This window comes from Natrix helvetica, assembly GCF_964273705.1.
Source record: "Natrix helvetica genome assembly, chromosome: 3".
NCBI lineage: Eukaryota > Metazoa > Chordata > Lepidosauria > Squamata > Natricidae > Natrix > Natrix helvetica.
The window spans coordinates 99,093,065-99,237,243 of NC_138549.1; the positions used below are offsets into that span (position 1 = coordinate 99,093,065).

The window sequence follows — 144,179 nt, forward strand, 5'->3', positions numbered from 1 at the left end:
GTGGTAATGATAATGCCAGGATATTCCTAATCTTTATCTAGACTGGGTATTTTATTTATAACTATACTGAAACTATAATTGATCAAATTATGATAGTTGCCTTAGGTACCATTCATATTTAGAATGAAACTGTTAGGCAAAATCTTGATTACCTAATTTACACATTTCAATTTATTTTACTTCATTTCACCATAGCCTTGTAAACCGATGTCAGATTTACACATGAAACACAGAATAGTGTTATGAATATACATTTAAGAAATAACTTTATTGCTCATTTGCAATGAAGAACCCTGAAAAATAAGAATGTTGTCAGAAATAACTTTCTATGTAAAAACTTTTAAGTAGTTTTCAATCAAATTCCTAATTAATAACTTGTAATTCCCACTTGAATTAATAAAAACCCTGAAAACGTAATAATATGAAGCGAAGAAAATTTCCTCCTTTGTGTTTTTATAGATTTGAAATATTTCATTAATGTTTTCATCAAAAGAATAGTTTATCTGCATTTTTTGCATTATTAATGTTATGCTACAATAACAGTTTTAATGCAGTTTCATTATTTCTACTTCAATGAAACACAAAAATATGCATAGTGCTTGCTTCTGGGGTTTGGAAACCTTGAAAGCAATTAGCCCTCATTGAATTAAAATATGGGGGAAAGCACCATTTTTCAGCCACTTCTATATAATAGATTTCTCTTTCAGTTTCTGCAGACTGATTTCTTCATAAAGTTGCTGCCGGAATTTCAGCATGTCTTCAACATCTTTGTAGCAAAGTATTTGTTCAATAGACAACAGCTTAAAACTATCTAGCTTAAATGGGGACTTATTTTGTACCGAGTTTAAAATCTCTAATGACACTTTTACTGAATCACTTAAATGGGAGCATACAGGGAAAATTCGAACTGTCCACAAACCCAAACATGTTTTGTCCCCCGAAAAGAGCTCACCTGAAATTCTCAAGCCCCAAAGCTCTAAGCATTGTTTAAGACCAATGCCAAAAAGACTGAGTGGGTGTATATCTGCAAGACCTGCCACATTCTGTTTCAAGTTATCTTCTATGCCCAGCACCACGCTCACATACTTCAATTCTCCATCAATTCTTATGCTCAGGGTTGTCATAAAAGTATTTGGGGGTATGTCTGCTTTTGTGTCAATGGAACAGCCACTGATGATACTGTTTGTTCCCACTGAAACCTTGGAACCCAATCTACAATATTCAATTAGTGAACCAGGTGCAACAAAACACTTTGAACTAAGCATACTGTGAATGATACAAGCTGATTTATCCAAGTTTTCTGCCTTGTTTGAACAGATGCTAAAAACATTTGGCAGCAGACCCAACTCCAATTTCAGTTTTCTATCAGAAGTGTAATGAAACAAACACTCACGAGTAGTTCCAATATGATAGAATTTGGAATTATTTAGGAGTATAACATTGAGAGGCAAACCTTTTAGTATATTAAATACCTTCTCCCTTATTTCTATTAGACCTGATTCTTTTGTGACATTTTCAATCTTTTTTGCATAATCTTTTGTTGCTCCAGACCCTAAAGCCTGCAGAAAATCACCATAGGCATCTATTTCATAGCAAAGTTTGCCTATCTGTTTATAAAATGTTAGCAGAAGTTTTGCAGTGGTGTGATGAATGTAAAATACGCTGTCTGTATATACAAATTCAGATTCCATAAGTGAATCTCCCAGTTCTCCAGAAGGCAAAGTTTGATAATCACTCCTTTTATGCACTGCTCCAGACTGATACATTTTTTCAATGCTAGGCTTATGCAGAAAACAATGACAAGATCTGTAGTCAAGTTCTTTTTCTATCAGGTGTAATGGAGGCTCCAATATAAAAACTCCATGAGTTGTACCAATGCTCAAACTGGAAGGATGAGCTAATGCAGTAAATCCAGGCTGATTAAACCTTAGGGGTTCTGTTGCATCAATATTATAAAATTCAATATCATCTGCGCATGTAATCAAAACACCTGGATTCATACAAGCAGGAAAATCAATGTACATGGATAATTTCAAATCAAGCATTTGGTAAATTGGATCCCCACAAGGCAAAGCTGTGAAAATTTTTCCCAGGGCACTGGCGTTCGGTAAACGTTGACTATAACCACCTTTATAAAAACAGAAAAAAATGAAGAATGTTTAATATAAATAAAACATGCCTATATTCATATTCATATGCATCCAGATTCTAAAGAATTTTACTTGAGGTTCTTTAATATCTTGTGTAAATATTTTAATATGATGTATGAAAAAGATCTGTGAAAACACATACTTACTAGTAACTTCCCAGGATAGCCGTTAGAATATTCAGAATATCTGAAACCCAGGATGTAGTGGATTTTAGATACAATATTACAAAGGCTAAGAAAAGGTTATATTGTTAAGTTGTGAATATTTACAAAGCAAGTAAAAGTTTACATTAAAATTTGGATAGCTGTCCTCAACTGTTCTGAAATGATGAGATTCTTAATTATTAGTTTAATATAAATGCTACTTTTAGATGCTGCATAAAGAGCAAATAGAATGCTGCATACTTTTAAATGGCCATTGCTTCAATTGTTTCTTAAAATAGTACATACGTACGTACATACATACATACATACATACATACATTACATACATACATATATTACTACCGTATTTTTCAGAGTATAAGACTTTTCCCTCAAAAAAGAGGCTGAAAATCTGGATGCGGCTTATACACTGAATACAGCATTTTTTTGCTTCCCGAAGCCCCGCTCCCTTCACCAAAATGGCCGTCCAGAGCCTGTAGGCGGCTTTCAGACAGCTCCTGGGGGCTGGGGAGGGCAGAAATGAGTGAAAAACGGGCCGTTTTTTGCTCAATTTTGCCCAGGAGTACTCTATAAGCCTCTTAAAGGCTATGCATACAATTTTTTTGACAAAAAACAGGCCCAATTTCATGAAAAATGGCCCCTCTAAAGGCTATTCATGTCTTTTTTGGGGGAAAAAACAGGCCTGTTTCCATGAAAAATAGGCCTTTTTTGGGAGGTTTGCAAAAACCTTTAAAAAAAAAAATTGCTGCTTCAAAACCTTGGTGTATTTTATACTCCGAAAAATACGGTATTTGCTTTAGACTCTAAAGCCTTTAGAGAATCCCTCATACCTTTAAATCAGATTTTGAAATGATGGGACTATTTAGAGGAGACTATAAGGCCCAATCCAAAAAAAGTGAACAGAGATGCATTGATCTGGGGAATATTCTAAATAAAACCACCTCAGTTGGACAAAGATTCTACAAAATATTTCAGTGACAGAATATTTTTTAAAACAATGCTAAAATAAATCTGCAATTTACATAAAGGTATAGGATAAAATTATAAAAATGGTAAAGAAAGAAAAATTGTGGGGAGATTGATACGGTCAGAGAACTTGTCAAGGCTATAGGTTAAAAGTAACAGTTTACACTGAACTCAGAAACACATTTGTATATAGTGCAATTCAACTCACACAAAGACCTGGATGGCTTTGTTGTGCATGAACTGTAGTTGTTGAACTCTCTTTAAATGATACCTCACATAGAGAGCCAAATGTACAACCAGCACAAAGGCAGGACTCTTCAGACAGGTTACAGTTAACATACCGGTTACATGTTAAACCGGTTGGTGAACTCCTGTACCCTGCATTTCCATTATGAAAACTCTGGAAGAACCCTCAAGTTGTACAATTCACTTATTTGCTATAAACCTTCATTTAAAAAGGCTATCTTCAGCACTTACATTGTGTGGAGGAAGTTGCAGATTGTTTGTCTCCTTCTACTTCCAAACATCAATATAAGAAACCAAAGAATCTATGATTCATCATATTCTAATGCACATCGACACTGAAATGACTGCTTTCTAGTGAGTTGTAAAACAATTCTGCCAAAAATCATAAAGGATTTCCAAATTCAACATTATATACCAATGTCATACTTTATTCTTTCAAGTTTTTTTTGTAAATTATAAATAACTGAATTTTTGTGGGTCGTTAATACTATTTGTTCTCCAATCCTTTCTTTCTCTAAGGAGTTTTGAACAGAATTTTAAACACATTTTCAGGTTATAATTTAACCTAAATATGCATATCTGACTTTGAGTATAATTTTGTAGTGGAAAGAAACCTAATTCATCTTCACTACTCTCTCCAGGGAAAAAACAAACAGACGTGTACCCTACATAATGTAAGATAAGTTGACGGATAAAAATTACCAGAATGAATTAATATGATAGTGAGGGTGTCCCATTTATCTCCATAATTCTCTTCTAAGCACTGAAGGGCATGAAGTGTTGATCCACCATTTCCTACAAAACATTTCAACACATATTTAAATTTAGGAATAACAAGAATTAACAGGATTAGATTGCAATCAACTGATACATCTATTTTTTGAAAGTCATGTTACTTCAACTCACACAACACCAAAAAATTTATTAAGTAAACTTGGATCAGTCACCATCATTTTTACAGTGGTCATGGAAAAGATTGGAAATGCTTTTAAAGGAAAAAAGTTTTCACAAACTGAGACACTGTAAAATTTAATACAAATACTATCTAAACTAGAAAAATCTTTAAGAGTCTATTCAATTGACATGTTGTCCAAAAGAACATCCAGCTCATTAATGGCAGTGGAATTTCACATTTGAATCAAAAGAAGCATAATAATAGTATTTGAACATATTTTAGAAAGTTTAATTAATATAATTTGGCTTCTAATGACATTCTGGAAATCTTTCAGTAAAAGATACAGCTGTCATAATATGCACCAGAAGGAGAACCTTTTTATCTGTCTGAAAATTAATCAAATTGTACTGAACATTTAACCACAAACTGTCTCAGTTTCCGCTCACCAGATGATTGAAAAGTTAAACTTAACAAACTTGAAGCAGAAGCCAGCTAATGTATTTTTAAATTCCATGGATTTTAATGAAAGAAAACAGAAGTACTTAATTTAGTTTGAACGATGGCAGCCTTTCCAATCCTACTGTTTTCCACATGCAGAAGTTCAATACTGTCATGATGGTGAGAGAGCATCGTGAATGGATATCTGCAGCAAACTAAGATTACATTATGACCTCACAGTGCAAATTCTGCTCTTTCAGATTTCTATTCCAATTTCCTGCGTAAGTTTGATAGATCATCCTTCATACAAATGCTCCAGCCCCATCTCTGGAAGGACTGTACTATGTTTTGAATGTATGTATGGGTATATATGTTTTATTTTGCTAATATTAACTTTCTCTAAATTGCAGAACCTACCAATTTTTGGTCCAGGAGGATCAGCAAAAACATGATAATCCACTCCCAGAGGCAATTCTTTTCTTTTCAGCTTTTCTGATAATTGTTTTTGATAAGCTATTTCTTGCTTTTTATCAACTGCTGTTATTACAACAACATCCCAAAACTCTCCAGGCTGCACAGTTTTACCTGATTGGAAAAAGGAAATGTCATTACAAGGGATATAATTACCAAACTAATTTCAAATGTTCTTACTCCAAATAAGATACAAAATCCTTGAATTGGGATTTCTACTCCTTACTCCAATTGGCTGCAAGTGATATTCCTCCAGACACCACCATAAAATACCTGCAACTTACTTACACTACAGTTAGCTACTAAAATTCAACCATTTTCTTCTTCCTTGGGTTCAGGTTCATCTGATTGTAATGTATAGTTGTCCATTAAAGCTTTTCTTCTTGCTGCCTAAAGTGCCAAAAGATGTGCATGTATTGAAAATGATTTGGAAAAGGTACTTTGGAATATGTGGGAACATGAATGCAGCACTTCTTTTAATGATTAAATGATTAAAGTCTTTTAATTATCTTTTTGGTGGCTCTGTTAAAAAGGTGTTCTGTTTGCATTTCTTTGGAAAGCATGCAGTATTAATCCCAACCTTATTTTTTTTATCAAACATTGTTTTCCAAATCACTGTTTGCAAAATTGTTTTTACAGGACATAAGAAAACCCATGTTATATGAGCCCGCAAAAGTGCTTAGCCATTCAAAAAGAGGTGCTTTATAAGCACTCCAACATATTGAAAACATTTCCTTTAAATGCTTTCCCAATGCTGTACAAAACGTATGCTTGGGGAGCAAGGAAAGGATATGACAATTTTCATAATAAATGTGGTTGGAAGAAAAACAGTGTTGTAACACACAACAGAAATATCTGGTGTTCACTGGAATATTCAGTTCCCAAATCTGGGAGTTTTGCGGTCCCTACTTCGCACATAACTAAAATGCTTTTATTGCATGTACACATTTTCCAGTCTTATCTATTGGTCAGATGTGCTTCGGTTTATCAAGATGAGAACACTGTATTTTCTATAGCAAATGATAGCTGATGTGCTCATTCCTTTACAAAGACCCAATACAATTTATATGTGAACAGAACAAATACATTTTACATCAACTACTTTCCACGACATAAAGAACTCTGAATTTATTTATTACAAAGTCTCATCACAAAAGGGTGCAGGTTTGTACTATCATACTAAATTGTAATAATTTGATTCGGACATAACACGTTGAGCTAACTTAGCCAACATCACTTTATCCAAGCATGGTTCAGTAAAACTATGGTTCAGTTGACTGCCAATCCATGGTCCGCCAAACTCTTATGATAGCAAAGGCCTTCTGACTACGCCCAAGATGCAGGCATTTTAAGCGCCCCCTGCATTTCTCACCCACTGAAATAATGGAGGGGGGAGGTGGAATCTGAACGCTGGTTTCCTGCACCAGCAATTGCGCGGAAGTCCCTATTCCCTCAGCCGCCCACCCGGCTAGCCAGGCAAAGAAGGTCCTGCCGAGGCCCCAAACCTAGACAGCCCATGCTGCAGTCCCCAGGCAGCCACCTCTCAACCCGGCGAACTTCTCCAGCCTCTCCTGCGTCGCTCGGCGCCGCCGCGCCTCCGCCTCTCCCGCCAGCAGCATCCCGGGGTAGCTGCAGCTTCGCCCCCTCGCGCTTCCGCCCTGAGGCCGGACGATGCCACCGCCTCTTCCTTAACCGGGGCCGGGCTTGGCCGAGTAGGCGTCGGAAGAAGCCGGTTGCTTAGCAACCGGCAGGCGTCTCTTGCATATGAGGGGTCCGCTTTCTGTCCCGGGAAAGGCGGGTTCCTGGGGCCGCATGGGATGGGGAGAGAGTCGGTGAGTGAGGAGCAGGAGGAAAAGCGCTGAAAGGAGGGAAGGGAAGAGAGATCCTGAGGTTGACGGTCCCAGCTCTTTTGTGTCCGGAGTTGCTCAGAGACCACGTTTGCTTCTTCTGCAGAGCTTGGGAAGAACCAAGAGGGAGAAGAAAGCTTTTAACCCTGGAATCTGACACTCTCTGCCTAAACCTAAATATCTTTTATTAAGAGAGTAGCTTGCAGAGAAACGAGGGCGGCTTCCTTTTGGGGGTGATCACTCCCAGAGAAGAATCTGGTTATTAAGGAGCGATTCCCCAAGGCTCATGGTATCCGGCGAGCTACTTTGCCTTGAGAAAGTTGAGCAAAAATTACTCTTCAGAATGGTAACTGCCCTTTCCCCCCCAAGCTCTTCTATACCTTTCGTGGGTTGTTTGTATGTGTGTGTATGTTATTGGGCATAATCTTGCTCACATGAGCTCAGTTCAATTTTGAGGTATGCCCACTGTGGGATTCGTTGTCTGGTTTTGAAATAATTGCAAACCAAAATCTATAAAAGGAAACAATGGTAATTTTATTTATTACTTTGCAAAGAGGGTGCATCACATACACACAGGTACAGTGGACACATCTTAAGCCATCAATATATTTTCTTTATGTTCTCTATCCCAGGTTGCAGGTTTGCCTCCCACCCTTTCCTCATTGGCTGAGTATTAAAGCTGTCACAATCTATCAGAGGTGCCTAAAACAAATACATTTTACCCTGCCCCTTATTTACAATTTATCTCTAATAAATCGAAGTGATGTCCCGGTGTTTGGAAGCCGTCGGGGTCTGGATGGGGGACAACAGACTCAAACTCAACCCCTCCAAGACTGAGTGGCTGTGGGTACCGGCGCCTTGGTTCAGCCAGCTGACCCCATCGCTGGCCATAGGGGGCGAACAGCTGTCCCCTGTGGAGCGGGCGCGCAATTTGGGCGTCCTCCTCGATGCCCGGCTGTCAATGGAGGACCATGTGGCAGCCGTGGCAAGGGGGGCGTTCCACCAGGTTCGCCTGGTGCGCCAATTGCGCCCCCTACTGGACCGGAGTGCCCTGCGCACGGTCACTCATGCGCTGGTGGCGTCTCGCCTGGACTACTGCAATGCCCTCTACATGGGGCTTCCCTTGGGACGCATCCGGAGACTGCAGCTAGTTCAGAACGCAGCCGCGCGGGTTATTATGGGAAGTACTCGTTACTCCCACGTAACACCTCTCCTGCGCGAGCTGCACTGGCTACCTGTGGCCTTTCGGGTGCGTTTCAAGGTATTGATTACCATCTTTAAAGCGCTCCATGGCATAGGACCTAGGTATCTGCAGGATCGCATCCTACCACACACGTCCCTGCGACCTATCCGCTCACACAGAGAGGGGCTCCTCCTGGTGCCGTCTGCTAGGCAATGCCAGCGGGCGACACCTAGGAGTAGATCCTTCTCTGTGATGGGCCCAACCCTCTGGAATGACCTCCCCCCAGACATTCGAACTACCACCGACCTCTGTTCCTTCCGGCAAAAGTTAAAGACTCACCTATTTCAATCAGCTGGCCTGGCACTTTCTTAGTTTTACCTCCCGGGGATTTATTCATTTTAATTGGGTTTGGGGTTTTAATAAGCTTTTAATGTACTATATTTATTATTCTATATACAGTCTTGCAACCTCCTCCACCTACGTATTTAATTATTTAACTGTTTTATGTATGTATTTTATAACGCATTTTAGTGACTCTACACCGCCCCGAGTCCCTTTCGGGAGAAGGGGCGGTCTATAAATACGAATAATAAATAAATAATAAATAAATAAATAAATAAAATATTAGTTTCTGGGGATTTCTCTAGTTGCCAACCAATTCTAGCTAGAAACAGTTCTGAACATACCAAGGGCCTCTCATCCCTCAGTCCTATGTGCAGTTTTAAATCCAAGCAACATTTATGAGATTAGATAATACACTCTTATTATTTTCAAAGATTATTCTGTCCTGCTACAATTTCTTTAAAAAAATAAACTTTCCCTTTCCCATATCACCACCCTGAAAAAGGAAGATTTTTCTTTAAAAAGTGCATTCCTACTAGACCCTTGGGGGCTGCCCCCCTCCCACAGGGATTAGTGAAATCAAAATCCCTGTATTTGCCAGTTATGCTGAAATCTCATCAAATGATCTTGAGACACTATGAGCAGTGAATGTTATCAATTTTAATTTTTAATATGGTAAATATTGATAGAACCCTTAAAAACAAAAGTTGTTTGGAGGGCTGTCTATAATTTTTAAAAGTGGGAAGGGATTCTAAGAGGAAGAAAATTAAAAGACTCCCTATCCCAAATCATGAACTAATTACACAGGCTGAATTAATTTAGTAAAAGTGTAAATGGGTAATATCTGAGAACTGCTAAAGAGGAGGATTTGTGTACAAGTAAAGGTAGCAGAACTACGGCTTGTCCATTTGTTCTGCTGTCAGGATCTTATAGCCTTCTCCTACTATTCACATGGACCAGAGTATAAATCCAGTTAATTTATCTGGTTTGTGTCTATGGAGAGCAAACATCTTGATCATGGTTGTTCCAAAGTTCTCCCCCCCCCCCCAAAAAAAAAAAAAGGCAACTGGAGTTTCTTGATTTTGTTTTTTTTTTAATGTTTTACTTCTCATTCAAGACATTTCTGAAGAGATCCAGAAATGTCTTGGATGTGAAACAAAATCAAAAGGAAAAAAATGAGGAAGTCCAGTTGCCTTTTGGAAAAAAAACACCTTTGGGTTTACTATTGATAAAGCTACCGTATCTGAGCAACCAAAACCCAGATGTCTGCTAGTGGAAAGCAAATACTGTATATATACAAGTTCTCTTTGCTTCTATCTAGCTGTTGTCTACATGAAGTTCACAAGTTTGATAAAAATGGAATATTGCTCATATTGTACTGAGTAGACAGCTGCACAAAAGCATTAATATGTGGAAGTGTACCAGTTCCTTAAAGGTTCACAGATTGTTGGTATATACTTCACTAAAAAAAAAATCTAGTTTAATCCTAGGATTGTATAGGGAAATAAAATACTTGCTGAATTCCAAATAACTGTGCCAATGCTTTTCAAAACTGAAAGGAGTGATTGTGTAAAGAAAAAATCTTTCTTGACAGATTTAAGATTTGAATAGCTTATATTATTTTTATGTTTGATCATATAAATAGGTAATATAAATATGTTTGGGGACAGTCCTGATAATGCAAAACAAAATAGCTTCTTTTTGAGAAACTAATGCCTTCTTAGGAGAATGACCAGATGGGCCTCAATTCCTACAATCATTGGGTTAAAAACAACCAGATATTATCTTATCCTTCGGTTGGAAGTGATTACATTTTTTGAGCCTCCAGAAAAATAATACCAGTCCACAAATGTATTTATTTATTATTTATTTAAATTCACAAAACATAGTATTTGCTATGTTTGTGGCATCATTTGAAACCTCTCATTCAAGCCACTTACTAATTTATCAGTTTTTTTCACAGACATAATCTTTTTCCAGCAAAACAAGGTTTTTTTGCTCTTCTCTAAAGAGCCAAAAAAAAAAAAGATGACCAAGAAATAATTCTGCCTAGGCTTCTTGTTCTTCAAATTGGGTAATCTATTATATACTTACATTAATTTTAATACTAGGATTGCAAAGAAAATGTATCAGTTAATTTCAGTTGAATAAACTGTACAGTTCTATTTGTCTCTAGTGCTGGATCTCAATTGTAATTTTGACTAGGTATGCAGTCTCAATAGCATTAAGGAAAATGATGTAAGATTATTGATATGTGAAAATTTTATTTCCTATGCCATGGCCCATTTTAAGATTCTTGGCAGATATTTTTACTCTCTTTTTAATTTTAAAAGCTCATGCTTAGTCTCCCAGAGATTATAAGGGTGCAAAGTGCAAATGAAAGGAAATGAAGCAGTGGTGCCCTTTGATGTGGTTTTACCATGTACAAATCTTTCAATAAAAGAAGTCTTAAAAATAAGGCAGAATTCTCTTTAAGGAATTGTCTGAAACTCATCTTGGTCATAATAAAATGACTGTTTTTGTGCCCCTTATAGTAATGTTGTATATGGAAAACTGAATGGTTTCCCTGCCTTTAAATATAAAATAAATTTTTGAATTGTTGTTAATTCTGTAAATATCAAATTGACATCTCTTTAAACCATGACTAAGCATATTGACATGAGGTGAATGATTCCATAAAAATTAAAGTACAGTCTCATTTAATTTTATGACTTACTCAGTTAAGACTATATAAATTACTTCTGTAGTGACCTAAGTGAGATTTTAATTTTGCAAACTTAGAGAAAGTATTACATTTTAAAACATTCTTTAGCAATTGTGCAAGATTGATTGCTGCATTGAAACTACTGTATAGGACTAGAATGGACGATAGGGCCAAAAGAGTACTCCATACAACTTTCATATGGTTTTTTCCCAATAAACTTGTTCACTTACATAAATGCACTTTTTATAGAAAAGCTGTGTTTTTCTGTGTTACTAGCTGTTGAGAGAACAGAAATAAAGAGGAAAGGCCCTTACATTTATTATGCATAATTTCATCCCTAACCTAAATCTGTTTAACTAATCATCATTGTTTTGAGAAACTTCATTTAGAATCCTGTTACAGCTCTATTCACTATAATCTCTCTGCATGAAACAAATACATTTTACCTTGCACAAAATCCTCATTTGAAATCTGCTATAGGTGAGGAATTTAGGCATGTGGCTTGCCCAATTCACAATTGTTTCCATTCTTCCATCAGTTCCCTAGAATTTATACAGTTGTGTTGAGCACAGGTGGCTAGATTCTGTGCAATAGCACTGGGGATTTGTTGGAAACACACCATCGTTATTTTATATAACAAATGTGGCAAAACCCTTGCACTGCTTATTCCTTTCCCATTTAGTATTAAACTGACAACGGGCCACACAGTTTATGCATTGTAATTTTAGTATAGTTAGACCATATATAATTGGCAGACTGGATTTTATCATAGTTTTTAGTTGTTATTTATTATTCTAGAATTTTTAATTGTATATTTACTGAGTGTTTTTATTTGTTCTGGTCTATGGTCTATGACTGTAATAAACTGAATTGATTGATGCAGTTGTGTTGTTGGGAACAAAAAGATCTTAAGCCAACCCTTAACTAATGCATGAAGGCTATTAATTTCAGATGGGTACATCAAGGCTAGATTAAGTTGTACTAATTTTACTTGTTACTTGATAATGTTGGTTCTGATTGCTAACTTGGCCAGCAGTTGCCTTATGATTTGGGGATCCTTCTGAAGCCTTAGTACCTGCTCAGGTACCAAGTAGATGGAAATCATAGGCAGATGGGATTTACCGAGCTTCTGCTTATGTCAGGTACAACTGTGCTATAGTAGATCACACCCTGATTTACCACCTGACTGGACAATTACAGTGAGCTCTGTCTAGGGCTTTTGGAGACAACTCAAGCTACGGTTGACACAAAATATGGCAGCAAATATGGCAGCAGGACATATTTCTAAGCCCAGTTCAAAATGTTGGTCATTACTTTTAAAGCCCTTTATAGTATAGCATTAGAATATAACAGCAATATTTTGTCTGGATTGAATCCACCCATTTGATCCAGTCATCTGAGAATCTGTAGATAATCCTTTCCAATTCATGAGATTTATGAAATGTGGATTACTGCAGTCCTTACCTTTTAAATAGTCTGTAAACAAGCTAAGCCTTTATTGTTTCAGTGCTTCAGAGATCTGGTCAACACCAGTTGTGCTTTGACAGAATCAGAGACTATTGGTTTATAGAGAGAAATCAGGGCTTAGGAAGTTTCCTGGAACAGTGCTGAGCCATGAATGCTCATGACTACCAGTCTTAAAAACTCTAAAGACTTGTCCTTGGGATTTTACATGATTTGACTTTGGATTCTCTCTCTTTGTTGGTTGCTGCTACTCTAAACATTGTCTGCTCAGGAGTCTGCTTATGCATGTATGAAATTTAGGCTGAATTGATGACTTCAAGTTAAATCTGACAGATTTATTTACAACATTAAGTATTGCTGTCCATAAAGCTAGGACATCCTGAAAATCTCAAATTTTCAAAATTTAAATATATGACATTGCATGCTGGTAATGTATTAATTAATTTATTAGATTTATATCCCATCTTCAATAGCTCAAAATAGTATGCATAGCACTCTCTCTTCTCTGTGTCAGGAATGGTTGACCAATAGTTACTCAGTCAGCTTCTGTGGCTGATAGTGGACTAAAACTTATCAGTTGGTCTTCCTGGTGCCAGTTCAGTTTTATGCTTGTAAACATTCCTACCTTAAATTTAGGAAATTCTGGAATAATAGAGACTGTAATTCGGCACTAACCCTTTGAGCATTTAGAAAAACCATTATATCTAACTACTTTGATAGTTCTTTGATAGTTCTACCTCTCTGCAGTAAGTGATAGTTTATCTCTTTTCGTCTCATCAGTATCTTATTCCTTGGCACAATAAAATTTAAAATACATTATTGTTTGTCGCTATTGCCAAATCTGTTTACTGAATTGGAGTGTATACTATTTACAGCTGGTTGCGACTGAGGTGACATGTCACTGCGTTTATTTGGTTAGCCGGCTGTACCTGCATTCTGACTTATACGGTAGAATGAACTGTCTTCTTATCAGAAATGATTTACTGTTCATGTCATTACATCACATAACTTCTTTCTTCCTTCCTTTGTCTGTATGCAGGCAGACAAAGTAGCTCTGCCAAGATGTGATTAATTTAGTTAGTAAGTTTGTATTTTCACTTTCTTTATAGTAAAAATATTTCTTCTTAGATTATGCCTCGGGTTTATTTTTTGCTTATTTCAAAAGTATACTACAAGGAAATTCCACGGTCCACACCTCGTTAATTCGGGATGGAATTCACACCCTGACACCTCAGTGATGAATGACTAAAAATAAACACAAAAATAAATAGAATGATTAAAAAATATGGTTCTTTAAGTAATCATTTTGAAGCCATGAACAGTTGACTCCTCCTTTATAGATTATACATTGTTGGTCATTTCTCAGTAGAATCATTTCTCAGTGGAACTCTTGAAACCGTCTGCCGTTTGATTTTATAAAACAATTTTATTTAAATTTTATAATGTTTTATAAATTTATAAATTTCTTTTCAGGATTTAGAAAGCTTTACACTGAACTCTTTTTCGAACAGCATTTAATTCATGAGTTTTAATGATCACATTTATTTATCATCCACAAATTATCTCAAAGGTCAGGCAATACAATTTGTATTGGCTAAATTATATAATGTTTAAAGTATCATTATATTTTATTACTGTTTTTGTTTCTTATTTTGGTAGACTTGACCCAGGAAGGAAATCTGTCCTTTAACAAAACAAATGAATAATTTGCCATTGAGAATTTCTATTGCCTATTTGTGGTGGTACAAGTATGAAATGTTTTGTTCATCTGATAAAATGTAAAATGGCATTTTCCCACCGATGCTTACATGCTCTTAAAAGTTTTCTTAAATGTGTTTTATTCTTTCTAGCTTCTGTGTAATGGCTTATCTTTTTATAAAACGGGAAATTGTATCGAGCAGTTGGATATTTAGTTTATGTATTTGAAGTTTTTTTAAAAAGAAAAGCTGAATAAAGGTAACTTACTGTGTAATCCTTTCTCCCCTTTAGATCTCTCATGGATAAACCATAAAAGAGATAAATATGGAGGAGGAATTTTTAGAATACCTTGTCTGTGTTTCTGAAAAACTATTACTTGAATATGGCCAAACTGCTGATGAAAGAGATGCAAAGAAACTGAGAAATCTGGTTATGGTTAGACTGCATGCACACTACCTATATGATCTGCGAAGCATGCCATATTGTGTTTCACTCAAAATATGTGATTTGTCTTGTAATTTCCTTACAAATATTGATGCACTTGAATATTGCATTAATTTAATTAAATTGGATCTCCATAATAATCATGTGAGTAGTAATGGCTTTAAAAGTATAATTTTTGAAATAATCTAATCCATGCAATAGTGGCATCTGTAGCTTGGGTGTATGATGAGGGTGAAGATTTGTCCACCGAGCTTGTGGGTTGGTTTCTGAATGTTTCATTACCAGGCTAGGTGACATCTTCAGCAATTTTTGGAAACCAACCCACAAAATCGGAGAATGAACCTTCACCTTCAATCTAATCTAGACCAATAGAAGAGAGCTCCTAATGTTTGCATCAAGCTAGATGTATCTTATTATGGCGTTTTCTAATGAAATCACTTATGGATTCTTAAATCAGTTATGATTATTTTGGTCAGTCCAACTGTTTTTTGAATAACTATCCTAATGAACACCTTTGGAAATATATATATTTCTTAGATGAAAGCTAAAAGATGTGTAATATCTCCTTTGAAATTTGATCTTTTTATGTGGTGGCCATGGATTACAGAGAAACAGGGTTTTATTTCACTGGCAATGCATTCAAAGATTGTGGCAATCAGTCACAGTTAAATTTTTATTTCTAGACTTAATATTGGTAAAATTAACTGGCCAAAGCACTATAAATTGATATGGGGTTATTTTTAGGCTCAAAATGTTTGATGTTTAATATCCCTACTCTAAATGGAAGCCTGAAAAATAGCTGATCTAGATTCTTTTGTCTTGTTTCATGTCTTGTTGTACTTTTCCCTTATTTTTCTTGCAAATTTTTGTGAGGGAGGGAATTTTACTTCTTTTTAAAAAAAAACATTCAGTTCTAATTCTCAACTGACTTAAGATGATAATGTGATATTCTGACCTTCTCTTATATGAATAGAGAATCCTAATCATGCCTTTGAACACCCATGCAACTCTGGCCCAGGAGTTTGCCTTTAATACTTATTTTAGACAGTGTAACATATATTTTAATCATCATTTTCTGTTGATATTTTACACTATGTCTATAAAGAAACAAATTCATAATCTAAAATTATTGTATAGACCATGTACAATTTATGCTGTAACTTCTATAAAATTATTGGCATATTAAAAGTATTTTAGAAGTTTCTTTAGATAAAAATGTCTATAGGTAGACCTGGTTATACTATCCTGTTTCCACAAAAATAAGATCTCTTCTTTTGAGCGCATGCGCTAAAATAAGCTCTCCTCAAAAATATTGCAACGCAATAGCAGTCATGAGGTGACAACACTCGCTGCCTCCTGCACCTCAAAAATAATAAGACTCAAAAGAAAATAAGACCCTGACTTATTTTCGGGGAAACACGGTAATTCATCCCCCTTATTTTTAAATTTTCTAAATCAAGGGGGTTAATAATTTCTAATGAATGAATCTTTTAATATTTCTTTTAAAATGCTAGAGGAAAATGTTGTAATTTTAGGAAAGTTTTTAGATTATTCAGGTGTACCTAAGAATTCATTGCCTCATTTCTGGAATTCTTCCATTCCCTTTAATTGATACATTAGTTATCTACCACACTGTCAATATTTTGGTGATTTATCCTCTTCCTCTTTTCCTATTGACCAGTGTTTCTCAAACTTGGCAACTTTAAGTTGCATGAACGTCAACTCTCAGAATTCCCCAGCATCTAAACATTCTGAATGTTTTCCATTATGTTATTTCGGTATTGGAAACTTTTATAGAATTACAAGTATATTGGTGGACAATGACTGGCCTTTTTTTCTTTTGTACTTGAAAAGACAAGCTTTGGGAGTACTAAATTGTAATTATGGACCAGATTTGATGGTGATGCTTTTTGAAGAATTATATACTCTTTAAGTGAAGTAACATATTTATTAAATCATTATTCATTTTTCTCTCTTTTAAACTTGTTTTTCAATCCTATTTCAGCTAGAATTACTTCCTGGTCCAATGTTTTGGAGATATATGAAGAATTTACAATTATTATATCTACATGATAACGGAATTTCAACACTGGAAGATGTGCATTCATTATCTTTTTGCCCTGATCTTATTGCACTCACTTTATATAACACTCCACTGTGTTTGAAAATTGCCTATAGACACATTGTTGTTAACAGCATTTTTTCACTCAAGGCACTAGACTATTATGTCATTTCTGATGAAGAAATAACTGAAGGTTGGAGACTAACTGAAAAATTCAAACCATTTACGCTGGACTTTTTTGTTGACTATTACCCTCTTTCTGGAAAGGTAAACACAAAGTCATTTAACAGTATTAAAGTGTTATTATGTATACTTTCCTAGGAATACTAAGTTTTAAATGTATTCTCAGTATGAACGTATGCAAATGCAAGCAGATAAATAGGTACCACTTTGGTGGGAAGGTAAACAATGTTCCATGATCTCTGGCATGTAGGCATGCCAGCCAGATGGCCACAGAAAGGTCTTCGGATAATGCTTGCTCTCTCGGCTAGGAAATGTAGATGAACACCACCCCCTGGGGCCTGACATGACTGGGCAGGGGAAACTTTTATATTTGCCTGTATATTCTAACAATCTGTACCTTTATCTGTGTTCAAGCCAGAACATTTCTGTTTAGACTTCAGTGTGGACAAAGATTCTGCCTCTCAAGAGACATCCTGCAAGTACGTTTGTGGAATATTTGCTCCTCTCAGGAAAAAAATACTCAATATGAGTATTAATTGTGGAAAGTGGTTGTAAATCTCTGAGTTGCTTTTAGTATAGTCTCAATATTTATAACTTCAGAAGTGCATTGTATTGAATTCATTGGGAACCATCTCTGGGAAGTATTACAGGATTTCCTCAAAATAGATAGAGGAGGTACTGAGTGTGGATTTCCTGCCATTTCCAAAGTGTCTTCTATTTTAGCTTGCAGATCTCCAGGGCAGCTTGGCAGACTGAGCATGACTGTGCTTTTAATGGAGTGTACAAATTTGAGTGAAAATAGGAGGTGGTGAAGGGATCGGCTGCTTAGAAAACTGAGAGAAGATAAGGCGCACCCATTTATGGCTTCATACAGATTCTCCCTGCAAAGAGATTGCAAAATGGCACTCTCCTGTGAGTTTATATGAGGGCCAGGCGACTATTCATTTTGCCTAAGTCACGCTCAGCACCCCTTAAAGAGACATTGTGTTTGCATACTTCCTCTCTTAATTACTTTAGGAAACAGCTTACTACTTCTTTTGAGTTAACAACCTTCCAAAACATAAGTTATACTGCACTGCGAGAGTTTCCTTTCATCCTGGATGAAAGAAACTCTGAGTAAGTTTAAGGATTAACAAGAGAAGCTTTGATTTTTGGGGGGAAAACAGCAAAAGTGGGACTAGAATGTTGATTTTGGAAAGTTAATAGGCTAGATGGACCTGAGAGAACATTTCCTATGAGGTGTTCAAAAATTTATAAAATCGTATATGAAGTTTTTGAAATTAATGTTAAGAAAGCCTCCTGTGGGAAACCTTTGCTGAAAGGAAAACAAACAGATGGTAAGAGGGGACTTGAAGACTAGCTACAGAAAGAACAAAGAATTACTTTTAGAGCAGAGCAGACTATTAATACAATGAGGCTGTGCTATTAGATTATAGATGAAATTAAGGCTTTTTGTGACCAGTTTACTCAGAACTTACTTACAAAATTGTGTGCCACTATAGCAAAGGCTATAGAAAAACAACAGGTTTTATTGGATTAAACAGAGACTGATTTGAAGGTGGATTTGTAGTTAGAAAAATACTGGATTGTAAAAGAGAAAAGATGTGGGTCTGAAAATAAATTTTAAAATGCCATTAATAGTTATATGGAAAATAATGTCAAAATGGATTTGCAAATGAAAACAATTTTAATAATTAAAAGGGACATACACATAATAAATCAGAAGAGTGACTTGGAAAGCAATATACGGAAGGTGGGGTTCAAACAAACAAACAAATAATAAACCAAGGAAATTCTTTCTGAGAAAATACAAAGAGAAACTGCTCAAGTTGTTCCAGGAAAGATAAAAAGAGAAACTAAAGAAATCCACTTGAATTAGGTTTGGTGAAAAGCAAATAGTGACAGCATAAGAAACCTACCCCATTACTGAAACCGGGTGATGGCAATATCATGGTTTAGAGCTGCTTTGCCATTCTGAAGCAGAACGGCTTACCGTCATTGATGGAACTGTGAATTTTGAATTGTATTAGCAAATTCTACAGGAAAGTATCAGGGTATCTGTCAGTGAACTGATTTCAAAACAAAAATTTATCATGCAGCAGATCAATAGCCCAAACATATAGTTGCATGACCGAAGAATGATAAAAGCAGAAGGAAATGATCGAGTCAATATTTTGACCTGAATCCTAGAGAAATATTGTGAAAGGACCTGAAGCACACAGTTCATTCAAATAGCCCACCAAAGTCCCTGAGTTGAAGCTGTTCTGTAAGGATGAATGAGGTCATATTCCTCAAAGCTGATACATAGGACTGATCAACAATTCATGTTCATGTTTAGTTCCAGTGATTGCTGTACAAGGGGGCGAGGGGGGGGGCATACCAGTTATTGAAAAGCACAGACACAAATATTTAGCTTTGGATCAATTTCCACAATGAATAAATAAACAAGTAAAATGTTTTGATACTCTTGTTCAATTGAGTTCTCTATTTAATTTTAAGATGTGTAGAGAACAGATCACTTTGTGTGTGGGGTGGTGGTGGTGGTGGTGGTGGTTAAAGGTTCCCCCGTACATGTATGCTAGTCATTTCTGACTCTAGGGAGCGGTGCTCATTTCCGTTTCAAAGCCGAAGAGCCAGCACTGTCCAAAGACATCTCCGTGATCATGTGGCCAGCATGACTAAATGCCAAAGGCACACAGAGCACTGTTACCTTCCCACCAAAGGTGGTTCCTATTTTTCTACTTGCATTTTTACATGCTTTCAAACTACTAGGTTGGCAGAAGCTGGGACAAGTAACGGGAGCTCACTCCATTACACGGCACTAGGGATTCGAACCGCTAAACTGCCGACCTGAGCAACACGCTCAGCGTCTTAGCCACTGAGCCACCGCATCCCCTATATATATATTGCTATATATCCAAATTGATCAATGATGCATAAATGCAAATATCTCTTCAATGGTAGTTTTTACAATGTGACGATGTTATATATATGTATATGTATATATGTATATATATATATATATATATATATATATATATATATATATATATATATATATATATATATATATATATATATATATATATATATATATATATATATATATGTCTTTGGTTGTTCGGGTTTTCTCCCTCGTAGAATTGGAAGTATCTTCAGAACCTCAGAAAACATATATATATATATATATATATATATATATATATATATATATATATATATATATATATATATATATATATATATATATATATGGATTTGGAGACAAAATTTACAATTTCATTTCCTGTGAAAAGATGAATCCTGATGTGTCTTAATTCATGATATAGAAAAAATTTCTCAGCTCTATTTCAATGCATACTATATAGGAGTTTATTGTTCTGAAGTTTTCTACCAGTAAAAATGGGTCCTGTTTTGAATCACATGCTAATAAGAAACACTTGCTTACTAGAATCCTTAAATAATAGAGAAAGGGAATAGTCTTTTAATTGATTTTATTTGAATTCTGAAATAATGAATTTTATACTGAGAAACAAATGCTGTTCATAAAAATCCCTGTTGAATCTTCATTAATGAAATTCCTGTATATTACATACTTCAAAATTGCTTATTTATAACATTCGTGGAAGAACATCATTCATACTAATACATACTTAAGTGCACACACATTTATTAAATGTATAATATTAAGCAATTTAGCAGTTACTGGTTCTATGTACCCAAGGTGGAACATTTTTGTCCTGATCATTGTGCTACAAATCCCAGTCAGATATTGAATAGGAACAGATTTGTACAAATGGGATCTGAGAAATATCTTTACATTGTCCCTGAACAAGATAAGAGAAGTTAGGATACATGAGTCAGTCAAAATTCTTGTCAGTGATAAATTATAGTTCATTATATCCATCCTGCCAAGAAAGAGCAGTTTGATTCCAAAAGTACCACTTCTATTGAATTTGTTACTTTTGATTATTATTTCTCAGCATTAAATTTAGCATCAACTTATAATTTGTGAGTATCCCTGCTTCTAGTTTTGACAGCTATTGACCAAAGCCAGCTAAACTAAAATGGAAAAAATTGCTGCTCGGAACAGCAAAAATATATGAAATGCCCCTTGCAAAAAAAATAAAATGATGTAAATGTCTGTTTCTATGATAAATGGAACTTTTAGTTCCATTTAGTTCCAACTTATAGTTCCATTTATTCCAACAAAGAATAGGACAAATTTACGACCTCTTACGAGTTCAGTTTAAAAAGTTTACATAAAAGCAATCTATTACCAGAATATATAAAAATTATTTATAAGCCAAAACAAATTAGCTAGGATGCTTTATCCAAAATAATTGCTTTCAGAAATATCATTTAAAAAGACATAAAGCATAGTTGGTTTTAATGCACTTTGATGAACGTTGCTATATTGCTTTGTTTTATTTTTAGGATACTAATTTTCAGGAAGAAATGAAAATAGTAAGAAATATAATTTCCAAGATCAATCATGTTCTAGTTCATCATTCACCAATCTTGATTATTCAGAGATGGATTAGAGGATATTTAAGTAGAAAAAAATGGTGGTAAGTTTATTTTTACTTAGTTTTAATAAATTGATTTTTTCATGTATCTAATTAAAGTTGCCTTGTCAAATGTGTATGGAGCAATCCTGTACAGATTTTAATTGAATATTTTAGAACTGAAAGATATAGTTGCTGATTCATTGATTAATCACTTTTGCTGTCATTAGTTATTTCAGTGCTGTGAGAACAAAACTCTATAGTTTGACTTCCCACTAACAGCCTTTGGAAAATGCACTGACTTTAATGGTTCTAGATTTACTTTATTTAATTCTGAATATTTTCACCAATGTTATTGCTGTTGTATAAACTGATATATTATGAAATGTTTGCGCGGAAAACCCTCTGATACACAGATATTCTAAAACGGGGCTAACATACATGGTTACATTTTAAGATTGTATCTTTAAATTTATTCTGTAAACTGAAACAAATTTGACATAGAATTGTTAATTTAAAAAAATCACAAAAGCAATGTATGTATCCCAGACACAATAGGTCCTATAAAATTCTGCAATTTCTACTTATGAAGATTTTTGAAGCTTTCCTGTTTTTGTTCTCAGAGCAAATAAGTTGAAATTAAACAGTACAATCATTATTTTCATTTTTTGTTAGTGCAATTTATACTTGTCTAAAGTAACTTTATAATTACTGTGTGAAGTTGCTGCAAACTGAATAGATTAATAGGTTAATGCCTATAACAATTGAAATGTGCCATTGTTTCTCAGAAATATAGGAAAGTTACAGGTAGTGTTTTTAGATACAAAATAATTGCAAAATTTTAAATTTAGTAAATAAAATTTCAAATATCGAGTAAATGATAAGCATTTCTACTCACCAAAAACAAATGATTATAAGCGGACTACCCGATTCTGAATGTGTCATTTGTATGAAGTAGCTTGTGACACTTAAAATTATTTTAGCATTTTTATATATGATATTGCAGGTGTGTGGGTACAACATATGGTAATTTATATTTTCTGAGAACAAGGAATTAGCCAACATCAAAATGCATATGCCACAGAGCTTTTCTCTATACCTAAAATGAAACACTAATCACCAATCTTGAATCAATAGACAGCTGTACAAGTAGTCCTGAACTTATGACCGCAATTGAGCCCAATGTTTTTGGTTTTAAGGGAAACAGTTGTTAAATGAATTGCTACAGTTTTATTTATTTATTTATTTATTTATTATTCATATTTATAGACCGCCCCCTCTCCCGAAAGGGACTCGGGGCGGTGTACAGTCACTAAAATACGTTATAAAATACATACAAAACAGTTAAATAATTAAATACGTTGATAAGATAGTAACCCGATTGATAAATGAATTTGGCTTCCCCACTGACTTCACTTGTTCAGAAGGTCGCAAAATGGGATCACGTGACACTGCATCATAAATGTGATCCAGTTGCCAAGCATCTGAATTTTGATCACATGATCATGGGGATGCTGCAAAGATCATTACTGTGAAAAACAGTCATAAGTCCTTTTTTTTCAGTGCCATTGTAACTTTGAACAGTCACTAAATGAACTGTTGTAAATCGAGGACTCGCAGTAGTAGGATGAAATTTATTTCCTTCAATGGGTCTGTATTTAGACATGTCAAGTACCTAACTTTCCTCCAAGGTAATGAGTGACAAAGCCTAGTAGATTTCACGCACCTTAAGACTGGTTTTGGACAGTTTTGGAATTAGGTCTCTTTGTAATATTGTTTTAGTACCAGTACTGATAATGAAAATGTACCCTGTTGAACTTCTGTTCACCCATACTGGAATCAGCTGTTGAAGTTCTGTTCACCCATATTGGAATCAGCAAAGTAATGGGTGGAAAAGCTTGGTGGATTTTATACATCTCAAAGCTACTTTAGATGATATTGGAATAAAGAAGGAAATAGTTGCAACTAAGGTAAAATGCAGCAGCTGACATGTTAACAAGAAGAACCCAATATCATCATGCACCATCAATATTTCGAGAGCTGCATTGGTTGTTGGTTGATCTTAGGTGCAGTTCAAGATAATTATTACAAACTCTAAAATCCTGTGTGACCTAGGAGTGGTTGTCCGCGAGACTGCTTACTACAACGGAATATTTTCAGAGAATGCTTGCTGGAAATCCCGCTACCTACTCACACAAAGCAATTTTTTGCAAACACTTCCCTTCTGTGGAATATCTTCTCAAATGTAATATCTGCAAACTCGCTCCTGGTATTCAGAAAGCATTTGAAAAAGTGCTTTTCCAGTACATATTTGAGGACTGAAGAGTAATGAAGAGTAATAAGTACCTGGATATGAAATGGAAGATTATAATAATGTCTGGTTCTAATTTATTATGATAAGATTATGAATTATTATGACTGAAGTATCATAATTTTATGGCTGTGAGTTCTTTGATTATTAATACTGTATTTGTTATTAACTTAGAATTTATTAGTAGTTTAGAATCTAAACCGAAGCAGCATAAAAGCATTCATAATAAATATTTTAATATCAGTATAGTTAAGGAAAATTTAAGCTGTAGGGACGCGGTGGCTCAGTGGCTAAGAGGCTGAGTTTGTCGATCAGAAAGATCGGCAGTTTGGCAGTTCGAATCCCTAACACCGTATAACCGAGTGAGCTCCTGTTACTTTTTTTAGCTTCTCCCAATCTAGCAGTTCAAAAGCATGTAAAAATGCAAGTAGAAAAATAGGGACCACTTTGGTGGGAAGGTAACAGCGTTCTGTGTGCCTTTGGCATTATGTCATGCTGGCCACATGACCACAGAGGCGTCTTTGGACAGCGCTGGCTCTTGTTGTCTCTGCAACAAATCTGTTAACAATATAATCCTGTATGTTGGTCGGGAAAGGACAGTTGCTGAGAGATCTGTGTCCATCTGGGATTTTTACAACTTCCTGGTCTTTGGCCTCCAGATAACCAGAACCTGCTCCTTTCCGGACACAGTCTACTTTGGATCAGAGGTAAGCTGGAAGATCCCTCTTTGGGGACATAGAGTAGTTAGATAGGGAAATTGCTGTGGTTTAGCCTGTCTCACAATTGGTTGCAATGGAAGGTTGCAGACTTGCTTTAAGGACAGGTTTCTCTTTCTTTCTTTCTCTGGGCAATCTGGGCAAAACAGTCGGGGCTGGTCATCTGGGCAAAACAGTCGGGGCTGGTCCCGTGGCTGGGACGTCACAAGGAGCTGATTCCCCTGGGAACTGATCATTCCTTTGTATTGAAAGTTGTGGTTGGGGTCGTACCCCTGTGTGTTTTACTATGCTTTGCCTTTTTTGAAAAATGAATACTTTCTTATGCCTCCTCTTCATTGACAATGTGTGGTAAGGTTTAATCTTTTTGATATTTTATGCATTTAATTGATATGTGTATTTTCTGAGATTGTGTATTGTTTTTCCTGATGTTGCTACTATCACTGCCTCTTTGTTGGGTTTTTTTTAATAGACAATGTACGTATGTGTTTGCATTGATATTATGAAGTATTTCTTGAATCCCTTTTGACCAGATCTTTCCCAAAGCCTTATTGTATGAGCTGGGTGGATTGTTATTCACCCTGCCTTGGTGGTCATATATAGGTTTTTTTTATTGTTACGTTGATTATGCTGAGTGTGTTTCTTTTAATGATTCCTATGATAAGATTTCTGAATATATGACTCTTGATTATTTTGCTACTGCTTTTCTCCTGATTAAGGTTATGCCTCAATGTAACTGGAGCATGCCTCTGTCAGAGTCCTTTTTGCCTTCTCATTATCTATCATCTCTCTATTGACTCCTTTATTTTGAATTGTTTACTTCTTTACACTTGTTATATTGGTTTATTTTTCTCTTCCTCGTTGTCATTTAGTCTTCTTTATGATACTGCCTAATTTAATTGGAGGAAGTTTAACCTTGCTGCTAGGATTGAGTTTTCCATTCCTTCTTTTGTCTGAATTGCTATTTTTCATCCCAGGTACTTTTTTCTTCGGCACTATGATTTTTCTTTACCTGACCCTGTTTTTTCCTTTCTGTCTTTCCTTATAATAATCTCAAATTATTAGTAGTGTCTTTTGGCTTGCTTTTATAAGTGTCTATATCCCAACTTAATTACTTCCTGCCATGTCGCCCCTTTTTCCTCTAGATAAGGGTCAGCTTGTTTGCTGGAAGGGTGTGTGGTTTTATTTCCTGTGCCTTTTCCATATAAGGGTTGGCTCTCTTGCCGAGGTGGCACGTCTTTCTCCTTAATTTATTGCCTGTGTTGCAGGATTTAGTTGCTTTTCATTTTGCTGAGATGGCTGGTTCCCTGGGCTGTCTTAGTGGAGGAAAACAAACAGAGATGGGTAAAAAGAGATAGAGAGAGAGGAAGAAGAAGAAAGAAAACCTAATGCAGAATACCTGCCCTTAGATCGGCAAGCGAATACTAATAAAATACACTGAGATACAGGGTATCCAGTGGGATCCAGATCCATCAATGTAACCACAAACATTTGAGCCGGACCACTAGATAAGGAAGGCATTTTCCGTTGGCCTGTGGTCTAGAATTACATTCACTATTCATATAGTTAATGTGTGTTGCCTTCTTCTGTTCGTTTTCTGTTGAATGTTCTTGCTTTGTGATGGAGGGCTCCTGGTCTAAAATGGTTATGTTTATGATTTGGTAAAGACATCCTAGACACCGCCATGCAAACTTTTGCCAAACTTTTGGAACTTTCAGTGTAAACTTTTTAGCCACGGAAGATTTAACTGCTTTCTAGTTTAATTGCAAACTGCGAGCCTGCAATCTTTCTCTTATTCCATTGTGAACTGTACGAATAGACTCAGCTATGAATGTGACTCATTCATAGAGGAAGTCTTGTGTGTGTGTCTGTCTGTGTGCGGGATATTTGGACAAAGTTTTTGCAACAAAACCCAAAACCCTGCTACAAATTTAAGCTGTGTAAAATACAACTAAGGAATCTGGGTTTGAAAAAAAAATAAAGAAATGATGCAGTCTTTTTACCCATTGGGATTATATAATTCATTATGCAATTTGTAATGTTTTAAGCTTGTTCAGTGGTGAGGGAGAAACAATTTAGCAATGTAATCATTAATTTGACTTCTTTCCTGGTTTCTTTTCCTCCCCCAATTATAACTTTACCTTGACTTTTCACTTCATAATGACTAAGTAGTCGTCTCTTCCATAGAACTTTTCTCATTTCTTTTCCTTGAAAAACACCTGCTCTTGCTTTTCTACTGAATGTATTGAACATAATACATCCTTGGTTTGGGAATTTGGGCAGAATTGATTAAAATAATTTTAAGTAGTGTTAAGGAGTGCCTAAATCAAATAATATTAGTGTCCTCTGTCCCAGATACTATTATGTTTCTGTTCCATGAAAAAAGAAGTGAATTTTAATCAGAGGATAGTAGAATATGCTATACATAAAATGTGGGACCTGGATGAAAAAAATAAATGAAGGATCTCCAATAAAGAATGCTAAGGATGTTAAAGGTCTTTTGGATGCGCTGCACCTGCCCTCTCAAGCTGCTGTCATGCAGTGCCTCTGCTCCTATCTCTGAACATGGTGCAACTCTGACTGTACTGTTGATTCCATAGGGTTATGGCATCACTTGGAGGGCTGCCCTATTTCCCCTTTCTTGTTCGTCTACAACATGGGCCTGCCCATGTTGGCCATGAAGGGTGTCTTCTGCTATCAACAAAAAATGGTTTTCTCCTGGAGTTCATGTTCTGGCTAAACATTTTTTCTCTAACTGTATTGTCTGCTCCTCCTTAGTCTGTGGTGAACCTGGCTGACATACAAGCCTAACCTGCCCTTGTCACAACCTTAAAGGCATGCCATTCAAAGGTTGCTGCCGTGCTTCCCCCCCCCCCAAAAAAAAAAGACTGTACATCCTTGCCACCCAGGGGTGGGTTGCAAATTCCGTTCCAACCGGTAAGGTTGGAACGGGGCCAGCAGCATCCTCATGGATGCGCGCAGCGCGCGTGCACACACGTGCAGTACGCACATGCATTCAAGTGCCTCCACGATGCTCTGCGACGCTCCAGCTGCTCCATGGAGCATCACGCAGGCGCTGTAGGCGCCATGCGCCTGCGCGAAAGTGCAGAAGCCTTTAAACTCCGATAAGGAGCTCAGGTGGGCGGGTGGGCCATCCAGAGCACCGTACTGGAACGCTATCCGGTGCTCCGGGCTGGCTCCGGTACGCGCGTACCGGGGCATACCACCTGCAACCCACCACTGTTGCCACCCCTTGGCATCTGGTGAAGGTATTTCAACAAAAGAATTGCCTGGCTCCTTGTTGGAAGGGTTCATTTCAGATCATCTTGACCACCAATACTGCTGTGAAGTGTCAACATCTGGCCTCCTGGGTGCATGCTTTGCACTGTAAGAAAGTACCAACCCCAGACAAAGAAGCCATAACAGGGAGGCAAGTGCTAGTAACCTCTGCCCCTGCTTTCCATACAACCTTCACCCAAAGCCATGCCAGCATCAAGTAACAAAAGACTAACTTCATGGAAGCCCAGTGATGATTGCCAGAAACAGCCTGCATTAGGAGAGGTCTTCTGCCTGCAGTTTTGACCAGTGCTGCATTGCTCCTCTTCAGTACCATGCTGCATTTAGGATTGCACGTCCCACCATTCAAATGGGTCAGCCTGTCTATCCCCTTTTATGTATTTGCCTTGCTGAAAAGCCTTTTAATCAAAGTAGCTGTCCTTCATGTCAAATGAAGGATTTTGGTTTATCTCACTTACTTCCATAATTGATATAAGGTAGCTTATGTGCAGAAATTGATTTGTAAGTTGCATTTTGTGTTGTTCTTAGGAACAAGAAGTGGGGATTGTGAGAATCAAGAAATATAGCCTATTGATCTATTAGATTCAATAATGGATAATAGAAGGCCCCAAAAGAAAGAGATATGAACCAAAGTTTTCAGCTAGGATGATTTCAAAATTTACCAGAAATATTTGTAATCCTGCTGAACCGTTGCTAACTGTGAAATATGTTTTTGCAAAATATGTACTTGTATGGATTCGTTTAAAACAGGAAAAATAAAACTGTGGGAAAAGAGGAATTGAAAGTAATGTTACACAGGTGTTCACAGAAAGTGACAGTTAGTGAGGTTGTGAAGCAGGTATGTGGTTAGAAGAACAACATAAAAGATAGGTTCAAGATCGGCTCGGGGCTCTTTGATTTATAGGAGTTCTTGTAGGACTTGCTATTTCTCATCTGCATTAATATGTTAATGCGGTATATTATTGCTATTATATATTTTATATCTATTCATTTCTAATGTTCCAAATTATGAGAAACAATAAATCTCTGATCTTAAAGTAAGAATTTTTGCTTGTGTTGTTGCCTTTGTTTCTTATTGGAATTTTCCTATCACAGGTTCAAATACTCCTTCACCTGAGTTGTTTGGCTAGCAGAATATCTATCCATGGTTTGTTTATAATTAAGCACACATGAAATTGGAATATCTTTAGTTATACCCAGCGTTCCATGTAGAAAATATCCATTCGCAACACTTCTGATCAGTTTTAGCTAGATGTAATGTAAATGAATTATGAGATAAAGTATTCAGAATCAACTAATATAAATTTTAGCAATAGCAATAGCACTTAGAATTAGATTTATGTACCACCCAATAGTGCTTTATAGCCCTTTCTGAATGTTTAGAAATGTCAGTATATTGCCCCCAACAATGTAGGTCATTTTACTGACCTTGGAAAGCTGAGTCAACCTTTAGCCAAGTCAGGATTGAACTCCAGGCTGTGGGCAGAGTTAGCATTCAATACTGCATTCTAACTACTGTGTCACCAGGGCTATCATTTTATCATGAAATGGGACAGTTAAGCAGATAAAAAATATAATTTAATATGTGAATTAATCAGTTCCATAATATTTTTCATGTTAACCTCCTGTAAAGCTCAAATTTATATAATCCTGAATATTTTCCCCTAAACATTAACCTAATCTTAAACATTGTAGACAGTTACTTTCAAGAGGGATAAATGCTAAACTTAGGTACAAATTACTCCTTAAAAAAGAGAGAGAGAGAGAGTGATTTGAAAATCACATTAAAGATTTTGGGGAAAAAATAGGCCACACACATAAACAGTGCTTTCTTAGAACTTCTGGCATTAAATTTCAACAATAACCATTGCATTATGAGAAAATAGAAAACCCTTCTAGTTTTAGTCAGGACAAATACCACATTTTTGGAGTATAAGACGCACCGGAGTATAAGACGCAGCAAGGTTTTGAAGAGGAAAATTTTTAAAAAAGTTTTTGCACTCTGCAATCCTCCCCAAAGCGGCCAGGTTTTTTTTGCGAAAACAGCCAATTCCCCCCCCCCCCAAAAGGCATGAATATCTTTAGGGAGCTTTCAGAGTGCTCCTGGGGTGGGTGGGTAAAATTGAGCAAAATTGTATGCTCATTTTTGTCCTCCCCGGCCCCCAGGAGCTCTCTAAAAGCTTCCTGGAGGCTATGCAGCCCATTTTGGTGAAGGGGCAGGGTTTCGGGAGGCAAAAAATGCTGTATTCAGCGTATAAGACGTACCCAGATTTTCAGCCTCTTTATTGAGGTAAAAAGGTGCGTCTTATATTCCGAAAAATACTGTAAGGTCTCCAACTATGTTAGCCTATAAGAAAATGCATTCTGTAACACTCAATTATGTTTCTCTAAGCAGCAATTAATACTTGGTATTAATATTTTTATTTATACCAATTTATGTTTATCCTGCCTTTATTATTTTTTTACATAAGTCAAGGCAGTGAACATATCCAACCCACTTTTTCCTCCTCTTTTCCCTCTCAACAACAACCCTATGAGGCGACTTGGGCTGAGAGAGAATGAGTGGCCCAGGGTTACCCAGCTGAATTTTTTGCAATCTGGATTAATGAAATCTTTTTGCATTAATCAATATTGATTAATTGAAGACAACTTTACAAAGTACACAGCGAGAAATTTAATAAATACATGCCATATAAATTATATTCAGCAAAAATCATCAAGCAGATTTCTAGCAGGCAGTATTGGCATTCCATTCTTGAGAATTTTTTTTGTCAAATGTTATCTTAAACATGAGCAAATGAATTCTTTAAAACTTCATTGTCCAATAAATATATATGAAATGAATGGCCTGGCTCTATTTTATATTAAATGTATCAAATATATTCTCATGTGAGGTTATAACTTTATATTTCTGAATTTTTTCTAGAGTGGCAGAAGATTGAAGGGACTTGTTTTCAAATAGATAGAAACAGTAGCTATTACCTGCTCTCCTCTGCCTTGCATTTCTGTTCTTCTCTTTTACCAATATTGGGAAGATATAAAATGGAACATCTATCATTTCCCAAGCTTAACCATTTGTTTGGCTAAGCAAGCAGGAGGAACATTTCTTTTGTCATTATTGTTCTTATTCAATTTCTCCAATTTGTTGATGGGATGGAAAAAAATGTCCTTGCTGATGCTTTAAGCTTGATTCATTGATAGGTTTGGAAAGATAGGGTAGGATAGGGTAGAATAGAAATCTTTATTGGCCAAGTGTGATTGGACACACAATGAATTTGTCTTCGTGCATAAGCTCTCAGTGTACATAAAAAGCTATAACTGATAAATCATGAATAAATCATAAATGAAGGTATGTTGGATAGCATAGCCTTTCTTAACATATTCACAAAAACCCCCATGCCAGTAAAAACAGCAGCAGAATATGTTTGCAGAAATTTCCATCAGCATTTTAAAGAATTTCCAGGGCAGATAAGCTACTTTCTCAATAGAATCATGTTCTTTATGGATGCACCAGCCATTCAAGTAGCTTTGACTGGCTTTAGGATTGCTGTGTAAAGTTTTCTAAGTGATTAAAAGTAGGTGCAGTAGACAGAGCTAATCATCTGTAAAGGATAGAGAAGATAGCAGAAAGAGCCAATGGAGAGAAAAAGGTCTTTGCTGCAGTTTTAACATTCAATTAACTCCACTTTCTGAATTAAGCATTTTCAATAGAGTCGCCTTCTTATGCATCTTTGTGTGTGTGTGATAAATGTGTGCTTGGTTTTAAATCTATAAATCATACTAAAAATGAATGAAAACAAATAGTCAATTTTATAAAATTAAGAAGTTTAAGAATTTTCTTTTCAAGTTTTCTAAGGCCTATTAAGTATATCCATTATATATATATTATATTATAATCATCTAGTGACATCAGGATTATTGCAGACATGGGCTGCAATAATCTTGATGCCACTAGAAGGCAGAAAAGAGTTTTATTAGCTACTTATTTGCTGACTTCTAAAGGTCATCCAGATTGATCCAGTACAGAGTTGGCTGTTGTAGATCATGCGATTTTTCTTGGTGGAAATTGTTTTTGACATTTCCACCCTTTATGGATTACTAAAACTATTCAAATGCTTCTTGGATGCACATTTAAGATACTTTACCTCATTGATCACATGACCACACAAATACCATTATAGTTGTGAATTATTCAGCCACAACATCAAAGGGGTTTATGCCGTATGAAATATAGAATCTAGTTTCTACAAGCACAATTCTCTGAGGATATGAGTGCAGAAGAGGAGCAAAATTCTAACATTGTTGATTTGATTGTAATTTTGTAATATGCAAGTATGATTTTCATTATTATTTATGCCTGGTGTTGTTTCCTATTCCTGTAAATAGACCTTTTAATTTCTTATTGCACATTAAAGGTAGTAGGTTACCAAAAAGCAGGAACGGGAGTAATGACACTATGCAATATATGCATAATGGTTTATTTTAAGTGTGACAAGGTGAAGAGAATGACTTACTGAAGTCCTATTATCGATATTAAAGTTGCCTGGGTCTTTTCAATGTGATCTCTGAAAGAAAGTATTATTCTCCAAGATACTCTGAATTTATGTACTGGGTGAACTATACCCCACAGCAGACGATGGTAAATTCATGCTTAGCATCATAATTTATAAGATGAAAAGCACTGACTTGTGCCTTTGTATTATTTGTACACAGATGGTGCTCTGTGAAGCATTCAGAAACCAAGCAAACCACATCTGTCAAAATACTCTCCATCAATTCCAGCATTTTATACTGAGTTAAGATTAGAAAAGTTGTCAGTGTAGATCAATGAATCTCATACTGTGCTAGATAGGCTGGTCATTTGTATAGGACGCAGTCAGCCCAACTAGCTCAGGAACTGCATATATTTTTCTTTAAGGAGTTCAGGTAGACCTTCTTGGCAGTTCAAGAAAAGGAATCATTAAATTTGCCATAAGGCTGTACCACAGGGACATACTCCTGAATCCTCTCCACTTTCAAACATACCTTGAAACTGAGAGACGCCAGGAAAAGGATAGAAAAATACTGAAAACACAGCTTTGCAATAATGTGTTCAGGTTGGAGGGCTGGTCTGCAGGAGTGAATGAATAAGCACCAAAGGCTGAAAAAGGGAGCTTAATGAATTAGAAAGAAAAAAAATAACAAATACAGCAGAGGTTTGAAGCAGGTGTTACTGAAGTTCAGTGATAGTGAAACAAAGAAAAATAGCTGCATAATGATGCTGACTTTTGTGTAAGAGTCTTACTTTAGCTAGCATACTCAAGATGCATTACAACTACAACCCTCTAGAATTGTTAGCCAGCTTGCAAATGTTAAAATTGTAATCCTAACATAGCCAGATTGGAGAGGTTGCCTTAAAGTTCTAAGAGTTCGTTTGTTTTCCTGAAAAGGCTTCTTCGAAAATTCAGAACAGTTAAATAGAGAGCCATGTAATCATAGTGTAACTGCTTGTCAATATTTTGTATTGCCTGAAATGAGGCTGAATGTTGACAACCATCTTGTTTGATAACACTCCGTTATTTGGCAAGGAAAATGAAATACTTACAACAATAAACTTGTCAGGCTATTATTCTGATGAAGAGTGACAGACAGTGCATTGTTTTGGCAGAAGGTCACATTTTCTTTAAGGAACTGACAATTTACTTCTTTTTAACTAATGTCTTCAGGTTGCTCTTTCCATGAGTCCAATGTGTTTTGGAGAGAGTACAGAAGATGCATAATGCAAAATGCATGTCTTTACATGTTGGCACCATGCTGTGCGTCTACAGACAATGTTGAAAACTTGAAAGAGAAATGCAGCTCCGTCAGTTCACTTTTTCCCTCAGCTCTGGCACTACAGAAACATAGCAGTGATTTTTCAAGCACACATATTTTAAGACTGAAATCATAATCTTAATAGTATGCTTTCACACACATAATAATGGAATGTTTATCCAGTGTGCTAATTTGTTTAAAAATTTCAGATTATTATTGTTCCATCTCTGTCTGAATAATTTCACAAGAGAACACTTAGCTGCTAAATTGTTATGACCCTTTTAGGAAACAAGGTTATTTAAGTAAACATTTCTGTGACCACTCGTGAACCTTTGGGCTGAAGCTAGATAAGTAAGATGATTATAAAGACAGTTAAAATTGATTTCCTAGCCAGTGCGATATCGATCAAGGGAAGTGCCAGCATCATCCTCAAATCTGTATCAAGTTAAAAACTAAGTTGAAAAGTGTAATTCCTTTGGCCATTCTTTAAACAGCCCTATAGAATGGATGATATTGTTATCCATATTTTGAATGGAATCGGAATTACTTCCGATCTCCGCTCCTTCCGTGTAAAGCTCAAGACCCACCTCTTTCAATTATCTGGCCTGGCTCAACCGTAGTTTATCCTCCTCCTGACAGTCCTTTTAAATTGTATTTTATCATGGGATATTTTAATGGCTAATTTTAATTTTCTACTATTATTAATGTGATATATATTTGATTACTACCTCCTCCATGTATGTATATGTATGTATATGTGTGTACCTGTATGTCTATATGTATGTATGTATATTTTTATTGTACGCCGCCCCGAGTCCCCTGCGGAGAGGAAGCGGCTAACAAATTAAAAATTTGAATTTGAATTTGAATTTGAAATTGGGAAGAGGGGGAGACTGAAATGCTGGTCTGACAAAGGCTAGTCTATATAATTTTGCACTCTATAATAACCATTGTTACAGTTGCCATTTAAGGAGACCCAGGAAGTGTGCATTCTCTGTGAAAGTGCTTAGCCATTAGAACAGCATATCCTTGTCAAATGGCTCAGCATATCTGAATTTCAGATGGCTCTAACCCCTTTGGCCTTCTTTAAATCTTTAAACATTTGATTCCCGACCCCCCACCCCGAGTACTGGGTTAGGACATTGAATGGGTCCATCTGGAAAAAGAATTTAATTTTTGAATATGTTATAACTTAGGCCGTGGTTTATATTTTTTAAAATTCTGTTGTGATTATTTTATGTTGATTATTTACTTGGTTTTGCTTTTAATCCCTTGTTAGCCTTCAGTTGCATTTGTAAATTGGGCAGCTATAAAAATTTTTAAAATAAGCATCAATCAGACACAAATTAAATTTGAACTGAAGACTGTGATATTCAATGGGAGCTATGAGTAAATTTATAGTGTATGTTACACCCCTGTGAAAGCTGACAAGATTATTGCAAGTTTTAGTCATACTGATATTCATATTTGGTATTTCAGCATAAATTTGAAATGTCTTTCTAATTATAGATCTTAGCCCATTAGGCAAATACTATTCAGTTGAACTGCCAAATACTCCAGTTCTTGAATGTGCAGTGCATGTTATGGTGGCATTATTTTAATGAGGCATTATTTTAGTTCCTGTGTAGTATTATTATTATTACCGTGTTTCCCCAAAAATAAGACAGGGTCTTATTTTCTTTTCACCCCCGAAATAAGCACTTGGCCTTATTTTCGGGGAGGTCTTATTATTTTTGAGGTGCAGGAGGTCCCTTAACCTTGGCCGGTGGCCCATGGATCAGCTGATCCAGAGAGGGCTGGAAGTTCTGTCTCTGTTTCTAGCACACTCTTGCCAGCCCTAGCGTCTCTGGGCCTGCCACTCTTTTTGCAGCTGCCACTAAGAGAAGGGGTGTGATAGCTAGGATTTGTGGGAGTGGCCTTTGCAAGGCCATTCCGCGTGGATGGCAGGTGCATGTGGGGTGCATAGGGCATATCCCCCCCTTTCCCTCCCCAGGAAATGGCAGGGACTGACTGTGCATGCGTTTATAAAATGCCCTTCAGTTTGAAGCAAAATGGGGTCGCTTTTAAACAAGATTCTTGTATAATCAGGTGGCTCACAAATTAGGCAGCAGTTCATAAATTAGTAAGTTAAAAATAAGTCAAACAAGGGCTTTTGCTGTTGAGTGCCGAGGATCTCAGTTGAAAATAAACCTCTCTAAAGAAGAATGACAGGAGATGGTTAGTGAATGAAATGTTCAGTGAATAATCTCCTTGAGGCAATCTGGAGAAGAATAGCACCAAGCCCCCTCATTTTCATCTGTAAGTGAAGAGGCCTCCACTGTCAGAAGTTCATCTTTATTTCACCAAGAGGAAGGTCTTTTCCAATGTTACCATCAGGATAAAAAAGGCATTCCCTTGTGGATTATATTTGGCTTCCATTCTCTCAGTACTTTGGACATCTACACAGGGATGATTTATGCCAGGTTTGTTAGATGGCTTTAGTATTTATTTTACTATTAATTGTACTTTGTGGCTTAATTTTGCATATTCTACTTTTTATTTACATTTTGTTAATTTTTTCCTGGAATGGCAAAAAGTGGGAAGTAAACATAGTAATTGAACGTATATGTACTTAAGTAGCTTGAAACTTTAAATCCTTTCTAAATTTGTAAACAGAAAAACATTTGGGAACTTGAGGGCAGTTAATGCACACTTTTTCAAATATCTGTGCCTAACCTGGAATTGTATCCCCTGGAATAAGGTAATTTTATTAACTTCAGATCTCTTTTATAATGCATGTGACAATCATTTGCACCAGAAACCTAGGGTTTCCTTGCTACAGCTTTCCAATAGCAATAGCACTTAAACTTATATACTGTTTTACAGCCCTCTCTAAGCAGTTTACAGATACAGCATATTGCCCCCAACAATCTGGGTTCTCATTTTACCAACCTCGGAAAGATGGAAGGCTGAGTAAACCTTGAGCTGGTGAGATTCAAAGTGCCAAACTGCTAGCCATCAGCAATCAACAGAAGTAGCTTGCAATAGCGCATACTAACCACTGCACAGCCACCACTGCTCTTCTCCTGTCTTACCATTTTCAAAGTACCGTCAATCCATTCTTTTGATGCAAACTTCCTTATCTCAGGTTTTATCCCTACTGTTGACATATGTACATGGATAAGCATGTACGAAGCATAATACAGGAAGTACATACTAGACACAGAGATGATAACTACAGGTTATATTTGACTTATGACTGTAATTGCTACAAGGAGACCACTTTTGTGCTTGGGGTGGGGAAAAATGAAATTTTGATTTTGGGTTTTACTGATTAGATTGATTTGTTGTTTTATATAATTGACTAGTTTATGTTATTATGGAAAAATAAAAAGTTGAGGTTCGATATTAATGTTTTATTCTACTGAAACAGAGAGAGTCGGAAGTCAATGCTTTTTCTTTTCTTCCTCCCCTCCTCACTTGTCTTTCCCCTTTTCCTCCCCACTGTGTCTTTCTATTTGCTTTTGTATTTTTGCATTTTATTCTATAATCCAATAAAATGTTTTCAATTCAATTAAAAAAAGACTTATGACTGCAATTGAGCTTGGAATTTTGGTTGTAAGTCATTGCAGTTGTTAAGCGTGTCACTACATGACTGGACCCAGGTTTATGACATTTTTAGCGGCAGTTGTTAAGCAAATGCAGTGAACATTAAGTGAATGCATGGTTGTTAAGCAACTCCATTATACCCAATGTGTGGGTTTTTCTGTCAGAAACTGCAAGTAAATGTTGGAAACTGGCAAACATTGCAAATCATAGTCATGTGACTGTGGTATGCTGCAAACACACATAAATCTTAGCTGGTGTCCAACTCCTAAAATGTGATCATGTGACTGGATGAACAGAGTAACTTTCAAATCAGGAAGGTTCTTTTTTTTTTAAACAAAGTTTTATTGGTTGTCAAATATATAGGGAAGGGTAAATAGATATACAATTTTTTTTGGCAGCTTTCATACTGCTGGTAGAGATCCCAGCATGGTACTCATTTATATAACATTGTACAACAAATTTATAGAAGAAAACAGTAAGCCAAATCTTACTCTATATTGTTAGTCTTGTGTTCCTACATGTTTCTCTTTGTCATTTTCTAATATATCACTAACTGCTATTGTTCCAAATAATTTTATTTTTGAGATCTGAGCCTTTTCGATATTGCTTCTTCCTCCCTGTCGCCAGAGAGAGCCTCAGTGCCACCCTCCTTCCCGTCTTGGATCTTACTGTCTTGTGTTTTACTGTCTCTTTCACTACTCCCACTCTGTTCCTCCTCTGAGAGTGGAAAATTCTTTTTAATGAAGGCTTCCGCCTCCTGGACTGTATTGATTCTGATCCTATTTCCCTCCCAGAAGATTAACATCCCCTCCGGAATCAGCTATTTAAACCAGATCCTTTTTTCATATAAATTTTTTGCTAGGGAGGAAAATTTCCTCCTTCTATCTCTTATTTTTTTCGGGATCTGTTTGAGAATGGTGATCTTTTCACCCTTATATTTCAATGGTCCCTCCCTTTGGGTCGCAAGACACCTCGTCCCTTGTGGATCTCCTGACAAACTTAACATGTATCTCCCTCGGAACATTGTGTCTTCTAGCATATGCTGAATTTATCCTATAAGCTAGATCCATATCCCACCATATTTGTTTTTTATCTCTCTTGAGATAATCTGCTAAAATTGTACTCATAATATCTTTAAGGTTTTCATTCTCTGTTTCTGGTAAGTTCTGGAATCTAAGAAAAAAGGACATTCTTTCAAATTCTACTTTTGTCTGAAAGTTTTCCATATCTATGTTTCCCTTATGCATTGCTTTTACTTCTTCCCCCAGCCCCGTCCTCTAACACCAAAATTCGTTGTGTATTTCCAGCTATATGTTCTTTAACCACTCTGAGTTCTTCTTTGATCTCAGCCCTCATTTCATTCTGTCCCTTCATAAGTTCTTTAAACATTTCCGTAACAGATAATTCCTTAGGATCCTCCCCAGCCACTGCTTTCTGCAACATTGAGGATATCTTAGACTGTTGCATTGTGGGACTTGGGGCAGCCGATGAGGGGGCTGAGTGCACTTTGCCGATAGGGGGTTTCCTTGCCGCCATTTGTTTAAGTTCAGAGATGCAAATCCTTGCCAAGGGAAGTGGTGTCAGAGGGTTTCACAGCTACGCTGGTCTCCAAAGGAAAACAATCGCAACAGCACCCAATTTGCAGTTCCAAGAGTAAAATACACCAAGATGAATGGAGAGAAAAGTCAGCCAAAGATTAGAAGATCCTACACAGGAGGAGGTCCCAGTTTCCCTTTGGGAGAGTAAACAAGCAATTCACTTTTCTTTATTATCTCTTTGGGAGTAACTTCAGAGGACAGACTTCATTTGCATAAAGACAAAGAAAGAGGGGCGAGCGCCATCTTGGCCCTCCCCTTCGCAGGGAAACAAGTCGGCAAAAGTTTTTTGTTTTAAAACAACAGTTCAGTGTCGTTTCCAGTAATTGTGAAAGTCATTTTCAATTAAAAGTCAAATAAATCAGTCTTTTAACCTCTCTCTTCCCAAGGATCCATTTTCAAAGCTGCTTAGTCCGAGGGGGGGAATGGTAAACCCCCCCCTCTAATCTCTCTTCAAGGACAGAAACACAAAAGACTCACAAAGTGATTGTTGCTTTTCTCCTAAGTCCTCCAAGAGCATCGGTCAGGATCCCCACCTTCAGTCTCCAGCTGCACTTCTCCAACTTTTCTTTTAGCCTCCGGAGCCATCCGACGAGAGGGCGGGCAGCGCGAAGCTGTCTCTCGCCGCCCCTCCGCTCCCCAGCTCCTAGGCGAAGCCGAAAAGCACCCCAGATGGCTGCCGCCACATGCGGGGTGCCTCAGCCAGCCGCCCTTCGGCAGGACCCCCCTACAAGGGTTCCTGTGTCCCCTAAGGGACCCAACGGGGACACGAGCGTTGGACAAACATGTCCGTCGTCGTCCGATCCCGGAAGTGACCTCCCAAATCAGGAAGGTTCTAAGTACCTTTTGGGAGATCCATCGTAATTTCGTACAGTTCCTAAGTGACTGGACGGAAGTCAAAAGCTACCTAGAAGACATTCTTTTACAAAGCACACACATGAATTGGGTATTGGTTGCCCTGAATGGTTGTTTCAGCTAATTGTATCCAAATAGCCATTCCCCTTGTGTTGAGACATAGTGAATAAATGTGTGGTACGTACATGATAAATGGATTAATGGAGGGCATTAAGCTAATATATATCAGTGATGTAGAAGTTACAGCCAAATAAATCATATATAGAATGACAGAGCTGCAGTACCTTTATCTGGGAGTAAACCCTACATATATATTTGGACATTGAATAAGTTTGCATAGTATTACATTAAACTGATATTATGAAGTTGAAAGAGATTATACGCAACTGAGTTTTGCATGTTGCTTATTAAAATAAAATTAAGACAACTATATCACAGTACTTTTGTCAGTAGCAGCTTGATGCAGTTTTTCATTTTGTGTTCTCAATAATATAAGGATAATGTTTTAACAGGTAATTTTCTGGTTGTTCGCTTTAGAAAATATATGCAACAATCAGCAAGAATAATTTTTAAAAAGGAAGTACATATTACTTATATTGTTCTGAATATACCAAGTATTAATCCCATTTTAACTCCTTGAAATAAAATTATCAAACTTTTTTTAAATAGCGTGAGTCCTATATCTGATGTTCTGTGGTATAATCGTTACACCAGAGGTAGAAAAAAACATGTAACTTCTGTGGACGATATAACCCCTGTCTCTGATACTGTTAAGCAAGAACAGCCTACAAAATACAAGAGAGGTACACCTGCAATCCAAGTAAGTATACGATCTGTGCTTTGATTTAGAAACTACAGCAACCTGCAATTTGCATATTGTACAAAAAAAAGTTGGTAGATCCAGGGAAAAACATTAAAAATGTAGCAAAGCAATGCATAGTACTGATCAGAGTTATCTGGTAGTATAGTGTTCTGCTCTAATAAAACTAATTACTTAGAGCAGTGATGGCGAACCTATGGCACGTGTGGCACAGGTGGCATGCGGAGCCATTTGTCAGAGCACGCGAGGCGCTACCCTGTCAGCTGGCCAGGGCGCATGCGCACGCTGGCTAGCTGAGTTCACCCTTTTTTTAAAGTCATTTTTCGCCCTCCCCAGGCTCCAGAGGCTTTATAGGAGCCTGGGGAGGGTGAAAACAGCCTCCCCCCCCCCGGAGGTCCACTGGAGGCTTCATGAGCTTCCCTGAAGCCTCCGGAGCGCAAAAAACGGCCCTATGGGCAAACCAGAAGTTCGGGAACGGACTTCCGGTTTGCTTGGAGGGTCGTTTTGAGCACTCCGAAGGCTTCAGGGAAGCCTCTTGAAGGTCTCTGAAGCCTTTGGAGCGCTTAAAACAACCCCCCGAGCAAACCAGAGTGACTTCCAGTTTGCTTGGAGGGTCGTTTTGACTGCTTTGGAGGCTTCAGGGAAGCCTCCTGAAGGTCTCTGAAGCTTCCGGAGGACTTCCGGGGGGGGCGGGGGAGGCTGTTTTCGCCCTCCCCATGCTCCTATAAAGCCTCTGGAGCCTGGGGAGGGCAAAAAAAGCAATGCAAAAATGGGGGGTCACGCCTGTAGTGTGCGCATGCGCACTGGGGGGTCGCGCATTGCATTATGAGTGTGGCACTCCTGCACACAACCCCCCTGCGCTCCCCCCACTTATGGCATGCGAGCCAAAAAAGGTTTGCCATCACTGACCTAGAGTATGTCAGTACGGAGGTAAATAGAGTCCATTCAGTCTATTCACTTTTTAATATAAAATATCTATGGATAGACAATAGAAGGCAAATTATACAGGCTGGCCAAATATTTAGTGAAATATCTCTGGATGTTCTGGAAAAGAGTGAAGATCTGGTTTTTCCCCCAGATGTTAGGCCAGGATAAGAGTGAAGTCCAGTATGTGACTTTTTGTGCTGTGAGTTGATCATTTAGTGCATTGGTTAATGCATTGCAATTACTGCTTTTCTGTATAATAATTTATTCTTGTTATATGTTATATATGACTTAGAAATATATTCTTTTCATTAATAATTTCTAGAGTAGATTTTGGTATTGCTGAAGATACAATAAAGTTTGATTTCAGCAAAGTATTTGATAAAGTATCCTAGATATTCTGATTAAGAAAATAGATTAATATGGATTCTATATTATGGCAATTAAGAGAATACATAGTTCAGGTATTATATTCTAAAGATACTCAATTATGTTTTGTCATCAAACTGGTGCAAGCTTTTAAATGAAGTGCCAGACTGTTCATTCTTGGCCCATCTACAGTACTTTTCAATATTTTATTAATGACTTGGATAAGTTTTTGAATGACAAGAACTGGTTGGAATAGTTAATGCTGTAGAAAACGGGAACAAAATGCAAACTTATCTTGCTAGGTTAAAGAAATTAAGTGATCTGAAAATTTACAAAACAGAAATAAAAAATAAGGTAGTTAAGTAACTCGAATGCACAGATATAGAATAGCAAATCACTGGTTTGTTTTAGAATAGTAGCAAATATGTGTCAGTAATGTGCTATGGTTACAAAAAGGGGGGAGTTGCATCAATAAAAGTATAGTTCATAGACCACAACAAAGTAATAATTTTATTTTATTCTGCTTTGATCAAAATTTATCTTTAATTTTATGTTCTATCCTGGTTACCTCATATTAAACAAAATGGGTCAGGCTCAGAAAAACATGATCAAGAAAATAAAAACTAAGCCATACGTAGACAGCTTGAAGGAATTGGGAATGTTTAGAAGTTAAATAATTGCACCTAGTTTAAATCTGCTGATTTCTAGATTGCATTTTTTAAAATTAGCCATTATAGCATCCTGGGGGGGGGGAAAAGATCGAGAAAATAAATTGAGAAAATGTTACTTTGAACTAACAGATGTAAACATATAATGTGGAGTTCTGAAAAGCATAGTTAAGCGTACTAGCATTATTTTATGTCTTAATTGATATTCTTTATTGAAATGAAATAATCCTGGCAGTCTGTTTGGATAAACTATTGGAATGAATTTCAGCACTGATGTGTCTAAATTACATTCAAATGTAAGAGCAAATATTATTAAATCAAACTAGCTGCAATCTGTGTCAGAGTGAATGGCTTGAAATAAAAAAGGCTTGTTCATTACTAGGAATTGCAATGATATATTTTAAATTGACATGCAATTACTTCAGCTGTGGTGAGCAACATCTGCTACTGCTTCCTATGATGATGGCCTATGGCTCTGCCGTGTAAGCGTCATCAAAGCCTGAATATACATTTCAGTAATATGTCTCTATAAAACTCTTTTAGAAATGATATGTTCCTTTTCCTATAGCAGCTTGATGCACTTGGCTACCAAACACAGCTTCTCCTCCATTATCTTCTGAATAACTCATTTTTTCCCTATGACTTGGCATAAGCTGAACTACCAAACATACACATAGCATTTCGCATCATTGCACTCTTACTAATAAAACAACTAAATTTTTAAAAACTGCCAATAAATATATGGATATTTATATTCCTTGTCTACAAGCAGATTGTCTTAAAGTTCAAGGAAAGATAGAAAAAAAATGTTATATGAAGTCTTCTGGTTCACGTGTCACAGTAACTGCTTTAACAAACTGACTAACGAACTCCACAAAACTACCTGTTTAAATTATTACATTTCTCTTGTATTTTGTGACTCTCCCCACACCCAAGATTTCTATGCTGTGGAATGTTCTGTAAGTAAAAGCTTGCTTCTGCACATGGATCTTTCACAATAGCTATATTGGTATAATGGTTTAGTGATAGCAAATGACACAGGATAATGCAAGGAATACAGCTAACAGATGCCATAATGGGTACAGAAAGAAACACTTAAATTGGATCTTAGCAGTTTCCTTATCAGTTAAAAACTATTTTGATTTTAAGGCTGTTCTAAAAATGTCACATTCTCCTGTTGGCACACAGCTTTGAAATCTGACTTTTAGCTGCTATCTTCTTTGTCTCTGGAAAATCTCTAACAACGTTTTTCTTTTGACAGACATTGAATGGTATGAAAAGGCTTTTATTACTTACGTTTTGATTTTCCTTTTTTTCTTACTTTCCTAAGTTTTTTAAATAGTATGGTCTCTTGAGTGTTCCTTTTAAACAAAAGAACAATGCTAGGCAGATACGACCTCATAGATGACCTTCACTCTGTCAAGGACGTTGGAGTACTCATATCAAACTATTTAAGTGCTAGAGCTCACTGTAACAGTATCACCAAAAGGCATTGAGTTGTTAACCTAATCTTACAAAGCTTCTCCTCTAGTAATATCATATTGCTAACTAGGGCATACAAAACTTTGCCAGACCAATTCTTGAATACAGCTCATCTGTCTGGAATCCACACTGTATATCAGACATTAATGCAATTGAGCAAGTCCAGAAGTATTTCATGAGAAGAGTACTACATTCCTCTGCTTGCAACAGAATACCCTATACCACCAAGCTTGAAACTATGCCGCCTAAGTTCAGACTTAAGCATAGTACACAAAATTATCTGCTACAACGTCCTACCTGTCAAGAGATACAAACTCAATGTAAACCGCTCCAAACTTGGTTGCAGAAAATATGACTTCAGTAACAGAGTGGTCAATGCCTGGAATGTACTACCTGGCTCTGTTGTTATATCTTCAAATCTCCAAAACTTTAACCTTAACTGTCTACTATTGACCTCACCCCATTCCTAAGAGGTCTGTAAGGGGCATGCATAAGTGCACCATCTTGCCTACAGTCCTTGTCCTTTGGTCCCCATTTATTCGTACTCATTTCATTGATTCTCATGTTTATTCTTATACCTATTATCTTGTAAATGATTGACAAATCAAATAAATAAATAAAAATTAAAAAAAACACCCTAAATATCCAGTCCTGTTTAGCAATTCACCTGTATGGGATCAAACAAAAAGTTGAACCAATCTTCTGCTCTCTGAGAGAATACCTAAGCTCTATATGGTTTTTAGGTTTCATCCTTCCACATTCAAGGAGATAAAGCTAATGGAGGGAATCAATTCAACATTTGCTTTAAGGCCATCCCATCCCACTGAGTGTTCAGTTATTGGAAAGAAACCAAAATGTGCTAAGGGAATACCATACTTACCTGGCAAGGGAGATAGTGTAGACCTATTATATCCGAAGTCTTTCCCTTTTCAATGGGCGTGTAATTTAGGTTGACTCATTCCATTGGTTTCAGTGACAGGAAATTCCTTTTAAGAATAAATAACTAAAATGGGAGGAATGGCAACAAAACCCATTTCTCTTTTACTTCATTCATTCTGCCATCAAGAATGCAGTTGGGCATTGCTGACCTCAGAAACTCTTATCTTTGTTTCCCCTCCCAATATGGCAACTAAGAATTACCTTCTCGATTGGTTATAAGCATTTATGTTAATGAAGCCGGTTAAACAATACTCTCCCTCCATGTCTTCCACTGATAAACGACTATAAAGGCTGAAATCTGCATTTAACTGTAGCTTCTACTTGTAGATATGTGTAAACAGAGCTTTTCAACTCAAGCAGCTCTGAAGTTATTTTAAAATGCCCTAAGAGTAGCATGTGCTTCTGCTCAGACTAAGAGCTTTTCTTGTTTATTTGCACAGATAAAGCTAAAGTGCCCTTGTCATGTACTCGCTGCAAAGAAATGCATCTTGGTGTAACAGATGATGACTGAAAGGGATGTTTAGTCTAAAAGCTGGAATTTATTCAAGGAGCATAGAGGTGTGAGGTTGGAACAAGCATTCATCCATCCATGAAAACCATGATGCTGCCTAGAGAGAGAAACAATTCCCCCCTCCCCCCAAAAAGGCTAAAAATGAAGAAAAAGAGTGGCATAATTTTACTGCACTACTACATGTGCAGTAATAAAGTTAATAAAAAATCTGTGACAATACAAATGTTACTGTTTGAAAAATTCTGGCATTTCTCTCTCGCAAATCTTTAATGAATGAAATGTTCGATTTTAACAGATTATAGACATGAACAATCTTAAAGAATTTCGTTTAACTTTAAGAAAATTAAAATACCCTGTTATCAGACTGGAAGAAAAGAAAAAGAAGGAACCAACGTCAACAAAGAAGGGTTAGTTACCTAAATTCTATAACAAGTGCCATTTCTATAGTATGTACAGACTTTGAATATTCTTTCACTTTGATATCTGATAGTTATATTCACTTATTAATCCAATTTTATCCATTTAAGGTTGTTGTGTTTAAGCTTTAATGTTACATACAAATAAATATTTTCATGTAAGCGTATGATGAAAAGACTAGATATATCAATATAATCAGCTTTTTTATGTGCAATGTGTCAGGAATGTGCCTTGGTGGCACAATGGTTAAAATGCAATACTGCAGGCAATCTCTGCCCACAGCCTAGAGTTTGATCCTGGCAGGCCTCAAGATTGACTCACCCTTTCATCCTTCAGAGGTCAGTAAAATGAGGAGCCAGATTTTGGAGGCAATATTCTTATATTGTAAATTGCCCAGAGAGTGCTGTGAGGAGCCGTATATAAATGGCATATATGTTTAAGTGCTATTGCTATGTCTTTATGAAGAATATCATAGATACCTTTATAATGAGTGACATATTTGAAACCCAAGTCAAAAACATTTCTGTGGACTTTGGACAGCATCCATTATGTTATGGTCCTCATATTACCAGTAGAAATAAGGAGAAAAAAGCATGTTCTTTGGTGTGAAACAGTTATTTACTCACAGTTTATGTAAAGTTTGAATAAAGAGATAGGGATAAAATAGTTAGTGATACAATGGGTTTGAAATAAGTAAGTGGAAGGTCTTCCATTAAAGAGAAAGAGAAAATGAACCAGACAATTATAAAATGAAAAATGTGTGCTGTAAAGGCCAGCTTTATCTCGTAGACTGTTAATAAGTGAATTGAAATCTAAGGTAATATGCATAATTATAGTTCTGAGCAACTCCTGATTTATTTGTAGAAAAACAGAAACAAGAATTAGTACCCCTTTACACCTGCTCCGTATAACTTTGCCTGTTTACAGAAAATAAATGCATTGCTATGGGTAGCTCATACCACCTTTTGCTATTTTGAAAATCTGTGAAGATATTTTCCTCTGTTTTTGTGTCATACATGATAAATCCACTAACACACGAGACACTGGTAAAACAATTCATTTCGAGAATATGAATTATAAACTTCTATTTGGTTCTGGTACTTAGGATCACGGCAGAAATGTTGGCTTGAAATTTCATAACCACTTCTTGCAGGTCCCTTGACTTAGTATGTTTTTGAATATTATAAGAAAATGCATATTTTGAGTAAGTCCTAATTCCTGACAAGATTTTCTGAAGTGTCCTACCGGACCAAAGTCACCCAGCTAGTTTTGCACCTATCTGAGAATTAGGAAAGTTTCAAACCCAGTATCTTTAACTATTATACTCAAATGGTTCCCTTGATTTGGAAATATATTAATCTTTGCATATACATTTCTCAGTGTGTATTTATCTGGACATATTTGGAGGAAAAGAGGGAAAAAAGAGCCCATGTCTTTCAATCTCAGTTCTATTAATACTGCCAATAGATTAGGAGATCTATAAGTACGTGGCAGCTTCTTTAACTACATAAATAATTGTAAGGAAAAAATCTGATTTATTTCCAACAGGAAATCTAGCTATACAAGCTATTATCTTGGACAATAGCAGAGAATAATGTGTCACATACCGTATTTTTCAGAGCACCAGGGTTTTGAAGAGGCAAATTTAAAAAAAAGTAGGTAGGTAGATAGAGGGATAGAGAGGGAGAGAAAGAGTGAGAAATACAGTAGGTAGGAAGGGAGAGGGAAAGAGTAGTTAGGTAGGTAGGTAGATGGAGAGAGAGAGACAGAGTGATAGATAGAGAAATATAGTAGGTAGGTAGGAAGAGAGAGAGAGAGAGTAGATAGGTAGAGGGATAGAGAGAGAGAAATAGAAAGATAGAAAGAGTGAAATACAGTAGATAGGTAGGGAGAGAGAAAGAGAGAGTAGGTAGGTTGGTAGGTAGAGGGATAGAGAGAGAGAAATATATATAGAGAGAAATACAGTAGGTAGGTAGGGAGAGAGTGTGTGTGTGTAGGTAGGTAGGGAGAGGGATAGAGAGAGAAATAGAGAGAGAAATACAGTAGATAGAGAGAGAGAGCAGTTAGGTAGGTAGGTAGGTAGTAGGTAGGTAGGTAGATAAAGGGAAAGAGAGAGAGAAATAGAGAGAGAGAGAGAAATACAATAGGTAGGTAGGGAGAGAGAGTGTGTGTGTAGGTAGGTAGGTAGGTAGAAAGATAGATAGAGAGAAATAGAGATAGAGAGAAATCCAGTAGATAGGTAGACACAGCACTTGATCAATGTAATTGTCATCAATCAGTTAAAGAGCTTTCCAAAAGGGGGGAAAAAGTTTTTGCACTCTGCAAACTTCCCAAAAATGTTTCACGAAAACGGCCCCCTTTTTTTTTTCAAAAAAAGGCATGAATAGCCCTAGGGGGAAAACGAGCAAAAAACAGCCCCGTTTTTTGTCAAAAAAAAATGAATGCATAGCCCAGTAGAGGCTTATAGAGTGCTGCTGGGGCCTGGGGGATGGGAATGCCCATTTATTGCTCATTTCTGCCCTCCCCAGCCCCCAGGAGCTCTCTGAAAGCCTCCATAAGGCTATGCACAACCATTTTGGTGAAGGGGGTGGGGCTTTGGGAGGAAAAAATGCTGTATTCGGTGTATAAGACGCACCCAGATTTTCAGCCTCTTTTTTGAGGAAAAAAGGTGCGTCTTATACTCCGAAAAATACGGTATCTTGCATAAAAAGTTTTATATTTCCCCTTATATATTTATATTTAAATTCTCTTTAGATGTAGATTTGACAGAACAAATGCTTCTTCTATTTGTCTATGAAAAAGCATATTTGGGCTTCTTCTATTGTTTAAAATATCTTCTTACCATAGGACAAACAAACAAAATGTTAAATTACTTTTTACATAGAAGAAATGAAATGCAATTATTTATATATTCAGTTTCTGCTTTGTTTTCGCAGCAATGATGTAAAAAATAAAAAAAACTTGGCTTTCCACCAAATGGGACAGCTTCCCAGGTTATATTTGGCACCATCTGCTGCCAGGCACCTTTTCCTTACCCATGTTGATGCCATTGCACAACATTCCTGTTTTATTTTTCTTTCATTTTTTTTTCCAGCATGTCTTAATTAGTTTGTAATTCCATGTGGGTTTTTTTGTACTGTGTCTTGCATATAATTGTTAATTAACATTAAGGGGAAAACTTACTTATTAGAGGGGACCAGAAAGTAATTGCTGTTTTCTTTGTCTCTCCTACTTATTTTCTATTTATCTATGGACCTATGTATAAATTAGAAGTAAAGCAAGTAGAGCAGGATTGTCAAACTCGCGACCCACGGGCTGGATGTGTCATGCACTGGCCACAGCCATGACCAGTTTAGCGAAGAGAAAAAGTCACAATATGTCACATGATGATGCATAACAACTTGAGTTCGACATCCTGAAGTAGAGTATGAGAACTTGGTAAAAATAATGGAAAAAAAAAACCTCAATGCATGAGATAGCCATTAGGAGCTGTCTGAAATTTAAAATACATTTGATGAATCAGGACAGGCTTGGGCACAATAACATCTATTGCTCTTCCTCTAGGCCAGGACAACGGAGTGCTGACCCAGGGTCATTCACCTTTGAGCTCCTTTGAATAGTTGCAGCATATTTTTGTAATAAAAAAACGTGTTTAGAAAAAAGAATACCCATCAAAGAGAGGTTGAAAGAAGAGAAGCTAAATGCAAAGAGCAACTACTTATTTTGATACTATTGTTTGAGTCCCTTCAAAATTTTGCCCCAGACTATAAAGAACTTACTTCTCTTATTCTACACAGTAATTATAAGTATAAATGTACTTTGACTTCTCTCTCTAAAGTTACATAGAATCACAGAATGACAGAGTTGGAAGTTCCAACCCCCAGCTGAGGCAGGAAACTCTACACCATTTCAGACAAAAGGTTGTCCAATCTCTTCTTTAAAACTTCCAGTGTTGGAGCATTCACAAATTCTGGAGGAAAGACATTCCACTGATTAATTGTTCTAACTGTCAGGAAATTTCTCCTTAGTTCTAGGCTCCTTCTCTCCTTGATTAGTTTCCACCCATTGCTTCTTGTTCTACCCTCAGGTGCCTTGGAGAATAGTTTGACTCCCTCTTCTTTATGGCAACCCCTGAGATATTAGAACACTGCTATCATGTCTCCCCTAGTCCTTCTTTTCATTAAACTAGACCTTCCCAATTCCTGCAACCATTTCCATATGTTTTAGCCTCCAGTCCCCTAATCATCTTTGTTGCTTTTCTCTACACTCTTTCTAGAGTTTCAACATCTTTTTTATATTGTGGCAACCAAAACTGGATCCAGTATTCCAAGTGTGACCTTACCAAGGCATTATAAAGTGGTATTAACACTTCACGTGATCTTGATTCTATCCCTCTGTTTATGCAGCCTAGGACTGTGTTGGCTTTTTTGGCAGCTGCTGCACACTGCTGGCTCATATTTAAATGGTTGTCCACTAGGACTCCAAGATCCCTTTCACAGTTACTACTGTTGAGCAAGGAACCACCTATACTGTACCTGTGCATTTCGTTTTTGTTGCCTAAATGTGCTCTTACCAGGGGGTATTAATACTTCATGTGATCTTGAAGTATTATACTGCTTTTCTTTTTATAATCTATCCTGTTCTAATCATTACAATTTTAAGTCACAAGTGCATATTTTATTTTTATGTAGTCTTTTTGTATACAATTTTTATTAAAAATTTTAAATAAGAAAATAAAAGCTATATTTTCTTTTCTATTTTTCTTTGACTTTTCTTTTCTTGTACTTTTTGTTTTTTCTTTGATTTTTTCCTTGTCTTTTTTTTCTCTTCCTTACTTTCTATTAGTTTGTGTGTTTTTAACTTCTTAAAAGTTTCAATAAAATGATATACAAAATTTTAACCAAAGGTAACATTCGATTTGTTCTGATTATTGCTGGTAAGAAGGTAAAAAGTGCTAGAATTAGAGACAAGTGAAAGAAATATTTTTCTTTGCTCACATCTATACGTAAAGTAATTTGCCGAAATTGCTAATCGGGAAAGAGGAAATTATGTCAAGACACCATTGAACTTGGGAGCACTGTTGATCTAGTACAGGGGTTTTAAACTCGCGGTGTCACATTGTCGTCACATGACGTATCACAACTTCCCCCCTCCAGTAGACTAGTGGGGGGCATGGCCAGTGTGTGACGCATCCGGCCCGCGGTCCCCGAGTTTGACATACCTGAGCTAGTTGATGGTAGGAGATGAAAGTATGGAAATAGGCAAATAAACTTGAGGATTCAAGGATAAAGTTTTCAATGTACATGTAGAAGAGAAATACATTCTTAAATTCTGGACAAAATTATGCAGGTGACATGCAGTGGGTGCTTTTAAGATTAAATATTTCTTTACATATGTATACATATGTGTATGTGTTTGCATGCAAGAAAGGGGAACTAAAAAGAGAAAAGATACAAAGTAGTAGCATCCAATCTTCTTTCCAGCAATTATTAATTCAATTTAAATTTACTTTTTACACTGTGGTTACAAGGTAACTCACTTCTTTCTATAATCTGTTCTCTCTAATCATCAAAATCATAAAGCATAAATTCATTTTTATTTTTTCATGCAAAAATCTCTCAGGGATTTTCAGTTATCAATAAGCATAGAGACTATCATTTCTCTGATCAAAATAGTCAATTTAGCCTTTTCAGCAAGTTCCATTTTCTTCAGCAACCATTCCTCTTTTCTGGACAGTGCTGAATCTTTCCATTTTTCTGTATACAATAAATACTGCTGCAATTAGCATGTAAAAAATACAGTTCTATAATATTTTTCCAACTGTTTGTCCATCAATTCCAAAAGAACAAATTTCAAATGTGCAATAATCTTTAAAATCCTATGAATCAGTGTAGATATTTGAATCCAGAATGTTTATACATCTACCAAACCTGATAAAATGTCCTTTCTTGATGTTCACATTTCCAATATAAATGTTTCTCACTTTTGAGATTTAGCCATCGCAATTTCTGAATGAGTGTTGATGCTCAGGAACAAAGATGCAATTAGCAAAAAGATTAGAAGCTAAGAAAATAAATTAGAGTCAAACACCGTTAAAAATGATTACAGATGGTTGCATTATACCCAAGTTTAAACAATGAAATATATGTTTGTTTGATTAATTTATTCCATTGGTTTCAGTGGGAGTTTCTCACAAGCCCTTTAACAGGTCCAGATTTCCATTACATGAATTGAGCGTACAAACAAACAATCTTGAGTTTTCTCATTGAGTTATACAGGCGGCCTTAAATTTCAGGACTGCATTTCACCAGTAATGTAATTCTTTCCTGTCTCATTCATACAACCCTAAATTCAATTGGAAGAATAACATTATTCTTCCAATTGGATGTAGTTGTAATCAAGGTGATAAAAAGTATATTGGTACTTTTAATGTCAATTTGTCACTCTTTAATATCATTTTATGATACAACAATATAACCCTTGAATTGTTTCATGTTAGATTTCACACAGAGAGAGAAAACTGTCATGAAGATGGCAAGAAAGTCTACATTTAAACTTTCAGGATCTAAAATGCCTTTTTATTCACCGAATGAACATCGGAAAATGTACAAAGAGAAAGAGAGAGAATTTTTTGATACTGCTCATGATATGCGTCACATCACACATCCTGTGCCACCAACTTTGCCAATATATGAACCTGGCAGCATTGAAAAAAGAGTCTTTGCTAAAGCATATGGAACTGTAAGACTTCACCCTTTATATGCCATTGAACAAGCATATTGGCAAAGTCGTAAGTTGGATCTGCAAGCTAAGAAGGAACGAGATGTGATGCGGGTGTTGATTGCTAACAGCGAAGCTAAAGAATATTTACATCATTTACGAGAAGAAAAAATAGACAATATTCAGAGGAATTATGAAAAGAAAAAGATGATGGATACAGATCATGTTAAAAAGTCCAAAGAGGGAAAATCCAAGCTCATTGTTAGGATGAGAAAAAAATATAATAATTTTTTAGAAAAGAAGGAAGGAAAGCTAATAGAAAGCTCATTCATTCAGCGCTTTAGCACTCAACATACTTCTTTGACTAGAGGTTTATTAAAACTTGATGGGTGGAGAAGAAACTTGGAAATCCAAAATGAAAGAAAAAAAGTTCTTAAAGAAATTAGAGAAGAACAAAAAGAACGAAAAGAGATGTATGAACATTTTCAGGAGGAAAGGTAATGTCTGTTTGAGTAAGCTTATAAATATAAACTATATGTAATGTAGTTTGAGAGAGAGAAAGAGAGAGAGATATCTAAGAAGTATATTTAAGAATGATTCAAATAAATATGAATTATATACAGTATATGAAAATAGAATACATGTGTATTTAAATATCTACCTGAAACATTCTGCTTCTACAAAATAATACCTAAGAAACAACCTTCTAGTTCTAAAGAATAAAATAGGATGAAGGAAAGGAAAGAAAAGGAAAGGGAAAGGAAGGAAAGGGAAAGGAAAAGGGAAAGATTCACAGGCCAGGAACTGATCTTGTGATTTCAAAACATTTCCTGTTTCATTGAGCTTTTGGGAAATAATGATAAATATAATAAAATGAAATAATATATAAGAAATGTTTTTGTAATTCATATTATTGCTATCAGCTTTATTTATTTTTTCGTATAGGTGAACAGCTTTCTCTCTGAAATCATAAAGAGAAATTAAATGTCCCTACTTTCACCTAAAAGTGGCCCTGCACCTGCAGCAAATTTATACAAGATGCCACAACAAAGCTCTCTACATTTTTACATATGCATTTGGACATCTCATGCAGCTAGCTAAAGACCAAAGTTTGTGTCCCAAAGCATGTTTTGTCGTCGCCCCCCCCCCCCAATTTTCTTTTATTGGCATGTACAGCAAAAAACATAAACCAGTGACGTGCGGTGAGCTTTACGGCTGGTGAGGCTGGTGACATCATCAGCGTGAGCCGCGGTCCCCTTCATGTTGACTCAGGAAGGAGGGGAATGGGACCACATCAGCCTCCCTCCTGCGCACGTCCCATTCCCCGCCTTCCTAAGTCAACATGAAGGGGACCGCGGAGCGCGCTGACTTAGGAAGGCGGGGAATGGGACATGAGCAGGAGGGAGGCTGGAGGGATCGCGGAGGAGGGATCGCACAGCGTGAGCCGTGGGACAGCAGCTCACGCTTCACGATCCCCTTCATGTTGACTCAGGAGTCAGGAAGGAGGGGAATTCCCCTCCTTCCTGACTCCTGAGTCAACATGAAGGGGACCGCGGAGCGTGCTCTGCGGGACCGCGGCTCACGCTGCGCGATCCCTCCTCCGCAATCCCTCCAGCCTCCCTCCTGCGCACGTCCCATTCCCCGCCTTCCTAAGTCAACATGAAGGGGACCACGGAGCGTGCTCCGCGGGACAGCGGCTCACGCTCCGCGGGACCACGGCTCACGCTTCGCTGTCCCCTTCATGTTGACTTAGGAAGGCGGGGAATGGGACGTGCACAGGAGGGAGACTGAGGCTAGAGGAGCCTCCTGCACACGTCCCATTCCCCTCCTTCCTGACTCCTGAGTCAACATGAAGCGGACCACGGAGCGCTCCCATTCCTGACCACGTGTGCAGAAGGCTCCTCAGCGCCTTTTCCCTTTTCCCTTTTTTTTTAAAATTTTCATAATGAGAGCGGTGCGGCTCTGCCTCCCCTGCCTCCCCTGACTGCACGTCCCTGCTGGAAACATTTGTTTTTTCTGTGCACCTCTTGGAGAGTCCAAGCATACTGATGTTGCCATCATCTTGGTCTTAGCTTACAAGTGAAATGGGCTTAAGTTATGAATAGCTCTACCAATTTTAAGTTATGAGTAGTTGTACCAATCTTAAAATAGAGTGTCCCTGTTATTCTGACACTACCCATAAGGAGTCCAAAATGTGTGAAATCCGCTAGGCTTTTTAATGGAGAAATGTTAGGTGATTGACAGTGATTGACTACAAAGGCAGGTTGGAGAGGGCTGATAGGAATAGCAAGGGCGAGTAATTAGCACTGCGACTTTGGGAAAGGCCCAAAGATATCCATAGAGCTTAAAATATTTTTTGAGAAATGTTTATCCTCCTAGACAAACTGTTCTCAGCAATATCTTAGGAGAGAAGGAGTTATCCTTCGCAATAGTATTTTTATGTTATTGTTTCCTATTCAATTCAATAAACAATCTTTAGTTGTATGTAGGAAAACAAAGGTGTGCAAAAGCCCATCTTTCAACTTAACATACTTTTGGACTTGTAGACTGAGGAGAGTGTTCTGTTTTTAATTGTAATTCCATTTTCCTTTTAAATGCTTATTGTATTATTTTGGTAATACAGGTGACTAATTAGTAATGAAGTAATTAAATTAGTTAAACAATAATGGTTAATATAGGAATTACCTATTCGCCCAGCATTGTGCCTTATTGGTATATTTCATGGGTTAGATATACTTTCTTATGAAAATAAAGTTACCGATGCAAAATATTGGTTGATGCTAATTTTATCAGGAAGCTCTAATTATATTTGCTTCAAAAGCTAGGTAAGACAGTGGATTATCCTTATAGAATGAAATATTTGTGGAGGACTGCAAACCATTCATATTTTATTTAAAATGATTTATTTAAAAATTAGATCCTTAAGCATGATTAATAAAATATTAAAATTTAAGCTGCTATTGGAATCTGTAATTTGGCTGGTTTTTTCATTGTCTTTGTGTATGTTCGGGGTGGGGGTGGGGTGGAGTAAATGAGTTGTCTTCTTTTTATGACTGGTGTATTTATTTTAAAAATGGTATAAAATACATTATTTATGTAAAATAAGACAAGTCCATAGTATAACTGAGTTAGTGCTTTGTAAATCTGCATTTTAGCCAAAAATACCTGGGGCAACTGTAAATAAAAAAATCAGTAAAGAAAAAATAAATAACACATAAAACCAAGAAACAAGAATAAAGGGAACAGTTCATTTTTATGAGTGATATTTCAATTTTTAAAAAATATTTTCTTAATTCCTTTTGTTTATCAAAGGAGGTGTCAAAGGATTTCCTTTACCCAACCACAAATTGGAACACTGGCCACAGAATTAGTTAAATTTCAGTTTATCAAAAAAACCCAATAACAAACGGATTTTGAATATGAAATTAAGCCCATTTACACCTGAACAATCTCACTGTTTTAAAATTATGACATTAGAAACATGTGAGCAACTCTGTTGTTTTTTAGCAGATTTTCTTCTGCTTGATTAAGTCCGTGAATAATTTTTTTGCTAAAATGTAATATAAACTGTCCTTTTTTTCCTCTATTATCCTCTGCATTGGCTTATTCGATACAGCAGAAAAAATGTATGTTAGTTAAAAGTCTTTATTTGTTAGTTGCGTTTTGTAGGAAATTAATTAAATTAATGTCTATTCTTGCCAACATTTATTGTTGCTTTTACAAAAAGAAGTTAATGAAACACTTGATGCATAAAAATCTAACAAAGACTGTAAAAGTGAATTTAATTAACTGAAAATTATTATTTTTTACATAGTTAATTACATAGGTTTTTTTAAAAAAAGCAATTGGAATGAGAGGAATGAGACATTAATTTTCAATTTTGACTGATATATTTCCTCATTCAGAATATGGTTTGGATTCAGATTAGCATCTCCCTTCTTGACTAATCTGCAGAAGTCTTTGAAAATGCATCCTGCTGACCTGCTTGAATAGTGGGGACTGTGGCTCATATAGAAAGAGGGAATATTATGGAAAAATCAAGTGAAAGAATAAAACCCAGAACAGCTTCCTTTTGGATGAAATATAATATATCCCACATGTAAAATGTTATAGCATTATATATTCCCTGATTATTTGTTTATTGTTTTTATAATAGCATTCTGAATACTTCAATACAAGTATAAACAATACATAGAATACTACCAAAAATAACCCAAATCTAAAATATTAAATATATTTAACACTGCCTAGAGTTGTATAAAATAAAGGCAATCTATAAATCTAATGATATTTATTTATTTGTCACATTTTTATAGCCTCCCATCTCAAAACAGCTGTGGGTAATATACAACTAATAAAATCATGGAAAAACACTAGAAAACCAACAGCAATCCAATCCAAAAAAACCTGGTGTATAGCCGCACTTCTTTAATTAATCCACATTCTCATCCTACTCTGGCATTGCCCTATCCCAATGCCTGGAAAAAGGAGAAGGGGATATAATCAATCAAATCACTGTTAACAATAAATTTTATACCCTAAATTTTAACAAGAATGTAAATAGGAAAAATTCCAATTCTAAAGAATTCTTAGAAAACAGTAGTTAATATTACATTGTCCATTCATTATACATCTATAATTACACATATTAGATAATTTTAATAAAATATCAATGTATGGTATCCATAGTTTCTGACTGGGGATATTGAATATCACAATATATTTAATATTTTATTAGTATCCCAATGAATAATCTTTGTTTATAATTACATATATTTTAGAACTGTTCTATAACCAGCATGGCAATTTATAAAATACATTTGTGGTCTTGCGGCTTCCACTTATGTCATTAAAACTGTGACATAATTGATTTATTAAAATGGAAAGTAAAAGAAGAGCATAACAAGGCCAGTTTTTTTCTTTTTACGAGTTTGTAATCCCTTTTATCTGGATGACTGGTGACTGGATGGAGCTGAGTGTTTACTGGCCAGATGCCCTTCCTGATACCTATGCCGAGTTCGCAGCAGATATTTTTTTATTCTTTGCACTCTAATAGAGAAACATCTGCCACTGGCTAGAATTGAACTCTCTCAACCATCTGAGTGGGAGGCGAGTGCCTTCACCTCTAGGCCACCACACCACTCTAAGCCCAGTAGAGACAACAATAGAAGGGAGAGTTTTCAATATCTGAGTTAGAACAAGTGAAAATTATGAATTATTTTCCATTTCTCTTCCCCAGGCAACATATGTTACAAAAACAAAATATAAAAGAGAAAATATTTAGGAAATACGTGACACATGTAATAGCAAAGGAGAGATTTGAACAATCCAAAGCAAAATTTAAAGCCGTGAAGGAACCTCATGCAAAAATATTGTATTCGTTGCCAGTCATTGGCAGTTTGGGCACTGCAAAGCCTGTTGCAGAGTTATGATGGCTGAGAAGGTAAGGAAAAATATGGAAAGTGAGCATAAACCTAATTTTGACATGTCGTTTAAATGTTTCAGATTTTAAAAAAATGAAACAACTTCTAACTAACCTTGTATATGTTTCTTCTAATCCTGATTTTGACAAAACTCCGAAAAAAGCTGATGACTAAATATAATACATAAATTCTAATATTTCCGCATTTCCAAATGAAGAAAACACAGCTGTATACTCTTTGTGCTAATTGTTAGCAAATGTTGACTTTTAAGTAGCAAATATTTCAAGCACGCATTACAATTACCTCCGAATTTAGCTTTAAAATTAAATTATTCAATGCCATATAAAAATAATTGAGGAAAAAATCATTGGTTGTTAAAGCAGCCAAGTAGCATGAGTGCAATTAAACATGTTAACTATACTTATTGCAGGCAGGACTGCTGGAGCTGTGCCTCAGTGATTCCTTCGTAACTGTATATAGAACAATGCCATAAGCTATTAGCTCTGGATAGAATGTATTTTCAGTTGCTCTCTGGCTATGCCTAATGCAATAATTTGGTCCCAGCTGCTAACTTTCATTAACACGCTGTGTACTTTGATTAGTTTCATTAGCTGCTTTCCTATGTGTAATTAATTATGTTTCTCATTGATTCTACTTTAATTCATTGTATATATATTTCTCCATGTGTGTCATGGACAGGAATGGAAAACTCAAGCAATTGCGAATGAGAGATGTGGGGTGTTTTCTTGCTTCTCCTAATTTAGTCATCAACATATTTTTAATTTTGTACAACCATTTAAAGATCTCCACCTTTTTTTGATTGTGTCGTTTTCTGTGCAGAACTCTTTTCACAATTTAGATGTACTGCCATCGGCACGATGAGATCTTTTAATTATTATTTTGCCTTGTGCAACCATATGGGATGCATAGAATGGTGTTATAGAGAGTTGGGAAAAGGCTACAGTTTACACCATTCATGATTACTTTTATTAAAAAGAACAAGTAAAAAAAATAAAAGAAGCAATTTCTTTATAGTTGGTTATCTGTCTTATATCATAAAATATCATATTCTTGTGCAGCTCAGTTTGAGGTTATTGTTTAGGTTTAAGTTTCTAAACACACACACACAGTAGTGAGGATTGATTACTAGTAACAATATCGTTCTTGTTTTCCAAATTTGTTTCACCAACTACATTTATATTAGCCAACCCAAGCATCACTTTTTGAGATTCTCATCTATGCTCAATTTTTTCTGCCATTTTTTCTTATTATGTATTATGTTTCTTTTCTAAGCCCATAATGCCTTGAACTCAGTTTAGGCTCTGTAACAGTACTGCATACGGAAATGCATTCTATACTGTTTATTTCTTTATAGTTGGTTCTACAACAAAGAACCAGATTTGTTGTCATTCCCCCTATACATACATGCATACATACATACATACATACATACATACATACATACATACATACATACATGCATGCATGCATACTGTGAGGAAGCAATAGTTTGTTCCATAGAGAAAGTAGGATATTAAAGCTTAGTCCTTGTATGTTTAATGTATTGAAATGTTGCTCGCATTTTGTTCACAATTTTTTCACAATGCAAAAGTGAATACATTTTTTGTAAGCATATTTCTTCTGTGTCATCTGGAAGACCTGCTAGAGAGGTCACACCAGGCAGTGCAGTTAATATCAACTCTCTAAAAAAACTCAACTCCACTTCACATACTTGAAAATTGACTTAAGCTTTTTTTATTGAAGACAAGAAAGAAGACATATAGAAAATCTTCTTATTTCCGAACATGGGAATGAAGCCCTAGATACTTGCCAAGGTTTCAATTGTATATTTTTTTGCTGCCATCTTTTTGAGGCAATGGATTTTTGAAAATTGGAGAATCCATTCCAACTTTACATTAATGGTTCTGTGAGGTAGAGAATCAATTGTTGTTGCCAACACCAGTTCTGGCCAAAGCTACAACAAAGAACCAGATTTGTTGTTGATTTTGGTGAAAATGTCTCTCTGTTGGTGAGGATTTAAGGCTAAGAAAGGAGTGTAATATTGAGAAAGGTTAAATTAGAAGGATAGGATAGGACATGCTGAGCAATAGCAGAGGTTATATCCTAACTTGGTATTATTCAGGCTCGAAAGACAATTAGCTGCTAGATAAATAATAAAATTGCTTACTATATTACATCATTGTTGGCCATCAGAGAAACCATGGATTTTAACTTTCAAGCCCTGCTCATGGTTTTGCTTATCAGTCAATCATCTATGTTTGGTAGCTTCGGTTGCTTATGTTTATCATGAGACTTATGCCTTCTTTTTCCTTAAGGCACTTTTGGCACTCAACACTTTTACGTATGTGTTATCTATTGAAATAGTTGTATTCAAAATGGACAGTGATTTATCCTGCCTTGTCCTGTCTTATCCTATCCTATCCTATTATAGTTTCTCTAAGGCAGCGGTTCTCAAATAGTGGGGCGCGCCCCCCTGGGGGGGCGCGAGGCTCCGTAAAGGGGGGCGCGAAGGCTCCCTTTCCATCTGGGTGCAACGGCGGCGGCGTGGGCGAGGCATAATATATCCCGGCTTGAAGTGGCAGCGCTGGGGACTGCTCAGAGACTCATCAGAGCCGCGGGCTGGAGCTGTGCAAGAAGCCTGCTCGGGCGGGGGTGGGAGGGAGGGAAGCATGGCTGTCCCAGGCTTCCCTCCCTCCCCCCCCCAGCCCAAGCAGACTTTTTGCACAGCTCCAGCCCGCGGCTCTGATGAGTCTCTGAGCAGTCCCCAGCGCTGCCACTTCAAGCCGGGATATATTCTGCCATGCCCTCGGCGGCGTCTTTATGCAGGTAGCTCGCCTCCCCGCCAGCAGCTCCACCGCCAACATTCCGTCTGGAAGCGGAAGCGCAACAGCCGCTGTTGGGGAAGGGACAAAGGGGCGGCGGTCGCCCGATCTTGCCACCGCCACCCCTTCGCCCCTGGTAACGGCGACTGTTGTGCTGCTGCTTCCAGCTGGGATGCTGGAGGAGCTGCTGGCAGGGAGGGAGGGAAGAAAGGGAGGAGGGAGTAAGGATAGACAAGCAAGAGGGAAAGAGGAAAGAAGGCAAGCAGGCAGGAAGGAGGCAGAAGGAAGGAGGGAAGAATGGAACTGGAAGGGAGGCAGGGAAGGAGGGAGGGAGAAAGGAAGGATAGGAGGATAGGGAAAGAGGAAAGAAGGCAGGCAGGCAGGGGGAAAGAGGAAGGAGGGAACTGGAAGGGAGGCAGGAAGGAAGGGAAGGAGGAAGGGAGGGTGGAAGGAAGGATAGACAAGCAAGAGGGAAAGAGGAAAGAAAGCATGTGACTACGGTGGGAGTCGAGGAAAGACCGGTGTGCTATGTTATGCAGAGGTGTACTTATAACAATTTTATAGACAAATTATACTATTTACAGTCGCGTGGGGGGGGGCGCGAAATGTTTTCTTCTTCCTAGGGGGGGCATGACAGAAAATAATTGAGAAGCACTGCTCTAAGGAAACAGAGTTAGATGTCAAATGGTTAACAAACAATTATTTATGGTATGAAATCTACTGAACAGTGTACAGCAGGTTTTGTTTCATCCAGTGTTTAATTACGTGACTAGTTTCTGCTTCCCAGAGATTTCTTGGATATATTCTTAAGATAAAGGTAAAAGTTTCCTCTATCTAGTCATGTGTGACTCTAGTGGGTGGCAGTCATCTCTGTTTCTTAGCCAAGGGAGCCAGCCTTGTCCAAACATGTCCAAAGACATGTTCTCTACCATGTGGCCAGCATGATTATATGCCAGGGTGCATGGAATGCTGTTACCTTCCCTCCAATCAAAGTGATACCTATCTATCTGCTCACAGTTGCATGTTTCTTAACTGGTTGTCAGAAGCAATGGCAAGTAATGGGAGCTCACACCATCACATGGTGCTCAGGTCTCAAACCTGGGCTTTCAGCTTTCCAGCTGACAAGTTCACCATCTTTAATTGCTAAGCCATTGTGCCCCTCACATTCTTAAGGTAAGGATGGACAATGCACAATTTATGGGCTGTTGCAGCTTAGCTCTCAACCATCTCTGAATCCCCAAGATCCTATTTAGAAATTTGATGGTTAACTGCTGAACTATTTCCTACTGATTTTCACTGGGAAGAAAAAACAGTTTAGAAAATCTAAAGAGCAAGAAAGATGGAGTAGGCCTACTAGTAGATCTGATTATGGATTATTCTTACCATTTGCAGTGGCATGCAAATCAATCAACATTTCCTCTTTTAAAGAGATGTACATCGTTCTTCTTCAACTTTTGAACAGGATGGCTACTTTGCTGCTTTTACCATTCCCTGTCCATTATTTCTGGTTAATGTATTAATTTTCTAGTAATTATATTTAAAAGAATATCCTTTTGATGTTTTATTTTCCCATAATTATATATACAGTTGATAGTAATTTTCAAATACAGTGTGGCTTTTTATGTAAGATCATCCATTGCCTTTTGGGGTAAGCAACTTTATGCAAAGGACAGAAAAGTATGAATTAGTAAGACAAACATATTAAAACAATAAGAAATATAGAACCATGAAAATATCACCCATTTAATAATAATAATTAATTTATTAAATTTCTAGACCGCCCCCTCTCCCCGGAGGGACTCAGGGCGGTGTACAGGCATAAATTTAAAACATATAAACAATCGAACACATAAGTAAAAATCAGATTAAACAGCCCCTGTACAATTTATAAAAATTAAAAAACAGACCTTAAAACCAATCTTAAAAAATTTAGAAATAGGACTGAGGTGGGATAGGTGGAATTAGGCCAAGCCTAATTATACTTCTACATTCTTTTTGTTCCTTATAACTCATCCTTGTTTTCATCAGGCTCCATAACAGCCTTTTATTTAAACTCCTCCCCTCTTTCTGTCTTCATCCAATCATAATTTCCGTAATCTTCCCTTCCTCTTGACAGCATATCAGTTTTCATATATTTATTTGGCAATTTAGTTATCAGTTATACTCTCTGTATACTGTATATCAGTCAGTAACAAAAATCATTGTACATGGAACTACATCCATTTTTTATATCCCCAGGCATCACACCTATAATAATAAACATATCTCGATATAAATATCCCTTATGTATTTATCCATCAATTCATTAAAAACCAAGAGGACATGAAACAGTCTTGTTTTACTCCTTGCTGAAAGTAGACCATTTACTAAGCAAGCTGTTTATTCTCATGTCAGCAGCAACATTGGAACTACCAGTCTTTCTTTCCAAATTCATGTAAAACATTCCATAATTCAAACCTTTACCGTATGTTTTCTCTAATTCAGCAAATATACAAAAAAAAAAATTGTCGCTTTTATAGTTACATTATATATTGTAATCAGAGGTGGTTTTTACATTTTGTTACCACTGGTTCTCCCCTTCCACGCATGCACCCAGCCTTCTGCACATGCACTTTGCTCGTGCGCACGCCTTCCGCGCATTTGCTCGGTCTAAAAAATGTGCCTAAATAGGATGGAATAGAGCCGGGGCAGTGGGGGCAAGCCCACCCGCGATTTCCACTAACGGTTCAGGTGAACTGGTCTGAACCAGCTGAATACCACCTCTGATTGTAATATATGTAAATTATATGTTGAGGAAGTGTACATTATAGGCTGAGTATATAATGAAGAGTTAGTTATTTCCATACAAGATAGTAGCTGTGGTGAAATTTATTTTGGTAAAGTGCTACATCTTTGACTGAAGAAAAGGATCTCACACATATTTTACATAAAGGTTCACTCTCGCACAAATAATTTTAGCCTTTGGATTCAGTGGTCCACAGAAGCTAACAACAATAGCAATAACAATAACAATGTTTTGGGAATAACTGCCATTTCACTGTAGTATTTTTAAAGGAAAAAATATGAGGGCATTGTAATTTAATTATGCGTGTAGCCAGCTAATGATCCTAATGATACATTTAAGAGGAGAAGGAGGAGGAGATTATATGCAAACAATGTAAGCCCCATCATGTTTACTTCAGTCAAGCCGATGGTTACTGCCATGTCTGAAACCCATTGTATTCTTTTTTCCCCTTCTTCTTTCTTCTCTAAAAAAACACAGGCGATGTGAGAATATCTCCTTTGTGTTATCAGTCCCCTGAGAGATTTCTAAATTATTATGAAAATATGCCGACAGTGGGCATGTTGGCTGATTTGATTCATTCAGAATCAATTCCCGATTGACACAGAAATGTGAGCTTTATTCGGTTAAGCAGCCCAGCTAAAGGAAAAGAAGGAAAACTAATTTTGCCTGCTATGTTTACCCTATAAAGTGTTCTTGATGAGATCAACAAGAGTATATTATGCAAGCTAAGAATTTCACCATGTGTGTAAAGGACACATACTTTTCACAGATGATGTTTGCATTTATTTCCAATGTAAATTTCACTCCTTGTTCCAGGTAGTGATATCCTAAATCCCTCAGGGTATTGTCAGTAGTCATCAAATCTAACTGTAATGGTTGGTGAGCAGTCCTATTGAACTCCATGGGATTTACTTTAGAGTAGACATACAAGGGATTGAACTATAAACATCTATTGCTACCTTCAGAGTTCAAGCAGGCATTTTGCTTGAAAAGGGATCTCCAATTTCACCTCAAAGCACCAAAGCCTTTAGTCTCTTTTTGACATTCCTCCGATATTTCATCTGAAAACGAATCTCTTCATTTTGCTTTGAACATCACTTTCAATGAGATTTTAGGACCAATCCTTTTTTTTTTTGATTCAGTATTATATATTATGTTCTTATTTAAATACATATGTGATATGATATAAAAGAATGCACTCGTGTATTTTTAATCTTTGAATAATAAGTTTACAGTAGAACTTTCCAGTAGATGGCAGCATCATTCAGTCTTTTTCAAAGGTTGTACGGAATAAAGGGCAACAAAATTCTCATTTAATTGTAAAGGAAATGTTAATAGCTGTCCAGAAACATAGTCATTAAAATGCTGTTATAAAGGTATCCATGTTTGATGAAGCCACCAAATATTTGATTATTATTTGATTTTCCTATTAATAAACACTTGGACAAATTGCAGGAGAATTTTACTTGGTCCTCCTTGAAAAAAATGAATCTTTGTTTGCCTGACCAGGCCTATTCTTTTCCTTTTCTTTTTTTTTAAACAGATGCAATATAACAAGGATGAACACAAAGGGAGTAAAAATGTAGCTGATTTTTATAGATCCGATTTGCTTTAAAGATCGACCAGCAAGCTATGATGAATTGTGGTAGTTACCTATGGGAAGTATTTAATTGAGAGTCCATCTGAAGAATGGAATTTGAAAGATCCTTTGCTTACAGGAGAGAGTATTTAAATAACTGAAATATACCTTTTTTTGTCTTTTTCCAGACTGCAACATTCTGTGAGCTTATGCTACTTCAACTGTGTGTTTCTTGCATGCAATGATACTTCCATGCAATGAATTGTGACGTGAAAAGGAACTGATCACAAATTAGAGCTTTCTACTACAATCCAAGGCAGAATAGGCATGTGTGTGCATAACACATAACAATGTACACCTCTTCCTTTCACAAAAGCACACTTCCTTTCACACACTCTAGAATATATGTTTTGAAATTGAAGGCAATGCTCTGGCTGCCAGAAAGTCAATAAATGCTTTAAAATCCTGTCATCTACAAATATTGTGTAACAAACAGATTTGTACCTCTTAGATCACAATCACAATCACCTCAGAATCAATGGCTAATAAACATTCACACAACGAAAATCCAAGGTCTACCTCATAAGACTGGCTTCCCTGCAGTGAAAGCATAATTATTAATAGTGTTATATTGCTGAGACTGGTTTTATTGTTGCTCATCTTTCAGTCCAACTCTCACTTTTGTTTTTCCGTAAATGCTATGTAGTTTATGGTAGATAAGCCAGGATTTCACGTTTGAACTCTGGGATATATTGGAAATGAATTGATTTTTTTTTTCATTGCTGGATCTGGATATTTTATCCACCCTTTTCTCCTCCTAAATCTAATTTTGGCTTTTGTTGAAACAATTGAAACAACAAAATAGCAATCTCTGTATTATCCTTTGGGTAGAAAATCAGCCAAATTGTTTTCAACAATGAATGTTCTGGTGTATTTTGGGAAGGCAGTAGGACTGTTTACCATGCACCTGCTCTTAGAAACACTGCTCAGAAACTATGACTAGTGTTAGTGCTGTGGCTTTGAGTGCATGACATTGAGCAGGGTGGTGATTTGGTCATGGAAATTCCATACATAATTACACAGCAAAGGTGTGCCTTGGAGACTTGCTTTATGCTTTACAAAGCATGCTTTTAAAAAAGGGTCTGGATTAGTCTTGCCTTCAGACCAACAAAAAGTTGGCTTGCATTGCCAGCTTTTCAATTTCCACAAGCCTTTGTTTATTCAGGACTTACACACCAGGAACATTCTTCCTTTAACCCAGGGGCGTCAAACTGATGGTCTGTGGGCTGGATGAGTCACACTCAGGCCACGCCCACCCCAGCTCCGCAAATGGGGAAACCGTGAAATGTTACATGACAGCAGCATGATGCCGTGAGTTTGGCACCCGTGCTTTAACCTTTCTACTCCTCTCTGCCCCATATAGTAATTATCAGATAAATAGTTCTTGAAATCTTGCAACAATTTTGGAAGCCTTCAGCTAGCCTAATAAGATTATTGTTGCTTCTGGCTTTTTTAAAATCTTAGCCAACATAACATAGTGACCCACTTCATAACCAATTTAAAAAACCCTGCTAAACCCTTCCACTTGAAATAAAAAGATAAGAATTGAGACTGGTTAGATCAACTTGTGGCCTGCAGGCCGAATGAGTCACCTGCTGGCCACGCCGTCCCCGTTTTAGCAAAGGGGGGGAAAGTCATGATACATCACATGATTACAACGTAATGACATGAGTTTGACACCCCTGGCTTAGATGCAAAACATTTTGTTATTACTCAGCTGTGATCTTTATAGTATTTTCCAAGATAATAGAACCGGTTGACCACTGATTGAACATTTCATATGTGAAATGGTTTTTTTCCCCATAGCCTGATGTTACAAAGCAGCAGAAAATATAAAAGCAAATTAATGATCAATGTAAAATATTTGGAAGAGAGCGGTCAGCATGGAAGCATTATTACTTATTTAATCCCAGTGGCATTTTTGCTGCTTATTAGTTGAGCTCTGGGCATCCCAGTTCTTCTTGTTGACAGCTCCAATTATGGGTGCTGCTAATAGGCTTGTGCTTATGGCCTCCTAGCTCTCAACTCTCCTCCAGCACCTTTGCAGAAATCTAAATAGGCAGTAAATGTATGTTTATACAAATGAACATAAATGACTCACTGTGAAAATAAACAGATGGGGATCTTGCTTCAAGCTCTGAGATCAACAGTATAGAGCCTGTCATTTTAAAGGCAAGAACACCTTGGTGAACCTACGTTTTCTAATGTAAAGTCAATAAAATATCATGACTATGTAGAGAGCTAATCAAATTGCTCAGCAAGAATTATATAAAGAAACGCTCCAGCTGGTAACAAAATATATCATCTTTAAGGATGATGCCCAATCAGACCAATGTCACATCTTCTGAACCCACAGTGGACCACCAGATATTTATGAGTAATTGGTACAGGAGAATCCTAATTATATTTTCTAGTAACTGTTCTGTCAAACTATCAGTATATCAAGAGACATACTGATTGCTGTCAGAGACACTGTAGCCGGAGTATAACTTAAGTAGTCACAGATTGGCTGTCCTTGATAAATTTGTCTAAATTTCTTCCAAGCTGGCAATTCTCCATCTTGTGTTAGGGAATGCCATCGTTTAGTTATACATTGTATGAAATTAGATTTCCTTTTGTGTGCCTCTACTCACTCCATATTCAAACACACTAAATGCCTTTTGCCCTCACTTCTTGCTAATTTTAATGTCAGGACAGCTACTATGATTATGCAGTGCTTTAGATTTAATGGGGAAAAAGTGTTGCAGAATGTGGGAAGGTGAACACAGCACACCTGTTGCAGATGCACTATAACAGCTGTAAAGCTGTTTTCTATTATTTGTGGCTGAAGCAGAAACCTCTACACAGCAGTCTGGCAAAACTGAAATAAATGTGGCTGCATTAATGAGTCACATATGGAAGTTCTGTTCAGGCCCCCAGTGTTCTGAATAATTCTTAAGAAGTAAACCCTTTGAAATAACCCCCAACATTCAAATGTATTTCTGTATATTTCCCTTTCCCATACTGCTTTAATGTACTTCTTTGTCCTATAGGGCAGGGATCCCCAACCCCTGGTCTGTAGCCCGGTACCAGCCCGTGGCCCATTGGTAACCAGGCCGTGCAATTGGTGTGTGAGTGTGTGAACCTTTATTTGCGTAAGCATTGGGCACGCATGCGAAATCATCCCATCTCCTCCTGCCGTCACTGCCTGTCTGCAGAGATGCAAAAGTTGGGGGACCACTGCTATAGGGAACACTATAACATACTGATAAGTTGAAATGTTATTTTCCCACATAAAGCTGTATTTAAAAGCTTGATTAAATGATTAGGTTTCAAGTTTTCAAGTTTATTTGATTTATAGACCGCCCCCTCTCCCCGAAGGGACTCGGGGCGGTGTACAGGAACCACATTAAAAACCTTATACATAATAAATACTCTTAAAACCAGATTAAACCTAGAGCCCTGTACAAGTTATTAAAAATTAAGACACGACCTAAAACCAGCCCATCGAGTTTAAAAATACAGGCATGGGGTGGGAAGCTGGAATTAGGCTAGGCCGGCTAAATTGAACAGGTGGGTTTTTAGCTTCTTGCGGAAGGAGCGGAGATCTGTAGTTGTTCTGATATCAGGGGGAAGGTCATTCCAGAGGGTCGGGCCCATCACAGAGAAGGCCCTTCCCCTGGGCGTCGCCCGCTGGCATAGCCTAGTGGACGGCACCCGGAGAAGTCCCTCTCTGTGTGAGCGGATTGGCCGAAGGGATGTATGGGGCAGGATGCGATCCCGCAAATACCTAGGTCCTGTGCCATGGAGCGCTTTAAAGATGACAGTCAGCACCTTGAAACACACCTGGAAGGCCATAGGTAGCCAGTGCAGCCCGCGCAGGAGAGGTGTTACATGGGAGTACCTAGCGGCTCCCAAAACTGCCCGCGCGGCCGCATTCTGGACAAGTTGCAGCCTTCGGGTACATCTCAAGGGGAGCTAGGAATATGGGCGGCTTGTAATAGTATCAAAGTGATAATCACACACATGCTATATGGAAATTCATGTCATCACCAAGGTAAAAATCAAACCTGGATATTCTACACTACAGCAAATGCAAATGAACAAAACTTCATTACATTTCTGTTACTTTCAGAAAAGTCAGCAGATAAAATGAAAATAATGTTATTTTCAAAGCAGCCACACAGTTTGGTTATGAGATGTGGTAGAAAGATCAGTGAAGTAAAACATCTCCACCTGATATGACTACAGAAATAAAACAACCATACAAACATTCCACATAAGCGATGATGTTATAGCTCTCCTTCATCAACATTTGAGTGTAAGACATAGAATCTTGTACATGTGAATACTATTCTGGCTTTATCAGAAGTAATTCTGTAGAGAAGAATGTAGAGAAAAGCAAGGTTTTACACTTAGGCAGGATAAACCAAAGGTAAAAGTACAGTTTAGATGAAATCTGGCTTAAAAACTGTAACTGTGAGAGGGACCTTGGAGACCTAGTGGACAATAAACTTAAATATGAGCCAGCAGTTTACAGCAGCAGCCAAAAAGGCTAATATAATCCTATAATCATATTCATGTGAAGTATTAGTACTGCTTTATAAAGCCTTATTAAGGCCTCACCTGGAGTACTGCATTGAGTTTTCGTTATTATATTACAAAAAAGTTGTTGAGATTTTGGAAAAAAGTGCAAAGGCGAGCAACGATGATTAAAAGCCTGGAAACTAAGCATATGAAGAATAGTTGCAGAATTTCGGTTTGGCTAGTCTAGAAAAAAGAAGGACTAGGAGGCACATGATAGTATTCCAGTATTTGAGAGGTTGGGGGAGGCGGGGGGGGTCAACTTATTTTCCAAAACACCAGAGGGTAGGACAAGAAACGATAGAAACTAATCAAGGAGAGAGGCAACCTGGAATTAAGGAGAAACTGCCTAACAGTGAGGACAATTAACCAGTGGAAATGTTGAGAGTGCTTCATCACAGAAGGTTTTTAAGAAGAGACTGGACAGTCACTGGTTTGAAATGGTATAGGGTCTCCTGCTTTAGGGAGGGGGCATTTGGACTAGAAGACCTCCATGGTACCTTCCAGCTCTATTGTGATTGTAATTTGATTGTAGGATTATGAAAGAGGTCCTTGAGATAGATTGAATTTTAGATCCATCATTCTAATTGTTCATATGCAAGATTCAGATTAGTTTTGGTTATTCCAAGTGGTATTAAGAATTTGTCCACAGGAGATGGTGTTGGTCTTCCAAGTGAAAGTAAACCAAAAGCAAGCAAGATCAACAATTTAATTCAGAGAATCTGTCTTAGACATGACAGGGTTTATATATACAAAATAGTTTGTATCATATCCCCCAAAAAATTTTCTTGTCATAAAACATTCAATTTTTAATCTCATGTTTATGTGCTATTGCCTTTTTATTATTAATTTTTTAAAATAAGTTTTACAATTATTACCCCCCTTACCCTTCCCTCTTCCCCCATCCCTACCCCTCTTCCCTCCCTCCCCCCGACCTCCCAGAGCAAAATACAGGGTATAAACATTTAACAACCATACGCTAACATAAGCTAACTAATTTTAACATGTTACTATTCTTGTGCTTTAACTCCCCCTTTATTAAACTAGCTTTAAATAAATTGTAGCATTCCTTATGCCTTCATTCATAAGCTAACTGAAATTTTTTAGTCCGGTATTTGTTTTGAATATAGTCAATCCATCTTCTCCAGTCCAGCTTGTACTTCTCATCTGAATGGTCCTTCAGATATGCTGAGATTTTGGGCATCTCTGCTAAGTTTACTACTTTTAACGTCCATTCTTGGATAGTGGGCAACTCTTCCTTCTTCCAATATTGCGCCACCAACAATCTTGCTGCCGTCGTTAGCTTCAAAATCAAATTAGTCTCTATAACAGTACAATCTGAAACTATACCTAACAGAAAAAACTGGGGCGTGAACTTTATCCTCTTTTTCAAAGTATTTTGAATAACCCACCATATTTTTATCCAAAATGCTTTAACTTTTTTACAAGTCCACCAAATATGGTAATACATGGCACTAACACAATCACATCTCCAACATTTAGATTGTAGATTCGGATACATACAGGCTAGCCTTTTTGGATCTAAATGCCATCTGTACAGCATCTTGTAAAAATTCTCTCTCAAGTTCTGAGCTTGTGTAAATTTTACATTTCTTACCCAAATCTCTTCCCATGTTTCCATCATTATTGGTTCTTTAAAATTTTGTGCCCATTTTATCGTACAATCTTTAACTAATTCTGTTTCTGAGTCTATTTCTATCAATACATTATACAACCTTTTTATATGCATTTGACCCTGGTCCCTACTTTGTTTTATCAAATTATCCTCATTTTGGATGATACCAGATTTCTGGACTTTTTTCCATCTAGCCTGTAACTGACTGTATTGAAACCAGGTTTGAATTATCTTTTCCTCTCTTAGTACATTCAAAGATTTTAACTGTGGTACACCTCTATCCATACTAAGAAGTTCTGCATATGTAATTACATCTTGTTTTTGTTCTATACTTATGTTCTCTATAGCGGGTCTGGGCACCCCCCACATAGGTATCTTATCATTTAACCTATACTGATATTTTTTCCAGACACGCAATAAAGCATTCCTTAAAATATGACTTTTAAATATCTTGTCCACCTTCTTGTCATATATTAGATAAGCATGCCAACCATATACCAGATCATAACCCTCAATATTCAATATTCTATCCTCTGTTAGGTTAATCCAATCGCTAATTGTTGTTAAAACTGTTGCTTCATAGTATAATTTTAAGTTGGGCATTTTTAAGCTTCCTCTTTCGTGTATATCTTGCTTTATTTTAAGTTTTATTCTCGGTTTCTTCCCTGCCCAAACAAAGTTGTTAATACCTTTCTGCCATTCTTCCAAATTTGCGTCTTTTTTAAGTATTGGTATCATTTGAAAGAAGAAAAGAAACTTAGGCAAAACATTCATTTTAACTGCTGCTATCCTTCCCAACAAAGACAATTATAGTTTTTTTCCATTTATTCATTTCTATCTCTATTTTATGCCATAATGGTTCATAATTGTACTTATATAATTTCCCATTTGAAGTTGTAATATAAATTCCTAAATATTTAACCTTTTTTACTATCTCACATCCTGTTACTCTTTCTAGTTCTTCTTTTTGGTTCATAGTCATATTTTTAACTATCATCTTTGTCTTCACTAGATTTACTTTAAACCCAGATACTTGAACATATTAATTAATTATATTCATTAAACCTGTAACTGATTCCCCCGGCTGGGTTAAAGTTACAACCAAGTCACCCGCAAATGCTCTTACTCAGTATTCATAATGCCTAATCTTAATTCTTTGTAATTCATCAGACCCACATATTCTGTTCAACAACAATTCCAAGGTTAAAATAAACAATAATGGAGACAAGGGACACACCTGTCTTGTTCCTTTTTCAATTTTCAAAGATTCTGTTAAGCCTCCATTAACTATAATTTGTGCTGTCTGTTTCTGGTATATTGCTTTAATAGATTGCATGAAATGCTCTCTGAACTGCATCTTTTGTAATATTTTTATTAAAAATTGCCAACTGACTTGATCAAATGCTTTCTCCGCATCTAAAAATAAAAGCACTGCTGGGACTTGGTTATTCTTTCCCAAATATTCCATTATATTGATAATTTGTCTTATGTTGCTTTTCATTTGTCTCCCCTGTATAAAACCAGACTGATCATTATGAAGCGTTTGTTGCGCAATTGGCATTAACCTGTTTACCAATATTTTAGCAAAAATTTTATAATCTGCATTAAGTTATGAAATAGGTCTGTAGTTTTTTGGCTGGGTAGGATCACATTCAGCCTTTGGTTCCCCAGTTAATTGAGTGAAAGCATCTGCAAAAATCTCTCTTAAATTTTCTTGGTTATGTTCTTTCAAACCCCTTATCCTCAGGGCAAATTCCATTGTTCTATATTGTATCATTGTAAGCTCCGCCTCCGACTTATCAATTTTACTTTGTGCCTCCATAAGTTTATTGTCCAACTTTATATTAGACTCATTAATTTCTTCCACCTTCTCATCGAGAGATGTTACGTAACCAAATAATCCTTTAAATGCATCAACCATATCCTCCCTTATCTCTTGGTTACGCGTTTGGATTAAATCCTTAATTCCAGATATTTCATCACAGACATCTTTAAAGGCACTTGCGATTTTCATCTCCAAGACAACTGCCTGTTCTTTTAATGCATTTTGTAAATTATTTTGTAGAGCCTCCAGTGTCAAGGTTTGTGTTTGTGTTTCCACTGGAGGTAGTAAAGATTGCAGCTTTTGCAATTGTGCTGGCGAACTGCCAGCACTTTTTGAAACATTGAATTTTGTTTGCTTTGAAGCCATTTCAAAGTATTCAAATCAAGCTTTTTAGCAACCAATTTGTTCAGTCCAGAAAATCCACCTATTCTCTCAAGTCTTCCAAAAACACTAACAAGCACTTAACAAGTGCTAATCAGCTTTCGGCTTCACTTTCGTTTTCACCAACCCCTTTACTGTTCCGGCACCATTTTTTAAAAGTTCCCTTTAAGTTTACAGAAGGAGATATAATCTACTGATTTGCTCTGCCTGCATCTTGTTCAGATGTAGAATAAACGTTGGAACAGCAGGAGTGGACGCTGCCTTTTGTTTCTGCAAAGGCAGAAGCGTCCCGATATGAGGAGATTGTCGGGCTTCCTGGGGAGTCCACAACCTTCACGCCACAGAATTGCTTCTGGGGCCACTGGGGAACGGCTCCTGCTGGGCCACAACATCTACCCTATGCCAGACAGCTCACCTCCCCCTCTTTTCCCGAGGGGGGGTTCAAACCGCTGGACAGCTGATTTATGCTATCCTAGCAGCTTGTTACTAAAACACGGGCTGGTGTTCCCGAAGCAGCGTCCTCCAAGGCCAGCGGCGCCACCGGAAGTCCGTGCTATTGCTTTTGTTATTCATAAGCACATATTAATTTTAAGAATAATTTGAGATTTTAAATAGGTCATTATTTAATAAACTTAATTTTAACCTCATACTATGGTGCCTTTTTCATTTTTGCCTCTTTTCTCTTTCTTTGTGTGTGTGGTTATTCCTTTTTTTGTTACAATTTATGCACACATAGACACATGCACTGAATTAAAAGTAATGCCACTTGTATTTTAAATTGTCAACATATGGTAGTACTGAGGCACTTCAAGCTCTAAAATGTTCTTTAGTATCTATATTTTTTCACTTCAGTTGATAGGAGGTTGTTGTCAAGAAAAGGTTGTGTAGCTATTGTTTGTGAAATGAAAGCCTGCAGTGACTACTCAGCAGTGTACTTTAAACAACATGCCATGATTCAGTTGATTGCTGAAAAAGTTCATCCAAATGATATTCATCTCCAAATGCAGGTTATTTATTGTGATGACTATACTGATGTGACTCTTACATGATACTGAGCCCAAAAATGTAAAAATGATTAACCAGGAACAGCTGATTTCTATGATCATGAACAAAGAAAACAAGATATGAGTTTCACATGAGAAAGTTTGATTAACTGATTAAGGACAATCAGCAGATCACTCAAAGAGAAATTGTTGTCAAACTTAGCATTCCACAGAAATATGTGGGTCACATTACTGATGTTTTTTGTTTTATTAAAATATCCTATTACAACTAAAGTTACCTGGGTGGAGGCATTAATTGTCAAGCACCTTTGTGTATAAAACAGGACCTTCCACACAGATCACAAATTTGTCCAGGAAAATATCGACACAAAGAGATCAAGCAGTAGCTACATTCTCACTCCCATGGAAATCACCTAAGAGTGAGACAATTGCTAATGGCATCAAGTTTACTAATAATGTTGGTTTTCTCTTTCATATTTCCCACCAAATAGCATGAATGAAAACCTTACACCCTTGGGGTTTGTTACAGTCTTTCTTAGTCCAAAGATTGTATGCATGCATATACTGTATGTGGTTAATTTTATGTTACAACTTTTGTCTTCATCTCATGTGGCTCAACTTCCTTGTTTGGTAACTGCTTGACAAAAGATTATTTCTAAAAAGCTTAAATGGCCTGGCTAATGTGTGCCCACATTTTCTCATGCTTAAAGCGAATCTTTTACTGAACATCGAACATGGTCATTCTTAAATTTTTGTTGTACAAAGAAGTTTTTTAAAAAAAAAACAGTTCTTGTTCAGATTCTTATGTTTTTATCCTACCTTTGCCCCAAGCAACTCAAAGTTCTGTACTATGTTTTCTTCTCCCAGTTTAATATTCCATTCCCAGCAAGAAGTCGGTGAACCAATAACTGATCAGAATGAGCTTCATTGTTGAAAACAGACTTGAACCTGTTTATACTAGATTGACACTATAGCACATTAATTCTGTAAGGCTCATCTTCCAATGGAAAATCACCATGTTTTAATTTTAGCATATACTCTGCTATAGAACTTTCGATATCTCTATCTCACTTCTTTCAAACCCAAATCCATGAATTCAGTAAACAGTTTTAGCCAAATAACAAAGGCTCCAGGAACTCATCCGTAAACAGAGATAATAATACTGATCAGTCTTATGGTGTTGTGAGAATTACTGCACATATTGGAGCACTCAGAATACACTACATTTTTTGCTACTTATTGCATTGCACACAATGAAGTTGTGTCAGCATGGCTGTTGTCCAGCAGTAGTGGAACGGATCCAAATTCAGAATGTTGCACTTAGATCCCATTCAAATTAATTCCCTATTAAAGTATTGCATTTCAGATATGGCCCATATGGTTTTCCTCAATTAGCAAAGAAGAAAGAAACAACAGTGCAAAATAGTGTGAATCTCTGAAAATTTTCTCATCATAACTAAAAGTGCATCGCTAACATCTGAAAGTGACAACTTCTCATTATGATTGATATCTTTATGTTGAGCCTCACTGAATAGTTGAACTTGTACTTTTGTTGCCTTATTATAACTTTACACATAACACAATATGCTTAAAGAAGCAAGAAATGAAACGTTTCCCAATGTTCAGGTTTTGGAGAGCAGGTCATTGAAGGTGTAATGAAACTTACTCTTGTGATATAAGGCAGTGTGATCAGGTGAATAATAGAACATTTCCTTATATATATTGCCTTGCTGAAAGATGTCAATATTTTCAGACCATGAAAATGAAAAGAAATACATTTTTTTTCAAAAATGAAAAAAAGTTGTAACTCATTTCTCAACCTAGCATTAATTCAAAGAAAATCAATAATGAAATATTATCAATTATTTGGGGACAACTAATTCCATCTTTGGCTGTCTGCATTTGGCTATATTTCTTAAATGTTTTCTTACTCTGAAATCGGAGGAGGTGGCTTCAGGCTTACTGTACATTCAAAATCCAGGTTAAGAAAAAAAAAGATTTATAACTTTTTTTTTTAAATGTGTGAAGGATGAATCATGTGATCAATGGCATTTCCTATGAAAACAGTGAACATTTGTATTTGCCCTTTTAAGAGTCCTTTAAATAAAAAGAACAGTAGGCTGAGGATACCTTCAAAACATGAATATGAAAAAAATGAAAATATAGCAAGACTTAAATACCATCTCTCTCTATGTATATATATCAAAAGCCAAGAGGCATCTCAATTATAGTAAAGCCTGTCTGATTGTCTGTCTGTGTACAGCACCTATCTGTATAAGAAAGTATACAAAAATGCAAAAGATGTAATAATACAAAGATTTGCTTTTTTTAAAAAAGTGACAAAGCTAAATACCAGTCACGTACTAAGATGCTATTGTACTGCAAACCAGGTCATCTACCTGCGGGGCTGACTTTTGGTTTCCTTTTTTGAATGTCTCCTATGATGGAAATGCAAGCAATTCTCTAGTGTGCTCTGCTCTCTTGATCTGGAGCAAAGACTTTAACTTCTCACAACACTCTGTGGAGTTCAGTGGCAAAGATGTGCAAATGGCTACTTTGATTTGTTTAAATATCAAAAGTTGCAAGCCCACTTAGGACAGAACTGTGAAGAGATGGGCAGGGTTTTTGCACTTACAACATTGCTGTAAGCAACTGGGAATGCTGCTGTGAACTAAGGCATCTCCTGGGCATCATCTTTGTCATAGATTTCAGAAGCTAAGGTAGCTTTGCATTAGTGCAATAAAAAAAATGTCTGGGACAGCCACAATAAATCACCAAAGCAATCAAAGCATCCTCTGTATACATTTGTGGCTGGTTCAGTCTTTTTTGGTTTGTAGCTTGCTGTGGCATGGATTAAGCTGATGAAGAAATAACATGCCCTTGAGACTCTCCCTCAGAATTAATAGTTGTAACTACAAGGTTGATCCCAATGAAAACAGGAAATGGCTTTACACCTGGTTACCCACCTCCAAGAGTAAGAACCTGACCCTTTCCAGATGCTGCTAAGTCAACTTTCACAACTTTGGCATATCCAAAGATCAGAATGATAGAATTTCGGTCCCTCCAAAATCTGGCAAGATAGAGCATTTTCACCCATGAGCAGAGTAGATTTTATCTGGCCTGAGTTCATGGCAGCAACCTAGGGGTGAGTTCTGGCTGCAGCTACTACCAGTTTGCTCAGGGCCGTGCTGTGCATGCGTGCTTTATGTGCATTACACGTGCATGCACAGTACTAAAAATGCTTCTGCGCATGCACAGAAGCATACAACAAGATGGCCCCGCCTACAGTGCCGCCAAGAGAACCGATATGGGGGCGTGGCAGGCCAGTTTCTATCTACTCAGCCGAACCGGTCTGAACCGGTAGGAACCCACCTCTGAAGCAACCACAATAAATGATAAGTAATAGAGCCCTTCCTTTGGTCTCTACTGTTAGTAAATTTTGCTGAATCTGGTCTTTAAAAAGTGCTAATCCTTTCTTCTCCTCCTAGTTTTTTTTCAAGCAATAAAGCAAAACAGGAAAAAGCACTGTGAATTGGAGAATCCTTATGAAATCATTCGCTGTGAGTAGACATTCAAGTTGTAATCGTAACACATAGGCCCCCCCTCCAGAATTTTATTTATAACACATTTGTCTCCTTGTATATAATGAAATGGTTTAATGTGTGCCTGTACATTCTTCAATCACTAACGAAGGGCGATTCATTCATTTTTTTAAAAAAAAAAATCAAGATAGCAATCAAAACAGTCAAAACCCTGGTCCTTTTTGGACCTCACCCTCCTTGTGGAGTATCTTATTCAGAATTGGACACATTAGATTCAGTCAGCTTCAGAATAGCAGAGTTGAAAGAGACCTTGGAAGTCTTCTAGTCCAACCCGCTGCTCAGGCAGGAAACCCTATACCAGTGATGGTGAACCTATGGCACTATGGAGCCATTTGCCTTTTTGAGTTCACCTTTTTAAAAGCCATTTTTCGCCTTCCCCAGACTCCAGAGGCTTTATCAGAGCCTGGGGAGGGCAAAAAGAGCCTCCCCCCCCCGGAGGCTTCAGGGACTGTCCGGAGGCTTCGCTGAAGCCTTCGGAACGCTTAAAACCACCCTCCGAGCAAACCGGAACTGACTTCCGGGTTGCTTGGAGGGTCATTTTAAGCGTTCCGAAGGCTTCAGGGACCGTACGGAGGCTTCCCTGATGCCTTCGGAGCGCTTAAAACCACCCTCCGAGCAAACCGGAAGTCACTTTTCACCCTCCCCAGGCTCCTATAAAGCCTCTGGAGCCTGGGGAGGGCGAAAAAAGCATGTAAAAATGGGGGGTTGCGCGTTGTGTGCGCATGCGCACTGGGGGAGTCACGCGTTGCATTATGGGTGCGGCATGCCTGCACACAACCCCCCTGCGCTCCCCCCACTTGTGGCACGCGAGCCAAAAAAGGTTCCCATCGCTGCCCTATACAATTTCAGACAAATGGTTATCCAATCTCTTCTTAAAAACCTCCAGTATTGGCACATTCACAACCTCTGGAGGCAAGTTGTTCCACCGATTAATTATCCTAACTGTCAGGAAGTGTATTCTTAGTCCTCTAGGTTGCTTCTCTCCTTGATTAGTTTCCATCCATTGCTTCTTGTTCTACCTTCAGATGCTTTGGAGAATAGCATGACTCCCTTTCAATAGAACTTTGTTTTGATTCAACATAAATGATGGCAAAAACAGTACTTCAATGGAAGGAGAAACTGACTCCTGATTTTTAGCAACAGATGACAGATGTATAGATTGTCAACATCTGAGTTAGTTATTTTTAACAAAGAGGCAAATAAGAAAGCCTTTGATTTATATGCAAAGGTTTTGGAATTCTGTTTATAATTTTCCATTTCCGGCTGTTTTCTTCTCCTCTACCCTCATCTGTCATTTTGAAATTATTAGCATGATTTTTAAATGTAGTTATGTGTGTACATTTTAATACACAAATGTATATATTAATATGCTCTCTTGTTGTTAATTTAGAGTAGCATAATTGTTTTTAATCTAGTTCACAAGTCAGCCAAATCTGAAGTTTACTGTAGTTGAGTAAAGCATGAACTCCAATAACCCATAAAAAGAACCTTGAACAGTCAATGAAGCATTTCTGTATACGTTTTATGACAATTACTATTTTAAGCCTTTTAAGGAATGTTTTCAAGTCTTTTTTTATAAAGCTTTTTTATTTTTCTCCTTGGAGTGAGGAATCATTGTTTCCCCTCTGCATGCTACATAAACCACCTCTGCCGCACACAACAGAATCATTGCTTGAAGTTCAACAGAAGTACCAAGAGCTTATGACTTCTCTCCCTTTTTGCGTCTTAAAATTAGCGTTTGGCACAACAGTGGGCCGTTCCACTTCTGACACAGTTGTGCATGAAAGAAAAAGAAGCTAATTCCTTTTGATGTCCGCCAGTTAGTATTAAACTTATGAGGCATGAAATCATCTAATTCTCAAGAATCCGGTTTCCGTAGAGTTCCCAATAGAAAACATTTCAGCATCAAACATATGGGCTTGTGTCTCACAAACCCTAGGGACGTTTATTTACTGACACCTTGATTTGCTTGTCCTTGAAAGTATTCAGGGATTAAATTTTAAAGACAGATACCAGGATGCAAAAAAGAGACACTTTCACGGGGAGAAGAAAACTACCCAGCAGTTGTGTGGTGATCGTATTGCAGGATCTCTCCTGTTAAAGTAACAGATAACTGGAGTTCATCTAATAATTTTCATGTCTTGCCTTTACTGAAGTAGACGACAACAGTAGGTCATCAACATTACCTGCATCTCCTTACATGAAGAATGATTCCCTCCTGAAATAAAATAAGCTTGTCAAACATTGAGATGCGTATGTTGAACACATTTTTCACATTTTTAGGTGCCCCCCCCCTTTTTTTGGCAATTTTATTCTTTACTCCATTATATTTTGAGTGTTTTCTTCAATTATGGTGAAGCAGAAGTCCAGGTTACTAGCTAGAATCTAGTTGAGAGGGAAAAGGTTTTGTTTGTTTTGGAGTAGCTAATGAGCCCAGATTTTGAATATTGTCTTTTATAAAAATCAGAAAATATTAATACATTGTGGGAAATGACCATAGCTCTTTATCTATACTTATTGATGATTTTAGTTGGTCTCAGTGGCTTAATAGTGTTTTTTTTTTAAAGTTTAGTGTGAAGTCCTCTATGTACACTTTTATTCAATATATAAACACAGCAATTCAATATACTAGTAGCAGATTCAGATGGCTTAAAAATGGCAACATCCATGAGTAATAATTGGTGGGCTAAAAGTAACTTCAAAGTTAGCAGCAGTTCAAAAGCAAACAAAAAAGTCTAAAGGATAAAGTCAAATAACACCAAATAACAGATTCATTAAGGAATGGTGAGGAACCTCAAAAATAAGTTGAAGCAAAGAGACAGAATGGAGAATCTGGAAGGAAAAAAATGTTTGGTTGGTTGAAAATTGCAGAAGTTGGAGAAAAAACGGTGAAACGGAGATGGTTATGCTGAGAGAGGAGTGAATAGTTGGGAAAGAATGAAGAACTAGTGAATGGATTGACTCTTGGGATTCCTCTCTAGACAAGGAGAGGATTGGGGATCACTCACAAGTGCTCTAGACATTTGCTTCACCTGAGGAGGCCACACGACAAAGTCACTGGCAAGTTTAGAATTCTGGATGATGAGGGAATTCCATCTTTGCCCAAATTCAAAGTCTTTATGGACACTGGTTTATATACTTCATAGCTTTGGGTGAGCTCCTTCGATCCTTAGCAAAAGAGACTTTACAGAAGTTTAAGAATTTTTTAATTTATTTTTTAATAAACAGCAAAAACGTGATTAGAAGGTTGAGTATGGAAAGTTACAAATAGGTTAGCAGTCTAGATGGATTTGAAATAAGTTTTTAAAATTAATTGTAAAAATGTTTCTCATGGGAAAATACTTTTGTTTTGAATTATTTAAAAAAGTAATAGGATGGAACTTTGACAGTAGAGGATACCATAAGGCTACAATTAAAGGAAAATAATACTTTAATTTGACTTATTAATATAGAAGGAAGCACACTACTTTCATTTGGACATCTTGAAGAATATTTGTGAACAACAGAGCCAGCTGTGTCTGCCATTACACATAGTCTTCAAACGATATTATAGAAAAAGAATGAGATTTACCATGCAAGATTGATATTGATCTGAAGGTCTATTTAAAAATTACAGGCAAAAGGAATGCTGTGGGCTATACAAATGAAATCGGCTAATGTCTTAATAATTAGAATAAATATACAAATGGCAAATGAAGACAGTAAGTTGGATAACTTTCCTATATTGGATTTCCAAAAGAGACGTCTTAATGGTTTGAGGAATTTTGTGAGAAGAAACGAAGTTTATACATGTTTATACTAATTGTGGTAAAAGGGGAAGCCACTTCTTTATATTTCTCTAACTCTATATTTCTTTTCTATACCATATTCTTATTTTTTCTTTTCCCCCTGTTTCTATTTTTATTTGTTCTGCACTTTTACTTCTTTCTTTTTATTCTTTTATTTTTCTTAGCAGATATTAGTTTTTATCTTTTTAATTGTAATGCTTAATACAATTATTATTTTAAAAATAAGAAAAGTGAAGCTATTAAACATAATATTGTCACGTTTTATTTAGGTTATTCAGTGTCCATGCCACCACAGAAAAACCAGAATATGAGAGTTAGAACAGGTCCAAGGAACAAGATTTGAGGCATGAATTGCAGAAACAAAGGGACAACCCTGAGAAGTATGGGTGGAATTTGGAATAATCAACTAGTTAAGAAGAGCTCAGAAGAAAGCATTTCCTCTGGATCTCCACCTATAGAGTTGCCATTCCCTTTGCTATTTCTATCTTCATCACCTCCTTAGATCCTGAAATTGAAAGGAAAATTTGCATTCCTAAAAGATATGTCTGGAAACCCACCCTCATGTTTCTACTTCTAACACTCTTTGCAAATAAGAATGCTAGTGTTGTTTCATAGTGGATGACATTCATATTGGGCCTCATGATCACCTGGATACAACATACTAATTCCAATGTGAGAAATGAGACATCAACCCATGTCTTGAGTACAAAATCATTGCCTAGGTTGGAAGCATCCTTTTGTTTCTCATTATCTTGTCAGAGCTGAAGAAGCTTCTTGGACGAGAAGCGAAATGTCTTGGAAGAAAAAACAAGAAAGTCTAGTTGCCTCCTGAAAAAACACCTTTGGGACAACCATGACCTGGATGACTGAGAATCTCCAAAGACTTAAGTATAGAGGGCATTACATGTCATTCTTAGAGGGGCGAAGTGGGAAGGAGTTGGTGGTCAGTATGTAAAGATGCAAGATGTGTTTTTTTGCCCTTATCTACAGAGAAAAATCTACTCTGTTCCACTCCTACTAATAGTAGCGAGGAAAAAGATTTGTAAGAATTTTTTTGTTTTCGCCCACTTGTTAAATGTCCTCCAGATTGGCTTTCTGCCTGGATTATGACAAGGAAGGAAATTTGCCATTCTTTCCTTGTTTGAAAATTTTCATCTTTCTCATGACTCTTATTGCAATTAAAATGTTTATTTTTTTTTAATTCTTCACACAAGCTGCAAGCAATTTATTTAAAATAATATGCAGTTAAACTATTAGACAATAGCAATAAAGTCACAAAGGACTTCTGAGTTGCTGTTCTCTTTGTCTGCGGTGTTCACTGGGTGATCACAGTCATGCAAACGATACACCTTTTAATAGCTACTTTAAAAAAAGAGTTTTGGCTTTGAAAAAGAGCTATTAGGGTATTAAAGGCACAGATAAAATGTTAGTTTCTAATTGCTGGCTACCCCAGAGGTGGTATTCAGCAGGTTCTGACCAGTTCTGGAGAGCCGGTAGCAGAAATTTTAAATACTTCAGAGAACCAATAAATACCTCCTCTGACTGGCACTGCTCCCATCTATATTCCTCCTCCCGAGTCCCAGCAGATCGGGAGGGAATGGGGATTTTGTAGTAACGCTCCCCTGGAGTGGGGAGGGAATAGAGATTTTACAGTATCCTTCCCCTGCCATGCCCACTAAGCCATACCCACCAAGCCATGCCCACAGAACCGGTAGTAAAAATTTTTGAATCCCACCACTGGGCTACCCCCTATTCACTATGCTTCTTTTGAAGAAAACAAACAAATATTCAAATGATATTGGTTAATTTCCAGCAGATTGAAATGCATTTATTATTTATTTATTAAACCAATTTTTATAGCCAACATATAAACTAATGTATAAGCTAATTGATATCAACTTGCATTGATTTAATTGAAAATAATTATACCATCATATACAATACTTTAATATTTGCTGGATTTTCTGCACCGTGATGCACAGACACAAATTACTTTTTCTTTCTTACCAATTCTTGAGCTTTTGTTTATTTCTGAAGGAAGGGTCATGACCAAATAGCGTAAGATATTTTACTCATTTGTATTTCTTTGATATCTATGTTTTTTTTTCTTATAGATCATCTTCAATTACTAACCAGTTGTGTTTTAAAAAAAGAATAATCTATTTTTTTCCCATTTCAGAGCTGAACATCTAAACATCAGGGCGACTCCACAATTGGATCATCATTATCTTGAGCAAATTTCAAGGTGACATTACAATCCCTCTGAAATTAGTATTACGCTGCAGTGTTATGAAGTGACATTCATTTCATTCTGGCAAAATGATGACATTAGCATCTAATTATCTTGAAGGAAATTCAGTATCAATCAACTTGTCTGCAATATGGCACTGCCTCCATTCTTCCAGGTTTGAAGGTGGAGACCATCATAGGACAGGGAAATTAATACTTTTACAAACCAATCCTAAACATTTTCTCTTGGGTATTAATATGCTGAAATCTGAAAGTTATTAAGACCATGGGACTGACCCATTAACATACTAGTCCATTTCATAATTATTAATATGAATGTCATTCAATGGATTTTAACTTATAGGTAACTTAACCTCTGTCTGCATTAATGGAGATTAATGTGAATATGAAATCAAACAGAAACTAATTCACACATCTAAACCACATATCCTTTTTCTGTAGTATGCAGTAGTAAGCTCTCTGTGTGTGAATACATTATTTCAACCAATAAAACTTCCAAATAAAATCAGGCAAAATGCTGTCTGTTGGGACAGTTTCTTTTTCAACTTCAGTAACTTTCAGAGGAATGGACTTCAACTCCTAGCATTTGTTGGGACATTCCACACATTCAGCTCAGTCATCAATTGAGGAGATATTATGTCGTGTGTGTGTGTGTGTGTGTGTGTGTTTTGTATTGATAAAAAAGTGGAATCTAAATGATTCATATCTCAGAAACCTTGATTCACATTGAACAACACAGATGGGAAGTGGTCTTTTCTATTTTATAAATAACATGTATGGTCACCAAGTTTCTGCTTTTCATCTACTAACAAGAGAGAAAACCAACGATATTGGCTCTAGGTGAATGACAAGGCATTGTATCCAAGAAACATCTCTAATGTTCTTTTTTTTTTTATAATAGTGGCCTCCTATTGCTTCTCAAGAAAGAATCTCCAGGGGAGCCTTACTTTCTATGGGTGAAATGGACACATAGATGAAGGGAAGTACAGTATATGCTGAATTAATATTTTTCAGATTGTTTTTGTAATTTCTTGTGATTCATAATAATAATGATGTGGTGGAATGTTGTCTGGATTCCCAAGAGGGAAGGGCTGCATTCCAGAGAGCCAAGAGAGGCCAGGAAGTTTAGATAGTTTAGTTGGAAGAAACAGAGTTAAGATGGGTCCTCTCTAGCAATTCTCAGTATATATCAATAATGATATAAATAGTTGCTTTATTTTGGCAAGATCCAACACTGGAAGTTTTTAAGAAGAGATTGGAAAACCATTTGTCTGATATGGAATAAGGTTTCCTGCCTGAGCAGGAGGTTGAACTAGAAGACCCCAAGGTGCCTTCCAACTCTGTTATTCTGTAAGATTTCTGTCTGTAGGTGAGGAACAATAAAGGAAGCTGTTCTGAAGTAATTCTACATGACTTCTTTGGTTCTTGGAGTTTGATAAATAATAACAAAATATTTAATGCTTTTTTCAGATAATTATGTCATGTATTGCTCTCAATATATAACACAATAAAATTATTAATAGGATATTTGGTAATTTATATAGCCCCAAAAAACAGATCTATGCTCTGAGAAGTTTATAATCTAAAATTCAAATAAGGAAAGATACAGAAACTGGTGGAGATGGTTTTGGAAGCAACCTTAGGAACCGGATAAATATGGGGGTAACAGGGATGTGGCAAGGATATGAACAAATATTATGCACAACTCCCACCTATCATCTTCACTGTGATGACCCGGGGCATGACACAAAGACAACACAGCCAGAGAACCTGTATTAGTCCCTTTAACACCAACTGTGCTCGCTACCTCCCTTTCAACTCTCCAGCCTGGAGAAAAGCTCTTCCACAAACCTGTAACAGCCTTTGGCTGAAAATACTCGAGTCCAAATGCTGTAAGCAGAAAACTTCCAACTATAAGTCCAACAAGTCAAGATAAGGTAATTAATCCAGCAGGGTAAACAAGATAAGGAGTTCCAGAAGTGAAGTAGCACAGCAGTAAATCTAACCAGTTGGGAGGATGCCAGGAACTCAGATAAGCAGTTAACACCAAATGAACTCAGTTCCCAACAACCGCTCCTCCCATTTGCCTATCCTTTAAACTCCATCCCTAGGTATGTCTTTTGAAGGGAATTGGGGCCCTTTCCTCTCTCGTAAGCCACACAACCCATGCTGCTCTCTTCTCCGTTCTTCCCTGTGTGCCCTAGGATGAGGAGGAGGTGAGACTTGGTCTTCATCTGAACACCCTCTCCCTTGTTCTACCTCTCTCCTGTTCTGTCCAACCTGACTTTGCCCTTCCCCAGTTTACTCCACAGCAAATGGAGCCACTCTCCTGCTCTCTGTCAGCTGTTCGCCTTCCCCTTCGGATTCAGACTCCGACGGGGACATGACATTCACTTTTGCTGACTCCTTCCCTCACGGATGCCACTGGGAGCTATTTTAAAATAATCTTGTAGTTTCCATAGCATGTTTTTGAAGGATTGGCATAACCCTTAAAAAAATCACCCTCCATTGCTGACGATAAATGGGCACATGCACTTAATTTTCTTGGCAGCAATATGGAAATGGTTAGATGCACTGAGGTCAAAAGTTCTGCTAATTAGGCATTCTAATTTTGATTTTTACACAAAAGACTATTCATTTGTTTATTTTTTAGCAACTGTATAAATTTATAAAGAAAATCAAAAGGAAGATATTTTTGAAAACCGCTCAAAACTACTAGATGTGCACTCTGCCAAAGACAAGTAATTTTAATTACAACATGAAGATATGTATTATGTTGTTTCTGTGCATATTCTATGACACAACTATTTTTAGTACTGTAAACAAATCTGTTGTCTTAAGAAGACATGGGGCCTTCCTATTTAAGCGTTACAGTCTCAGTCTAATTTACAATAAAACAAGAATAACTATTGAGTCAGATTACAATTTTTCTCCTTCCTTCACTGTCTTCTTAAGCTTCTTCCTTTCATTGATTCAAAAAATTATGTGCAAACCAAGAAATCATGGTTTAATACTAAAATCTCACATCTGTAATGACAACCTGTATCAGCCTTGTCTTTTGTATAGAATAGAGAAATCTTTTGCACAATGTCTTGAAAGCTAAACAAAGGAAAGTTGAAAGCATATATTTTTATATGGCTGAAAGTGATAAGAATAACAGTCAGGACAACTCAATGAGCAAAAGCTTTTGTAGAAAGGTTCTGACAGGTCTCTGGTGACAGCCATTGTAGATGGCCTTCAGAAGGAACTTCTTCACTTTCCCCCCACAATGGCAATCTTGTGAGATGCACTGAATTGAAAGAAACTAAATTAAACTAAGCTAAACTTTCAACCATGAAAGACAGGAAAGGGCTTTTGACTATACAGATAGTCCTCATTTAGTGGCTTCTTGTTCAGCAACCATTCGAAGTTACAACAGTGCTCAACAAGATGACTTATGGCCGGTCCTTGAAGTTGTGGCTGTCACAGTGTCCCCACAGTCACAGGATCATGATTGGGGCATTTAGCAATCAGCACACAGTTACATCATCACCACTTGTGATCTTCACTGCCAGCTTCCAATAAGTCAAGTCAATGAGGAAACCAGCCACTACCTGATGTTTGCTTAATGACTGCACATGATTCCTTAACAACCACAACCTGAACTGTCATTGTACACTGAAGATCACATTTAATTTCATTGTACAAGGTGCAATGACAATAAAGTAAACTAACTAACTAAAAAAAAATGGCCCAAAGCACTCAATGAATTTCTGCAGCAAATGGCCCTAAACCTGCTCCTCTATGGTCCTAGTCCAACATTTTAACCATTCTGAAAGGTCTTTCATAAAACAAAAGTGCTCTCGGAGAAGGAAAACCAAAGGGGATACGGCCCTTCTTTAATATTTCATTCTGCATTTTGGCTCCCATTATATTTTCCTTGGAATAAAATAAAATAAGTTAATTATGCTGCAGATTTTGTAGGTGATTTGTTTCTGGAATAAAAGGTGGTTGAAGGAAGCCCAAGAATACTAATATAGTGTGGTTTGAGAGAGAAGAGGCATTTAGAATTGATATAAATATCAGAAGAGTTAGGGGATCAGATGATTGTGTATGTTCTCCAGGAAAAGTTGACCTGATTTGTATCATGAAATGACAGGCTGAATCTGTTATACGTGTGCTCAGCTTGGTAGTGTATTTGGTACTGAACAATAAAGTTCAGAGAAGGAACAAGGTGGTGTGATTATCTACCTTGCTAGAAAAATCATATCTTGGAAGCAGAATGTAAAGATTTATTCTTGGTTTTAAGCCACAAAACCAGATTTTGGTGCTATACCATCCATCCTGCTTCCCATGCCTACCTACTTCACTCGTTCGGGAAGCAGAGAATGAAAGGAGGTCACATAGCCGAGGGCAAAGGATCTTGCAGTCTCCTTCATTCCTTCCTTCCCTCAGCACCCACCAAAGCACTGCCCCCACTCGCCTGCCCTTGCTGCTGCCATGGCCTTTCTGCGTGCCCGGCCTCTGGCCTGAGTGGTAGTGAGCCATGGCGGCGTGGGACAGCTGGCGGCAGTGGTGGTTACTGCTCCTGGGCTAGCTGTGGGTCGCACTGCTCGGCAGGCAGTGCCCTGACTCCCCCGCCACCACCGCCACTGCTGCGCCACCTCAGCAGCAGCACCTCTCTCCCGCAGAACCAAGGCGGGAAAAAAGATCGAGAGACATGGAGCCACAGACTCCCCCCTTTCCCCTGCCCCACAGCTTGCCTCCTTGGGTGGGACCAGGGTGTGCACAGGGTGAGTGGAGTTTGCGACCAACCTTAAAATGAATGGGGCTGTTTGTGACTAAATGGGACAGAGAACATAGAGGGATGCAATGGAACATGGAGGTAATCTAATCCAACCCCTTCCCAAGGCAGGAGTCCTTCCTTCTCTTTGAGAGCTGTCAGTGTCAGACATGAGGGAAAGAGTGTGTGTGTGTGTGTGTGTGTATGAAAGAGAGAGAGAGAAAGAAAGAATGAGAAAGAGAAAGAAAGAAAGTTGGAGAGAGAGAGAGATAAGAAAGAAGGAAGGAAGGAAAAGAAAGAAAGAAAATAAGTGGGGGAGAGAGACACAAGAAGGAAAGAAGGAAGGAAGGAAGGAAGGAAGGAAGGAAGGAAGGAAGGAAGGAAGGAAGGAAGGGAACTTATGATCACAATTGAGCCCAAAATTTTGGTTGCTAAGCAAGAGCGTTGTTAAGTGAGTTTCACCACATTTTCCAACTTGGCCATGCCCATCTGATCATATGACCACCAAGCCACTCCCACCCAGTCACATGACTGCTGAGCCACTCCCACAAAATAGGTCATACCTACAGAATAGGTTCTAAATTTTTTTGAAACCCACCACTGGAATGAATGCATGGATATAAGGACAGCCCATTGGTCTGCTTCACTACTAGTATAGAACAGATTTGAAGTGAATTATTATTAGTGGAGTAAATTCCACCCACTATCACTGCAACTTCCCAGTTCCCTCCCTCACCACATATATATAATTTGTCAAACATGTAAAAGATAACAGGTATAAGTATAAACATAAATATGAACACAATAAAGGTATGAATAAATGGAGACAGTAGGACAAGAACGGTAAGCATGCTGGTTATGCACACCCCTTATAGACCTCTTAGAAATGGAGCTCAACAGTAGACAGTCTTAGATTAAAATTATGGGGTTTTGGGGATGTAACAACAGAGTTTGGTAGTGCATTCCAGGCATTGACCACTATGTTGCTGAAGTCGTATTTTCTGCAATCGAGTTTGAAGCAGTTTACCTTGAGTTTGCATCTGTTGGTTTGCTTGTGTATTATTGTGGTTGAAGCTGAAGTAGTCATTGACAGGTAGGATGAGTAGCATATAATTTTGTGTACTACACTTAGGTCAGACAGTAGGCGGCATAGATCTAGGTAGTACTACATTGTAATAATACACGGTAGGTGGCATAGTACCATAACAACTCCAAAGCATCAGTAAGATTATCCTAAGAAGTCCAAATAAATGAAATTCAGCTTTTGTTCCCCCCTCAAAAAAAAAAAAAAACCCTTCTCCCATATAAAATCATTTTATGTAGTCAGTGAAAACTAAAGTGCAGCTTTATAATTCCACTAAGAGTCATTAGGAAGATGTATTTGCTGGCTACACAAGAACACCATCATTTTCTCTGATTGGGCACGGCAATCTATACCCCTGGAAGGATTGGCTTTTAATTATTCTATAAAACGGAGGATAGTGCTTAAAAATGCAGGGGAGGAGCAAAGAGCTCCTGATTAATGAAGCACAAGACTTCGATCATTTGTTTCTAACTATGTTCTCAACAGTGACGTGCGGTGAGGTTTATGGCTGGTGAGGCCCTGACACAGTGGTGGGTTTCAAATATTTTTAGACTTGTGGACTTCAATTCCCAGAATTCTACAGCCAGGCATGCTCAGTTCTGATTTAAAATGGCAGCATTTGTTTTTCTTCTTTGCGAAATAAGTTTCCTTTTTTTCATTTTCATTTTCTTCTCCCTTCCTCTCCTTCCTCCCTCTCTCCCTTCCTCCCCCCCTCTCAAACACCCCCCACCCACCCACCCACCCCACACAAACACAAGTTGGATTGGACTATCTCTCCTACCCCCTTCCCTCTCTCAAACAAACACACACACACACACACACAAGTTGGATTGGATATCTTTTCTAGTGGCTTGAAAACAGCTCTTCTGCCACCCCCACCCCCACCCCGTTCACCTGCTGCCTTCCCCAAACACCTCTACCATTGCAAATGCAGCCTACTGTCTGGATGGGTAATGCCTGGAACGCAATAAAGCCCACTCACTCACCTCCTGCTGACAGGCTGGGGTGAGAAGAGAGGCAGAGAAGCCGGAGGGAAGCTGATCCGAGCCTTCCAAAAGAAAGAGGCTAAGGGAAAGTGTGTGTGCTACAGCATGGCTTTGCCTGACTTCCGTGGATGACTCTGCTTAACTGTTAAAAAAAAGCCTCTAAAAAGCGCCCTCTACTATGAAGCAGGAAAACTGTGTGCCTCACCTACATCAGGAATTTTTAGGCTTTTAACCCTTGCTTAACTGCTGGAGAGATCATAAAACACCTAAAATCAGACTAGATGAGGCATGCAGTTGTCCTGCCTCATAGTAGAGGGCACTTTTTTAGAGGCTTTTTTTAACAGTTAAGCAGAGTCATCCACCGTGAGGCAGCAACTAGCTCAGCTTTTTCCTTTTACATTTTTTTTTCTTTTCATGATGAGAATGGTGAGGCTGTGCCTCACTGGCCTCACCTGACTGCACATCACTGGTTCTCAACAATCTACTGTGGGAAACCTAAGATCTCAAGCCACCAGCTTGAAAGGATGACTAAACTGATTTGATATGGCACAAGGATTGCTATATTCCAATGATGGTGAACCTTTTAGACACTGAGTGTCCAAGCTGTACGCATTCATCAGGGCTCAGTTTAAAAAAATACTACCTATTCTGTGGGCATGGCCTATTTTGTGGGTGTGGCTTGGCAGTCATGTGACTGGGTGGGCATAGCAAACTTGATGTCACTCACCAGGAGATGTCATGGATTGGGTAAAATGTGGTGAAGCTCACTTAACTGTTCTTGCTTAGCAACCTAAATTTTGGGCTCAATTGTAGTCATAAGTCAAAGACTATCTCTGCCAACCTCTGCATGACAGCCTTGTCCTGTTAAACTCCTTTTCCTTTCTGGCAATTTTCCTCTCTATTAGAGGCACCAAAATAATCCAGACAACGTAAGGTTTCCTGCTGCAGCAAAGAGTTGGACTAGATGACCTCCTAGTAGCCTTCTAGCACCAAATTGCTGTGCTGTTTTTCTTTCTTTCTGCTAACAAAGAAACCTGTCTGAGGCTCATTCCACATTCCTGCCAGATAGAGATAATGAGATAATGAGCCTATAGAAAGTTTGGCTCCATTCACAAACAGGGAATCATCCAAACCCTTTTAGAAACACAAAGCCCAAACCTTCAAAAACATAGAACCATATAAGAATTATTCCTTTTTTCCAGTTTGTTGTTCAGCTAACCCAGACACAAACTGCTGAATATAACTTTGCAAACCTCCTTCCGAGCAGCTTTTCAATTTAAGGCTTCAATTTAAAGTTTGCAGCATTAAGACTTGTGGACTTCAACTCCCAGAATTCCACAGCCAGGCATGCTCAGTTTCAGTTCCAATTTAAAGCGACAACATTTGTTTTTTCTCCTTTGCTGAATCTCCCAGCTGAAAAGTGAGTTTCCTTCTTTCTTTCTTTTTCCCCCCTTCCCTCCCTCCCTCCCTCCCTCTCTCAAACACAAACACAGAGGTTGGATTGGATCTCTCTCTCCCTCCTTCCCCTCCTCTCAAACATACACACACACAGAGACACAAGTTGGATTGGATATCTCTCTCCTACCCCCCCTTCCCTCTCTCTCTCTTTCAAACACACACACATACACAAGTTGGATTGGATATCTCTCCCAATGGCTTGAAAGCAGCTCCTCTGCCACCCCCCATTCCCCCGCTGCCTTCCCCAAACACCCCCCCCCCCATTGCAAATGCAACAAGATGTTCGGTTGGGAAATGACTGGAACACAATAAAGCCCACCCACTCACCTCCTGCTCCGGCTGGGGTGAGAGGAGAGGCAGAGAAGCTGGAGGGGAGCTGATCGGGGTCCTCTGAAAGAAGGAGGCTGAGAGAAAGTGTGCATGCTATACCATGCCTCTTTGCCTTGCTTCCCTCCTCCTGTGGTCTCCTCAGTTCTTGCTTGTGCTCCCCCACCCCAGTCGCTTGATTGCAGGTGGAGTCACATTGCCTTTTGCAAGCCTGCAGTCAGTGAAGCTGGGCTGGCATTTTACATAGCTTTATCCAGCTGTTGGGGGAGAGGGAATGACTTCCTCCCCAGGCCCCCATCCATTTCTCCCACACACACTTAGCTGGAAAAAGCTATGCAAAAAGCCAGTCCTCACTGACTGCAGGCTTGCAAAAGGCAATGTGAGCTTCTGCCTGCATCAAACTACACTAGGGAGGGAGAGAGCATGAGCGAGCCAGGGCCCTTCCCTCCAGCCTTTGTCCAAAGCCCTGCACCAGGAGGATGAAGTTTGAATTCCTTCTCTCCCCTTCCAACCCATGCATACCTTTTCCAGCCACTTCAGAGAGGGCTTCAACACTGCTCTTGCCTTGGCTCCTCTGAAGAAGAAGCCCCATGCCTGCTTCCTTCTCTTTGAGAAGTGCCTTGCAAATGAGGGCAGGCAAGGGGACTGTACCGGTATGGGGGCATGGCCACACTGCCACTGCTATGGGTACACAAACATACAGCCAATTTCTCCTCCGGGTACGCCCATACTGGAAGCAACCCATCTCTGACATGCATACCCAAACTGAAAGGTGTGCACACATGTGAACGTGCAATGCACTGACACATGTGGAGCAGAGTCCAGCTGGCCGGCAGAAGGCAGAGCAGAGCAGTAAGAGGTAACATCTTTTTTTTTGTCAACGTTTGTTTCACTGTTTGCAGGGAAACAGAAGTTCACGAAAGAACTGACCTGGGGTGCTGGCACACATGCCAGCAGAAAGGACTCTGCGTGCTACCTCTGGCAAGTGTGCTATAGGTTTGCCATCACAACTATATTCTGTATTTCTAGGCTCAGAAATGTAGACTGTATTAGGCTGATGTTGCTCTTAGTTGATTAAATATGTCTGTGATCTAGTTGTTTTATAATTACCTTAGGCTCTCTGTATATGTTGGAATTCCTACAGAATTTGAGGCTTTATTATAAGCAGAAAAGCTTATTTTAATTCAGATCGTCAAAAAGCTCAACAGGAAAGGAAGATCTGTAGCACCTTTTTCTAGACACAAATTGAAGAAAAAAGTCCTGGGTGAAAGAAATAAGAATGTCCCAGCTAGACTGTATAAGATTATTAAGAAAGGGAAGCCTAATTAATTATCTTTTATTAAGAACTCTGGGCAGGAAAGGTCCACCAGTGAGGTTTTAAATTGTCTACCCTCCTAGTTTGTAACAATAAATGTCTGCTACAATTGCTAAGAAGTATGCAATCCAAGAGAAATCTGAATGTGCTAGAGGTCTTTTTTTGCAGATGATAAAGGAAGCCATAGTTGGGCTTCTGGAATGAATTCACAAAATTACTTCTGAATGCTCTGGGGTAGTTGGGTGGGTGAGGCTGGGCCAAAGTTTAATACATCATTTTTTGGCAGCAGCACCTCTTCTGAGATTCACTGAAAACTGAAAAAGAAGGGCTGCTTTAATGAATAGCAGTGCTCATTAAACATGCTTTTCAAATCATGGAGTTGTTGGAAATTGGATGATATGTACATTCAATGAAACAAGCAAAAAGTTTTTGAGGACAGTGCTGGGATTTGGGAAGCAAAGCAAAATACAAATAACAACCAAGGGATTCTTGGTAGTCACAATGTCTGAGTTATGGTGTCTTTTGTAGCTACAGTATCTCTTCAGAGTCCGCTAAACTCTTTACAGTTTTCATGAACTTTATTCCCAGACATAAAGAGGTAAAGGACTATGTATATTTGGGAACAAGTGAATGGAACTCAGCTGAACTCCTGGGATCACACTGACAGGGCTGTATTTTTTGTGTTATCACCTTATGATAACACACACAAGTATGTTGCTAGACTCAGTCAGCAAATTACAAAATATGTTGAACGTCTGATTGAATTTAACACATTAAAATAGGTTGGATAGATTATTTGCAATAAATAATTGGATTGCTTCAGTACTAGATATATTGCATGCTATATTGCCTGGTAGGTTAGTTTGATGATTTTGAGTCAGTCTTGATTCCTGATGACTGCCGTAACAAATACCTACAGTTTTCTTGCAAAGTTTTTCATAAGTGGTTAGCCATTGCCTGTTTCACAGGATTGAGAAAGAATGGCTGGCCCAAGGTCAAACAATTGGTTCCATGCCTAAGGTAGGATTAGAACTCACAGCCTTCTGATTTCTAACCTATACCAATGCTGGCTCTTAATTCCATTGAATTGGGATTTTTGGCATACAAAAATTCTACAAGGAAGCAGTATTTACAATTTTTAAGACTGAATATCACAAGTCAAGGTGACTAGAGTGATGCAAGAAACAGCCTATAATGGGTAGTTGTTGGTAAAATGCAGAAAACGTTTACCCAATTTTTAACCCAAAGATGATTTTTCAAGAGGCAACTGGACTTCCTTTTTTTCTTTGAAGATGTGTTGCTTCTCACCCAAGAAGCTTCTTCAGCTCTGACTGAATGTTGGGGAATGGAAGGATATATAGCCAATGACAGCCAATTATTTGCATTATTTTAGAGAGTCGTTGAAGCTACCTGAAGGTTTATCTGTGTCATTATTAGGGTAACCTGAGTAGTGCAAATAGGTATGTAGCCTTCTTGGAACTGTTGAAAGGACTGTGTTGTAGACTGGAGATAGACGATGTTGTATCCCCCCCCCTCTGTTGAGAAAGGGCCATTCAATATTGACCAAGATGGCCTCTTTGAACCCTTTTTCAAACCAGCAGTCCTCTCTGTCCAAAATGTGGACTTTGCTGTCTTCAAAAGAGTGGCTTTTGGCTTTGAAATGCAGGTGGGCTGCTGAGTCTTGTTCTGATGGGTTTGTTCTCCTGTGCTGTGCCATGCGTTTATGAAGTGGTTGTTTTGTTTCCCCAATGTACAGATCGGCACATGGCTCACTGCCTTGTACTGCATATACTGTACATGTTGCTCAGGTTGTGTCTGGGTGTTTTATTCTTGGGTGAAGAAGCTTCTGACTGTGCATTCTTGGGTTTGAAGTGTGCACATATTTTGTGTTGGCTGAAGATCCTCCTGAGCTTTTCCGATATTCCTGCAATGTATGGAGTGACAATATTGCTGTGCTTATTGTTCTCTTCTTTGTCTGTTATGGAGGAGCTCCTGTTGGGTCTTTTATGAGCAAACTGAGCAAGGTGGTATATGCAGTACAATGCAATGAGTCATGTGCAAATCTTATTTAACTCCTTCTGTCCAGCCAATGTTTCTCTAAGCCAAATGTTATGCTTGAAAGTTAACCTAAGCCTATGTCTTAATATAAATGCTACTGATTATTAATTTGTTTGTAAAATAAGGTTGTTAACTTTATTAATGAATAGTATCGGTTATCAGACCTTTAGCACAATGTTTATTATTTAGAAGAATGTTATCAATGTACTGCTTGGATTTTCACAGAAGAAGCCTTATCATTATTCAAAGCGAGACAGCGAAACAAACATCAAATTTAATTGTGTTAACCAGACTTCAAAACTATAATTTGTATACAACAGCTAATGCTTTCATTACTTATCAATTCACTTATAATTATGCTATACACTCCAAAAAAGTTAAGCACTTAGCAAATAAGAGTAGATTTTTCTTGACTGCTTACACATTGACTAAAAGAATAAATATAGACTCAGGAGAAAGAATAGAGGTTTAGCTTTAATAATTAAGTATTATTGCTGTGATTCCAGTCATTGCTTTGCTGCATTCCATATATTGCTGCTTATCTGTTCCTGTACTTGTTTATTTCATTAGTTGGTGGGTTGAGGGAGACTCAGAATATTTTTGAAATTCCCAGTCATATTTTAGCCCGTTTTCTCCCTGAAAAGAGTCAACTTAAAAAAAAATTAAAATTTAAAAAAAGAGTCAAGAACCATCACCAGAATCACGGAGCTGATCAATGGAAAGGAATGGGACAAAGCCATCAAGGCCTACCCCGCCATCAGGAATATGTCGAAGCCATGACTGTCCTTGTGAGGGATATAATTTAAATCTTTTGTAATTAATGATGATGGATCGTGGCTTCTCCTCGAAGTATACTTCTTGAATAAGCAAAAAAATAAACCCGAGGCATGATCTAATAAAAAACATTTTAATATAAAAGAAAGTAAAAATACAAACTTGCTAACTGAATTAATTACATCTTGGCAGAGTTCTGTGCCTACCTCCCTTGGCAGGCAAACAAAAGATCAGAAGTGAAAGTTAAGAAAGAATGTGTGTGACCTGCGCAGTAAAACTTGTCAGATAAGAATTGTGGCATGCGCAATAAATCTCAGCACAGCTAAGAAACAGTTCAGTCTATCGTATAAGTCAGAATGCAGGTACAGCTGGCAAACCAAAATAAAACGCAGTGACAGTCCTGTTTCTGGAAAACCACAAAGGGGTCCTCCCATCTCCCTTCTTTTAATTCGGGTTTCGTTGAGGAAACCAAAGGGTCCCATTGTTTGTGTGTGTGAAATAATCTTTACTGCCTATTTCCCCTGTCAAATAGAATAGCGGCATAGAAACAAGACTATCTCAATCCCACACATCAAATATGTGTAGCCTTATTATCTTGAGAAAAAGAGCATTTAAAAAAGATGTATACATTGTGAAGTCCCAAAACGACACCATCATGTTTGCCAAGGTGCAAAGATCCAGAGGGGAATTTCCAAGGGGGTGCCCTACAGACAGCCCTCGACTTATACCCTTTCATTTAGTGACCATGGGAAGTTACAACAGTGTTGAAATCATTACCCACCCTCCAGTCAGAGCCAAAGAAGTTTCTTGGATGAGAAGGGAAACGTCTTGTTGTGGGAGCTTCATCACTGGAGGCTTTCAAGGGGAGATTGGACTGCCATTTGTCGGTGATGGCATAGAATCTCCTGTTTGAGTGGGTGGTTGGACTAAATGACCTACAAGGTCCCTTCCAACTCTGTTCAATAAAAATCTAAATCTAAATACTGATAATTTTCTTTTCCTTGCCAATCCTAAAGATGCTTATCTTTGGAAAGATTTTTTTTGTGAAATTTGTAAAAACCCAGTTAAGGCTGAAAGGTGAGAACATCTTCGTTTACAGCTTGGTTGCCCTCAGATTAGTAGTCGAGAAAAACCAAAACATTACACAGACATCTATGTCTAAATGAGGCTGTCATAGTTGCATGCAGATTGCCCTTGTTTTTGAAGGGCACAAAAATCTGATAATAGCAAAAGTGATTAGAAACCAAAAGGATGAGATCAATTATGGAAATTATATTTATTCCTTGAATGGCTATTTTGATACGTAATTAGAAGTTCAATAAAACATAGAACAAATAGGGATCGTTTTCTAATTCTCATCCCCAAATTAGAAATGGCATTTTTATTTTGCATTGATATTCCAAATGGCAATGTCATGCAATGTGTAATCTGACCAGTAAATGAGTGATATCCAGGATTAGGAATTTATTTTTATGTGCACTCCAGCAATTTTTTTTTTAAAAAAGAATTTTATTGGTTTTTAAACATTTATGGGGAAAGGTAAGAGGGTACATAGAAAATTTTGGCAGCTCCCACGCTAGTGGTAGAAATCCCTCCAAATCTCACAATTTTTACAATATTAAAAACAACGTATAAAAGATAAGCAAAAAACAGAATCTTATTCTACATTGTATCAACCATGTGTTCAATCATCTTTTCCTTTGTCACTTTCTAGTATATCAACAATTACAAATATTTCAAATACTTTTATTTTTGTGACCTGAGCCTTTTTGATATTGCTCCTTCCTCCCTGTCCCCAGGTGGAGCCACAGCCCCCCCTCCTTCATATCTTGTACCTTGCTACCCTTTTCACTACCTTCCCTATGTTCGTCCTCTAGGAGAGAAAAATGTTTTTTAATGAAGGCTTCAGCCTCCTGGACTGTATTAATTCTAATTCTATTTCCCTCCCAAAAAATCAACATTCCCTCTGGCAATAACCATCTAAACCAAACTCCTTTATTGTATAATTTCTTTGATAAGGAGGAATCCAGCAATTTGTTTATCCACTTTTGGTGTATTTTGGTTTAAGGTAATATAATTGGCAGGAGCATGGTGGCCTAGTGGTTAAGATACTCAGCGTGTCAATTGAAAGGTTGGCAGCTTGAGACCCAAGCACCACAAGACTGGGTGAGCTCCTGTTCTTGCTCCAGCTCCTGCCAACCTAGCAGTTCAAAAGCATTCAAATGCAGGCACATAAATAGGTACCACTTCAGTGGGAAGGTAACAGCATTCCATGTACCTCAGTGTATAGTTATGCTGACCACATGAGTCAGAAGAATTTTTGGACAAAGCTGGATCCCTTGACTAGGAAATGGAGATGAGCATTACCTCCTAGAGTCAGATATGATTGGACAGGGGAAATCTTTGCCTTTTTGTTTTAATATAATGGCAGTGTGAAAGTCTATTGTATTTTGAGGAATGGTGTAACATCTTTTGAATTCTCCTTCATATTTAGAAGATAATATAAGTTTAGAGTTTATTTTGAGTTATAATAGTACTAAACTGCTTGTTTTCCCTATTTCTGCTAAAAGATAAATTTTAACACAGTTGATACTTGTCATTTGCACAATTACCAAACAACTCAGGTGCTGTCTATTTGTATGACGAAAGGTGATATCATGCAATCAGGATATCATGTAGACACAATCCTGAGGTTTTGATACCAAGTGTAAAAAATCAACTTCCTGGTGCATGGTTTGGTGCAAGATAGGTGTAAAAGAGCCTGGTGTTGCCCTTTGAGATTGGAGCTTTGATACAGATCTGGTGTTGTCTACATTGGCCGTTGTGTGGCCTCTAGTGTTCTAATGGGGCTCCTAACAGCTGAATGGGGAGCATTTATGTAGATTTAATGCTAGGTGTTGTGTATATTGGCCTGTCTTGCGATCTATTTGCTGTTGTTCCATTGGGATCCCAATATTTGAATGGATATTTTGCTTGGTATGTTATGCTTTTGTATTTGCTGCCTGCTAAAGTTAATAATAAAGTTTGACATTCCCTTACTTATTGGTATGTTTATTATCTCTGGGTCCTCAAAGAAATAATCATTTGGCCATTGCCCGAGACTTGGCAATACAGGTAATATTTAGCTATTATCTCCATATTTAAGGGACTGAGAATAATTTGTAGAGATGTCTGTGTGTGTGCATAAACGTTTGTTGTAGTAATTTCAGAACAAGATAGAGAGCCAGCCAGACATCAACAAGTTTATTCTAGATATCTAGTTAAAGTAGACATCTAGAATAACTCTTAGTGATATCTAACTCCCTTTGTACATTCCATATTACAAAAAGGTTACCTTGCATTGGCCAAAATGATTTGGAACCAATCTCAAGAGTGGAAAACTACTCAGTGAATTTAAAGCAATGTACAATACATTTTCTGTCTGGCCTCTCCAGAAAGCAAACATCCCACTTTTATGCATTTCAGATTTGCCCATTCCTTGATGTATCATTTTAATAAAGCATGGAGAAATTCAATGCATTGTGATATTTTCTCTCCCCACTCTTTCCGACTGCTTTTTAGAATATGAATGGAAAATGGAAAGTTCAATAATTCATAAACAATATCTCTTCAGTGGTTTATATTATTATTATTTTGCCAGGAAGTCTTCAGAAAAAGTGAGAATAATATTGCTGTGCATTGTGAGTTCTTTCTTGGCCTGAAGAAAATCCCTTTAGGAAGAATGAAGCTTAATAAACAGAAATGTCTGAGAAGCAACCAAACCCTCGATTTTGGACAGATAACTATAGCTCCCCTGTTATTTCTATTAAAGCTCATTTAATTGCCCAAATTTCTTCCTGGCATTCTCCATGCCCAACATCTCATTTCCATGACTTCATTTCCGTTCTATGTCTTCTGTCTGATTGTTTCTGAGCAGTTAGAGTTAACTCCCTGAAACCAAAAGTATTTTCCACTTATGAGTCTGTTCCTCCAACATCTATTTCAATATTTACGGCTTTGGCCACCTTCCTCTGTCACCTGAGATGTCACTAAGCATTTGGGGAAATAATTTATTGCTTCACGCAAGTGCATAAAATCAGTTTCCATAGGACACAGAAAAGCTCCCTGTTAAATGAGCAACAGAGCTCATTTTAATCTTTCCTTCTCCCATCACAGACTTACAAGTTAACAGACTTTCCACTGTCATTAGTGCAGGACCTAGTGACCCAATGAGATTTTTGGCAGATGTTCTTCTAGGCCATCCTGAAAATCTTAAGCATCCTCACTATTCATCCATCTTTATTTATTGCATTTATATGGTTCTTATTTTCTTAGGGTGGGAAGAATGGGAATTTTGATTGCATGTTAGGGGTGGAGGGACAATGTCATATTCTTTTCCCCAGATTTGTACAATAATAACCAAATTCACTTAATGTTAACAAATCTCCTATAAACTCATCTGGCCGGGAAGATTAGCTTTTGTCATGCAGGCATTTTGAAAAAAATGCATATTCATACATCCGTTTCATGCTGAATCGTCCCCATTTGTACCACATGCCATGCTTTATTCCCTGAAGATGGGCTTCAGCATGAGTCCGAAAGCTCAGAAGGCTAAACATGTGACCCCCAGTGACCAATCCAGATTGGATCCTGCAACATTATCCTGGACACGTGTGTTCACCTACATTCATCCCCTCCTTTGTATTTTAATATAATACAGTGATGTATATAAGGGACATTGCACATAATGCAAGCTATTGTGACAGATTTATGTAGAATATTGCACTTCCAACTTTTAAAAAATCCTATATCAATCTTTAGTTATTTTTGCTGAATTCACAAAAAGGGAACATTTAGAATAGTGGCAAATAAAATGCATGAATAGCTGCACAATTATCCTGCCTTGTGCATGTCTTGGTCTGAAACAAAGCATAAAGTTGTCCAGAGTGTATTAACTTAGATGTTATTTAGAATGATCTAGGACTCAATGGGTGTTCCATATCCAGAGGCATAGCTTGTCACAGATATAGAGAATGTATAATGAGAGGGGGGAGTTATTGTGTTCAGAACTTGTTTGAAGCCTCCTTGAGGGATTAGATTGACTTCTGTGGAAATAGGTTGTTTGATTATGGGACATAAGCGTGATAGCCCCTTTATGAATGTTGATGTTGAAAGGATGGAACTGCATGTTGTGATTCTACCAACCTTACCCAGGTTTGCCCAGAAGCTATCAGTAAAAAGGCAGCGATATGGCAAGGCAAAATATTCATCTGGGTATAGTTGCTTTTCCAATTCAAAATAAATTTGGGAAGATTCAGAATGGAAGAGATAATACCATGGTATATATCCCTGTCACTTTTTATACTTACAATGCTGGGGACTGTTATAGGAGTTATTGATGACAGTTTCTTGGAATTATGAACTCATAATAAGCAAGAATATTGTTGAACAGGGAACATTTGAATTCAATCCAAACCAACCAATATCTTTATATTCCCTGTCAACAAAGAGAACAAAGATTGCCAAAATGTTTGATAGAACTCTAAACTTGATATTCCAACTTTCCGTTTTGCTTTTGCTTTCTGTTTACAGATTTTTAGCATGCGACGCTACATTCTTCTCAGTTTTTTTATTCTTTCTCTTTATAGTTTGTCATCTTTATATGCTAATACTATACAAAAGTTAGCACAATTTTGTACTTAGATTTAGGATCTTTAATAAAGAGCCCAATTTGTAATCTGTCACATATTTTCAGAGCAATAAAGCTATAACAAATTTGAGTAATTTATTCTTGTTGTATTGCTTGTTTTGTGATTATAAGCTACTGAGTTTATAAGGGATAAGGTACTGAGTGTAAAGACAAGCTCTTGAATTTTGCTGCATGCATTTCAGTAAAGATTTGATTGGTTGTAATTTTATTTCCAGCCATTCATCAAAAATTCTGATACGGTGTAGTTTAATCAGTCTGTCAAGTGGGAAAAGAATCTTAATTAATTCTCTTCAGCCAATCCAATTGGCCAATTCACTATTAGTATTTAATAAGGCTAGGTGGCATGGTGATTGAGTGGTTAAGATTCTGGGCTTGTCAGCTGGAAAGCTAGCAGCCCAGGTTTGAGACCTAAGCCCCACGTTATGCGTAAGCTGCCGTCCTTGCATCAACTTCTGCCAACCTAGCTGTTTGAAAGCATGCAAATGTGAGTAGATAAATAGATACCACTTTGGTGGGAGGATAACAGTGCTCTGTGATGTCATGCTGACCACATGACCACAGGAAATATCTTTGGACAAAGCTGCTCAGTGGCCTTGAAACAGGGATGAACACCATCACTTTGAGTCAGCAACAATTAGCAGGATAAAATCCGCAGGGACTGCTTACCTTTACTCGTAGAGTATTTTTATTCAACACCATAAAAATCAAATATAATATGCTTTTCAAATAATAGCAGAACTGTTTTTAGTTTCATAAATTAATTACGAATTAATTTTTAATATTTAATTTTCTCTCTGTCAAATTCTATTTTACCAATAGGTCAGAAATCAAAAGCTTTCAAAAAGACTAGACTCAAAGACAAAATCTGCTTATTTTCCAGATATACTTTTATTTTTGTTGGTTGGTTAATTTGCAAGTTAGGGTTGCTTCCCTTGCATTGCATCACTTGACTAGAATCATACAAATGAATGAAATTGAATGGTGCACTTTGACTAAAGGTGATGGTATGTTATCAACACAGGATCTGTATGACAGTATTGGCACATTATGTTGTGCTAATTTTTACTCTTGTGAATTGACTTCCTGGTTCTTTTAACTCTTTCTGTGATCTTTGAGTTTCTCAACATCTCCTTTTTTTCTCAGTGCAATTAATCCACCATTCTTACAACTTTGTGGTTCTTTAGCTCAGTCTAGAAGCTTTCATAGTAGATTGGCTTCCCAAATCATTTATCAAGTCAGATCTTGGATCTCCTTATTTCTTTTTTATGTTCACTTTGTGAGCTTGCAATCTGTCCCATTTTATTTTTAAGTTTACCTGTCGTCAGATTAATCTATCACACATTTTTAGATGTATTTTTTCTAAGAGCCCAGGGCAGTTTTCATTGGGATCTCTCTTCTTTTGATTGGCTGAAATGAGTGATAAACCTAAAGTTACCAAATAAATTTCCATGAGTGGTTGCGGATTTGAAATGGATCACCTATTTCTGGTCCAACAATTTTGCCACTCTATCATTTACTCTATTATAGTTTCTTCCTTGGTCTTTCATTTCTTTTTCGGTGTTTATAGTTTTAATTATTGTTACTGTCCAGAACCTGAAATCTTCACTTCTTTTGCCTCTACTATAATGTTCTTCCTCTGCTTTTATTGCAGATTCTGCTTAGCTGCTTTGAACTCATTTATCTTTCTTTCTCAACTCTGTTTTAATGTGATTATTATCATCTTCATGCTAGTATTCATTCTGCAGAAAACCTTGAATATAAAGCTCTGTTCATATTATTCTAATTATGAGGACATTTTTGATCTTCTGCACCTTCGTAGAAAAAAACATCCCCCCCCCCCGTTTTCCTCATACTCATTTCATAATTGCCTATGGAATTTAAATATGAAAGATCTAGAAACTGCTTCTGTTGACCAATGTCACAGCATAGCTTTACATTTGCATCCACCCTTATTTGTTATTAAAGCAGTTTAAGCATATCCATCCAGCAGCTGTGACAAGATAACTGCTAGAGGCTGTGACTTTAGCAACCTTAGAAGAAAATCCATTTCAAAATAATGAAGTGTTCTTGCTTCTTGCTTTGCATACAGTTGTTCCTGCAAGGCAGTGGAAAATGTGATGCACACCCCTTGATTTGACAAACAGGAAATGAAGCTCATTGTGATAACATTCACTGCACACAAACAGCTTAAACCTCCTTTAGCAATAGTTCCCAATTTCCCTTCTTTACTTTTAAACAAAGATGGGTAGAAACCCTTCAGTATGTCAAGGAGTAGCTTCTCCAATGTTCTCCGTGTCCTTTATAAATCATCATGTTTTATAATGAATCTTATTCATCTTAACCCTAACCAATTTCGTTGTATTTAAGTACAATGACAATAAAGATTATACTTATATCCTAATGTCACAAAAACAAGTTTACTAATTTGCCACAAATAAACAGGATCAAATTGCAGAAAGATGTTGTGGCCCGCCAGCTGCCAGCAGAGCTGGTGGCAGACTTAGCTGATGATGAGGTTGGAGAGGAGCTTGGGCCAGTCCTGGAGTCTGGGGAAGGCTCTGATGGATGCTCTGTGTTGGAAGCAGAGACAGAGCCGGGGCCGTCTGACATTTCCCAGCTGCCTGTGGAGTCGGAGATAAGTGGGGAAGAAGAACAGCTGGGGCCTGTTACAGATGTGCTTATGTGCAGAGCTGTCAGGAGAGAGGAACAACTGAGTACCAGGAGCCAACTGAGAAAGAAAGGCACATGTGGGAGCTGAGTGGCCCCTCCCTAGCTGGGGAATAAATAGAAGCAAAAGGGGAATGGCATTGTGGGAAACAACCGTTCAGATTTATTTAGGAAGATTTACTCATCGTGATGTGTGTCTCAGAGACTGCTTGAGAGAGTTTAATTTACAATGTTGTGGCTGGAAGCTCCCGGCCTGGCAATTATCTAAGAACTGATAAGATTTGTACTTAAGTTAACCCTTGGAAGGAGTATTGCCTGGACTTTTTTTCTGTGTGAATGACATGAATTCACAGAAGTTAAATAAATTGGGTTTTTTCGGGACAAGCGTTTCTGTTTCTTGGTTCTGCTAAGGCTGGGTCAGAAGAAAAGATGACTTCACAGATGGAGAAGTGTGCTTGTTCCCTATAGTTCAGATTGAGAAGACATATCGGTCTTCATGCATTTGATACTCCTCTGAACATCTGGGTGAAAAATGTGAAGGAATCAAGAGCTTGAAGGGATTCCTGCATAATTTCACAGTGTTGTGACTTTACTGCCTCCCCCCCTTCCACCCAGTGATGTCAGATTCTCAGAGTCTTCCTTGACAAATCCCTGCCGTTTTCTGGATGAAGTCTTTAGAAGTTGTTTGCCATTGTCTCCTACCTACGGCTGTTAGAAGGTGACTGGCCCAAGGTCAGCCAACTGGTTTTGTGCCCAAAGCAGGACTGGAATTCAGGGCATCCCAGTTTCTAGCCCGAAGCCATAACCACTGCACCAAACTGGCTCTTCTGCTGACTTCATTGTACATTCAATCAAATAAAGAAAATACTCTCTTTTAACTTTTTACAACCAATAGAGGTTTTTGTCATCTGTTTTCATGTCTGCAGGCAGGAGATGGCCACAAAGCAGAAACTATTGATCATTCTTTCTGAGTTGACTGTAAACTGCTTTCAGCTTTTATTTCCCCCACCTGGAACAGGCTAAGCCTCAAATAGGATAGGGTTATTTATCAGAATCTCTGTATCCCAATGCTGTGATCTGGGCAAAAAGAAAACATCTCATAATATTCCTGTCTGTTAGATCACGGGGCTGCGTCCTACCGATTTGTATCCACCTCATGGAGAAAGACATATTATTCTCTCCTCTCTTTCTTGTCAATCGGCTTGGTGTTAGCAGAATTTCTCCGACTGCTAGCACAGCAATAGCCACAATTGGATCTCTTAGCTTTATTTGTGAAGGAAAGAATTCCCATTCACTGCCACCGAAGAAAGAAAAATAATAGTAAACTTCTGCCCTCTTTGGACAGAAAGAAGCCACATTTTTATTTAGAAGATAAGCAGAAATTTGTAGTGGAGCATGGATTTAAGGACTGTTTAGGGTGCTTTTTTAAATACTTAGCCCAACTAGAATATAGTTATATAACAAACCACCACGTCGCTCTCTGAGGCAACTTTTACAACCTGTGGACTTCAGCTGTCAGAATTCCTGAGCCAGCTAAGCTAAGCTGGCTCAGGAATTCTGGGAGTTGGAGTCCACAGGTCATAAAGTTGCCATAATTGCCCACCCCTGCTGCAAGGTAATACTTATTAGATTTCCCTCTTTCCCAAGTGTTCAGAATAAGTCACCAAACGTACACTTAAATGACTGTCTTAGGTTGTGATGAAGAGTTTCCCCCTCCCATGTTGCTTGTCATGAGAGTTATTTTAATTTTAAACCAATTTAATACAGTGTCAGCTTCGATAATGTCAGTGTCACCACCACACCTTCCTGCTGCGGAGCAATTGCGGCAGTTGCCTAAATCCTGCTGCAATTGCCTAATACAGTGGCCAAGCATGTCACTGCTCATAATTTAAGCCTGACATTGGGAAGATTAATTTACTGTGAAAATGACCCTCCAGAGACCAGCCTAGGCACCAGATGAATCATAGTTTAAAAATGGGATATTTTGGTGGTTTCTGAACTTCTAATTAAGTCCTTCAAAGAACCATGGATTGTACTTTAGTGATAACCTCTTCTGTTTCCCCAGGGTCCTGAAACGTAGTCCATAGCTGACAATAGTATGACATCTGGAATTCAACCCATAACTGGCAAATTAAACTCAGAAAGTTATCTGATATTATTGGTATTTCAAGTATCTTTCCAGATGATTACAAAATGCTGTGACACCAGCAACAGGTACTCAAATGTTCACACGCAGGAAACATCTACAGTTTCACTGGTGCCTTGTTTTACTAGTAAACAATATAGAATATATCCTATCACTCATGATAAAATACTTGTCTTTTCTCTTTCATACTTGGCTACTATTATCCTAGGTGTTAGCTGCAGTGTATGAAGATCATAAATCTGGAAAACCAAACCTTTTTGTACTTCCTTTCCCCAATAATGGTTTCAGATGTGTCTTGAATCTTTCACTATCAAGGTAGGACTGCTCAGGTAATACTTAGACTTTGCTTGAAGTAAATCATATTAATCATCCATAGAAATGTTTTTTTTTCAGTGCTCACCTTTTGTGTAGCAGGACTGGATTGATAATATGAAGAATATGAGATTACATTGTGATTTATCACTGCTGTATTCTGAAAGATACTCGTGGCTTTTGAAGATTAATCCCCTGTCCCTTTATACTGTGTATTTGCACAATATTAGGATTTGATCTTAACAGATGAACAGTATCGCTCGCTGTGCCTACCAACCAGTCTTTTTTCCTCTGACTTTCTCCTTTTGTTCTTTTACTATATCAATTTATTTAGATGACTATCTATCTCTATTTATCTATTCTCAGAGGTGATGAACAGACAGTACAATTTACTATACTGAACATCTAAAAATCCAGTCTCATTTTATATATATAAAATGTCATTTCTCTTAGCTTTGTTGAGTCAAAATTGGGGGAAATTGGAAAGGGCAAAGGCTTGGCAAAGGAGAATATTTCACTTCAATACATTTCTTATCCTGAATTAGCCAAACATTCATTCATTATAAATTGCATTACAAACCAAACCAAATAAAAGAATAACCCTTACAACGAAATGCACCTTTATAATATAGTCCCTTAAATAGCTTTGACTGTTTGCTTCTCTAGTGAGCCAAAAACAATATTGTATTTTCAGTCCTCTACTGAGAACTGAGACTTCCTGCCACGGGGTCTTTAGCTACTGCAGATTTAAGGGTACCATAAACTAGCAAACAAAAATCCCCAGCTGTAGGAGCAGCAACAGTGCAACTGTTTTTGCCCATATACAATACATTTGCAACAAAATTCAAACTAGAAAAATGTATTCAGTGGACCAGCTGAATTCTCAGAGCCATTTATCATCCAGGGTGAGTACAGGCAAAGCTTTCTCAAACTGTTTTACGTGGAGGAGATTGCTCCATAGTGACATGTCTATCAGTGCCACCAGGACTTGCTCATTTACATTTTTTATCTATCTATCTATCTATCTATCTATCTATCTATCTATCTATCTATCTATCTATCTATCTATCTATCATCTATCATCTATCATCTACTTTTCTCCAAGGTTCTACCTTTGACTATTCCAATAAGCAACCAAGTTGAAAGATCACTTAAAAAGCAATTTATTATAGTACTCTGATAATGTGTGGTCTCTCTATGAAAAGGGGAAACCCCGAGAAATGGATTACATTTACTTTTATAGTTAACACAACAAATAATTCAAAGCAAAAGATGATTGGTTTAGAAATAGTCATCTGTTCAGCTACATCACAAGAATTACAACATAGCCATAAGAAAGAGCATTGTACTGTCAGTAAAAATAAAAGAAACATTTTCAAACGGAAAACATAAAAATGGGTTTGGGTAAGATGCATTCTCAGCGCTTCTCAAGGTTGGCTTGACTATTTGACTAGTTCACAGAGTCTCGAGAAGAGCTAAAAATGAAACTTATCGACAATGTATCGAAAGCTCTCCTGTCAGTCCTGGTTCCCAACAGGCTTTTTCTTGAAGATTAAGGTTTATGGGAAATTATTAGCCATACAATTGAAAAAGCACATTTAAAATACAAGAAAACCCATGTTAATTAGCCAGTGCAACAGTATTACAGAAACCGTGTTTCAAGTATTACAAAGGTCACCCCCTGTGGCTCTCACTATAGTTTATTAAGAGTTTCTTTCTTAGCATAAAATACAAACAGAAATAATAAATACAGAAATAAAGACTATAGAAAAACGGGAAAGCAAAGGGAGTAGATGAAATAAGTAAGGGAAGGGGGCGGGGAGGGGGGGGAAGATACTGAATTTAGTAGCTGGAACAGTAAAAGTGTGCAATAGGCCAGAACTCACAATTGTACTCAAGTAGTTAGAGAGTGCTGACTCATGCATGATATAATCTATGCTATGATTGGTTGCTGTAAGTATAAAGTATACAGGGGGAGTTTCCCTTTTCCCCCCTTTTCTTGTGTGTGTTCTGTATAGTGTTTGATTTACCTCATGATGTTCCTCTGTTCCTGACTATCTTGTGTTGTTGTTTTTTTGGATGATGACAAAAACTGCTGTAGAAATTAAATCTGTTTGTATGTGTGGCTGTGTGTGTGATATATACCATTACAAGTTTGTGTTAGTGTCTCTGACTTCATCTAGACACAGCTGTGCAATTCTCCGACAAAAGAAATTAAAAACAAACAAACTTCTAATTTTTTTTGGGTCCAGTAAGATACATAGTAAAGTTATACTAGCCGCTTTTTAGTTATGCCAACTAATAACCACTAGCCATTTCTATAACAATAACCCACCTAATTGTCAAGACTTGCTCATTTGCCAAGAAACTTAATGATACTTGGCTGAGGAAGGTAAGATTTTTTTAAAAAAAGATATCTTCTGATGCACCAGCCAAAATCTTCAATGTACTATCTGGTGGTGAGGTTGGTGGCAAAGTGACAGGAAAGTACCTTGTTCAATGCACGCTAGGCTGAGCATTTCTCTCCCAGCTAGATGGATCTGGAAATCTTCCCAGATGTTACGGTACATTTTGTTCTTGTGGCTCTCACATCAGCGCTGGAGCTTGGATGAAGGGAAATGAAGGAGAGGATTGCTCTTGTTTCCTCTGAGTGTCTAATTTGATGTGTGGGGAGATCATATTTTTCCTGCTTTAAAATTTTTTTATTGCCAAGAAAGAAAAAAGGAAAATCAGTACGTTGTTGGCGAGCAGGTGAAAAATGTGACACCTGTCTTGCTAGATACTATCTGAACAGCATGAGGCATGCAGGTTGTCTCAGATTCTTGAAACATTTGCAGAATTTTCTCTGCCATTTTGCACTGCTTGGAGGAGATGGGAATGAGACTTATTTATAAAATGCTATACAATACAATACAATACAATAGTAGAGTTGGAAGGGACATTGGAGGTCTTCTAGTCCAACCCCCTGCCTAGGCAGAAAACCCTATACCGTTTCAGACAGATGGCTATCCAACATCTGTTCTTAAAGACTTCCAGTGTTGGGGCATTCACAACTTCTGGAGGCAAGCTGTTCCACTGATTAATTATCCTAACTGTCAGGAAACTTCTCCTCAGTTCTAAGTTGCTTCTCTCCTTGATTAGTTTCCACCCATTGCTTCTTGTTCTACCCTCAGGTGACTTGGAGAATAGTTTGACTCCCTCTTCTTTGTGGCAACCCCTGAGATATTGGAACACTGCTATCATGTCTCCCCTAGTCCTTCTTTCTCTTAAGCTAAACATACCCAGTTCCTGCAACCGTTCTTCATATGTTTTAGTCTCCAGTCCCCTAATCATCTATGTTGCTCTTCTCTGCACTCTTTCTAGAGTCTCCACATCTTTTTTACATCGTGGTGACCAGAATTGAATGCAGTATTCCAAGTGTGGCCTTACCAAGGCATTATAAAGTGGTATTAACACTTCACGTGATCTTGATTCTATCTCTCTATTTATGCAGCCTAGAACTGTGTTGGCTTTTTTGGCAGCTGCTGCACACTGCTGGCTCACATTTAAATGTGCATTCCATTTTTGTTGCCTAAATGTAGAACCTTACTCTTTTCACCATTGAATTTCATTTTATTAGATAGTGCCCAATGTTCAAGTTTGTCAAGATCCTTCTAATCAAATCTAATAAAATTAATCAAATAAAATTATTATTATTATTATTATTATTATTATTATTATTATTATTATTATTATTATTATTATTATTATTATTATTATTATTATTCTGTATCTTAAGCCTATCTTCTGCAGTGTTGGCTATTCCTGCCAGCTTGGTGTCATCTGCAAATTTGATGAGTTCCCCATTTATTTCCTCATCCAAATCATTGATGAAGATGTTGAAGAGTACTGGGCCTAAAACAGAGCCTTGGGGTACTCCACTGCATACTTCCCTCCATGTAGATGCAGTTCCATTGAGGACTACACGTTGAGTGCGGTTGGTCAGCCAGTTACGAAACCATCTGGTGGTGATGCTGTCTAACCCACATTCTTCTACTTTATCTAGTAGTAGGTTATGGTCTACCTTATCAAAAGCCTTACTGAAGTCCAAGTAAACTATATCAATGGCATTCCTCTGGTCCACTAATTTTGTCACATTATCAAAGAATGCAATAAGATTAGTCTGGCATGATCTGTTTTTGACAAATCCATGTTGGCTTTTGGCTATTACTTTGTTTGCTTCTAGGTGTTCGCAAATTTGTTGCTTGATTATTTTTTCCAGAATCTTTCCTGGTATTGAGGTCAGGTTGATAGGTCTGTAGTTTCCTGGATCCATTTTTCCCCCTTTTTTGAAGATGGGAACCACATCAGCGCTTTTCCAGTCCTCTGGTAGTTCCCCGGTGTTCTAGGATCTCTGAAAGATATAATTCAGTGGTTCTGAGATCTCGTCTGCTAGTTCCTTCAGAACCCTGGGGTGTAATCCATCTGGTCCTGGTGATTTGAACTCGTCTAGGGTAGGCAGGTGCTCACTTACCATTTTCTTCCCTATTTCAATTTGTGCTCCTAATCTGATTTTTGTGGTGCTGCTTTTGATAGGTTGGACTGTTTTATCCCTTTGTGTAAAAACAGATGCAAAATATGAGTTAAATATTTCTGCTTTCTCCCTGTTGCTTGTCACCTTCTTGCCACTTTCTCCTAGCAATGGATCAATTGTTTCCTTTATTTATATATATATATATATATATATATATATATATATATATATATATATATATATATATATATATATATATATATATATATATATATATATATATATATATATATATATATATATATATATATATATATATATATATATATTATATTATATTATATATATATATATATATTAAGGAAACTCTGTTGCTATATATCAACAGAGCTATTAAGGCAAGTCCATTGATTTTTTCCCTAATCATCTCACTTTTTTTTTTTAAAAAAAAGCTCTTTTCTGAATGTATTCAGTCTAATAAAGTGTAAATTCTATTGCATATGCATTGGATTATAAACCCTACTATTCTTAATTACCAATAATTATGGCTGGGGCTAAAGCAGTCTAGCAACATCTGGAAGGTTATGGATGACTCCTCCTTGTGTCCAATTTTTGACTCAGGGAGTCAAAAAATGGCATTTACAAATGAATGAAAAGCAAGTCCAATCCCATTTGTTAATTTCTCCTATACAGATGGCAGGAGGTAGATAACAATGCTTTTGTGTGTGTGAAAAGGAGCTATTGACAGATCTACTCTGAGCATACTTGATGTATTTTATTTCATCGTCATTGGGCGAAATTAATTTTCTTCTCAATCATCAGATTAGGTGGCAATCTAAATCCCACTTCTTAGGGCATTTGTCCCTTGTAACTTGGTGGGATTTACTTCTGAGCAACAATTAGATACATTTTCACAGTGAGAAGTCAGACTCATGGGGCCCCATGACTAATGAATGAAACAAATCTCTATTACATGATTCTTTTTGGGATTAGGTTGATTTGTTTGTAGTGCTTGCCCAAATGTATGGTTAAATGGTCTTTCTTGCAGCTTAGCCTCTAAAAAAGTAATCAACAACTTACAAATCTGATTCAAAGCCTTCCTGCAAAAAAATTAAGGATACAATACCTTTCAAGTTAGCTTAGGCTGAACAGAAATGGTTGGACACAATTCAAATCCTTTGCTTCCCCAGCTGAAATACAATTCCCCTTCTGCTATATTGCAAGAGTATTGGTATTCAATGGAACAACGTCCAACTTAACAGTGACATGGCAATTTATGAAAATAGATTATTTAAAAGCAGTTATGGGATCGTCTTACAATCCACACTATGTCATTTCCGGTTGCTTCTTCTCATTTTCTCTCTCTACTGTGGCTAGTTTTGCTTCTGAGCTCTATACGTATTGTTCCATACATCACATCACATTACCTCTCTTGAGGAAGCCATACTTCAGTGGGCTGAACATACAGTTCTGTTTGTCTTTGATGAAAAGGTTGTTGAAGAGATATTTTAGGAAGGCTAAATTCTAAAGCAGTTTGGAATTGACAAGTAATGAATGGCTTCTCGTGATAGCCCTTTTATAGGTACAGATGGATAGAGGAGGGGGAAAAAAACCAACCACAAAGGGAACTCAATTTTATTTATCATTAATTCTGACTTGCTTCAGCAGATGTTTTTTGAGAGCCATTTTAACCTGCTTAATTTGTCTTGGTATAATGGGAAGCTGATAGCCTCAATTAACAGACTGATTAGGAAGTTTTTTAATGAGTTCCAATAGTTTTGCTTGTTATTGCTGATTCAGTGCACTGAATTCTTAGAGCTGGGATTTGAATGTTAGAAACCACCCAAGAGAGGTTTTCCGCATGGGATCTACTATAACTTCCTCCATGCCAAAAAATGAAAATAAAAATAAAGAATGGTGATACAGGCAAACAAAGAAAGTCTTTTTTCAAAAGTTTTCAAATCATAGGTTGCATAATTGAGTGATGATACCCTTCCCTGATACAATTAACCTGAAAATCATCACTCATAAACTGAAGAGGATATCTGAATTCTCCCCAATATACGGTCACTTGTGTTCATTATAACCTATCGTATGATCTTAGCAATGATAATAAATGCTTTCTTGTATTCCTTAAACAAAATGGAAATCAGACACTTTTTTTTTTCAGACAAAGGACAATAGTTTGATTGATGTTGGCAAAGCTACATTCCAAAAATGACGCAAAAAATAAAAATATAACATTTTTAATATGATTTTGATTCAGAATAAATCAATACCATTATTGTGCTTATTACCAGTGTATAATTTTCATGTATAGTTGCCACATAAGCAAAAACTGCAGTCAGTAAAAATGTTTTGGGCTGCCTTATCTGGCAGTAAAAGAAGGGGTCAAATACTTTGGAATAATTTAGACACACACAGACACTCTTTTCCCTTCGGCAATGGCCAAGGCCTGCAACCCTGCCTGTCTCCTAGAAGAAGTGGGGCAGAACTTCCAGCTGTGGGCCAAAGGGGCATCTTCCCATCCTCTCTACCCATGGCCTGGAAGGCAGGATCCCCCGTTGGAGCTGGAGGGAGGGGGACTTGGGCAAGGCCCCAGCAGGCACCAATACCTGGATGTCTGCACTGCAGGGAGGAGGAAGAGGAGGAGGAGGAGGGAGGTAGGGAGGGAGGAAGATTGAGAATGCAATGCAATACAATAGCAGAGTTGGAAGGGACCTTGGAGGTTTTCTAGTCCAACCCCCTGCCTAGGCAGGAAACCCTATACCGTTTCAGACAAATGGCTATCCAACATCTTCTTAAAGATTTCCAGTGTTGGGGCATTCACAACTTCTGAAGGCAAGCTGTTCCACTGGTTAATTGTTCTAACTGTCAGGAAATTTCTCCTTAGTTCTAAGTTGCTTCTCTCCTTGATTAGTTTCCACCCATTGTTTCTAGTCTTGCTTTCAGGTGCTTTGGAGAATAGGTGGACCTCCTCTTCTTTGGGGCAGCCCCTCAAATATTGGAAAATGCTATCATGTCTCCCCTAGTGCTTCTTTTCATTAAACCAGTTGAGCAGTTCTAAGGGAGGGAGGGAGGGAGGGAGGGAAGGAGGAAAAAGAAGAGAGAGAAAGAAAATAGAGAAAGAAAGAAAGAGCAAGAAAGGAGAGAGAAAAAGAAAAGAGGAAAGAAAGAAAAGTGAGAGAGAAAGAAAGGAGAGAAAGAGAGAGAAAGAGAAAGAGAGAGAGAGAGAGAGAGAGAGAGAGAAAGAAAGAAAGAAAGAAAGAAAGAAAGAAAGAAAGAAAGAAAGAAAGAAAGAAAGAAAGAAAGAAAGAAAGAAAGAAAGTTTCCCGGCCTCCACACTGCAGGGCCACCCCCACCTGTATCTCCCTGCTTCCAAAGCAGACTTTCTCGGCCTGAGTGATCCAAGGGGAGAGGGGTGGGATTCAACTCCCAGAATTCCCCAGCCAGCCACGTTTGGGAAAAAATGAACCTGCAAAGGGTTTTAGTCTCCCCGAGAACCGGGTGGGAGCAGGGGGCTGAGATGGTGAAGAAGACCCTCCAAAGACTACTTGATCATCTTTTCATTCTGATAAGTAGCTGATGGAATTTAAAAAACAGAAAACATACTATGAAAATCGAACATATATAGTTTATGGTTACATGCTAGTTCCAATCAACATTTTACCTTGCATTCTGAGTCCTAGAATGCTTTGCCTGTTGTATCTTAAATGTTCAGAGTTAATAAAAAGCAGGTCATGAAGGTGAGCTAGTTGGGATGCAGAGTAACCCTAGTACAACACTTTTAAAAGTCAAAATTTGTATAACATTATAGGATTTGACATGCTTCAAAAATAATTGGGATGATTTTTTTTGGAGTTTGTTTACATAATTTCTTCTGGAGTCATAACAGCTAAACAATCTAGAATAGTATAAAATCAATGCCCATTGAATATTATTCCAAATAGAACGTTTGCAGAATTATTGGATTTTAGACTCAGCGGTGAGATTCAAATAATTTAACAACTGGTTCTCTGCCCTAATGACTGGCTGGGTGGATGTGGCCATGGTGGGCATGGCCAGGGGGTGTGACAGGCAGCACTCTGCTTCCTGCACCCCCCGGGAGCAAAAATGGGCCATGGGGGGCACCGCCTCCCACACCCCATTTTGGGCCTAGTAGGCCTCCCTGCAGCCTCCTGGAAGCAAAAATGGGCCGTGGCGGGAGGAATGTGCCACACCCACTCTCCCAAGCCCTGTTTTGGGCCTAGTAGGCTTCCCTGCACTTATTTGGGAGCCAAAACGGGGCGTGTGGGACTCCTGGAAGGGGCAGGGCAGGAAGGGGTGGGGCCAGCCAGCAATTTAACAACAAGTTCATCCAAACCATCCTGAATCCCACCACTAATTTCAGTGTATTTATCAAACCCATGTACCCCAAGATAATAAAAAAAGTGATCCAAGGACATATCATTAATTTGAATTAGAGTATGTGGAGATCCCAGAGAGGCTTCCTGGGTACAGCCAGGGTTAGTTTATATGCTTAATTTTCAGGAAACTATACTCTGGAGTGGCCCTGTTTATCTAGAAACACTCTTGCTGGAAATTACAACAAGAGGGATTGCTTGACATTGTTTCAAGAATAATTTCCCACCTCTAAAAGTATATGAATTGTAGAAAGCATCTGTGGATATTTACATGGGGAATGAGCTTTTTCATGCTCTGAAATTAACAGTGATAAAGAAAACCTCAATATGAATAAAATATTTGCCTTCAGTGAGCAACTCAATTCTGATTAAATACGCATTAAAACTGATATAGGAACAAACGCAATAGCTTGCTTGAGGAGGTATTGCACAAAGTATAGAAGCTGGTTTGAAGCATAGATTATTGTCATGTAATCTCTATTTACTTGTGCTTCTATTTAGGGGAATCACTCATATATAGGTGAAACTCAAAAAATTAGAATATTGTGCAAAAGTGTCAGGGGTAAATTGAGCCCTGTAATTTAACGAGGTATGAATCGTGGCATTTCCTTGAAGCATACTTCTTAAATAAGCAAAATAAACCCGAGATATATTCTAAGAAACACATTTTATTGTAAATAAAGTAAAAACAAAACTTACTAAGTTAATGATTACATTTTGGCAGAGTTCCTGTCCTGAGAGCAACTTTTGCATCTCATTTGGAAACCAAGGACCCAGAGTATGGAGGAAGAATGGAAAGGCCAATCAAGCACAGTAATCCCACGGTAATTTAACCAGGTTTTGGTGCTTTTGGCAAAAGTTGTTCTCATCAGAAAAGAGGACTTTGGACCACTGAGCAACAAGACTTTGGACCATTGTGCTTCATTAAGACCAGGGTCAACGCAGTCGTCTACCAGGAGATTTTGGAGCACTTCATGCTTCCTTCTGCAGACGAGCTTTATGGGGATGCTGACTTCATTTTCCAGCTGCCCACATTGCCAAAAGCACCAAAACCTGGTTCAATGACCGTGGGATTACTGTGCTTGATTGGCCAACAAACTCGTGTGACCTGAACCCCATAGAGAATCTATGGGCCATTGCCAAGAGAAAGATGAGAGACACGAGACCGAACAATGCAGAAAAGCTGAAGGCCGCTATTGAAGCATCCTGGTCTTCCATAACACCCCAGCAGTGCCACAGGCTGATAGCTTCCATGCCACGCCCCATTGAGGTAGTAATTGCTGCAAAAGGGGCCCAAACCAAGTACTGAGTACATATGCATGCTTATACTTTTCAGAGGTCCAATATTGTTCTATGTACAATCCTTGTTTTATTGATTGCATGTAATATTCTAATTTTCTGAGATGGTTGATTTGGGGTTTTCATGAGCTGTAAGCCATAATCATCACAATTATGACAAATCACGGCTTGAACTATCTTGCTTTGCATGTAATGAGTCTCATCTCATATATTAGTTTCACCTTTTAAGTTGCATTACTGAAATAAATGAACTTTTGCACGATATTCTAATTTTTCGAGTTTCACCTGTATGTAACTGTTGGTGTAAAAATGTGTTGTTCTTTCTCTTCTGCTCAGTATAGACTCTGCTATCACAATGCTCCTCTTGTTGATCATCTATCTGGAACTCTTCTACCATATTACATACCTGAAGGGGAAGAAAGGAAGAAAGGAAGGAAGGAAGGAAAGAAAGAAAGAAAAAAAGAAAAAAGAAAAAAGGGGGGCGGGAATGTGATGGTAAGAAGGTCTATACATATGTGCCCTGGATTTACTGCCAATCTCACCAGATGCCCCCTCAGTACATGTGAGCTGCTTAAAGTACACTTATAAGCAAACATTGACAGCAAGCTGGATTAATTTTAAGTGGCAACAGGAGGAAGAATTGATCAGGAACCTGAGGCGCAATAAACCAAATTGCTTATATTCATTGGCCGTATCCCAAAAGCATTATGGCTAGCATGTTGGGAAAGGATGAGTAAGGACACAGAGATGGGTTTATCTCAAGCATCCCCAATTTATTTTGGGTCTGCCTTTTTTCTTTATCTTGACTTTGCAAAGTATATATAAACCCTGGTTTTGCTTTTGATCAGGGATGCTCAACAAAGTGCCACTGCTTTTCTGGGATCCCAGTATATACAGGTAGTCATTGACTTACCACCACAATTGAGCCCAAACATGTCTGTTGTTAAGTGAGACCTTTGTTAAGTGCGTTTTGCCCCGTTTTGCGATCTTTCTTGCCACAATTGTTAAGTGAATCACTGCAGTTGTTATCTTAGTAACAAAGTTATTAAGAGAGTCTGGCTTTCCAATTGACTTTGCTTGTCACAAAGGGAGATCATGCAAACCCAAGATGCTTCAAACATTGTACATATGAGTCAGTTGCCAAGCAGCTGAATTTTGATTAAATGACACTGGGGATGCTGCAGTGGTTGTAAGTGTGGGGAAAAAAGGGTCATAAGTCACTTTTCTCAATGCCATTGTAACTTTGAACAGTCACTAAATGAACTGTTGTAAGTGGAGGACTACCTGTACTGTGTTGTTGTTTGCATGTTAATAACATTATGTTGTGTCTTCAAAGTGATTTTGTTACTTTAGGTGAACCAGGTTTTGACTAGAATAACAATTGTAAACATGACATTGTGAAAGCAGGTGAAAAGTTAGTACTAGAGGTGCCATTTAAACTATAATCTCATTGTTCAGTGTTAGAAAAATGAATTGCACCTGCAGACAGTAAAAATAAATTGCACTAAATATCTTTGCTGCATAGATTAGAGTGATACAGTGGCAAGCATTGATATGACAGTGAATTTAACAAAGCAGAGGCTGGCATGGATGGGCAAAGTTTCAAAACCAGCAACCACTGAATATCTATCATTACTAGGAAGATAATAAGCTCTCTCTGTCGGAGACTTTACCAGATATTTATAAATTTCCAAGTCCCCTGTCTTCTAATTATGAACATGAATTGACAAGCCCTTCTTCTTTGAAAGCTTGTGTTCCTGGGAATCTGCTGCTTGTGATGGCAGAGGCATATTTTGTAGTGAGCTCCAAACATGAAAGACATATGGTCATGTCTATGGGTTATTCCCTTCCTGTTGAAAACAGAGTGGCATACCATGGTACGAAGTATACAACACTGTGTGTAATATTAGAATCATATGATAGCCATAATGCAATATTCAGGTGCATAGGGGTTTTGAGTTGCTGGTTGTTTTGTAAAAGACAAACACACACACACAGACACACACACACACACATGCACGCACACACACAGACACACACACAGAGGCAGAGAGACAGAAACAGACAGAGAGACAGAAACAGACACAGAGAGAGATACAGAGAGACCAAGACACAGAGATATAGAGAAACAGAGAGAGACAGAGACAAAGAGAGAGAGAGAGAGACCAAGACTGAGACAGAGACAGAGAGACAGAGAAAGACAAAGAGAAAAGAGAAAAAGAGAGAAAGAGGTAAAAAGAAAGAAGAGGAGGAGGTGTAATCATAATGATACATTATTTTTCAGTATCCTTGTGAATTCCTGCAATGTCCTTACTAAATAGGCCATTTTTGTAGAGTCTTTGGAAATTGCAATTAGTTCAGAATGCTGTATCAAGAATGCTGATGACAATTTGCTTTTTTAACATAATATTACATATCTTTTATGAAGCTACATTGTATTCCCATACAGGTAGTCCTTGACGTACGACTAATCACTTAGCAACCATTCAAAGTTACAATGGACCTCCTGGGTGCTTTTTAAGAATGTTTTATGAGTTATTTAAAATGAAAATTAATACAGGACTCTGTATTAGTTTAGAAATTAAAGTACCATTAGTAATGGGGATATACCAAATGATGTCATCAAGGTCTGTTGGAGACTATCGAAGCCTAAATAGGGAGAAACAAGCTTAGCTTCAACCTTAGCAAGCCTGAATGGTTGTGGTTTTCAGACTTTCAGGCTCTCCCCTGATTTGGGAATTTTTCAACCCTGGAATGAGATGGAAAGGATATGCAACATAGACATCCTCCTAGATCCCCATCTCCTGCTTAAAGAATAGGTGGCAGGTTGTTTAGGAAGATCCTTACACAAATACACATTGTAAAGCAATTGCATCATTCCACGATTGGGAGGCCCTGCTCACACTCTCATGCATTGGTCACCTGTTTGGATTATTGTAATATACATGACTCTGAAGACCACTCAAAAACTGCAGTTCCTCCAGAATGTCCAGGTAGTTGTGGGTACATCTCAGTATATCCATATAATATCAGTTCTTCCATGGACTCTCAGTAAGATTTTGGTGCAGCTCAAGGTGCTGATTCTTGTGACACAGGACCGGTCCATTTATGAAATAAAGCAGAAACAGCTGCCACTAATTATTTCTGCTTCTTTGACCCTGATGCAATGGTGGTATTCTACCGGTTCACACCAGTTCTAGCAAACCGGTAGTGCCGGTGAGCAGTTGGCCCCACCCACTCACACCTGCCCTTTCCTGTCCTATATTTCCCTGCTTTTTAGATCAGCTGATTCATGCAGCACAGTGGATTGCCACTTGCCAGCTGTTTTACTTACCAGCACTGACATAGAAGGTAAGTTTTAAAGCTTAAAATGGGTGGTTTTTGAATGCTGCGTGCAAAGTGAGCACTTAACGAATTGGTTGTTAAACTGGTTGCATCCCACCACTGCCCTGATGGCTTATTATGAGACGTTGAAAAATTTGGCTTTCTTTTGGGAATTGGGACAGGAAGCTAGGTGAGGCCATTTGAAAATGGCTATTAATGTAGAAATGTATGCTGCCCCATATATGACATGTTAATTTGATTGTTAATTTATTGTCTTTAACCTGCTGTTCACAACTATCCTTAAGTAAGTTGGACTGAGAGAGTGAGTGACTGGCACAAAGTCATCCACTTGGTTTCATATCTTAGGTGGGTCTAGAATTTACAGTCTCCTGGTTTTAGGCCAGCATCTTAACTGCTATGCCAAACTGACTCTTTCTCTCACTGTTACTTTCCATACCATAAAGAAAGCAAGAGGAAAAGAGAGCATATTTGCTTTTCTTGTGTGGGAAGCTTTGTTTTAAGAGACAAAACTGATAGAATATTACATCCTTGATTTCTTACTATACTTCTCAAGGAGAATGTCACTCCTTCATGAAGTGCTTCATTATTATTTATCATTGCTTCTTACTCTTCAGTAATCCTCTCTTAGCACATACTTGATCACATGGGTTCTTGCTATTTCCTAAGGGATCGTCGTGGATGGAATAATTTTGCCTTTATTTTGCATATTACAGTGAAATTTATATAAGGTGTTACTTATTGAGCATGGGAGGAGGATGTGTGGCTTGCCTTGGTGGTGAAATATGTGGCTGACTGTTCTGGTTACCCTGGAGACAGGAGGAATGTGACAGTTCATTTGGTGAGGGTGAGAGACAATGAGGGATAGAGACACCGTCAGAAGGAAGACTTTCAGAAAACAAACAAAAGCAAGTATATAAAAAAGAGGCCTGGTGAACACCTTGGGTGAAAGTCAAGAGGCATAATTAACCTGAGAGGAAGATCACTCAAGATTTTTTGTGTTTAGAGGAGTATCATCTGAGAAAAAAGGATATTGACCCGTGAATACTAGTCTTCAGGCTCAGGTTTCAGGTTTATTTCAGGTTTATTTAATTTATAGACCGCCCCCTCTCCCCGTAGGGACTCGGGGCGGTGTACAGACCATTCATGATCAAAACAACGGAAAATAACACAAGGCATAGAACAAAACAACACACACACACTGTCTCCATATAAAACCCCAAAACCAATTTAAATAATTAAAAACAATTTTAAAACCTATTTAAAACCCCAATATAAAATTTAAAAAGCCATCCAGGAAAGTTAGTAATAGATGTTAAATACAGTTACGATTATAATTATAATTATAATTAGGCCAGGCCAGCTGCTCGAAACAGGTGGGTCTTGAGTTTCTTGCGGAAGGAGCGGAGATCAGAGGTGGTTCTAATATCGGGGAGGAGGTCGTTCCAGAGGGTTGGGCCCATCACAGAGAAGGCCCTACTCCTAGGCACCGCCCGCCCGCACTGTTTAGCGGAAGGTACCCGGAGGAAGCCCTCTCTGTGAGAGCGGATTGGTCGCAGGGATGTATGGGGTAGAATGCGATCCTGCAAATAACTAGGTCCTGAGCCATGGAGCGCTTTGAAGATGACGATCAAGACCTTGAAACGCACCCGAAAGGCCACAGGTAGCCAGTGCAGCTCGCGCAGGAAAGGTGTTACATGGGAGTACCTAGTACTCCCCATAATAACCCACGCGGCTGCATTCTGGACCAGCTGGAGCCTCCGGGTGCATCTCAAGGGGAGCCCCATGTAGAGAGTGTTACAGTAATCAAGGCGAGAAGTCACTAGGGCATGGGTGACTGTGCAAAGGGCATCCCGCTCCAGTAAGGGACGCAATTGGCGCACTAGGCGAACCTGGTGGAACGCCCCCCTAGCCACGGCCATCACATGATCATCTAGCGACAGCCGGGAATCAAGGAGGACGCCCAAATTGCGTACCCTATCCACTGGGGGCAGTTGTTCCCCCCCAATGGCCAGAGATGGAACACATTGGCTAAAGTGGGGCGCCGGTAGCCACAGCCACTCCGTCTTGGAAGGGTTGAGTTTGAGTCTGTTGTTGCCCATCCAGACCCACACGGCTTCCAGACACCGGGACATCACCTCGACGGCTTCGTTGAGGTGATGTCCCGGTGTCTGGAAGCCGTGCGGGTCTTCCAGGCTCAAAAGTCATTGTAGGTAAATGTAAAGGGCAGGAACTGAAGACTAAAAAAAAGACTAAAAGGCTAAAAAATAAAATAAAAGGAGAAGGGAATACCGTAGAGTTTTTGTTTAAAGTTTGCCACAAATATCGCTTGGTATTAAGCCACTTTCTTCTCTGTTACACAAGGCTAGGGATTCGAACCGCCAAACTGCCGACCTTTCTGATGGACAAGCTCAGCATTTTAACTGCTGAACCATTGTGTCCCTGTTCTCATATATATGAGTAGGTCGCTGGGTTGTAGGTTTTGTTTCTTTATTGTTTCTATGAAGTAGAGTGAGTTTTGTACGTGTGAGGTGATGGATTCTGTGTAGGGTTGGAGTTGTTTGGCAAGAAATTTGGCAAGATTCAGTAGAGACCTATTAGTGAGTTTCGATGACATATTCACCCAAGTGCCTATAAAAGAAGCCTTGACAGCTATCCAGAACAAACACAACCCCCCTAAACCCATCCTGGACCTGACCAACCACTGCCTAACCAACACATACTTCATCCATAATGGACAAAGATACAAACAGATAGAAGGAGCACCCATGGGATCACCCCTCTCACCCGTCATGGCAAACTTATACATGGAACATTTTGAAGGTAATGCCTTAGATAAATCTGAACACAAACTCTTATATATGTTGATGACACTTTCGTGATTTGGCCACATGGGAAAGAAAAACTGGACAATTTCCTCACACATCTCAACAGCCTACACCCCAAAATACAATTCACCATGGAAATAGAAGCAAACAACCAACTTCCCTTTCTGGATGTCCTAATCTACAAAAAACCCAATGGCTCCCTAGGACACACCATCTAACGGAAAAAAACACACAGCAACCGCTACTTAAATGCACACTCCCATCACCACCCTGCACAGATCAACTGTGTAGCAAGACCCTCATCTCCAGAACCAAACGCCTAGCCGACAAAGACCACTTGAAAACTGAATTACACACTCTCACAAACATATTAATCTCCAATGGATTCCAAAGAAAAACAATTACCAACCTAATCCAAAGGGAGACTCCCCCCCAAAACCAAAACACAGAACAGGACAACGGCATCACCCTCCTCCCTTACATCAAAGGCACCACAGATAAAATCAGCAAAATTCTCCACAAACACAATATCAAGACAGCCTTCAACACTGACCAAAAAATAGCCAAAATCTTAAGAAACCCCAAAGACAAAATCCAGCTAGAAAACCAAAAAGTCTACAAAATACCATGCAAAATCTGCCCTGCAACATACATAGGACAAACGAACAGGATAATAAATGCACGTACCGCAGAACATAAGAACACAGTAAGAAAAAAAGAAAAAACTTCCTCCCTTTTCCAGCACCTTAAAGCTACAGGACATGAAAATAATTTCGAAGGAACCAAATTAATCTCCAAAACAGAACACTTCAACAAGAGAATAATTATGGAAGCTATCAAAATAGGGAAACATCCTCACAACATGAATAAACGTGACAATACCTCCCGCCTACTAGACATCTGGAAACCTGCCCTAGTCAACAAATGAGCTCCACCCACCACCCAGGCTGTTACAACACAAAACAACAATGGACACACAGCCAGCACCAATCAACACCATTCTACCAATCATGATACAACCACACAACCAATCATTCCACTTACTGAAACAGAGCCAGCACTCCACACACCCCCACCAAGATTTATAGAAAAACGGCAGCTCCGATCACACTTTAAGCCCAAAACCCAGCCTGAAGATGGTGAGTGAGACCTCGCTGAAACGTTGCCAAGACAATCTCAATATTACACGGGAAAAGACCCGAAGATAACAAGACCAGCATAGATAGATAGATAGATAGATAGATAGATAGATAGATAGATAGATAGATAGATGATAGATAGATAGATAGATAGATAGATAGATGATAGATAGATAGATAGATAGATAGATAGATAGATAGATAGATAGATATAGATATAGATATAGATATAGATATAGATGATATAGATGATATAGATGATATAGATGATGATATAGATATAGATATAGATAGATAGATGATAGATAGTGTTAAATTTGGGCAACGAGAGGACAGACTCCAGACGATAGTGACATAACAGCTCTTTATTAGTCAGGTAGTTGTGATCCAGCTGAATACGGGGTCGTGCAGCTCCCCTTTTATGGGGAGCTGGCAGACCTCCCGTCCAATCAGAACATCCCCTTGTTCCCGCTCTAGTGGCGGACCTGAGTGGAGACTACAGCGGTTTATGTAAATATCTAACAGATAGATAGATAGATAGATAGATAGATAGATAGATAGATAGATAGATAGATAGATAGATGATAGATAGATAGATAGATAGATAGATAGATAGATAGATAGATGATAGATAGATGATAGATAGATGATAGATAGATAGATAGATAGATAGATAGATAGATAGATAGATAGATAGATAGATAGGTAAAGAACACCAGTTCAGCACTGGTAAAGTCTCCTAATGCAACATTTAAATAAATATTACAGCTTAAAAGAAACCCACCCTGTTCTATGGTAATAAATTACCTTTATTGTATAAAGTCCTTCCTTCACTTTGTAATACAAACAATTCCCATGACAACTAACTCTTAAACTTAATAAAAACTGCACTTATTCAGGCTTCTTGCTATCCAGGCATCCTTTTGATGCTCTCAGATCCCCAGAGATTTGAGGAATATGGGTTTCTCATTGAGTTTTCCTGAAGATTCTCACATATCAAAATTCCAAATATTCTTCTCCCCCCCCCCCGCACGATGTAGCTGTCAAAATGTTTTATAACCCTATAACCCCTTTTCCTTGTAAATTTTTTAAAAACTAATAAAAATTTGAACAATAAAAATAAATAAATTCCAAATATTATTTTTCTATGCCTTTCTATGACAAAACTTATCAAAGTGTAGTTAGTCATCATTAGCTAGTTAATATTTAATAATGAGAGATCCACCTTACAGCCAAATTTGCACTTATGGCCACCTGCTACAAATGGTCACAGGGGTTAATAGCTGGAAAAATCATATCCCAGGGAGATAGGTAATCTGTTGCATATTCCTTTACTCTCTAATAGGTGACCACCTGCCTATCACACTTTGGACCACCTAGGGTCCTGCCCAGCTGTGTAAATTGCTTTGCAATCAAAAGCCACTTTGAGTGAGAAGCATATTTTCAATCACATTAGATGTTCTTTGACTTCCTAATTACAAAAAAGGAAAAGTCATTTGCTTGACCTCTCTCTCTCTCTCTCTCTCTCTCTCTCTCTCTCTCTCTGTGTGTGTGTGTGTGTGTGTGTGTGTTTGTGTGTGTGCATTCTTGCCCATATATTATTGCTATCCAGGCATCCTTTTGATCACCAACATACACGGAAGGACACCAGGATGGCACAACAGTTAGCCTGAAAAATATCAATCTCTTGTTTTTAGGAAGGGTGCACTGAAATGCCACTGAGCATCAAACAAATAGTCTCTATGGTGATTGTTGTGAACATGAAATGCTGTGTTCCATTAACTGAGTCTCTGGCCAAATTCCTAGTAAGATGAGTTCAAAGATCCTACATTACAACAAGTCACCATTTTTGAGATGTCTACGCTGAGCACTTCATTACAAGTGTAGCATATAAGCCAGCAGTTGCTCCCTTCCCTTTCTAGGCTTATCCAGAATAGCATTTTCCCCCTCCTTAAATAATTTGAATTCTCACAGTTCTGATGTGGAATCTATTTGGCATGGATACATTCACACTTCAAGACTGAAGAATCATGCTCCAATATGCGTATTTGTAGTTCAAGAAGAAATATGAAATGCCCTTTTGTACTAAAACATACTGACACTAAAAAAAAAGCTTTAAAGTAGAACAAATAATAATAACCTGCTTTATTGGAGTAATGATTAGCAACAGAACTACTTGTACAGCTTGATTTGGAGTACTTAGAAGAAATTTGTTTTGCTTAAATGGCCCTTCTTCCAAGTGAGTGTGAATCGGATGGCAGTTTTGGAGAGCAATTCTGTGCTGCCTTTGGAGCCCTTTGGTGTCTCTAAGCATCTTCCTGATAAAAGCTGGATGCTGAACAAGGTGTGAGAATAATTCTTACATAGTCAAATGCAAGCAGTCTAATTTCAGAGAGGATCTGAAAATGAGAAGCATATGCAAATGGTCCATCACACCCACAATGGTGTCCTTTTTAAAAAAAAATGCAGAACAGAAGAAGGAGATACAAAAATGTGACCATTGTTTTCAACCAAAAAAAGAATTCATGTTTGATTCACATCAGTTGCTGGAATTATTATTTTTTCCACAATAGCTTCTTAGCTTCTGTATATCAGAAATACTAGCATTTTGTGTGCTTGCTTACCTGCTTCAATCCAGCTTGCTGGAAAGAAGCTTGAGAAATCCTTCCATTTCCTCCGGCTTCTATGTAAATATATAGATTTAGATATCCCACTGTAAACAAGGAGGGGATAAGCAACTCTACATTTGTTTGGCATTTGGGATCACAGTGAAGTGTTATGGGACTTGAGATATAAAGGATCCTTAGCCCAGTGCATCTCACTCCATATATCCCAACTGTGCTCCATTATGGCCAAAGTTAAACTTAGAGACAATGTTGCTGTTGTGAGGAAAATAGGAGGAGGAAGAAGATGTGTTCGATACATTCTGCCTTTGGTTACTTGTGAAAAATAATAAAGGCATAATACAAATATATAAACAAACAAATAAAAAATACCCTATATCACAAATCAAGCAAAACCTGAAACTATTGCTACTCTATTAAATGAGGGGTAGGGTTGGTTTCGTTTTGGCATGACTAGATTTAAACCAGGAGTCCCCAACCCCTGGACCATGGCCTACTATCCAGTTGTGGCCTATTCAGAATTGGGCTGTGTGAGTGGCTGTCTGGAGTGCATGTGTGTGCAGCTCAACTAGCCCAAGTGGTGAGCTGGTGGGCAATTGTGCATATGGGCGCTGGCCTACTGCTCACACAAGTTGAGCTGTGTGGGTGTGTGCTGGCCTCCACTTGTGCCCATGCCAGCCGGTTGTTCTTACAGCCCAGTTCCCTTATTCCTCTCCCCAGCTGGGCCGCCAAGCCTCAAAGGTGGGACTACTGATTTAAAGTACAGATTTAATTGCCCCCTTCCGTAGGGATCAAGCCTGTCAAATTCAGTCTGACAGATGAAAGTGGCTTGTGCAAGAAGAATTTTTACGAAAGAGGGTGGGGGGAGTATCTTTGATCATTGCCAACAGATTGAAAATGCCTCTATGTTAAGAAACTGGCCAGATAATATACAGCGTATGCAGATTTAGGAGTTAAACTTTTTTTTAATGTAACTATTGGATTATTTAAAGGGTTCTATAACTGGATTGATAGGCAGAATTAAATGGCATTTGTGAGCAAGCGCTAGTATTTCTCCACAAAGCAGTGTGTTTAGAGAGCTCCTGATGAACTGTTTCTTCTAATTGAAAGATAGATAGATCACCCGTTTGGCTTAGTGCCTCTTCTTCTCCGTTGTCCTCCTCCTAGAGAAACAAAAGGTAAAAGTGGTGGGTGAGGTCAGCCAGCAATGTTTAGATACCTCAAATTGCTCACCAAGGAGTTTCATCATGCTGCCAACTCAATTTGGATTGCTTTGGAGGAACACTGCTGTGCTTCATGGAAATACTGAACTGGTGCAGAGTGGATGGATTTGAGTGAGGATTCAGGATTTGGCTGACTTGGGTAGGGAGTCCCCCCTCTCCCCAACTTGTTTTTAAACTGCTATTATCAAAATAATAGAATATTGGAAAGATGTCTGGTTCTTTCCCTTTCAAATGGGTCACCAGAAACAAACATAATTACAAATGAAAGGAAGAGGAGTATGAAACTACAGTACAAGCTGTTGGGTTTATAACCCAAAAAGCATTGCCAGAGGTCTGAACCAGCATTGTTTTTATTCATAGGATGGCTTTGTTTGTAAATGGGCTGTAGTCTTCAGAAAATGTATACTGAGCTAACAGTAAAGGTTTTGTTGTAATGTGGAAGAAAAACATAAACAAATGAACCCTAACAAATGATACAGATTATCGTGATACAATAGAACATGAATGAAACAGAATTGAATGGAGGGGAAAAGTGCTTCAGACACAGGAGAGATTGGCTATAGAAATTTCTTTTTTTCCCTACCCCACCTTCCAGAGCAGAGAGACTGGAAAGGAAGGGATTACAAGAGAGTAAGCAAACAGACAACGGGGAATTCACCAAACTATTGCATAGCATGCTTGCAGCTTCCAGCACAGAGCATGTGCCTCTTGATGTATATTCTACATTGTGTGCCTGCTTATTTTCTTGTATTCCCATCCTCTCTAACAAATGTAATTATAAATATTAATTCCCTTCTTGGTAGTGAACCCAACACTAGGGGGAATGCTAGTGAAACCAAAGGGTGGGGGATGGCGAAAAGGAAAGCAGAGTTATGATGATCCCACAGTGGTCACTTCACTTAATGACATAGTTGCCAGTCACAATTATGTCATTAATGAAGGACTATCAAAGTATCATCCAATTCCAGAACATTTCTATCTAACCTAGGACAGATCCCAAGGAGATCCCACTAGTTACAACCCTTCATTGTGAAAAATATCTGATTAATTCCAATTCTTGTCTGCAAAAAATCAGACAACCATTAGATGGCAGCTGAGAAATACAGAAAACTCTGTCTCTGCTTCCATGCGGTGATCATCTTAATATGCAAGCCCTGTTTTAAATTGGCTCCAAATATTAAATTTAATATATTAAATTGACCCCAATTCACTTGAGACTAGTCAAGTAGAGGCTTGTACCTGGGTTTCTTTAGCAGGAAGGTCTATGAAACCAAGTGGTAGGAATTCAGGAGAATGTTCTCAGAAACTTCAATCTCCCCAACCTCCCCATGAAAGGTAGAAATAGAAAGCAACTTCATAAACATGACTGCAGAGAAAAAAATATTACCATTTTACTTTGACTTATTCTTAGTTAGGTCCAAAGGAGTATAGGATAAATAGAGAAATATTAGGTTTCAATCCAACAAAAATTTCCCTGGAGTAAGTCCCATAGAATTCAGTAGGGGTTGATTTCTGAGTAGACATACATACATTTTCCATAGTAATTACAAGGACATAAAATCAATAGCTAGCATATCCAGAATCACAAATGAGATTTTATCTGTTATGTTTCTAACAAAAGTTATTATTGATTGAATATATGCCATGCTGAACAAAGACTTGCATTTATGCATATTTTTGTGTATTATATTTGAGCAGAACTCATTTTGGGATTTCTTTTAAAAACGGGGTAGTTTTTAATAAGTAACACGGGACATTTTTATTTATATAGTGTGAAAGTTTATGTATGAGAATAAATCATCCATATCATGAATATATGGATTACTAATTATAATTACATGAGTTCAGTTTTTTCGTTTGAATATATATCTATACACCTATATTTAGTATTATTAAAAAGTACAATACTCAGCGAGTTTTTTGAACTCAAGTTTTTATTATTAACTTATTTTTTTTTCTTTAAATAACCTGTCAACTATTAAAGTTAGATAGGGCTTTGAATCTAGTTCATTAACACAAAATTACCCTTTAATGGTGGTGCAGCTGCCGTAAAGAGTATAGTATGTCAACGTTCTTATCATCTTATTACAAAAATTCTTTCCAGATGTTTACTTGAACTGAGTTGCCTATTTTTGAAAGTCTTAAAATATCAGTCAGTTAGGAACATAGATTCATGCTGTTGGTATTTTGAAGGATCTTTTAATATTAGTAGAAGACTAAAATCTAAGAGTCATCTGTGACTCACCTTTAGGGCCAAGTGGATAGCCAAGAAAGGATACGTTGGTAGAGCACCAATTATGATGGTGACCTATTTAATACCAATAAAGCAGTGTGTACTTCTTATGTCTTCCTCCTCCATACTTGACAGGTTGGAAGAGATTGGCAGCATAGCAGTTCAGGTAATTGGCACTCAGGAAGGGAGAGAGATTGAGAGAAGATATTCAAGAGGCAGTACACAGAGATGGCTGTAGGTCATCACTGCATATGTTTCTAGGTGCTAATGATTTAGCTTCTAAATTTCAGGTGGGTTCATAATAAGATTTCATCCATGACTTGATTATGGGTGAAGGACTTGATCTGATATATTTTACTGAGGCCAGGTACTAGTATGATGCATATTCTGACTCTTGCCACCTAGTTTCTCAGTGCAACATCAGCCTTGATTGGACCCATGGAAAACACTGTTGTAAATAGAAATTCAATCTTAATCACTAAGAAACCTCTCCAAATTGAACAGGCTTGGTACTAAGTCAATGAGTCAGACTGTGGATGTTGCTAGTTTCTAGGCACACTTCTGCTGACCTTCCTGCCTGAGGCACTGGGCTGTAATTGGCCATGAGATTTCAACCTTCACTCTGAAAATTGGCCCAGTAAAGGAGTCTCAAACTTCATTAGACCAACAGATAGAACATGGCCCAAACTTGATTTGGATTTCGCCTTAGAAAGTGAGGGAAATTTTTGATACAGGCTGAAGTCAGTATCAAGATTAAATCATCACCTGATCCATAGAACAGACCAAAAACTGGTTATTTACACAATTATTCTGTAATGTGAAAGTTGGGCTCATCTTGGTTTTCCAAAGAATTCTGGGGGATGAAACAGGACAAGTGATCATTAGAATACAAATGAAATAGACTCATTATGGGGATGACCAAACATACATTGATACCCAAAGTTGTACCTACTGCATGGCACTGAATGCTGCAAAAAATAACTTTGTAACCAGCATTGTATAGATGTCCAGTGAAACATATAAGATCAAGGACTGTCATTTTCCGAGAGACGACTTCCGGCAGCCGAAGGCGACGGTCGCGTGCGTCTGCCTTCTCGCTGTTTCGGTGGGCTCCCCTGAATCCTAGGGGGAGCACAGGGTGCCTTAGAGGGGCACCCTACCATAGGGGCAGCTTGTTGGGAACCCCTGGAGCGGCGGCAGCCATTGGGGGGGGGGTCTCCAGCTTTGCCCCAGGAGCCAGAAAGCGTAGGGAGCATGCAGAATGCCACCGCGCGCTTCGCCAAATGCAGCCTGGGAGGAAATGATCAATCTGAATGAAACAGCTGAAGTGCGGTGAGGTGGAGGGTCTCCCCAGGTCTTTTACTGTTCTTTACTCTATTGACTGATCTGCAGTTTTTTGGGACTTTGTTTCAACCCTTGGAGGAGTTAAGATTGGAGGTGGGGGGAATTTCCACCCCCCTTGGAAAAGCGGCACTTGGAAAATCTCTCCCTTGTATGGGAGAGAGAGAAAGTTTAAAATCTACTTTCACTTCCCTTAAATAATGGGGAAAAATATTTCTTTTTTCTCTTTTGACCACAACTGCGAGAGAAAGGATGGTTGAACTGATTCTTCTCTAAACTATGCATGGGAACTTTGATTCTGTTGTTTCCTGACCACCTGTACTGGCTGAACCAATAGGGCCAACTTCCTCCTTCTTCTTTGTCTTTGTGAATGAGACTCCTCCCTTGAAAAACTTTATGGCTTTGAACTAATTTCCACCCCAGAGACCTCCAGGAGCCTCTTCAAATACATTTTCCCCTGGATTTGGAATATTTTGATCCACCTATCTGCTCTAGTTTTGTATTAAATGATTTATTCTCCTTTGGACCTGCCTGTCTGGTGATCCCTACCGGCTGTGCTTTCCCACAGAAACCATTTCTCTGTACAGAACAATAACTATCTCCGAGTTTCATGATGGGTCCAAAGAAGTTACCGCCTGGAAAGGCCTCTTCGGCCCCGACATCTTCTACGTCCAGCCCCATTGCTCACCAGCCACAACTGGGATCTTTTTTACAACCTAAAGCCCCTGAGGAGAGTTCAAAGGATCTGTCCATTCATCAGATGCTTCAATCCATCTTAAAGGGACAGGACAAAATGAAAAAACAATTGCAGGATTTAAATGATCAGCTCAGAGAGACGAAACAAGAAACCACACGGGATGAACAGAGGATAGGTGTACTGGAGGAGGGTGCAGTTGGGATGAGAGATGACCTGAAGACAATCCAAAAGGGGAATGTAGAATTTGAGAATCATGTGATAAAAATGGAATTTGAAAGGATGTCTTTTTTCCTTAGGTTCCAAAACTTGCCAGAAGTTGAGAATGAAGATCTTTAGGAGATTATGACCACAATGAATGTTAGCAGAATATATTAACAGAGACAAACAACAGCTTTGGTGGGATATTGACCTGATCTATAGGATTAATTCAGCCTATGCAAGAACACACAATGTTCCAAGGGAAGTTCATGTTAAATTTCTTAGAAAAACCACAAGAGATGAGGTTCTAGGAGCTCAAAGGGGAGGACCATTAAATATAAGGATAAAGAAATAACCATTCTTAAACAGATCCCAAAGAAAGTAAGAGATAAGAGAAGGAAATATTCCTTCTTAGCAAAAAAATTATACAATAATGGGGTTTGGTTTAGGTGTGTCACGATGTTAAAAAGTTTGCTAGGCCTGAACTGACATTCAAGAGTTAAACTAAGAAAGCTTTATTGCGCAGGTCATAAAACAAAATGTTATCTGAAAGTGATTTGTTGCGCATGCGTCACACATTCCAGAATCTATTCCTTTCTTCTTTGTTCGGCTGCCAACTTGGCAACCGGAGCTTTTATTATTAAAATGTAACCAATTAGTTATTTTCTGTTTCATTTACTTTTATTATTTTCGTATTAAAGTTTGTTTATTAATTAGAATACTTTTTAAAGACTTTTATTTCTTTTCTTAATATCTCAAAAGATATGCGGAAGGGAATCAGCCCGATCCATTGATCTCATATTTTCTCCAGGGTGTTTTTTACCCTGACAACTTGGTAGCAGAGGATGGTTGATGATACCAGCTGAGATGGCTACAATTTATGGCTGTATTTTCCCTTCCTGCTATCTTAAGATAACCGACTAAGGCTAATTAGCAATGTCGAAGAGAAAGAAAAAAAAACGTGGACATGGAAAGCGCTCGAAAGAATCCATTCCCTCAGACACAGAGGAGCAAGATTCTTCAGGTGCCGAGCCAGATGTGGGGGAAGGAGCTACAGAAGGCAAGATCTACGGACTGAGGTCAGTAAATCTCCCTCATTATCAAGATACAATTAATGAACGGCAAAAGTCTAAACGGCAACTGCCGGCAGAGAAAAAATCCTCCCACGCAGAAAGCAGATTTTATGAATCCTCCCCAGATGATGACGAAGAAATGCAAAGCTACCTTTTATCAATTAAAACGTTTTGAAAAATATGCTAGGGAGGCGAGAGTGTGCTTTGAGGAGATGAAGAGGAGCAGGAGGAGCTCCCCCACTCCCAAAATGTCTGAGGACGCCATCTTGTCTTCAAAACAACAGCCTAAGACACACCCCACAGAGTTCATTGGTCAATTAGAACAAAGAGATATGTACACGTCACCGAGGTCACGTGATCCCTTTGAGCCCATTGAACTTCCGGCCACGTATAGAGGGCTGCAGCCAAGAAGTGAAGCTGCACTGCCATCTGCTGGCGGAGAAAAATTATTACAGCAAAAGATGATGCAGTTTCATCAAAGCTTTAAAGAATTAGCTATGAGCCCTTTAGAAGCCAAAACTTTGCCTCCAAAGGTTAAGTCTTCAACACCCCCTGGCGGTGCGGAATCCTCCCTAGATGGAAAAAGGCAAAGTCAAAGGCGAATTCGAGGAAGCCAATTTGATGTTGCCACGCAAAGGCCAATGATGCAACCCCAGCATCCCCTGGTTCAACAACCAGTTTTGCAACCAGATCAACAAATTGTTCCGATGCACATTCCTCAGCAGGTATTCACAGTCACCCCCTTGACTGGTGAGTCCAAATTAAAGGAGTCAGGAGAGAATTATAAAGCCTGGGTCAGTGAAATTGCGCTCTTGCTTCGAAGAGAAGGCACACATTCCATTATTTTTAATCCTCCTCCTCAACCCTGGACACCTGCAATGAGAGACATGGAAAACAGAGCACACGACTTTACTCATGTCAATGGAAATTGAGATCCAAGGTATCTTTCCACCTGATGCAACTGCCCAAGAAATTTGGGCTATTTTGGAAGATTGCTACAGGCCCTTTCAATTGAATCTTCATGTTTGCTCATGTCTGAGTTCCATGGTTCGAAGTTGAAACCTGGTGAACGAATTGGTGGACATTTGACCAAACTGAAAAGAATGAGAAGTGAATTGAGACAAAATGGCCATGTAATCGATGATATCCAAATGATTAGCATCATCATTAACTCATTGAATTATGAATGGAAAGATGCTGTTGCAAAGATTAACTACGTGCCTATTGCTCAATGCACAGTTAACCACGTTTGCAGACTTTTAGTGGAAGAGGAAGCTATCAGGTTAGCTACACCACATCTGCAACGACCCCCAGCATCAAAGGATCCAGCCAGACGTCCCTTCCGAGGAAGAGGCTACGCTCCAAGGATGCCAAAATGCTACACCTGCAACCGTGTGGGACATGACACCCGGGATTGTCCCCAACGAGTTCCAGCTCCCGCCACGTACCAGCCCAGAGGAACAGATTCCAGAGGCAGAGGTAGAGGCGGAAGACAAGGTCGTCGTGGTCCAAGGCGTGATCCACAAGCTCCACTTGTAACACTGGCCATAACCAACGTTCCACAACCTGATCCAAAATTCGACAGACGTCTTTTGTGGACTTTAGATAGTGGAGCAGCTGTGCACGTTACCCACAGAAGGGAACTTTTCACAGAGATGGGCGAACCAGAGCCTGAGTATCGAGAACTGTATTCCTTCACCAACCACACTTGCAAAGTTATGGGAAAAGGAACTGTTTACATTGAAGAGCTCGATACACACATCCCTGATGTTTATTACATACCTTCAGCAACCAGTAATTTGCTTAGTCAAAGTCACTTGTCTAGAGAGTTAAAGTTCCAGGTTCACCACCTCGAAAAAGCAAGTTACATAGTTAAAGATGGTGATATTGTTGCTGAAACCATGCTGATTGGTGGTGTTTATTACTTAAAGCCAAAGCCTAAAGGGCAAGAACAGGCAAGTATGCAAACTCCAAAAAGGCACAACGCAGACCCAGAGAGAGTTGGCCCAGAGAGAGAAAACGTTACTGTGCCAAAGGCTCCTAAAGCCAACAAACAGAGAAAACAGAAACAGGTTGCTCAAAGCAAGCCTGAGGGTCCTCATGAAACTGTTAATGTTGAGAATTCACTAACTGGTAAACCTTTACATTCCAGGTGTATTCACAAGTGGCACAGAAGATTGGGACATGCCAGTTTCCGTGTTCTTAGAAAGATGCCGGAGTTCGCAAAAGGTTTGGATCTAAAGGGGTGTAAGGTGTTTTTGGATTGTGCCGTTTGCAAAAAGGCTAAATCTAAGGCGGCTCCAATTCCAAAACACGCTACACGCCGGTCAACATGCATTTTTTATTTGGTACATACTGACATAGTGGGTCCTTTCCCACCAACACTTGGTGGCAGAAAGTATTTTTTAACAATTGTAGATAATCATTCTAGATATGGATTTGTATATCCTATGAAAGAGAAATCTGAGACCGTTCAGATCTTTAAAGACTTTGCAGCGTTTGTTTCTACACAATACCAAGTTCGCATCGCCAGAATCCAGAGTGACCGTGGTGCAGAATTCATGTCTCAGCGTTTCCAGGACTGGATGCGTAAGAATGGAATTCTTCATCAGACATCTGCTCCATATATACCGGCTCATAACGGAGTCGTAGAAAGAAGACAAGGGGTTCTACAAACCATGATGCGTTGTCTTCTAGAAGATGCCAATCTCAGTAACGCATACTGGGGTGAAGCAATCAAGTATGCAAATTACATTGTCAACCGTACTTGGAGCAGTGTAATCAATCAAACACCTTTCTACATGCTGTATGGCTACAAGCCTGATCTCAAGAACCTCCACATTTTTGGTTCATATGCTATGGTGAACACTCCCTTAAGTCAAAGAAGAAAGGGAGGTACAGTAGCAAAGAGACTGAGATTTATGGGTATTGATGATAATTCAAAATGGTTCAAATTCATTGATACTAAACATGTGATTGTCATTTCACAATCTGCTAATTTTGAGGAAGATATTGACTGGTCCAGGATTCATTCCAATGATCCTGAAGTTTATTTTCCTAGAGATGGTGTTCCAGATGCCACACAGCCTGATGACAATTCGCAGGCAGATATTCCTTCTACCAGTTCTTCACAACCTGATGTTCCGTCTTCGCAAGCCGCGGATGCTGATGCTAGCGACAAACGTGAGGACGAGGATGATGATGAAGAAGAAGAAGAAGACTGGTCTGTTGCTCCTAGACGCTCCAAGAGGGCCACAAAAGGAATCCCTCCACAACGTTATTCATGGCAACTGACAAAAACACCAGTACCTTTGATTTGCAACGTTACTCTTCCTCCAGAGACATTCACACAAATCAAACAGCTTCCTGATTCAGAGCAAGACAAGTGGTATGATGCAATGCAGGATGAAATGGACAGTTTGAAGAAACTTAATGTATTCACACCTGCAAAACCTCCAGCAAACAAGAAAGTCATTGGCACTCGATGGGTCTACAGAATCAAGAAGAAACCAAATGGTGAGTCTTTATACAAAGCCAGACTTGTAGCTCAGGGTTTCGCTCAACGTTATCCTGAGGACTACACAAACACTTACTCACCAACAGTCAGAACTGAAAGTGTAAAAATTGCCTTAACCACTGCAACTATTCTTGGTTTAGAAGTTTTCCAATTTGATGTGGACACAGCTTATCTACATGCAGACCTAGATGAAGAGATCTACGTAAGAAGCCCTCCAGGATTCCGAAAGCAAGAAGGGGATACCTGGTTCCTGAACAAAAGTCTTTATGGTCTGAAACAATCAGGTTTAATGTGGTATTTATGTCTTACTGACAAACTAAATTCAATGGGCTTTATTAAGTCCGAAACTGATGAATGCGTGTTCACAAAAAGATCTAACAATGCATATGAGATAATTCTTGTTTATGTTGATGATATTGTTTATATTGGTCCAAATAAGAAAATGAGTGAGATTTTTGCTAAAAGTTTGCAGAGATACTTCACACTAAAATCTTTAGGACACATTAGCACTTATTTAGGTGTTCAAATTGAAAAGACACAGAAGGGGTTTAGTCTTTCACAAGAGGAGAAAATTGACCACATTCTACATCATTGCAACATGAAAGATGCTAGCACAACAAAGACACCCATGCAAACAGATTTTCACAACTTAACACATGAACCAAGTCCCGAGTTCGAGGACCAAACACTTTATCGTTCAGTCATTGGTTCATACATTAATAGTTGGACCAGACCTGACATCGCACTTAGTGTTAATCTTTTATCACGACACGTAGGTAAGGCAACACAATTTCATTGGTCATGCATTAAGAAGTTGTTGAAATACCTGAAACACACTAAACACATGAAGTTATTGCTAGAACCAACACACACTGATCAACCAAAGTTGATTTGTTTTTCTGATTCCGACTGGGCGAGTGACAAGAAGTCACGCAAAAGCACTTCTGGTTACATGATGTTCCTAAATGGTTGTCCTGTTTACTGGCAAGTGAGAAAACAGAGTTTTGTTTCATGTTCATCTACTGAAGCTGAATATGCTTGTGTTTCAGATGCTTGTAATTCTCTAACGTGGTTTGATGCTTTGATCACAGATATCTGGACACGTCCGATTCGACCAATCACCGTGATGGAAGATAATGTATCTGTGGTTTATATTTCTGAGTCACATTTTACAGGTTCTAGGTCCAGACACATTGACATTCGTTATCAAAACACAAAGCAATTAGTTAAGCAAGGTTTTGTTAAATTGCAATATGTTTCTACACATGATCAGATTGCAGACATGCTTAACAAACCACTTGCCGCAAATCAACACGAGTATCTGCGAAAGAAGATGTGCCTTAATTGATGATTTGATGACGTCAGCCCAGACTAGCAAAAGAAGGGGTGTCACGATGTTAAAAAGTTTGCTAGGCCTGAACTGACATTCAAGAGTTAAACTAAGAAAGCTTTATTGCGCAGGTCATAAAACAAAATGTTATCTGAAAGTGATTTGTTGCGCATGCGTCACACATTCCAGAATCTATTCCTTTCTTCTTTGTTCGGCTGCCAACTTGGCAACCGGAGCTTTTATTATCAAAATGTAACCAATTAGTTATTTTCTGTTTCATTTACTTTTATTATTTTCGTATTAAAGTTTGTTTATTAATTAGAATACTTTTTAAAGACTTTTATTTCTTTTCTTAATATCTCAAAAGATATGCGGAAGGGAATCAGCCCGATCCATTGATCTCATATTTTCTCCAGGGTGTTTTTTCCCCTGACAAGGTGGTTGTTACCAGAAGGCATGTTGATTTTTTGGGAGGGTAGTAGAATCAGAATCAACACAGTTGTGGAAGCAGAGGCTTTCACTAAAAAACACACTGCTCTCTTAGGTGACATGGGGGATGGTACACAAGAAACAAAGGAAGGAGGGGCTGAGGCTCTGCCAGTGGACGGTGGGGAGGATGCGACAACCAGAAGACTCAGATCACAAAAGTGATTTGAAACATTATTGCAAATGTTGTTACAATGTACTGGAAGTGATAAAAAACAAAATGATTGAAACATACTGATGATTTTGTGTTAAACTTAAAACTGCCAATATCTATGTAAATGTTGATAATTTTCTATTTTTTTTTTGTAAAAGTTGCGAGACCTGGGGGAGCTTCTCCTCCCCGCACGATGTAGCTGTCAAAATGTTCTATAACCTTTTAACCCCTTTTTACCTGTAAAACTGTTAAAAGAAATATAATTTGGACAATAAAAAAAGGACTGTGATTTTCCCACAAAACCTTTGGAGACCTCAAAGAACTGCTGTGCAAGGCAGCCCGAGATAAAGTTGTTTGTCTTCATGCTAACACTGGTTTTGATATAGTACATGCAAAGTTTTGATACACTACATGTTGTACACTTGTACATACAGTACTTGTGAGAGACGCCTGGTTTAATTGTTTCAAGTTTTGAGTCCTAAAGATACATGTTAGTCATATATAGCTCACTTGCCTGCTTGATTCCTTCCCATGTTACCTTATTTGAGTAACCGTCATCCCTTCGAAGTAGTCCAGACAAGAAACTAAAGTTAAGTTAAGCTGAAACTAAGTTAATCAACTAAATTGAGCAAACCTCCTCAAATAAGTTACCTGGACCTAATTCACATATCAAAGGATAAGAGCTGCAAACACAAAGTTAATTAAATTATGTTTCTCTGAGGAATTGCATGTTTGCAAGAATGAACATACCTACACACACACACACACACACACACACACACACACACACACACACCCCTCAAATGTCACCAAGAATCAGCAAGTGACACCCCAGACTAGATCCCACTATTAAAATCTCTTGCTGTACCCTATTTCTCCTGACCCTAAAAGGAAACTGCTCGAGTTGGAACCCCAAATTATTTTTCTGACACTAGGATTCTGGGTGATAGTGATATTGATCAGTAGAAAAGTTTCAGGCTTTTCTTTCCCTTAATGAATGATGAGTTGGAATAAAGGGCTAAGCATTTTCAATGTTTTACTGAAAAGTGATAATTCTACCACATTTAATTATACAATTAGTTTCCCCATGGAAATCACAGTATATTTCAACACAGAGCAAGGTGATATCCAAGGAATATATGGATTAAGTTTATTGTGCATTTACAATTGGAGTTAATCTAATAAAATGTTACAATAGAAATCATTCATAAAGAACATGAATGAGAAGTTTGGAGATCGATCTATCTATCTATCTATCTATCATCTATCTATCTATCTATCTATCTATCATCTATCTATCTATCTATCTATCATCTATCTATCATCTATCATCTATGAATACAAATAAAAAGAAAGGAAAAGGTATAAACATTTTAACACTGTATTTCTAATGGAATAATGTTATAGAGAAAAGAGAAAAAAATAAATAGGTCAGCATTATAGTTATTGATCTTGGCACAGAACACCCTAATCCCCCTCTTCCTCCACAGGATATCATTCAGACTTTAATGGTCCTAAGCTTCTGATAAAGTCACCTGTTAGATTGCTAGGCTAGACCCATAATAGTGAAATTGTATTAAAAAAAGTTGCCTGAAATAATCAATCCCCCAGCCATTACGGGCTTGTAATTCTGAAAGGAAGGTTTATAGTCTTTTCTCAGCCAAAAAGCCCTGACGGCCATTGTAATCTGTGCTCATTTCAAAAGAAGCCAAATATCACTCAACTTGCTGCTGTGGCTATATTTAGAAGCAAATGCCATTTCTTTATTGATGACATTGGCAGAACTCTGAAATATGAATTACAGTAATCCTGACTAGATATTGTTCAATCATGGAAAATGGTTTTTTGATCAGGAATGGGTCACACAAGATTTAATTCTCACAATAATTGTAAAACTGGGTGTGGGGCATAAGATGGAAGAGTTGATTCAAAACTCACTGGTGGGTATTCTATTCTATTCTATTCTATTCTATTCTATTCTATTCTATTCTATTCTATTCTATTCTATTCTATTCTATTCTATTCTATTCTATTCCATTCCATTCCATTCCATTCCATTCCATTCCATTCCCTCTTCTCTCCTCACCACCACCCCTCCCCTCCCTCCCCTGCCTTTCGTACTCTATTCTATTCTGATTTAAATAGCTTGCATAGATGTGCTGGGTCCTAGCGGTGCAGTGGTTACAATGCAGTATTGCAGGCTAACTCTGCCCACAGCCTGGAGTTCAATCCTGATGGGGCTCAAGGTTGATTTAGTGTTTCATCCTTCTGATGTCAGTAAAACCCAGATTGTTGGGGCAATATTCTGACATTGCAAACCACCCAGAGAATGCTATAAAGTACTCTAGGTCAGTATATAAGTCTAAGTGCTATTACTATTGCTTTTGCCATTACAGGTTAAAATCAACAATATAAACAATGCTCCATATGGCTGATGATCTTAACTGGGGCTTATTTTGGGGGTAGGATCTATATTACAAGCATCCTGGGGCTTATTTTCCCTTTGGGTCTTATATTTGGGGAAACACAGCATATCCTGGGATGGTGAAATCTGATGGTCATGAAGATGACAATAATCATCATATAGTACTATAATCAACTAGAATTACTACATTATATTTCAATTTTCATTGGGAAGCTATGGAGTCCACATAGCAATATAGTGCTGGATATTAGAATAACCCTCTTTCCATTCCAGATTAGTGGTCAGTTTATTAGCATCTCGTCTCAGTAGCAGCTTTTTAATATAGTTTGTCTAACAAAAGATTAAGTTCATAGAATAGTTGCCAAAGGATGACTCAGTTTTTACTGTCCTTGAAACTGCTATTGTTAGGATTATTTATGGTAACATCACTTTGCTTGCATGGCTTTGTTATTTTGTTCCTAAATGTAACAACTCTAGCCAAATGTGTATTTTTAATTTCTTTTGTCTAGTACCTAAAATATTAAACAAAGCTGAGAGTGTTGCTTTGTATAAAAAAAAAATCCTCCAGGTTTCAACCAGATGGCACGGCGCACAGTTTACTACCTTGCTGTATTTTTCTTGTTATTCTACATCTAATTGGCTTCTGAAGAAAGCTAAGCTGGGTCAGTGAGGGCCATAATTTTAAGACTGAAAGAAACAGTTAGGTTGGGTGCCCATTCTAGCATACCAGTTTATTGGAATATATAAAGAACTTCTCCTTCCTCCTCCTCTTCTTAAGTATTTTTGTAGCCCTTCACATTGTGAAAGAGAGGGGTTAATAAGAAGTACAATGCCCAACATTTTTGGTTCTGTGCTTTTCACACATATAATCATAAAAATCATCTTTACATTACTTTCTGTTGTTTAAATCATGACAGCGTTCAGCTTATTTAATGAGAAGCTTTAAAAATTCCATTTTGGAAAATAGGAGAAAGGAGCAAGAAAAACCTGATACCACCATCATTGCGAGAATTTTACAGGACTCTAGACTCTTGGGAGTTGAAGAGCAATCTTATCCTAACAATAAAATTTAATTCATGCATAGGATTACTCTGCTGGTTCTTTGTCTGCTGTTCACATATGTCTGATAGCTGCCTTCAATGCCTCTCCTGGGTGCTATTTGTTGGAGACTGAAACTTCATCATTGAGTGCTTAAGATTAAACATAATGGAGTATATGATAAATGGATTCATTCTTGCCCAGCGCTGATGTGTTATCTGCTTTCATGCTT

At 37.9% G+C, this 144,179-nt stretch overlaps 2 protein-coding genes across 4 annotated transcripts; one reads left to right on the forward strand and one right to left on the reverse strand.

Annotated features, from left to right (window-relative positions):
• Positions 1-249: 249 nt before the first annotated feature.
• On the reverse strand, positions 250-7,054 carry FPGT (fucose-1-phosphate guanylyltransferase). The gene is made up of 4 exons (XM_081947216.1): positions 6,871-7,054; positions 5,277-5,444; positions 4,229-4,321; positions 250-2,128 (listed from the first exon to the last, which is right to left on the reverse strand). The coding sequence occupies exons 1-4, from the start codon at positions 6,947-6,949 to the stop codon at positions 684-686; spliced, it is 1,785 nt and encodes a 594-aa protein (XP_081803342.1). The 5' UTR covers positions 6,950-7,054; the 3' UTR covers positions 250-683.
• LRRIQ3 (leucine rich repeats and IQ motif containing 3) lies at positions 6,706-65,929 on the forward strand. 3 transcript variants are annotated; one of them, XM_081947213.1, is made up of 9 exons: positions 6,706-6,955; positions 14,860-15,156; positions 17,018-17,341; positions 21,695-21,828; positions 40,587-40,737; positions 45,926-46,037; positions 52,547-53,264; positions 58,007-58,210; positions 65,362-65,929. In XM_081947213.1, exons 2-8 carry the CDS (start codon positions 14,893-14,895, stop codon positions 58,197-58,199), a joined length of 1,896 nt encoding a protein of 631 aa, XP_081803339.1. In that variant the 5' UTR covers positions 6,706-6,955; positions 14,860-14,892; the 3' UTR covers positions 58,200-58,210; positions 65,362-65,929. The 3 variants fall into 3 exon arrangements, with proteins under 3 accessions (XP_081803339.1, XP_081803340.1, XP_081803341.1); XM_081947214.1 differs by lacking the exon at positions 6,706-6,955 and adding an exon at positions 7,283-7,523; XM_081947215.1 differs by lacking the exons at positions 6,706-6,955; positions 14,860-15,156 and adding an exon at positions 7,283-7,523.
• The last annotated feature ends 78,250 nt before the right edge of the window (positions 65,930-144,179 follow it).

What these genes read in the sequence shown, in the direction of transcription:
- FPGT (XM_081947216.1), bottom strand. Translation starts at nt 6,949, where the DNA reads ATGCTGCTGGCGGGAGAGGCGGAGGCGCGGCGGCGCCGAGCGACGCAG. An exon ending in TCCTCCTGGACCAAAAATTG is followed by an intron (nt 4,322 to 5,276) that starts GTAGGTTCTGCA and finishes AATGTTTTGTAG; the next exon opens with GAAATGGTGGATCAACACTT. An exon ending in TATCATATTAATTCATTCTG is followed by an intron (nt 2,129 to 4,228) that starts GTAATTTTTATC and finishes GTTTTTATAAAG; the next exon opens with GTGGTTATAGTCAACGTTTA.
- LRRIQ3 (XM_081947213.1), top strand. Translation starts at nt 14,893, where the DNA reads ATGGAGGAGGAATTTTTAGAATACCTTGTCTGTGTTTCTGAAAAACTA. An exon ending in ATTACCCTCTTTCTGGAAAG is followed by an intron (nt 17,342 to 21,694) that starts GTAAACACAAAG and finishes TTTTATTTTTAG; the next exon opens with GATACTAATTTTCAGGAAGA. An exon ending in GAGGTACACCTGCAATCCAA is followed by an intron (nt 40,738 to 45,925) that starts GTAAGTATACGA and finishes CGATTTTAACAG; the next exon opens with ATTATAGACATGAACAATCT.